This window comes from Xenopus tropicalis, chromosome 5 (assembly GCF_000004195.4).
Source record: "Xenopus tropicalis strain Nigerian chromosome 5, UCB_Xtro_10.0, whole genome shotgun sequence".
In the NCBI taxonomy this organism is placed as follows: Eukaryota; Metazoa; Chordata; class Amphibia; order Anura; family Pipidae; genus Xenopus; species Xenopus tropicalis.
Genome location: NC_030681.2, coordinates 67,767,802 through 67,910,127, shown reverse-complemented (window position 1 = coordinate 67,910,127; position 142,326 = coordinate 67,767,802). Strand labels below are relative to the sequence as shown.

The window sequence follows — 142,326 nt, the reverse complement described above, 5'->3', positions numbered from 1 at the left end:
TAATCTGGCAATATCTAGTATGTATAAAACCATGCTGGCACAAACTCATAGGGGCTGATTTACTAATCCACGAATTCGAATGGGGAAAATTCGGATTGGAAACGAACATTTTGCGACTTTTTCGTATTTTTTGCAATTTTTTTTCGTCGCCGTTACGACTTGCGCGGAAAGTCGCGACTTTTTCGTAGCCGTTGCGATTTGCTCGTACATTGTCGTGACTTTTTCATATTGAGCGCTCGTAACCGGCGGGCAAAACTTTCAGACTTTGCATGATTTTGGAAGCCTCCCATAGGACTCAATGGCACTCTGCAGCTCCAACCTGGCCCAAGAAAAGTCACGATACTGAAGCTTGAATGAATCTGAAACTTTCGTACTCAGCGTGAAGGCTACGAAAAAAACATTTCGCGAAACAGTCATAATGGCTACGAAAAAGTCGCGACAATTTACGAAAAAAATCGCAAAATACCGATCATTACGAAAAAGACGCATTCGGACCGTTCGTGGTTTAGTAAATCAGCCCCATAGTAATGGATTATCAATGTATTCAAGTACCGTATCCCTTATCACCCTCTTCAAAGCTTTCCTACCAGTGTTGTCAAGCAGGCTGTTTCACACTAAAATTTGCACAACATTAGCAATTTACCATCTCTTAACATCATACCAGACCTTAAAGAACCCTGGCAGTTTAAGAGGTTTGGCAAGTCACAGAGCTAAGCTCCTTTAGTACCTTTTGATTAATGTCATTCGGTCCAGGACATCAGTTTACCATTAGATGTTCTAGTCCAGTGCTGTCCAACTTCTACAGTGCCGAGGGCCGGAATTTCTCTAGCATACATGGTGGAGGGCCGCTAATGGAAGCCAGTTTTGACCACTCCCCTTTTTGAAACCACACCCACTTCATACCACACCTATTTTATCACAATGGTGGTAGCACAGCAAAATCCCAAATGCTTGGTCCTTACTGTGGGGATATCAACCATCATTCATATGTGAAAGAATTATGTCATATTAAGATATACCCTTAAATTCCATATGCCTCCTCCTCCCCTGTGGATAGCAGAGCAACCCCCAGTACATAATTACACACCTTAGGGGCCATTTAATGGCTATTTCCAACTGCTAACAAACTCCCACAACAAACCCCTGCCAGGTTCACCTCCCACAAGCAGCATAGGGCAAGCAGGAGTATGGCACACACAGGCAGCACTCTGCCTGTCCTATGCTATCTGTGTGTGCTATACTCTGCCTGTCCTACCTTGCCTGTGTGTGCCATACTCTGCCTTCCCTTTGCTGCCTCTGTGTGTCATACTCTGCCTTCCCTACCCTGCCTGTGTGTGCCATACTCTGCCTTCCCTATGCTGCCTCTGTGTGCCATACTCTGCCTGCCCTACCCTGCCTGTATGTGCCATACTCTGCCTGCCCTACCCTGACTGTATGTGCCATACCCTCCCTGCCCTATGCTGGCTGTATGTGCCATACTCTGCCTACAGTACCTATGTCTGAGGTGTGAAGAAGTGAACAATGGGAGTGATTACAGCCTGAGCCTGAGGTGTGAACACTGCAGGGGGTGAACAATGCAGGTATTAAAAGGTGTGAAAAACACAGGGGATTACATGTTTAAACAATACAGAGGGATTACAGCCTGAATCTGAGGTGAGAACCATGCAGGGGGCCAGTTAATCTCAGTACTGATACCATTTAATGCTTACTCAAAGGTAAGCCATCAAAGCAGCCAGACAGGTGGGGGGCCACACAGAGGGGGGTCGTGGGCCGCCAGTTGGACAGCACTGTTCTAGTCTATTTCTCTTTGCAAGCAATTTATCTTTTGAAAACTGAATGCAGACCATGCTTATTTATTGAGAAACAATGAATTCTGCAAAGGATGTCTGCACAGCCTCTAAAGTCAGAATAGTGTTAGTAAATGTACAAAGGTATATGTTACAAAGGCAGATGTTACTGCAGCACTTTGATAAAATATTCAGTACATAAATATGTAAGAAAACCAGGAAAGCCATATTGTTGATGATAAAATGTAGTTTATATTAAATTACAAATCTTGTAACAAAAACAAGACAGCTTTAAGGGAAAGGGTTCTAAATACAGGCTAAACAGCAAGTTCAAGGGGAAATGTAATTTTTTTTTTTCAACAAAACAATATTAGCTCTTTATACATCAGCTGCTGGAAGGTTTGCTTAAATAAGAGTTATTTTCCTATTAAACCACATTGATACTTCAAATGTACAACTACATTTCATATTAAAATTACATCTGTATTATCCAGCTCACTGACTCATACATTTCGCTTTTCAAATTCTTCTTGCGATCAAACCTAGCCAGAATAAGTTAAAATACACAAGTTATCCTGTGGATAAAAGGGCCTTTAAAAGGGACAACATACCTAAACCACTTATGTCAAAGAAGAATATCTGGAATCAAAGTTGCTTTATTGTTGGAAAGTGAGAAAATAATCCTTATTTGGCAGCATGCTTAAATGCTGAGAGGTAAGTATACATATTTATTTTATTCTTATGGGAAAAATTGTAATATAATTCACTAGTTAGGATACAGAGTTAACACACTTTTGCGTATAGTGAAAGCTTCATTTCTTTTACATTAGTTAGTTTTTTTTCTATGTCACTTAATGGAATATATTTTCAGTTGAGGGCATAAACAAAATATATTAATAGCTCTTATAAAATGTGATTTTTCTGAAATCTGCAATACAATGGACATGAAAAATATGTTTTAGCAATGTCTGCCACTATCACACCCTTAGTTTATCAAGGTCAAAGGCGTGGCAAACACAATATACACTAAAGCAAAGCAAATAACACACTAAGGCAGATCCAGGGCGGAGTTTTAATTATGATTTTGCAAGGTTACAGCTTTTGCATCTGCACAACAGTATGTCTATAAATGTTCATTGGAGAAATCAGAGAAATTTTCTTCAGATGTTACAATTCCAAGGGTGAGTATGGGAGCCACATAGCAAAATATTGTGGCAGGAATACACATCTTTAGTAGTACAGATTGTGCGGAGTTAAAGGAAACTGTACCCCCAGAATGCAGCTTTAATTGTAACAGGAAGAATTGTGGAAGCAAAAGGCGGTAATTAATTCTTAAAATGCCAATTTTCTATTTAGGATTACCCAATAGCACATACTACTATAGAAGTATATATTTAGATGGAGCAGGGTTTTATATATGAGCTGGTTTATGCAATATATTTTTTATAGGGACCTACATTGTTTGGGGGGGGGGGGGGTGGTGGTATAGTTTTCCTGTAAAACTTGCAGCATCCCTTCTAGTGTGAGAAAAGATGCAGGGCTAGCAACTGCTTTCTGGTAGCAGAAGATGGTTTGCACACTGTTAACTCCACCCACCTTATGCTTAGATATTCTTAATCTTCTTATGATATCTAGCACTGTGAATAAAGTTACATGGCGACAGCTTTTCTGGATATATGCAAAACTGTAGTGACTAACAACTGAGTATCTATAACACAGTTGTAGAAAAATGACATCAGTATAAACCAAGTGGCTACTTACAGTGAATCGCACACTGAAGTCTGTATAAGCCACAAAATGATTTGGTTAAATGTGTAGGGTAATTTCCAAGTTACAAAATAAAGCCTTTGAAAGAAACCAAAAGTAGTAATAGAGCAAATGTAGATATGTGTCATTTAGATAGAGCGAATGTTCGAGTGTTGTTCATGCCAAACAGGTGAGAAATGCACTATACCTGAAAATGTATCTGTACATGGTCACCCCCTCAACAGAGAATAAAATGCAGTAGAAAGAGGAGAAATACACAATTAAGTTTTTACATAAGAATGTGCAAATGTGAAAAATAGTGCAAGTAAGCAAGTTAGTAGGGAAGTCCTTAATATTTAAAGCCACTGCATAAAACAAATATTTAAACTGAGATCTTTCTTGATTTACTGGATGATGTTCACCAAGCAGTGCTAAACCAAGATGGATATTAAACTTTCACAGAAAAGTTAAAGGGCCACCATACACTAAAATCTGTGTTTGTAGTAACTGGGAATTGCTATGCTGACAGAGTTTTGGTATCTTTGTATATAGCATGAGAACACCAAGGGAGTTATACCTGCTTAAAAAAATAAAAACACATTTTATCAACTAGCCATGCCACAGTGACACCATACCTCTTCCTTTACTTATATCAAATTAAAGGCAAGGAAAAAGCACGTGGGAGGGTTCTTGTGTCCAGCCTGTCAGTACGATAATGACTTGGACTAGGCCAGCCTGTAGGGTGAGCAAGTAATACCTTCAGAGGTGATTGGGGAAAAACAGCAAAAATACATTTAGACAGCGCTTAATTTCCATTAAGAAAAAAACAATAGCAAAGTTAAAATATAGAAAGCTGTTCTTTAAGCTGCACTTTGAAAATGTGTTTGCTTTAGCTACTTTACTTTAGAGAAATAAGCAATAATGTAGCCATGGAGTCTGCGATTAAATCTCCAGTATGCACGCAGGATCAACATTATGCAAAGCAAACAGATAAGATACTTAAAATATAAGTGTTTTAGCAATTCAAGGGACAGATGATTTTTTCACATTAGGAATGTAGCACTATCACCTTAATAAACAATGTCCTTCATGCAGACTTCCATGTCCCCTGCCTCCCCCCCATTGTGGACTCTTTTTTCTTTTCGTCTACAATATCTCAGTAGTTGACATTAGCACTTAGAGGGGCAGCCAAAGTCCCCACAGGCTAAGGATAAATGCAAAATTTCCCAGTCTCCTGGGACTTTGTTGTCCCTGCCCCACCCCCCCTTCCCCCAACACCAACATGTCAACTACTAAGCCATTGGGAAAAGGAGCTGCAGGAGGTAGGATGCATAGCTCAAAAGTAAGTTTAGCACATAATAATTTATTAGTGAGTGGCGGAGTGTAGAAAGTGTCACAATAATTTTAATGAGTGGTCATAAACAGGTGAGTAATGTAATTCACAACTCTGAATATCCATAGGCTCAACACCTCTCAAATAAAATGACTCGTTGCCAAGAAATTTGTATTCTGAAGCAGTTGACTCCAAACACAGTACTTTCACTTCTTAGTGTTACTGGTATAGGTTCACTAACACTATAAAATTGCAAAGGAAAGTCAAGTGTTTTGCATTTAAGATGTAACCTACTTTGAACAAACAAGACTACAGAAATTTCCAGGACCCTCAATAATCCTATCTGATCTAGAGTAAAACTGCTAAATACTTCATATGGATGTGCCGATGCTATCAATAAGGGACATTCATTATATACACACACAACGTAGCAACTTTATTGGTAAATTGCCTTATTTGTAAGTAAATTTTATCTTACTCTCCCTGAAATTTTAAATGATCGGGGTACAGCCTTTTGTGTTCATAAAACATTCCAAGTGTGCACATCTGCATTTATGGGGGAAAACTGCATTACAGGTATACAAAACAGTTGTCCTCTTCACATCTAAGGAAAATAGATGTCAAGAGGACAACTCAGTCAAGGCAAGCAACATGTTAAATGCACAGTGAAGGAATGCTGAGTGAACACAATAAATGTTACACTTACTATATGTTAAACACAATTTCTAACCTACATACAGGCTATAGTATTTTTTATATCCCAAGTCATACACTGTTCTCAGGAGACCCCCAAAACATTTTTATGTATTACACATAGGGTACCTTTTGGTTTAGCACCACAAAGTAAAATGTCAATGTATGCCATTCCCATTTAGCAAACAGCTATTAGGCCACAGCCTCTTTTTCCCCATTAATTATAATTATATATAAACAGGTCTTTCGGCCAAAGAGCAAGATACTTCATGTTAATGGTAAAAATAATTTTTTTAAACAAATATTCTAAGTCTGAGCTCAAGTCTAAAACATACTAAGGAAATAACAAGGATGACATTGCTCTTCTTTCTCTGGCTGACTGCTTTAGACTTCTGTGACTGTGCACTGTCCATCAGGTCTTTTAGACCTTACACTGGTACTTTGTGCCTATGCAGGTGGGGTACAATCAGGGATTACCAAATGGGAGCCTATTACTTTGTGGCACAAGAAGTGAATTATGTTGTAATGTAGGACTTCCATGGTCATTACTGTCACTTGGCTCTGATTCTTCCAGCAAAGCACTGGGGGCTGGCATTCTAGCGTTAATTAGAGGCTGTCCTTCTTCACCTTCACCTATATTATTCCTGCCTATCACAGGATCGCCAATCTGAAGCTGAGCAAAGGAGTTCTCCAATGAAGAAGTAACATCAGAATGTGAAAGGGCATGACTTGCAGTTGTACTGAGGGATGTGTGCAGCCTTGTTGGTAACACAGGTGTAGGTTGACTTGAAGAAGCTCCAAGTGCTGCCATGTTGTCCGCACCATCTGCTGAGCTCTCTCGCGCTAGATTTACATTTGCTGCATCACATTCAAGCCTTAGCCCAGCAACTCCTTTTTTTGGTATATCTACAATATCTCTCTTGATTTTTCTACGCCGTCCATGCTCATTACGCCTGTATTGAACCATGTTCTCCAAGTCTGCTACATAGAGGAAGCCAGCTATCAACATCTCTGTGCTCTTTTTGCCTTTTGTGAAGGCATCTTCAAGCTCTCTGCTTGTCCGCTCATCATACTGCCACCAACCATTTCTTCCCTCATAATACCATGCATATTCTCCATTTCCCCTACTTGCAGATTTCAGTTCCTCAGGTGACAGTAATGTAGGCTTATCAAGAAAGTCCTCAGGAATCTCTTGTCTGCACAAAGCACAACGCCTTCCAAGCCAAGAAGCCCCCTTCACACACAAGTAGCAGAATATGTGTTTACAAGGTAGACTAACTGGATGCACACAGGTCTGCAGGCATATAGCACATTCAGGAACAGACAATGAAGGAGCACTGTTGGGACAAGGCTCAACCAGTTTCTTATTAGTGGGCAGCATGTTAGCAGAGTGGCTAACTTCACCACAACCAGCCATCCTGTTGGTAAAAAAATTAAAAGGTTTTATGAGGTTGATTAGAGAAACTGAAAACCAGTCTATGATAAACAATTGAATTGTTCCAGTTTAAAAACGGATGAACAGAAGAAAAACTGGCAGCATAGGTGTTATTATTGTTTACAGATCTTTATTTCAGTTCCATTTCTCAGGTGCTATATCCAGATGAGAAATAGAACCTCGATTTTATGTTTTCCTGGAATTGATACCATTTTTTCCATGTTAAACCATTTGCGCCACTTTGACAGTCCCTTGGAAGACATAAAGTTAGAGTTCTATTGTTATTGAACAGGAGAAAAAGTTCAGCAGGGCTTTTCAGAAGCCAGCCAGCCACCCACTGGAAATTTATATACTTAGGATATTTTATGGAATCTCTCTCAGAAACAGCTGCAATACACCCCAAAGTAACTGCTGTGCCCTGAAACTTAAATTCCTTAAACTAGCAGTAGATCATAGTAGATGAATGGGAACTCAAAAAGCATCTTTTCAAGTTAGCCTTTTTGGGGGAGCTTTATTAAAGTATTTTAATTGAATGAAAAAAAAAAATGTGATTTGTGTGTGTGTTTGGTAGAGGTGAGGGGGGTTAAAGGAATACTGTCATGAGAAAACATGTTTTTTTCAAAACGCATCAGTTAACGGGGTTTCTCCAGCAGAATCCTGCATTGAAATCACTTTTTCAAAAAAAGATTTTTTTATATTTAATTTTGAAATTTCACATGGTTCTATCCATATTCTTCATTTCCCAGGGTGCTACAGCAATGTGACCTGTGCTCTGATAAACTTCAGTCACACTTTACTGCTGAGCTGCAAGCTGGAGTGATATCACCCCCCCCCCCAGCAGCCGATCAGCAGAACAATGGGAAGGCAGCAAGATAGCAGCTGCCAGTATATATCAGAATAGCACTCAATAGTAAGAAATCTACGTCCGGCTTGGGACTCCTCCAGTTACATGGGAGTAGGTTATCTGAAAGCAGTTCTAATGTGTAGCACTGGGTCTTTCTGAAAGCTCAGAATCAGGCACAATGCACTAAGATGGCTGCCTATACACCAATATTACAACTAAAAAAAGATACATTTGTTGGTTCAAGAATACAATTTTAAATGGTGAATTGAATTATATTTTATGTAAACAGTGTAATTTGGTAATAAAAAGTACAACATAAAATTCATGACAGTATCCCTTTAACTAGATGCAGATGAGACATGATTATTTGGAACACAATTTAATACAGTATAGAATGTTTCTTCTTGACATGAAGCCCATGTTCAATTTTCCGTATTGCAAAAAGTCAAGGTTTAATACAGTATATACTCTATAAAGTAATAAAAAGAAGAGAGCATTTGAGCTGTATAAAGCAGCTGTGGTTTCGCCCCTCTCTTTAGCACTATATGGGGAAAATGATACGTTCACTTGTTTAATTGAAATATTTAAGAAGCTCAGTGTCTTAAGATCGCTCTAAAGGCTCACCCCTTTTGGAAAGCGCTGTACATACAATAAAACATGCATTTTTTATGAGGCCTTAGGTATTTGTGCCAGACACCCTACAGTGAAGAAATGCAAGCTTCTGAGAAATCACAATACACTCGGCCTAAATTCAATGGGAATGAGAACTTCGAATAAATAATTTAGAAGTAAAAGCGCAACCTGACATACCGCCCAACAGTCCCGCTTCTCGCGGGACGCTCTCGATATTTTTAACACAGCCCGCAGAACCAGATTGCCGTTTAATCGTCCAACAACGCCATTAATATCCAGCTCCTTGGCTCCTGCCGGAAAGCTAATCCCGACGTCAAAATTGTCATCTCGCGAGACTGTGGCGTCACTACCACACGTATATAAGCGCAGTGACGCGGCACGTAGAGGGGTGACAACTTACTTCCTTGTTTCACAATTATAAGGCGCTAGTAATACAAGGAAGCGTGTTTGCAAACGTTTGCTTCACAGCTAGTAGTTTTCGCAGTTATAGAAAGAAAGAGTCATTTCGTGGTGGTAGCCTACTATGCATGCTGCCTATATTTAGGCACAACTAAGTATTTGTTTTTTCTTATTAGAACTTACACTTGTGTCAGTGAACAAACCCTATTTGCTGGGTTGACAAATGATTTTATTCTTTTCACGGCTTCTGTTTTATTTTTTAGGTGGATATTGTGTTGCAAAGTCTTTGTTTTACCTAAAACGGTTTTTTTTGGCTCTGCTTTAATGAACCTGGTAACAAAGAAAAATAATTTCTTATCAAACATGCTGCCATCAGTGCCTCTTCAATTTGACTAGCAATGAAAGGGTCTTTTTTTTTTTTTTTTTTTTAAACTAGGGCCAGGTGAAGGTCCCAATGTTTTGTTTTTTTTTTGTTTAGTTTTTTTTTAAGTAAGGGCAACAATTACAATTTAGGGACAAAACTGGTTATTTAGGAGAAGACATTGGGTGAAATAGAGCAGCAGTAATCTTTACGTTTTAGGCTCATTTGTTCACGGTGGTGTCAGTTTTCCAGGTTTTATTTTTTCGTAAACTAATGCAAGACTTTTCACAAGTTTTTAGGCTTTTTTTTTTTTTTTACATAAGAGGATCCTGTGGCCATTTTTTGAATTGCCAACAGTAATCTTTAGTTTATATTTTTACAATTTAGTGACAACAGTGACATTCAGAAGACTTAAAATATCCTAAAGTAATCTTTTACTCTGGTCCTAACTCCAAAGTGCACAGGTTCTACAGTGGCTTGCAAAAGTATTCGGCCCCCTTGAACATTTCCACATTTTGTCACATTACAGCCACAAACATGAATCAGTTTTATTGGAATTCCACGTGAAAGACCAATACAAAGTGGTGTACACGTGAGAAGTGGAACGAAAATCATACATGATTCCAAACATTTTTTACAAATAAATAAGTGCAAAGTGGGGTGTGCGTAATTATTCAGCCCCCTTTGGTCTGAGTGCAGTCAGTTGCCCATAGACATTGCCTGATGAGTGCTAATGACTAAATAGAGTGCACCTGTGTGTAATCTAATGTCAGTACAAATACAGCTGCTCTGTGACGGCCTCAGAGGTTGTCTAAAAGAATATTGGGAGCAACAACACCATAAAGTCCAAAGAACACACCAGACAGGTCAGGGATAAAGTTATTGAGAAATTTAAAGCAGGCTTAGGCTACAAAAAGATTTCCAAAGCCTTGAACATCCCACGGAGCACTGTTCAAACGATCATTCAGAAATGGAAGGAGTATGGCACAACTGTAAACCTACCAAGACAAGGCTGTCCACCTAAACTCACAGGCCGAACAAGGAGAGCGCTGATCAGAAATGCAGCCAAGAGGCCCATGGTGACTCTGGACGAGCTGCAGAGATCTACAGCTCAGGTGGGGGAATCTGTCCATAGGACAACTATTAGTCGTGCACTGCACAAAGTTGGCCTTTATGGAAGAGTGGCAAGAAGAAAGCCATTGTTAACAGAAAACCATAAGAAGTCCCGTTGGCAGTTTGCCACAAGCCATGTGGGGGACACAGCAAACATGTAGAAGAAGGTGCTCTGGTCAGATGAGACCAAAATGGAACTTTTTGGCCAAAATTCAAAACGCTTTGTGTGGCGGAAAACTAACACTGCACATCACTCTGAACACACCATCCCCACTGTCAAGTATGGTGGTGGCAGCATCATGCTCTCGGGGTGCTTCTCTTCAGCACAGGGAAGCTGGTCAGAGTTGGTGGGAAGATGGATGGGGCCAAATACAGGGCAATCTTGGAAGAAAACCTCTTGGAGTCTGCAAAAGACTTGAGACTGGGGCGGAGGTTCACCTTCCAGCAGGACAACGACCCTAAACATAAAGCCAGGGCAACAATGGAATGGTTTAAAACAAAACATATCCATGTGTTAGAATGGCCCAGTCAAAGTCCAGATCTAAATCCAATCGAGAATCTGTGGCAAGATCTGAAAACTGCTGTTCACAAACGCTGTCCATCTAATCTAACTGAGCTGGAGCTGTTTTGCAACGAAGAATGGGCAAGGATTTCAGTCTGTAGATGTGCAAAGCTGGTAGAGACATACCCTAAAAGACTGGCAGCTGTAATTGCAGCAAAAGGTGGTTCTACAAAGTATTGACTCAGGGGGCTGAATAATTACGCACACCCCACTTTGCAGTTATTTATTTGTAAAAAATGTTTGGAATCATGTATGATTTTCGTTCCACTTCTCACGTGTACACCACTTTGTATTGGTCTTTCACGTGGAATTCCAATAAAATTGATTCATGTTTGTGGCTGTAATGTGACAAAATGTGTAAAAGTTCAAGGGGGCCGAATACTTTTGCAAGCCACTGTATATCCGTAGCAGAAAGTTTTGGGGCCTTAAATGAACATTGGCAAAGACTGATGGTAGCACCAGTTGTCCCCCATAGTTACCTATAAACACTGCAAGCCATTATTTTGAGTTCCTGACCAGTGTTTTATGTAATTAGGGCAATATTTTATGTTAGTTATTTTTTAAGTTAGGGACCAAATGTGGGCTAATTTAGAATAATATAAGGGTTCAAATATACCAAAAGTAATCTGTGGTTTTTAGGCATAAGTGTTTTATGTGAAAACGTCCAGATTTTTTTTTTTACAATTTAAGGACAAAAATTTAGTAGATTGGGTAAAATTTTTCAAAAGGAACCTTTACTATGTTACGGTGGTTTGTGGTCACAGTTTATTGTTTCACAAGGGACAAGAAAGGGCTAATTTAGAAGAAGTTGATGGGTGAAATATGCTAACAGTAATCTTTACTTTTTATGTTCTTTTTTTTTTACAGAATTGTCAGGATTCCAGCCCTTTTTGTGTAAAATAGGGCCACAAATGTTTTGCAGTGTAGCGACAAAAAAAGGCTAATTTAGGAGAAGAAATTGATGTAATATAGCGACAGTTACAGTGAGTATGAAGATTTTCATTAATCGAGATAGTGGCAGCAGAGGTCCCAGTGTTTCTTGTGCAAAACAGGAAGATATCTCACAATTTAAAGAAGACAATGGGTTAAAATTATGCAAATGTAATCTAAACTTTTCAAGGTTTTTTTATAATCTGTAATCAGAGGGTCTCAGTTTTTTGTACAAACTAGGTTCACATTTTCCACAATTTAGGCAGCAAAAGGTAATTTAAAAAATGGTTTAGCAATGGGTGGAAAAAAAACTTTGAAGACACATTGTTGCTTTACATTAGCTTTTCCTGTTAGGGGTTTTACTGAGTATAATTAAACCAGAGAGTTATGGAAACTTATTACTACTTGCCAGCAAGATCTGTCCCTGGAATGTACATTTATTAAAGGAGAACTAAAGCTTAACCAAAGAAGTGGGCTAGACATGTTCTACATTATATTGAGCTTTTGTACCAGCCCGAGGCAACCATAGCCCTCCAAAGATGCCTCCAGTACCTCCCTATTTTCTCCTTATTCACTCAATATGCTCTGTGCTGCCTTCAGTTACTGAGTTTAGGGGCTAAAGCATAATACACTGCTTTTAAAAAAATAAAGGGAGCAAAAAAATAAGACATCCTAGATCTGAATGAATGAAATATTCTTATTAAATACTTTGTTCTTTACATAGTTGAATGTGCTGACAACAAAATCACACAAAATTATCAATGGAAATCAAATTTATCAACCCATGGAGGTCTGGATTTGGAGTCACACTCAAAATTAAAATGGAAAAAAACACTACAGGCTGATCCAACTTTGATGTAATGTCCTTAAAACAAGTCAAAATGAGGCTCAGTAGTGTGTGTGGCCTCCACGTGCCTGTATGACCTCCCTACAGCGCCTGGGCATGCTCCTGATGAGGTGTCGGATGGTCTCCTGAGGGATCTCCTCCCAAACCTGGACTAAAGCATCCACCAACTCCTGGACAGTCTGTGAAGCAATGTGGCGTTGGTGGATGGAGCGAGACGTTATGTCCCAGATGTTCTCAATTGGATTCAGGTCTGGGGAACGGGCGGGCCAGTCCATAGGATCAATGCCTTTGTCTTGCAGGAATTGCTAACACACTCCAGCCACATGAGGTCTAGCATTGTCTTGCATTAGGAGGAACCCAGGGCCAACTGCACCAGCATATGGTCTCACAAGGGGTCTGAGGATCTCATCTCGGTACCTAATGGCAGTCAGGCTACCTCTGGCGAGCACATGGAGGGCTGTGCGGCCCCACACCATTACTGACCCACTGCCAAACTGGTCATGCTGGAGGATGTTGCAGGCAGCAGAAAGTTCTCCATGGCATCTCCAGACTCTGTTACGTCTGTCACGTGCTCAGTATGAACCTGCTTTCATCTGTGAAGAGCACAGGGCACCAATGGCAAAATGGTGTTTTTTAGCAAATGCCAAATGTCCTGCACGGTGTTGGGCTGTAAGCACAACCCCCACCTGTGGACGTCGGGCCCTCATACCACCCTCATGGAGTCTGTTTCTGACCATTTTAGCAGATACATGCACATTTGTGGCCCACTGGAGGGCATTTTGCAGGGCTCTGGCAGTGCTCCTCCTATTCCTCCTTGCACAAAGGTGGAGGTAGCGGCCCTGCTGCTGGGTTGTTGCATTCCTATGGCCTCCTCCATGTCTCCTGATGTACTGGCCTGTATCCTGGTAGTGCCTCCATGCTCTGGACACTACGCTGACAGACACAGCAAACCTTCTTACCACAGCTCCTATTGATGTCCCATCCTGGATGAGCTGCACTACCTGAGCCATTTGTGTTGGTTGTAGACTTTGTCTCATGCTACCACTAAAGTGAAAGCACCGCCAGCATTCAAAATTGACCAAAACATCAGCCAGAAAGCATTGGAACTGAGAAGTGGTCTGTGGTCACCACCTGCAGAACCACTCCTTTATTGGGGATGTCTTGCTAATTGCCTATAATTTCCACCTGTTGTCTATTCCATTTGCACAACAGCATGTGAAATTGGTTGTCAATCAGTGTTGCTATCTAAGTGGACAGTTTGATTTCACAGAAGTGTGATTTACTTGGAGTTACATTGTGTTGTTTAAGTGTTCCCTTTATTTTTTTGAGCAGTGTATATACAGTATACAGAATATAAATGTTACAATATAAGGATGATAAACAAATAATGCAGATAGTGTCTTGCAGCTTTCAAACCACTGTAATTAGCATCAGAATTCAATTTAAAAAAAAACAACAAAAACAAAAACATAGCATTACCCTTTATGCCAGACAAACCATATTCTGCTTGTTAACTTGCTATGACCCTTTAGCTTAGCTTCTCAACAGCTACTCAGAGCACACTGAGGATGCGAATGTCACAGACACTTCTAACATATTCCAGTATGGTGACCCCCTGTGACAACTTTGAAGGCCTGAATAATTACCATAAAGATGCTGAACATTTAGGCTAGGCTTTTTTAGCAAAACAGATAAAGTTTTACTTGATGAAAAATAGAGCAGCTGCCCATTCCATTATCATTTATGATAACTATATATCAAAAGTAGGGTTGTCTCAACAAAATACAAGACCTCAGGTAAAATCAAAGCCTGGAGCCCTCCAAAACATGCGCCATACTTAGCACAGTACCAATATTTTTATGCCCTTTTCCATACCGTTTACATCTCTAGGATCACTGCAGAAAATGCAATATGAGCAAAGGTACCAGCAGATATGCCAGCAAAATCACTGCAGAAATGAACACATAACCCTAAGCATGCCGGTAAGATCACCACAGAAATGGATTATGAACACATAAACCCCAGGCATGGCAATAAGATCACTGTAGAAAATAGATAATGGGCTTAAAAACCCTAGGCATGCCAGTAAAATCACTGCAGAATTGCACAATGGGCATATTAATCACAGACATGCTAGCAGGATCCCTACAGAAATAGATTATGGACACATTGACCCCAGACATGGCATTAAGATCACTGCTAAAGATGGATGAGTATATTCACTCCAGACATTTGAATAAGATCACTGCAAAAATGGACAATTAGGAAATTAACCTAGCAGGGGACTCGAAATTTCGAGTTTAAGGAAAATGAAAAATGCATTTGTATTTAGTTTTTTCCCCCCAAAAATTACATTTAAAAGCCCTTATTTTGCTGAGTCAGTCAGTACCTAATATGTATTGATAACCCGCTTTTCTTGTGCAGGAGACAATTATAAAACAGCATTTTGTAAAATGGTAAACTGAAATGAAACAGGTAAACACACTGGGGCTCATTTATCAGCACTCAGCAAATTTGCTCATGGGCAGTAACCCATAGCAACCAAACAGCAATTGGATTTTTTCAGCCAGCTGCAGGTAGAACAATGAAAGCAACAGTTTGGTTGTCATGGGTTATGAGCAATAACACCCATGAGCAATATAAGCAATAATAACCCAAATTTGCCCAGTGTTGACCTCCGTTCGCTGTTTACATGGCACTATAGTAATTAACCCATAAGTTGGGTGTTTTTTTAAAAACTACAGTATATACCACTAGGTTTTTAGATGTAGTGTAGTTCCTGCTGTAAATGTAGCTGCAGGCATTGGGATCATCATAAAATTCAACAAAATTTGGGGCTATTTTTACAATGTCAAAAATGAACCTGAAAAATGAAAATGCCAATAGTAGTCTTCACACCAAGCTAAATATGAAAGACCAGGTTCTCTCAAGGGAAACAATAGCCCACATATATAGGCATATAAAAGGAGGGCCACCAAAACCCCATAACAGTTGCAATGCATAAGGGTAATTTCAGCTGAAAAGTTTGGAGCTGCACTCCAAGTGCACACATTGCACATCCCCTTACCTGTGAAATACCTCCCCCAGACTATATTTTTTGAAAGTGTGCAACTGCAGCTATTCAGTGGCACCATCCTTGCTTTCTTACATGTAGATTTATGTGGTGCAGCTCTTCATATTCATCAGTGGAATGGTGTGAAATGAAGCAAAAAGTAGATGCAAAGTTAGGTTTTTCCCCAGAATTGCCAGAACAGCTAAAAATGAAGCTACTCAATATCAACCTGCAACTTTTTCCAAACAAAATGATACCCTATGGGTGCACCTATAGTTGTGGTCACTAAATGCCCAAATACAGGCAAATTGCATAAGGGCAATTTCAGCTAAAATGTATGGGGCTGCACACTTAAGTGCACAACTTGCAGTTTATTCAGTATAAACTATATATTTCTTGAAAGTGCCCACTTGCAGCTATTCAGCTGAGCCATTCTTGCTCTCCTACATGCAAAATTGTGGCTGCAGTTCTTACTATTCGGCTGTGTGGCCTGACATGAAGAAAAAATAGATCCAAAGTTAGAATTCTCTTAAAAATTTGCCATGTCAACTAAAAAACCTGCTAAATATTAATCTGCAAGTTCTTCCAAACAAACAGTACCCCCAATATATAGGTAAGCATGAAAACACAGCCAGCAAATGCCCAAAAACAGGGCAATACAGTAAATACGGTACTGCACTCATAGAGCACACTTTGCAGATTGAAGATTCACACCTGCTTTTTGGATGTGTTATATCAGCCTGGAAATGCGAAAGCATTGCAGGCCGACCACCGATCCACACCGCTCTGCGCACACAGAACAGTGTACCGAAGAGGATCCGCTTCTCTCAGCCAGGCAGAAAAGTGCAGGGCTGAGAAACGGAATAACTCCTCTGTCCATGCCCTTAGTTTCCCAAGATGCACCACTTCCTCTTCTACTTTGGACAGAGAACATTCCAAACCACACCCCTTTTTTCACAGATTGTGATTGATTACCTGTGCTAGCCTTGTTTATTCTCTGTTCTGTCTCATAGATCGTACTGGTAAAGACATAGTATATTACCTCTAAGGTTTTTCTGAATCCATGGCAAGAAATATTACCCTTTCTGTTTTTCTTTTAATTTATTTATTTTTGCATGTGTATGGCTCATCCTTGCATAGTCATTTTGGCATTTTACTGCTAATAGATTCTCCACATTAGTGCCACCTAGAACGCTATATTTATTCTGCAGAAAGCTTTACTATACCTGAGTAAAGAGCCCTAGAAGCTCCCTCTGATTGCAGCTGCCATTTTAGCTTGGTCTTGGTAGCTTCCTGCTGCAGTTATAGCCATTTGAAGGGAGGGGGTAGCAGGAGAAGGGAGGGACAGGGGAGAGAACTGAGCAGACTCATGCCCCAAACCTGAAGGAGCCTTAAAAGAGAGAAAATCAGATACTGAAGAACATGTTTCCAAAAAAGAAGACAAGAAATACAGTGTTTCTTTTGATAGAGGACTCAGTGCAGCATTTCTGTGAGTGCTTATGGCTGTATTTGCATAGACCTTTCTGATAAAGCTTACTTAGTTTTTACTTTTCCTTCTCCGTTAATAATATCAGCCCTGGAAATCATGGAGTTAGGTACCAGAAAAAGAAGGTCATCGGCAGAGGTCTTGAGTACCACCCACTCTTATCTGGGCGGCATAGTAGAAGTGACTTTTTTTTAACTTTTAAATAATGTCAGTATGTCCATTATTAACAGTGCCAAAGAGGTTCCGTGATGACCTGTGTGTCATCACTGAAGGAGAAGATAGCAAAGTTAAGACAAGGCATGCTGTGGCCTCAGGCTTTCTCTTTTGCTCATGGTTGTGCCATGAGCAGAATCAGGTGACACATGATGATTGGTGGGGATAAAAGGCTGCAGCTGACTTAAGGGGCCTGAGGTAAGCTTCTTGCAACCACAACAGCTGTGGTATAACCTCGGACCAAACCAGGATTGTGTGTGGAAACATGAAGTGAACTTGCGCCAGATCACACTTAACCTGAGCACACTCATGGTTAATTTTACAATTCGCTTGACAGCGACATACTGACTCATTGAACGCCCAGCAGGTATACTTTACTGGGGTTTTCGTCTAGGGATCAACATGCCCATCCATAGATCTATGTCCCTAGATCCCCAAGGAATAGACCTATCGATAGACATCTTTTGCCTAAATTGATCATCATAGATGAACTACTCAATGCTTGATGTGTTTAATTAGCCCAGGACCTAAGTGTGGCTGCTTACTACATTACTTACAAGACCTTAGAATAAATACAGTAGGCCTGTAGCCAGTTAGAAAAGGTTCTGGCAACAGGTCTCTTATGTCAATTTCATTATCCCCTTTCCTTCCTGCTTTTGCTAGATCAATATATTCCCCCTTTGCAAACTTATCCTTTGTTGATAGAGGAAGATGCAGGCCTAACAGTGTAGCATTACACAGAACAGAATCTTTAAATCTAATCATCAGGAAGCCCTGCACTTAATTGCTTTGAAGCCGCACCAGAGGTGATAACAGTGCATTCAAAATGGCACCATTGTCATAAGTACCTATGACTTATCTGCTCTGGAGATCCACGCTCAGCTGCACACACCACCTCTTGACACTGGGACAGCAAGGATCTTATGTCCTCTTCACCAGCTTCATTCTGAATCCACCTCTGTCAGGGTCGGACTCCTCACCAGGCTCCACACGAGGTTGTCGAGCGACAAATGGCAAGTTTCACTCACAAACAGGTCTTTATATACCCTCAGTTTTGCAGGCTTTTTCTGTTGCTACCCTGCACGCATATTTGCCAATCAATCACCTTTCACCCCATCACGTGCCCATTTCCGGTATATTACTAGGTCCACGTGCTGATAATAGAACCCCAAGGTTCTATTAGGAGATGTCACACAGGTCTAAAGGATAGATAAACAGATGCTATTTGATTACTTACTCTGTGAAAAATCCACAGCACTGTGAGTTTTACTTAATCTATTTGCAGAGCTCTTGCTGAGGAAGTGGACTTAATTGATACTTTTTTGTCCTTTAATGTACTGATTAAGTCTAGTTAGCCTAGTTAATTGTTTTGGTGGACTTCAGTCTGCACCATTTTTTAAGTTTCAAGACTTACAAGTCTTGTATTTTTTGTAGTAGGGCATATACAGGTATTGGCTATTCCTTTCCTTTTTCAATCTTGAACCACTGGAGGGCGGCATAAAAAAAAAAATATTCAGAACACAATATTCACTACTTTCACTAGTTACAAAAAAAGCACATGGACTTCATTAAATTTTTCCAGTTTTCGCCATTTTGCAAATTTCCCCACTGTTAGGAATTTCCGCCAAAGCCGTGTTAATACAACAAAAATCCTAACCCCCCAAAGTCCTACTGCAACTTCGCACTTGGACACTCCCAAAGGCGCAGAAAAGCCAAACTTGACTCTGCGCCACAAAACGGTAGCTATATAACCTCTTAATATAGTCGTTATCTATTGTCTTGCTGATCTATACCTGATCTACTGCTATTATGGTTGATTTTTTCACTCAGTTAACAAATAATGTTCTCAGTTTATATGTTATACATATAAGGGTTATCTTTATAAACCAGGCCAATGTCTATAACAAATCAGAACTAATGAATATGCCACCACCCAGGGAGAAGCAAACAACTGAATGCTATCATGGTATCTTTCTACCCCCTAAATGCTAGGGGATTAAATACCCCACAAAAAAGAAATCTAGCACTGCATGAGGCCTTTAAAGCTAAAGCTGATATCTTATTTTACCAAGAGACACATTTTAAAAGATCTAATCACCCCAATTTCATGAATAGAAGATACCCACACAACTTTTATGCCTATTCCAAAACTAAATCTAAAGGTGTCTTAATACTAATCAATGCCAAAACAGTATTCCAAAAGCACCAGTTGTTTGCAGACCCCTCGGTAGATATCTGATGTTAATATGCTCAATAGAAAATCAATACTACACATTATTTATATGCTCCAAACGACAACCAACTGCAGTTTTTAACTAAAACTTTGACAAACCTGATAAAGCACAAAAAAGGGAGATGTATTGTGGCGGGAGATTTTAATAGTATCATGGACCCGCAACTTGACGTACACAGAACAATCAAAATAAACACCACCAAACAACAAATGAAAAATGCAAAAAGAACAAGAGACCTGTTCCACAACTTAGCCCTAATAGACACATGGAGAGCTTGACACCCAAGGACAAGAGAATATACTTTTTACTCGCCTAGACACTCTATGTCCTCTAGAATAGATCACATTTGTAGACCGCCAAACCATGACATCAGTACAAAAATCATGGATCGGAATACAGACCTGGTCAGATCACGCACCGATAGGCATAGAACTAGCTCCAACAAGACCCACACAACGCTTAACACCCTGGAGACTAAATGACTCTTTGCTACTAAGACCAGACATTCAAGCTCAACTCAAAACAGCTATAACAGAATATTTCCAACAAAACACGAACACAACACCAGATGATATGGCTAGCACACAAAGCAACTCTACGAGGACAAATAATAGCCATGGCAAAAGGAATCCAAAATCAAAGAGATAAGAGACAACACAGCCTAGAACGAAATATACAACAATCAGAACATAATTATCAGAAGAAACCCAAAAAACAACTGGAGCAGCAGATACAAAAAGATAAAAAAGAACTAACACAAATAATGTTAGCCAATAATAAAGCAAACAAGATCCTAGCATCTAAATTAAGGGCCAAACAAGCCCAAACTAGAATACCATACTTAAAACAAAATAATACCAAAATCACAGACCCAGTCCAAATAGCGAACAAATTCGCAACATACTACACTTCACTTTATAACCTAGAAAACCAACCCTACTAAAGTACAAATAGAACAATACCTTAACTCACTACATCTAACCCAACCCAGTAACTCACAAAGAGAAGTTCTTAATGCACCAATATCGCAAGAAGAAGGAGAACAAGCAAAAAAGTTACTTAAAATAAGAAAAGCTCCAGGCCCAGACGGTTTTACAAACATATATTATAAAACATATAAAACACTACTTATACCACGACTCCAAGTAATATTGCAAAACATAATGGACACAGGGAAATCAATCCAGAATTCCTTCACGCCCATATTACAACCATACCCAAACCAGGCAAAACTTCAGACCGATAGCCCTCTTAAAGGAGAAGGAAAGGCAAAGTCACTTGGGGGTGCCAAAATGTTAGGCACCCCCAAGTGACTCTAATCACTTACCTTCTACCATGGGCTGGTGCCCCTGTAGAGAACAGCACCAGCCCGGGATAGCTGCCAGCGCTTCCTCCTTCCTGAACGATCGCGCGCACATGCGCAGTAGAGTGAAAAGCCGAACTTTGAACAGAGAAGCCGGCTTTTCACTCTACTGCGCATGCGTTTGTCCGGGACAATTGGCTGCTGTAAGGGTACCTGGTGGTCTAGTGGGGCGGCGGGGACGCCCGCCGCCTCCTCCGTTGCGGGGATGCCCGCCGACTCTTCCTAGGGGTGCGCGCGCTCGGCGCGCAGCCTTTTAAACTCTGGAGCCCATACGCGCATCCGGCGCCTGCGCGTTCTCTCCCTGGCTGCGCGCGCATGCGCACTTGCGTCTTTCATCCGGCGCTGCGTGTGACATCACTATGGCGCCAAATTCGAATATTTAAAGCGGTTTCTGCAGCATAATCGTTGCCCAACGTAGGTTTTCCTCCTGTGAGTTCCTGGGTGTGTTATTCCTGTTCTGCTGATCTGTTTTGACCTTTGCCTGTCTTTGACCTTCTTGTACTGCTGCCTGAACCGACCTTTGCCTGAATTTTGACTACTCTTCCGGATTCCGTTTGGTACCGCGCTGCCTTATTGTTGTTGACCCCGGCCTGACCTCTGACTACCCTTTTGGACTCTGACTTGGTACTTACTCTCTGAAACGTTGCTGATCCCGGCCTGATCCCCGACTTTGTCTTCTTGTGCCCATTCTCCCTATAGAACGGTTCTGGTTCCCTTGCCTGCTCAGAACTCTTTCCCTGGGCTCCTCACTGTAAGACCTGGCGGCATCCGAGTAGCGAAGGGCTCCTCCCAACGTGAAAGGCGGCGGTTATAGGCAGAAGCGTGAGCCGAGACCAGGCCCTTGGGAACTGTTCTGAGTTTTGGGATACTGACCGTGACATTACGTTGGGCCCGATATGGATGCTGAAGGGCCTGCTGGGTCACCCACTTCCTCCAAGGCATTTCGGGCGAGCCTCCTTCAGCGTATTGGGCAACAAGAGATTCAACAAGATCAGATCATCCAATGCCTTCAGAGACTCTCTGCGAGGTTAGATGAGCTCCAGCAACAGCCATCCGCTGCCACTTTTGCTCTTCCTGAAAGCCGATCCCCGTCTCCCACTCCAGGGATGCAAGTAGTGGAGCCAAAGGTACCGTTCCCCGAAAAGTTTTCCGGGGAGCGAAGTAAATTTTTTGCCTTCCAGGAGGCTTGTAAATTGTATTTTGGGTTTCTCCCTCGCTCTTTTCCCACTGAGGAGCTCAAAGTTAGCTTTGTCATGACTCTTCTTATTGGGGATCCTCAATTATGGGCATTCTCCTTATCCCCTTCTGATCCAGCCCGTACATCCCTAGACTCCTTTTTTAAGGCCATGGCAATAATCTATGATGATCCCGATCGTACTGCCTCTGCTGATTCGGCTATTCGTAACCTCAGACAAGGCAAACAACGGGTTGAGGATTATTGTTCTGAGTTCCGCCGCTGGGCGGTTGAAACGGGCTGGAATGATACTGCCTTACGTAGTCAGTTTAGGATTGGGCTATCTGATGCTGTAAAAGATAGTCTGGTAAATTTTCCTGCTCAACCCTCTTTAGACTCCCTGATGCATCTTGTCATTCAGATTGATAGGAGGCATAGGGAGAGACGTCAAGAGAGGGTCCTAGTAGTCACTCCCCACACCATTCCTGCAGAGTATGTGCCCAAACCTGAAACGGTTTTCTCTAGGTCCTCTGAAGAGCCTATGCAGTTGGGTTCAACCCATTTATCTTCTGAGGAAAAAGCTCGCAGGCGGTCTAATGGGTTGTGTCTTTACTGTGGGGATAGGGGTCACTTCCGTGGTACCTGTCCCAAAAGGCCGGGAAACGACTAAGCAGTCTAAGCAGGTCTGGGGAGTCCTGCTTGGGCAATATCATTTCTACTCCCCAACAATGTTCTTCTAAGGTCATGGTTCTGGTCCTTTTGGAATGGGATACGGGTTCTGTGGAAAGCTTAGCTTTCATTGATTCTGGGGCAGAAGGGAACTTTCTGGATGGTGATTTTGCCCGTAGGTGCAGTATACCCACGATTCCTTTATTTCCTTCAGTTAAGGTGCTTGCTATTGACGGAACTTCTCTAGGCTCCGGTTTTATTTCCTCCAAATCAGTAGAGTGTTCTATGTCTTTGAATCCTTGCCATGCAGAATCAATTTCTTTTTTCATCATTAATTGTCCCATTATCCCCGTGATTTTAGGTCTCCCCTGGTTACGTAAGCATAATCCACTAATCGATTGGCCAACTAATAAAATACTCCAATGGGGAGATAAGTGCCTGTATTCTTGTATCCAGCCTTCTCAAATGCTTGTTACTACCTCTATTGAGGGGTTACCAGTTCATTACTCCCTTTTTTCGGACGTCTTTTCAAAAAAGGCAGCCGAAACCCTTCCCCCTCATAGACCTTACGATTGTGCCATAGATTTGGTTCCTGGTTCTACTCCCCCTAGAGGTAGAACCTACCCCTTATCTCTTCCCGAGACTCAGGCTATGGAAGAGTACATTAAAGAAAACTTAGAAAGAGGGTTTATAAGACCCTCCTCTTCTCCTGTTGGAGCAGGCTTCTTCTTCGTGGAGAAGAAAGATGGGGGCCTCAGGCCATGCATCGATTATAGGGGTCTAAACAAAATCACAGTCAAAAATCGTTATCCCCTTCCTTTGATTTCTGAACTCTTTGACAGGGTGAAGGGAGCCACTATCTTCTCTAAGCTCGATCTTAGGGGAGCTTACAACTTAATACGAATTCGGGAGGGGGACGAGTGGAAAACGGCCTTTAATACCCGTGATGGGCACTACGAATATCTAGTAATGCCCTTTGGTTTATGTAACGCTCCCGCAGTTTTCCAGGAATTAGTAAATGACATTTTCCGTGATCTCTTAGGCCGATCTGTGGTAGTTTACTTGGACGATATTCTGATTTATTCCAGCAATTTGTCTGATCATCGTGCCCATGTCCAGGAAGTTTTATTGAGATTGAGACAAAATCATCTGTATGCTAAGATTGAGAAGTGTGTCTTTGAGGTCTCGTCAGTTCATTTTCTGGGGTATATTATTTCCAAAAGAGGTCTGGAAATGGATCCTGCCAAGGTTCAAGCTATTCTAGATTGGGTGCAACCTTCGTCTTTGCGTGTCATTCAAAGATTTTTGGGTTTTGTTAATTACTACAGACAATTTATTAAGAATTATTCCTCCCTCATGGCTCCAATTACTGCCCTTACTAAGAGAGGTGCTGATCCTACTATGTGGCCTGAGGAGGCCTTACTTGCCTTCAAAAAACTAAAGGAAGCTTTCGTTTCTGCTCCTGTACTGCAGCATCCAGATACTACTCTCCCATTTTTGGTAGAGGTGGATGCTTCTGAGATTGGGGCAGGAGCAGTTCTGTCTCAGCGTCACCCAGTCACCAATAAGGTCCATCCTTGCAGTTATTTTTCCAAAAAATTCTCTCCTACTGAGATGAATTATGATATTGGTAATAGGGAGTTATTGGCCATAAAATTGGCATTTGGAGAGTGGAGACACCTTCTGGAGGGGGCTAAACATATGGTTACAGTCTTTACAGATCATAAGAATCTCCTATATATTGAGTCTGCTAAACGCCTAAATCCTAGACAGGCCAGATGGGCTCTATTCTTTTCTCGTTTTAATTTTATCATAACTTATAGACCAGGTGACAAAAATGTCAAAGCAGATGCCCTGTCCAGGAGTTTTGATTCCAACCCACGGGAAGAGGGGAACCCTGGTTCCATTATCTCTAAATCTGTGATTATTGCAGGCCTGAGTCCGGATTTACATTCTTCCTTGTCCAAAGCCCAGGGTTATCCTCCTCCTAATTTACCCCCAGGAAAATTATTTGTTCCTGAAAACCTTCGTGAGGCGGTTTTGTTGGAAACCCATGATTCTAGGGTGGCCGGGCACCCGGGTCGCAACAAAACCTGTTCTCTCCTATCCCGTATCCTCTGGTGGCCCACTTTGAAACAAGACGTTGGTAATTATGTTGACTCCTGTCCAGTCTGTCAACGCTCCAAACCATCCAGGTCTTTGCCCCAGGGTCTGCTACAGTCACTTCCTATTCCTGAAAAGCCATGGACTCACATCTCCATGGATTTTATTGTAGATTTACCCCCTTCAAATGGGAATACGGTCATATGGGTGGTAGTAGACCGCTTTAGTAAAATGTCGCATTTTATTCCCCTTCCCGCCCTCCCATCTGCCAAGTCACTTGCTGAACGGTTCTTGTCTGAAATTTTTAAGCTCCATGGTGCCCCGCTGATAGGGGGGTTCAGTTTGTTTCCAGGTTTTGGCGGGCCTTCTGCTCTTTGATGGGTACAGATTTGTCCTTCTCCTCAGCCTATCATCCACAGACCAACGGGCAGACAGAAAGGACAAATCAGTCTCTGGAACAGTACCTCAGATGTTATGTTTCCAGTAACCAATCCCTTTGGGCAGATTTCCTTCCATGGGCTGAATTTGCATTCAATAATTCCACTCACTCATCCACTGGGGAATCCCCATTTTTTATTGTTTTTGGGTACCATCCCAGGGCGTTCTCTTTTTCTACCGCATCTTCGGATGTGCCTGCGGTTAATTCCTTAGTCGGTCAGTTCTCCAACATTTGGCAAAAGGTTCAAAAATCATTATCCACCGCAATAGCTGCTCAAAAGAAAGCCTTTGATAAGCATCATAAAGCATCGCCTGAATATCAGGTTGGTGATAGAGTGTGGCTTTCCTCAAAAAATGTTCCCTTAAAAGTTCCATCCTCCAAATTTGGTCCCAAATTTATTGGACCTTTTTCAGTGTCTGAAGTTATAAACCCCAACACCGTCCGCTTAGAACTTCCTCCCGAACTCAAAATTTCTAACTCTTTTCATGTTTCTTTGTTAAAGCCCGCTAGAGTAGTTCGGCAGAGGACTCCTCCTATTGCGGTGGAGGGTCAATCTGAGTATATCGTACAAATGGTAGTGGACTCTCGCTTCTCAAGGGGTAAACTTCAATATCTGGTGCATTGGAAAGGGTATGGTCCAGAGGAGAGGTCTTGGGTGCCAGCATCTGATGTCCGGGCTGATCGTCTTGTACGACAGTTCCATACCAGGTTTCCTCATAAACCTAGGGGTCCGGTGGCCCCCTCTGGAGGGGGGGTAATGTAAGGGTACCTGGTGGTCTAGTGGGGCGGCGGGGACGCCCGCCGACTCTTCCTAGGGGTGCGCGCGCTCGGCGCGCAGCCCTTTAAACTCTGGAGCCCATACGTGCATCCGGCGCATGCGCGTTCTCTCCCTGGCAACGCGCGCATGCGCACTTGTGTCTTTCATCCGGCGCTGCGTGTGACGCCACTATGGCGCCAAATTCGAATATTTAAAGCGGTTTCTGCAGCATAATCGTTGCCCAACGTAGGTTTTCCTCCTGTGAGTTCCTGGGTGTGTTATTCCTGTTCTGCTGATCTGTTTTGACCTTTGCCTGTCTTTGACCTTCCTGTACTGCTGCCTGAACCGACCTTTGCCTGAATTTTGACTACTCTTCCGGATTCCGTTTGGTACCGCGCTGCCTTATTGTTGTTGACCCCGGCCTGACCTCTGACTACCCTTTTGGACTCTGACTTGGTACTTACTCTCTGAAACGTTGCTGACCCCGGCCTGATCCCCGACTTTGTCTTCTTGTGCCCATTCTCCCTATAGAACGGTTCTGGTTCCCTTGCCTGCTCAGAACTCTTTCCCTGGACTCCTCACTGTAAGACCTGGCGGCATCCGAGTAGCGAAGGGCTCCTCCCAACGTGAAAGGCGGCGGTTATAGGCAGAAGCGTGAGCCGAGACCAGGCCCTTGGGAACTGTTCTGAGTTTTGGGATACTGACCGTGACAGCTGCAGCGCGAATAGGAAGGAGGAAGCGCTCTCGACAGGTACCACGGGCTGGTGCGGTTTTCTACTAACAGGGGCACCAGCCCGGGGTACAAAGTAAGTGATTTAAGTCACTTGGGGTGCCTAACATTTTGGCACCCCCAAGTGACTTAGCCTTTCCTTGTCCTTTAAACACATACCTCAAATTATATTCCAAAATATTAGCACAAAGACTAAACAGAGTTTTGCCCTCACTAATCAACAATGACCAAGTTGGCTTTATCACACAACGCCAAGCACCCGACAACACAAGAAAACTTCACAACCTCTTACATATTATCAAAAATCAAAAATACTCATCCCTTCTCTTGTCATTGGATGCAGAAAAGGCATTCGACAGGGTCCACTGGGAATATATGGAACAAACACTAAAGAAATTCCAGTTAGGACAGACTTACAGTATATAAAAGCAATACTAGCACTATACACATCTCCCACTGCATGGGTAAATGCTTCAGGGATCCTGTTGAACGCCTTTAACATCACAAATGGAACAAGACAGGGCTGCCCACTCTCCCCACTCATATTTGCACTAATGGTAGAACCATTAGCTAGTAATATCAGACAGAACACAAACATAAAAGGAATTCCAACACCAGAAGGACCACAGACTATTCGCTGACGATATAGTACTCTCCCTCATCAAACCTCAGATTTCATTAACTAACTTAACTAAAGAACTAACAGATTTCAAAGTCTCATGGTATAAAATCAACTCCAGCAAAACCCAAGCCCTACCCATTAACATACCACAAACGGAGCTACAAACACTACAACAAGAATACACATATGACTGGAGAGAAACCCACATTAACCTACTTAGGAATTAAACTGACAAAAAAAACAGAAAACCTTTACAAAGTGAACTATCTCCCACTACAAAAAACACTTCAATCAGAATATCAAAAATGGAAAGCACAAAATATATCTTGGTTAGGCAGAATAGTAGCAGCCAAAATGAATGCACTACCGAGAATACTATACCTATCTGTTCCGAACAATGCAAATACAGCTCCCGCCACAATACATCAAACTACTACAAACGCAAATGAATAATTTTATATGGAAAGATATGAAACCCTGAGTAGCCTTCAAGGTTTTACAGCAACCGAAACTAAAAGGGGGAATGAGAATCCCCAACATACAGCTTAACTATAGAGCCTCTCTACTAGAAACGCCCATCAGGATGCATTACCCTACAACCTACAAAAAATGGCTCTTAATAGAAACAAGCCTCATACAAAACATGACTTTACCTCAACTCCTTTGGCTACCACCCAAAAATAGGCCCAAGGACTTAACATTGTTGCCCACCACTAAACTGATCCTCACAACCTGGGACAAACTAAACCTAAAAGGGGACTTGGGCAAATTCCCCTCACCGCTAACCCCAATCACCAATTTACAGCATCTTATTACAGACCTCTCACGTCAGAGCTGGATGGATAACGGTATCAACACCATTGCAGACCTATACTCTATCACATCCTATCGCACCTTCTACCAACTCCAAGAAAAATTTCAACTCCACAATAAGGAACTATATACATACCTAAGAATTACCCATTTTCTAAACAAAAATACACCAAACTACAAAACTAAAAGACAACCAACAAGAATAGAACATCTCTGCAGTAAAATCAGAAAACGAATAAGAGGCATTCTTTCGGACTGTTACCGGTTTCTACTAGAACTTCCACCGGACTACAAACATCCATTTATGCATAAATGGGAACTGGACTTACAAACAGAACTTACCTCAGAACAATAGGATAGGATCTTTTCTATAACAACTGGAGCAACTAGATGCACAAACCACCTAGAGTCAGCCAAAAAACTCTTATATAGATGGCATTTAACACCAGATTGATTACACAATATCTCAGCAACATATCCCACCATGTGCTGGAGAGGATGTGACCACCAAGGGACTTTGATACACATGTGGCGGCAAGGCCCAAGAGTAAGTAACATAAGGCAACAACTCTTAACAATAATAACGAAGGACTTACACATAAACTTACCAAAAACACCAGAAGCAGCATTGTTAATGCATTTCCCCAAAACTATCCCTAACCACCAAAGGAAACTCCTATTCCACATTTTAAATGTGACCACCGCACTCATAGCAAAAGGGTGGAAAAGAGGAGGACCCTTCGAAATTAAACAAATACTACAAAACATGGATGTAAGAGCCTCAATGGAACAAATGGCAGCCTGGAATGACATTAACAAAAAGGAGCAATACAATAAAATATGGGCACAATGGAACATATACAGTGAAACTACAGTCCCCACCCCGCACGATGGCCAACAACAATAACCAACAAAAAGAAGTAAGAAGACCTCATCTTAAAATAAGGCTATATGGCTTATAGACAATGGACTTACCTGGTGTTTTCTCCTTATCTCAATTTATCTCCTCAGTTACTAAACCCTCTCTTCCCTTTTCCTACCTAACTAAAACCTACCTATCAATAAAGACAAACCATACCTATACCTCTATTCTATCTCTATATATTCCTGTTTATCAATAATATACGAACCAAATACAGCAATATTATATGCTCTTTTTTTTGACTGAAACTATGTAAACTGTCATTACTGACTGTTTAATAAAAAGAAGTTACAAAAAAAAAATGAAAATTTATACACTAATGTTTTGACTCTTGCTTGGGGGCCTTTTTTAAGGTTAAATTTTCCAAGCTGGAGCTGAAATATTGAAATGTACGGAATAAAGGACTTTATGAAACAAAAAGCTGGGTGGGATATGAGGCCATCAGAACATGGGCTCATGAGTAAACTTTCTCACTGTCTCATAACAATAATTGTTTTATAAGTGTGTTTCTACTTCGTAGCTTGCTCTTTAATAGTTTGATTAAAAGTGTTGTTTTAATTATGAATGCATCTTTGGTAAAGGTTTGCCCTTTGAACTGTTCCATTATGGGAGAAAAAGGGGGGTTTCTGGTTTGGCCCTCTGCCAACCAGGAATTTCTGATTATGGCATTGCTGATACTGCATAGCGTATATTGTTTTTTTTGCCTTTCAGAATTAGTTAAGTACAGTGCTATAATAAATGTTACTAAGGTGCAAATGGAATAAAATTAATAATTTATAAAAGTAAAAATTAAAAATTCACATTCCACAATTCAATAATTGGGGAATGTGATTCAATAATGCCTCACTCCTGCACCGAGACCCAGACCAAGTGTACATGTAAGACTATGTTTGTAAGACTATGACTCAGCTTCCTGCTGATTGGCTCAGATCCACATTCCTATGGGGGGTAGTGAGTTCTTAGCATTCTTGAGGGAGGGGGAAGCAGGAGAGGGGAGAGAGCAGAGAGCTGTGTGTGTCTGGCACATGAATTACAGACACAACAAATCTTTTGACAAAGAACTCAGTGCAGCATTTCTGTGAGTGATTATGTCTGTATTTACATAGACCTTTCTGATAAAGTTTACTTAGTTTTTACCTTTCTCCTTTAAAGGACCTGTCACTCAGACAAAAAGCTGTATAATAAAAGTATTTTTCAAATTAAACATGAAACCCAAATTCCTTTGTTTTTTAACACATCCATATCCATTATAAAGGCATTTGAAGATCCCAGCTGTCAATTATATACTGCCTGCCCCGCCTCTGTGCCTTAGGAATAGAGACAATATAGACAATTACTTTTACTTTCCATTAAGTACTCACTTCCCCTCTCTCCTCACCCCATTCTGGCACATACACAAGATTTTGAGGTTATACATAGTTTGCCTTAATAATAGTGACCACAAAGTGGCATCTGCCTGCTTGCTGTGATTGTATTATTTCAAAACAGAAGGAAACAAGATTTATATTAGTTATTTGTTGACAGACACAATAGAAATAAGTTTGGATTCCTCCCACACTTCAAAAACATATAGGCAGGTTAATTGGCTTCTGACTAAAAATTGAACATGGTGTGAATGTTATAGTGACCCTTAATTGGAATCTCCTCTGGGGTAGGGTCTGATGTAAATGATGTAATATTTCTGTAAAACACTGCAGAAAAGTGAAGGCGCTATATAAATAACAGAAACTAAATAAAACTGCACAGAAAGAAAAATTATTCACAAAAGAAATTTGCTGTGCTTCTGAGAGTTTACAGCTCGCAGGTTACATGGGCCCCCTGCCTTTAACAACCTTGCATCATGAGCTCATTATTATTTTGCTGCATTTGAATGAAGATGCAAACAAACTTGCAGGAAACTTTTCAGGCTTTTTATGTATACTTCTAAATCAGTAAGCTCTATCAGTGTTCTTTTTCCTAATATGTCAAATTTGTTTATGTGAGCACCAGTACATGAGCTGTTGTAAGGTGCACCCCTTCAATAAAACACTTCTTAGCACTGAAATACTAGTCTCACCAGCACTCCTTTAATGGTTACAAAAAGTATTTTATTTAATCAGTGTCCAACTCTTGGACCTCATGGGACATTTACCAAAGTTAGAACCAAAAAATTGGACACTGTACAATATGCAATTAAATAATGTAATAAAATAATATTTTGGTTACCGAATAAACTTTGGTTTGGTTTCTTTTTTTTCAGTAATAATGAAAAAAAACAATTCCTTGTACATGATCCTAACTAAAAAAGAATGACTCTTTATTGGAGGCAAAACAATTCTATTGGTTTTATTAAATGATTAAATGATTTTTTAGTAGACTTAAAATATCCATATCCAAGGTGATCCAAATTACAGAAAGATCCCTTATCCAGAAAACCAGGTCCTGAGCATTCTGGATAAAAGGTCCATAGGCCATTTTATAACATACTAAAAGTTAATGTGTCAAATCCAGTCAACATTAAATTCCAGAGCTGGGCATAGCTGTCCAAGTGCTCTAGGCAACCTGGAGGCTACCTCGCCCCCTTCCATGCTGGTGTAACAAGGGCCCCGAGTAGGGGTAGGCATACAGAAGAGGTATGTGCCTAGCCCACCCCCAACCACCTTTGTGTCCTAGGCATGTGCCACTTCTGTATACCTTTAGTTCTAGCCCTGTTACATTCCCCGGAATTTTTTCTCCAGAAGCACTGCTCCACCAGATCTTTAGATTAAAATGAAATTTCCATGCTGTACGGCCAGGACCACCATCAGGATGAGACTGCTGTTAGAGGCCTGTCGATACAGGGAACCTGGAATAGCATGGAAGGGGTATGGCTGCACGCTACAGTTGTTTCCATGCAGCAATGCATAATATATATCCAATTTAGATGCTAGCAATTCATCTGTATCTGTCAGTTGATACTGTAATATAGAATTCATGGATAAAGAGTGAATCTGTCAAGTTTTGATTGAAATTCATAAAATTGAGAAATTTTGCAAAATGGCAAAAATTGGCAAAACATAATAAAGTCAATGTGCTTTTTTTGTTAAGACTTTTTCTTTGCTAAGACTTTTTCTTCTAACTAGTGAAAGTAGTGAATATTGTGCTTGGTTCTGAATATTATTAATTTATTTATTTTTATGTTGCCCTCTAGAGCATCTAAATCTCATTTCATAAAAGCAACAAAAATAGATAGGTTCTCTGAACCTTGTTTTCTACCCTCTTTTGGTTGAAATAATTAATTGGCAAAGTGCTGATGTATTTTATAGATGACTAATTTTAAAAGGATGAGGCTGTTCCATATGTGAAGTTAGAATAAGTTTCTTAGATTTAACTTTATATATATAAGTTAACTACACTATTACAGGTATAGGACCCATTATCCAGCATTCCGTAATTCGGAGCTTTCTGGATAACGGGTTTCCGAATAAGGGGTCCGATACCTGTACTATAAAATAGACATGCTTGTTAACCAGTTACTAGTGGCTACAGGTATGGGACCCATTATCCAGAATGCTCGGGACCTGGGGTTTTCCGCATAAGGGGTCTTTCTATAATTTGGATCTCCTACCTTAAGTCTGCTAAAAAAATATTTAAATAGTAATTAAACCCAATAGGATTGTTTTGGCTCCAATAAGGATTAATTATATCTTAGTTGGGATCAAGTACAAGGTACTGTCTTATTACAGAGAAAAAGGAAATCATTTTTAAAAATTAGAATTATTTTCTTATAATGGAGTCTATGGGAGATGGCCTTTTCAGTAATTCAGAACTTTCTGGATAACGGGTTTCCGGATAAGGGTTTCGATACCTGTATTATGTGAAGTTTTGAAGCCACAGCTCATTACTGCCACTGAGCTTTAGCTGCCAATAAAATCACCATATTAAAAGAAATAAAATAAGTTATTTTCAAGTGCACATTTCAAAGACAAATGTTGAATTTGTTCAGAAGTATATTTATTGTAGTGCCATCTTTTTTCAATAGTTACATGTTACTGAAGCTGTATCCCCTTTTTCTCCATGATAATCAATAAACAGGTTATATAACAAAATCAGATTTTCCAGAAGATAGCAGACTGGAAAAAAATACACAATGCTTCCATGACCGTTCGCTCCTTTGCATTTTTATCAGTTCTCCTACCATATGACATAAAGTCACTTTTGCTGTTAGAAAAATCTTAAATAAAATGCAAAACAATGACTTAACACCCTCTCCTGCAGTAAAAGGATTAAAGGTTGTGTCCCTGAAAGGGTTTTTTTTTTGTGTTTTATTTTTTATCATGTAGACAGATGTATGATAGATATGGTAGTATGAATTAAAGCAAAGGGATGGAACATGATGTGATGGATAAAGTATGATTACACCTAGCACACCATGTCTGAAAATCTTAGTGATGCCTAATACATGAAACCACATTTCTAGCTGAACAAAAAAACATTATACATATTTTTTATGTCTGACAACTGCTCCTCTAAAAGCATATTATATATATATTTTTTTACATGAGATCTTTGTAACACTGTTGGTAAGCAAGATGATACCGTTTAAAGATGTTTTTAGTTGCTCAGTAATAAAGGTAATGAAAAGCTCACTTCTGGTGATATTTTCAGATATTCCACTATATTTTAATACCATGTAATGTATTGAGATAGCTCTTTATCAGTACATAAATTGTTTAAAATGATATGTTCCTCCAACTGGTTTATTATAGTTTATCTTTGCATGCTGACTCTGCCTTTTAATAAAAAAAAACACAATTCACAACTGTTTATCATAACTTTACTGTCAGCTTGCTCTTTTTTATAAACAAAGCTTACAAAAAGCCTTATCAACTGAGTTAGAAAATAAACTCAAGATTGGACAGGTATAAGCAATATAGTAAGCTCTAATAAACAGAACTATAACTTATGATGACAAACAACCAACATCATTTATATAGTAAGAAGGGACTTGTTAAAAATCGTACTGACATTTACATTTCGGTAAATATTGCCCTTTATACATCTTTTACTTGAGCCACCGTGATGATCTGTGTGCTCCCTCATTCATCACATGGCAGGAAATAATGCTGGTTCTAACTGTAACAGTAAGAAGTGTGGAAGTCAAAGACGCAACTTTGTCCCTTCATTGGCTGATGTACCCTAGTGTGCATGCGTGTCCTTGGTTTGTTAGAGAGCACAATGCTTCATACAAGCCATAGGGTTGGACAAGGTTGTCGGACAATAAACAGATTCCTTTTCATGAAAAATAGCATTTTTCTTTTTCATAAAACAGTTTTATGTTTGGCCTGTTTTATGTGATATAAAGGTCTGTAATGTTCAGGGGTGTAGCTTTCCTTTAAGAGGAGTAATTATAATATTATTCCCCTTGAATTGCATATCTTAGTTAATGTAAAGTTGTTACTAAGTCTGTAAAAAGCAATTGCTTTGTCTTTCTCCCATAATTCATTCAGCTATAATCTTTCTCTTACGTTTTTTTACCCATAAACCTGCTTGGAAGAGGAAATTATAATAACTTAAAGGACTATTAATAGCAATCATGAGAAAGACTCATACCATTTACAAGATCATGAACTGTTTAAAACTTCTATAGCAAGGACATAGGAAACTATGTCACATTTGTATTCCCTTTTACACAAAGAAGATTCCTGAAGTTAGTGTTATTTAATACTTTTTATTGGATGTTAAGTATGTGCATTACATGGTTCAGACCATTGTTTTCATTTTTCTCAATTAGTGAAAACTGATGACAGAGAGTAACTTACGTTGTTAAAGAGAAGAAGTTCGAACTCTGGCATGGAGTGAAATATTCACTATTTTAGTGGGCACAGGATAGGCCTGTTTCTGAACAATGTGTCCTTCTTATATTTTTGTTTGTCTTAATATTGTAATCACTGTAACAAAATGTGTCTGGGAAACTTGTTGATTTTATCAGCCTAAATGTTTGAATTACGGCACGAACAATGCTTTAGAAAAATGAGGAATAGTCGTTTATCCAAGTCCCATTTATAATAATGATATATCTACTATATACTATTAATAATTACTTAAAAATTCTCAACAGTTTTTTTCTAAATGCGCAGAAGTGTACAATGCTAAAGCATCCAGAGAGAGTTTTTTTTAAGTTTAATTTTGTTCCAGAGAGAGCTTTTTTAAGTTTAATTTTGTTCTTGTTGCCCGCCTTTTTTCCACAGAAAGGAAAGCTTTTGGAACTTTGTTTTGGCCTGAACTGTGCAAGAGTAATCCATTCCAAAAATGGTTCAGTCATCTGGGTATATGATCAAGGTAGCAGCATCAGAAGCCAGTCACATGTGTGAGGCCCTCAATGTTCATTAACAGTGCACAAAGATTCTTCTCTTGTGCTTTCCAACACTTAGACTTTGCCCTCCCCTCTCTTTCCTTCTCGCTGATTTCTCTCTTGCTTTCTCTGTCTTTGTTTTCTGGGAGCGTCACCATTCTTTCGCCTTTGTTTATTCTTTTTTATTTCATCTCTGTTGCCTCTTGGCCTAGGAGTGAAAACAAGAAGCCAGTTAGGTCAAGTCTTTGAACTAGGAAGAACTAAGAATAAGAAGTATAGGAAGAAACTAAGAATATTTTTTAATAGAGTTCATCATTAAATTAAACTGCAGCGCAGGTATCTTTATCTTTTATTCAGAAAGCCATTTGTGATATAGTCCTATATAAGCAAAAACATTTTTATTTTTTCATGCTATCATTTTTCTGGAATAATAAACCTTTACCTTGTACCTAATGCTAACTAAGCTAGTATATATTCATGCTGGTGGCAAACCAATCCTATTTTGTTTTTTAGTAGCCTAAAGGCACGGTGAACAATATGCACTAACACACCTGTTAAGCCCTTCATGATTTGTTTGTCTATGGAGAACCCCATAATTCAACAAATTTGGTATATAGAAATCAAGATGTAGATTGTAAGCTCTACGGGGCAGGGACCTCTATGTTTTTTCTTTGATTCTTGACTTATTGCAATTCTACCTTGTATTTATTTTTATTTACTATCATACTTTCTATTCATCTACTATTGTAATGACCCCCTGTTATAAATACATACAATTCAAGCAACATTTTTGATGCTAGTTTGTTGCTAAATTAGCCAATAGAAAGTGAACTACTTTATATGTGTTTTCTTATTATAGGAATGGTATCCAAAATAAGCCTTGCAGTAAACAAAAGTGTTATAGCCCCATAAATTGGAATTGCTGATAAATAGAAAAATATTCAAAATTTCCGCATGATATGTTTTGCTTTTCTTTGTGGAACCTATCCAGATATTGAGTGTTTGACATAGTTCTCATAATGTTATCCTAACTTCTTACAGCTGTTAACAGCTCTCACCCAAGCCATATTTAAATATCATGAAAATGCAAGATTTTCTCCAACCCTAGATTTATTTATGCTTACACAAATGCCAGCTAAGAATGGCATGTCATTACACACTTTATATCTGACCCTGTGTATTACTAATTTGATACTTGTTTGGGCAATATATCTAATACCTTTAAGATTTCTGCTTGGCTTTTGCAGTCCAGGATGCTTTATCTCATACTCTTACAAAAATATGGCTCAATGTATCTACCTATGTTGTAGTGAGAGTATATCCAGGCTTGGGGTACTGTTTACATTTGTGCTAAGTTTATCAGGACTTAGCCCTGCCACTATCTTCAGGGTCAATTTTTGACACATATGGGAGAAGAACTAAGGCAGTAAGTGACACTCTGCAGTTACAGGGGCTGTAGGGAGGCAGAACACAAAATTTAATTGCACAGGGTATCTTATTAATGGCATGCTGACACTTTTCTGGCAAATGTGGAAAGTATTACTGACCCTTTTATCTACAGTTAAAATGGGTCTCTTACAGCTTATTATCATGCCTTTTAGATGGTGAGCACAGTGGATTTTTAACCCCTTTGGAACTTAAATAATATTACAACCAACCTGACATATACCTGAATTATACTTATATTTTCAAATTTAGCCAAAAATATATTACTATTGAAATTAAGATGCTTCCAGCTGAAAAGATCAGGGATTTACTGGTATTAGAGAAAGTTAACTTTAATTGTACTTTAAAATTAAAAACATTTTTATAGATTATTGTAAAAAATGTAAATTTTGAAATTAATGTACACACACTTATAAGAAACCATTTTTCTTGTGATAATAAGCATTTCCATGAACCATATGTAGTTTTGAAAAGGGTTTCTGCTTAATATGGCCAATGTAAGTCTAGAAAAATAAAATCAAATTTAGACCATAAATGTATTTAAGGTAAATATACAGGCTTGATTTTGCTGTCAATAAAATATGAAGGCAACTTTGTAATACACATCTTTAGGTTTTAGAGTGCAATTCACAAAAGAGCCAGTAGGAGGGAGCAGTGCCCTAAAAATATGTCCTCCCCTTAAAAATTATTTTGCAGTTGTTGCAAACATTTAACCAAGTCAGTCATGTAACCCTTCAAATGTTATCTGCATTGCTAAGCATTTGGTTCATATGGTTTAATAGAACCTGAAAACGTGGCATCTACAGCATTGGCACACTGGTGCTCCTGCAGATTCTACAGTCTGTGGCACAAAATGGTGCTATCTTTGAACTGGGAAAAAAATCAAACATATTTTTGCACATTACTAAGGGTTAAGTCATGTTCTACTTTGCTTTAAAATAGTCAGAACACAAACATATTTATATCCAAATTAATTATCCCAGACAGGGTTAATTTGAACCAGATTGCTAAAAATATTTGGAGCTCTTTCAAGGTATGCCTCTTAAAAGAGCTTTATATATTTTGACCCACTTAACCACATGAACATATAGGATTCTAATTTACAAAATCTAACTATCTGAGATATTTCGAGAAATCCTTAGGATAGTCAATATAATTTTTGCCATTATTATAAGCTCCTCTGATGAAGCGCCATACAGCGCGAAACGCATTAGGAGAGTGGGTGGTATGAGGCACTGGGATGCACCTGTCGTTTTTGGTATAGTATGATTTATATGTTAGTTTTTGTTGTATTTATTTGAGCCAATAAATGTTGTGGTTTTTATTCCATTGAAAAAAAATTCCTGTTTATTTATAAGCCTATCAGTGTTTCAGGCATTTTAGTGTAGCTTTAAATGACTTTATTCAGTGCTTTGTTTCTGGTAGTTGCATTAGATAATATCGAATGCACCAAAACATTGTCGAGTGGTACAGAAATATCACTTAGCATAAATCTCTCACGTCTTTTAAAGACATTATACTGAAGTGATAAGTTGAAAGAGCTCTTAAATGATTTTTCAAGTGCGTAATTGTACTCAGCTGCTCTATGGATTTGCATGTACTATGGCAGTAATCAAAATACAGGTATAGGACCTGTTATCTAGAATGCTTGGGACCTGGGGATCTTTCTGGAATTTGAATCACAATCAACAAAGTCTTCCACCAATATGTATTCATGCATCTTAGGATCAAGGACAAGGTACTGTGTTTTTGTTACACAGAAAAAATATTTTAAAAAACTTTCTGTATAACATTAAAGCTTTTCTAGAGAACAGGTTTCCAGATAAGGTATCCCATACCTATAATATATTTTCAAACCCATTACTGATAATTTCCCAATTATTCCTACCTACATATATGGGGCAAGATTGTATGGAAAGAGCCTGAAAAGTGAATGAAAACAAACCTTTTAGTTGCAAGAACTCTTGGACCCTCAACCCCCAGTTATGCTAGTTAGGTCTCTGACCTTGGTGAAGACACCATAAAAGATAAATAGATAGACAGATCAACTCAGTGGTATACATCTGATTGCTGTAGTTTTTAAAAAAAACAGAGTTGTGCTGTTGCTTGCACTGGTAAAACTGATGTGATTCAGAAACAGTTAGACAGATTACAGTAGATATATAAATAAGTTTCTGTGTAGCCATGGGGCAGCCATTTAAAGGAACAGTAACATCAAAAAATGAAAGTGTATAAAAGTAACTAAAATATAATGTGCTGCTGCCCTGCAATGGTAAAAGTTGTGTGTTTACTTCAGAAAGTCTACTATAATTTATATAAATAAGCTGCTATGTAGTATGGGGGCAGCCATTCAAAGGAGAAAAGGCACAAGCACATAGCAGATAACTACAGATATTCTACAGAACTTGTCTGTTATCTGCTATGTAACCTGTGCCTTTTCTCCTTTTTTCCAGCTTGAATGGCTGCCCCCCGTGGCTACACAGCAGCTTATTATATAAATTATAGTTGTGTTACTGTAGCAAACAGTTTAACCAGTGCAGGGCAGCAGTGCATTACATTTTTATTACTTTAAAGCTCTTTTATTTTTTGGTGTTACTGTTCCTTTAAAGGAGAAAAGGCTGTTACATAGCAGTTAAGCTCTGTAGAATACAATGGCATTCTACAGAGTTTATATGTTATCCGCTATTTAACCTGTGCCATTTAGCCTTATTTCTATTGCCTCCATTGCTACACAGCAGCTTGTTTATATAAACTATAGTAGAATTACGTAAGCAAACATGTCAGTTTTACCAGTGCAGGGCAACCATACATTGTATTTTCATTACTGCAAAACACTTAATTTTTTTGATCTTACTATTCCTTTAATATGCTCTCTCCAACCCTGAACTGTTATTTAAGGTAAGTGGGTATTTTTCAAGAAATTGTTCTTCTGGGTAAGTGTTGTCTTGTATCTATTTCTTTAAACAGTTTTATGGATAGTAGCTTCCTGCTCTGGAGTCTGCATGTCAAATCTGGTTTTCAAGCAGTATGAATAGCAGCTGGAAAAAGTGTTCTTTACCCTAGTTCAGCTTCTCCCCATGCAAAAAAGCACGTACACACATTTGTACAATGTATTAAACCAAAAGCCAACATTTTTGCAAGATGTTCATTACATAAAGCCTGATGCATTTGTGCTCAGTCAGAGATGTCAGTGGTAGAAGCAGAAGAATAGACAGTTATAGGTAAGTGTTGGCCAGCCTTTTTAAGATTGGTCACGTTCCTGTTTTCTATTTACCATAGCTCTGCCTAATCTTGCCTTGCTGTATTGCTAGCACAGGGATCAGCAGAGTGCTCTATGTTTACTGCAGAAGTAAATATAGAGAGATAAAGAATAAGCAAGTTTAGTGAAATGAAAAATAAAATGGCTCACTAGCAACCAAAAAGTGGTCAGGTTAAGCACCACTTCTTTATACCCAATATTGGTTAATTTTTTAATGTAGAAATTTGGATTTGAATGAGTATTTGTAGTAAAGTTTTTTTCTTTTAATATATATAAGTGAGTATTCAGATCAGTTGACAAATGATGTACCAGTGTAGGAGATTTACTAGCATCAGCTAGTTATACAATGGAATACCTGTAGTACTACTACTATTGAATCAGGTATAGCCCATTGCTTTTTGTTTAGCTCAGCTGGTGCAAATTTCTACAAAGGTCAAAATATAGGCCCAAGCATCCAAAAAAAGAAAATTATTACTATATTTATGCTTCTCATGATTTTGATTGTGTGAGAATACTGGGTGTAATGCTTTGCATTGGCTGTTTTGATAGATGAGTAGTTTATCTGCTTTGATTAATGTCAGTTAGTTTAAACACATTTTCTGACATTCAGGAAACTGTTAATAAATGTGATAAAATTCCAAGTGCTGAGAATCCTTCAGAATCCATCAGTTCAAATGGTCTTATACAGTATATGGCCCATAATTATCTAAAGTATAAGATTCTATGAATGCTATTACTGTGTATGATAACCAGATTTGTCTAGTTCTTCTTACAGAAACCGTTTATTAAAAGAATAGGCTTTTGTTTATAAACTTAATAAGGTTGTGTCCACATGAATAAGGTCACAAATATCTTGCTTGATTGCTAAAGGATAATGTTGCATTAACGAAAAATGCCCTATGTTTATTAAATATGCTTGACCATAGGGTACAGGTTTAGGATTTATTATCCAAAAAGCCTGGATAAATGATATTACCATAATTTGGATCCCTAAAGTGATATTGACACTAAAAAAACAACTCTTCAAAAGATGAATGTACATTAAAAGTTACCTATAGATCATGTTGATCGTTTTTGGCAGTATAATTTTGTAAGTGATTGTTTCTTGACTTTCCTAAACCTAACTGTTTTGCCAACCTGACTGTCCCTTCTTAACCTGCCAGTTATAGCTGCTAATGCTAATGGCCTCCTGCTGCACAAATATGGCAGCATAGTGGAACATGACGACCAGAAATATAATGTAAAAGCAAATTATAAAAATAGCATGCAAAGACAATGTTATGATGTAAAAAAAAAAGGTTTAGTTTCTGGTATCAGTATCTCTTTAAGGGGCTATATCAACATTGAAATTCAAAAAATGTTTCAGTTTTTTTTTATTACTAAAACTCACACATTCGAATTACAGTTTCCAAAACTTGAATGTTCAATACTTACTAAATGGAAATAAATCAAAGGTAAAACTTTGGCAACTAAAAGCTTGTGAGTTTATGTAAAAGTCAATAGGAGTTGGCCAAATAAAAATTTTAGATTTTTTCCGATTTAAATCAGTTTTTTTTTTAATTTTTTGACAGTTTGTAGACTACTTGAAACTGATCATTAGAATGCAAATTTGCTGCTTTCAAGCTTTTTCAAGTTTTTTTCTAAATGTTGGCTACTATGATGTTTTAGACCCCTTTGTTATGGATATTCCAGAAAATAAAGATCCCCAAGCACAGAAAGCACTTCTGAACTAAAAAAACAATAGTCTACAGTTAAAAAAACAACCCAAAACACTTGATATCAAAAATTATAGCAGGTTAATTGAATCCCTCTGCAAAATTGTACATGGCACCCATTGACAATAAAAAAAAAAGAATCTGTGCAAAACTGCTAAATAGGAAATGTTATACTTCAGTGCATATCCATAAAGCAGAAAATCAGATCAACAGAAAATTGAAAACAGTTCATACTTGTGCAGCATTTTAAGACTAAGGATTTAGCGGTTTCCAAGCTACTAATCAAAGCAGCCCTTAAGACTAGAGCAGGATAACCTCAGGTACCCCAAATGTTCATGTCTACTAATGTGTAGTAGTTTTTTTTTTATTGACAACAACATAATTGTCTCCCTGACTGAACTATGTTTTGTTCTACCACTCATCAGACAGGGACACCTCTTAAGGGAAAACTATACCCTAGAATGAATACTTAACTAACAGATAGTTTATATTATGTTAAGTGACCTATTAAAGAATCTGTCCCAACTGGAATATATTTATCAGTAAATATTGCCCTTTTACATCCTTTCCCTTGATCCACCATCTAGTTATGGTTTGTGTCCTCCTGCAGAGATCACATGACCAGAAATAATGCGGCTTCAACTGTAACAGGAAGAAGCATGGAAGCAAAAGACAGAACTCTGTCCATTAATTGGCTGATGTGGCCTAGCATGTATGTGTGCATTGGCTTGTTTGTGTGCACTGTGAATCCTATGATCCCCGGAGGCGGTCCTTACATCTTTAAATGGCAGTTTTTTATTTAGAGTACCCATTAGCACATGCTACTTAAAAAGTATTTTTATGAAAATGGTTTATTTAGATGAAGCAGGGTTTTATATATGACATTTTTTATGCAATATATTTTTATAGAAACCTACATTGTTTGGTGGTGTAGTTTTCATTCACGTATGTTCTGTTGGATGACTTAGCAACCAATAAAAGTCTCTTTAGATTTGGCTAAATTGCTATTACAATAATAACAATAAATATAATTGTTTCCAGTCAGGCAATATTTGTACTTCACGCCTGGACTGACCAGTCCATGTAAGCAAGATACAATGCTGAAACAACAGTGATTTTTTTTTTGCAGAATAATAGCAATAATGCTAAATTTAATCAGTGTATGTGTGTGTATTGTGCATTTCATACATATTTTTCTGTACAAGTTATTTTATGGTTAGTTGTACTTTAAATACTTGATTCTTAATTGAAACGAAAATCATATGAAAAGAAAACATATATTTAACATATATGCAGTGAAACAAAATCCTCAAATGCCATTGTTGTTACAAAATAGGTAACACAGAACGTTTAGCTCTTACAACTGGTCCTCATTTTATCTGCTTTAGGTTGACAGAAAGCTAGGATGGCGTTGCTGGAATGCAAACAGTTGACCATTATGTCAAACACATGTTACAGGAAAATAACTAAAAACGCAAATCTACTGCCAGTAACCAAGACCTGAAAACAGTTTAGCAGTGTACTTTTATACACTGAAAAGCCAGAAACATGGTTAATGCAATTTATAATTGTTGCTCTTCCTAGGACCTCAGATCTTGCATATTTAATTTAACCTCCAAAGCACCAGTATGAACATGTATTAAAGGAACAAACTATGCAGAAGAAAAAAATGATTTGTACTATTTAGTATTGTAATATTATTACCTATTTTCAAGCATTTTTGGGATTTATGAACAAAAAAGGGATTTCAATGAGCACTAAATGTAAAATATAAATTTCATAACAGAAAAGATGTTTTCATAAATGCATTATTATCATTGTTATATGTGCCTGGGATTACAGTTGTTGAGATAAGTCCAAGTACTTAGGAACATCAGACACAGCCCTTCAGTTTCTGAAGGGAGCTATGGAAAATGTATCCATTCCGTTTATGGTTTTAGAACTTACCACCTCAGTGGGCATGGGGAAGGGCAATTCATTGGGACCCTTGCAAGTCAAGAACATTACCCCAGTTCAGAAGTGTATGGGGTTACACACTGATGTTTGTAAGTGGCTTTTGACCAGACCAAGACTGAGATACTAAGTAGGCCCTGGCATTTCAAGTTAACAGAGAAAAGGACAACCCCCCCAAAGGTCTCCTTAATAGTGACTGTCTGTGGCATCTTACAGCAGCCCCTCTGGCATTTGCCAGAGTCCACAAATTGCCAGTCCAGGCCTGTTTGACTCTTAATGCATGCAATGTCAGCACATGTAAAGACTTAATGGTTTTGCAAGTGATATAAAATAGCGTCATTTTACACACCAATTAAAGAAAACACCTTTTGTGAATGTATTTTGGACTATGTTTACATGAAAAATAGCTTATTTGAATGACATCCAAATTTTTCAACACATACAAAAAGGCATTTCATCAATTATTATGTGCAACCGATCCTCTGTTATGGAATCTCTAAAGAACAGGTACCCATATCTAATGTGGAAGTGCCTATCTCATTTGCAGTGGATAAGTATGTTTTTACAAAGTTTCTATGTCTTTTATTGAAACAATAATGTTTTCGAAGAAAAAACAGGGTTATGAGTTAAAATTTAATGAAAAGAGAAGGGGGTGGGGAAGCTTTGTTACTTGTTTAGCAATGCTTGGCAAAGGATAGGATATAAACATCTGTCATCTGCCATTCATTAATATTAATTATAAATGACCACTGGGTGGTGAATTCCAAGTGTAGCAGCTGGGATCTTTCCAGACCTGACCTCTTCTCAAACTGTTCAAAATAGTGCTATGGTTGTCTCTGCTTAAAGCCAATATGTGCAGTATCAACTTGTAACATTCTCATGAAAAGCTTGGTATCTTTATTCTTAGCCCCACCCAAATGCATCATTATTACTAAGCAATAGTTTGTTTTTTGTCAAAGGAAAACTTTTGTAAAAATGTTGCTGTTATAAAGCAAAATGTAGCATGATAAGTATAATGTATATTAAACACATTTTAGATCTGTGTATGGTTTTCATTAAGAGTGTACTATGTAGAAAAGACATACTGCTGTGTGTTAAAGGGAAACTAACTTTTATAAAGGGTTTTCTGGCCTTGTTTTTCAGTTTTGCTCTTGTTTTTTTGGCCAAAAGATTTTTTTCTGACCCCCCCCCCCATAGCCTTCCTATTGTGTTATTTCACAAGGTAAGAAAAAAAGGTATATGGTGGTGTAGCTGAAACACCAAAGCAGTGAACCTCAACCAGTGGCTCACAAGCAACATGTTGTTTACCAGCCCCTTTCATGTTGCTTCCAAAAAAGCAGACACATATTTTTTAATTTATGACCAATCACAGACCCTATTGGGCATCCTCTAGGAACCTTTTTCTTGCTTGCGTTGCTCCCCAACTTTTTTTTTAATATTTAAATGATGCTTGTGGGTACTGTATATAAGGTTGGGGACCAGTAATATATAGTATATGTCCTTTTTCAAAATGTGCTCAATTAATAGAGCTTGTGCCTATTCATTTAATTCAGAAGTATGTATGGTTTTTGTTATTTATTGGACTAAAGAAGAAAATGAAACCATAATTACTTTCCTATTTCACCAGAAAGGTTTATAAACTGCATTTCGGGTCAACGTATAAGCCTTCTGTGTAGAGGGCTGCATCTTATTACAAAGGCTGCATCTTAGGCTATGGAGGGGTGTTATTTTACAGAGCTCATTATGTCCCTTTGAATAATTTACCCTGTTCAGTGGGAAGTGAGTGGGCAAATTCTATCCTTATAGGTGGTGCTTAGTGATGTCATCTGTTATAATTAGTGCTTACAATGTCATTTAGGAGTTCCATGACCTGCAAGCACTTGACCTTTGGCCTTGGGCTTGTATATGGTCATGGAACTCTTTAATCATATCTTTATATTTTATAATAGGGACAATATTACCCACTTCATAATTATCTATACTTTTTTGTCATTAGCACTAATTTTTTTTAAATTTGGTATCAGAGTGCAGACAAACTTCAGTACTAAAAAAACCTGGATTTGTGACACAAAATAGTCTTTGAGGCCCTTTCATAAACTGAAGGCCTATGGAGAGCTATATATAGCCTCCACACCTCACATATTCCGGTATTAATGTTATTAAACCCTGCTTTTATGATGAAGCAGGGACTGGGCTTTGTTGGATGAGGACATAAATGGGATTTTTTTCAAGAGTTTGGAATTCATTCCCAGAATTCCTTTTGTTTGCTTTTGTCTGTATGAGGCAGTCTCCTCAACCTAATTTATTTGTTTGTAGAACCACATGGTCTCTACCTAAGCTGATCAGAAAACCCTGCACTACACTGATGAGCCCCAGAAAGGGCGAAACCGGTCTGTAGTTGGGAATCTGATCAGCTATTGTCCTGGCTTCAGCTTCAAACCCAGTGGGTGAGCTGTAGCCTATAGGATAAACCCATGTAAATGGGATTTTTTTTAGCAGTTTGGAATTCATTACCAGAATTCCTTTTGTTTGGATGAGGACAAAAACTTATGTTATGGTTTATCTCATGATAACCCAACTTTGGGGTTGTTTGGGGAAATCTGAAACTGACACGAAATATGCAGAAGGCCAATTCCTCATTTAATTAGAAAAAGAGATTTGACTTCCCCAACAGTGTTAATTCCATGGTATGCTAAAACATTAGGACAGTGCTTTAATAATTGCAGGTCTTACCTCCTTAGCAGAGCTTTAACTCAGTTGTAGGGGGACCAGAGTGAAGACTATGTAGGGCAAATGTTTACTCTCCTACAATAGGGTGACTTTTAAAATTAGATTGTATTTGACACCTTATTATGAGTTAAGATGAGGAAGGGGGGATTAAATATTTACTGCAAAAGATGTATTCAATCTTAAAAGCCCCCAAACCTCTGGTGTACCTATGAATTTAAAATAATCAACTCTTAAAGTATTTTCATTTGTGCATGTTCTTTAACTATATTCTACCGAAGTCAACTATATTATCCAAATATAGCATTTTTGTTTCTTTTATTTGTTGAGGAAGTGGTATTTTGGTTACCACGTGTGCTGCTCTTTCCATTTATAATAATAACTGCAACTATCATCATAAGTACATTCTGCAATGTTTTACTGAATTTTAAATGCTCATCAAAGATTCAGAGAACATTTATCATTGTTTTGCCAGAAACCTTTAAACACAGACACTATGCTAGCTGCTTATTTGATGAAGTGTTTTTTAATTTTTTTCAGTCCCCTTCTCAAAAAGGGTTAACAGTTTTTCTTTAAAGAGGATTCAACCAGCGTCAAAGAAAAAAAATGAGTGTGTATCATCAGATACATTCATAAAAGGATGAAATGTGCATGTCTTAGGGGCTCTGCAGTGGTCCATGCAGATAAAAGACATCAGCATTCCTCAGTTATCGTGCTTGAAACCTTCTTTTTCCTAAACAAAAAGTTGATGACTAATGAGGAAAGGGTATATCAGAGGGCAAGCTGGTTAGGCAGATAGAATCTAAATAGCTAGAATCCCCTGCCATAAATTGTAGTATCTGAGCTACTGTTCCCTGAGAGTGCTCGATATTCTTTTCTTGAATTAGTCAAATTGCCAGATGGTTAACGAAAGCCTTCATCTTTTGAAAGCACGTCAGCAATTTTGCCCTGAAGCTCCTTTTGCTGTGCATTATTCCAGCAAACTAAATGCAGATGGCAACTTTTTTTTATTGCCCTACAGTTTTTTTTTTTTCAATTGTATTTCTTCAAAGACATCAACAATGAAGTGAAAGAACAAAAGAAATGAAAAGATTTCCTTTCAGTATGGGGATTTATAACAGACAAATGAATGTTTACATTATGAAATGCTAAGTTTTGATAGGTTGCAAATATTGCAGTACTGTTTTGGCATGTTACATCAGAAATTAATTCACATATTTATGGTTATTACCTTGACAGATCTCTAGAACTTGTAACATTTACTGAGCGGTAACTTTACCAAGTTTTTTTTAATTATTATTAACATTTATAAAGTGCCAACAGATTCCGCAGCGCTGTACAATAAGTGGGTTTCATACATTGGACATACAGAGTAACATATAAAGCAATCAATAACAGTCTTTGGAGGGGAAGGCCAATTAACAGGGAGTTACAGTAGTCCAGGCGAGATATTATAAGAGAGTGAATAAGAATTTTGGCAGCATCTTGTGTGATAAATGATCGTATTTTGGAAATATTTCTTAGGTGAAAGTGGCATGATTTGGTAAGTGATTGGATATGAGGAGTGAAGGACAGGGCAGAATCAAGGATAACCCCAAGTCACCGGGCCTGGGAAGATGGGGTGATGGTGGAATTGTTAACCGTTATAGATACCTCGGGAACAATGTGGGCGTTGGATGGGGAAAAGAGAACCAATTCAGTCTTAGAGAGGTTTAATTTAAGGTAACGTTGGGACATCAAGTGGAGATAGCGAACAGGAAGGAAGAGACGCGAGTTAGAAGCTCTGGGTTGAGATCAGGAGAGGGCAGATAGATCTGAGTATCGTCAGCATAGAGGTGGTACTGAAAGCCAAAAGAATTTATTAATTTGTCAAGTGAGGAGGTATAGAGAGAAAATAGTAAGGGGCCCAGGACAGAGCCTTGAGGAACCCCGACAGAAAGAGGCAAGGGAGAAGATGATTCCCCATTGTAAGAGACACTGAAGGATCGATCTGAAAGATAAGCTGAAAACCAGGATAAGGCAGTGTCATGAAGGCCAAGACAGTTGAGAGTCTGGAGGAGAAGAGGGTGATCCACAGTGTCAAAAGCAGCAGAGAGATTAAGAAGTATTAGTAGCGAGTAGTGTTTTTTGGCTTTAGCCAATAGGAGGTCATTTGTTAGTCGGGTTAGCGCAGTTTTGGTGGAGTGTTGTTGTCTAAAACCAGATTGTAGGGGATCCAGGAGGTTATTGTCAGAGAGGAATAGCATCAGTCGGTTGTAGACTAGGCGCTCGAGCAGTTTGGAGATGAATGGGAGCAGAGAGATAGGTCGGAGGTTAGTAGGATTGGAGGGATCAAGGGAAGGTTTTTTCAGAATAGGGGTTACAATTGCATGTTTCAGTTGGGAGGGAAAGATTCCAGGAGAGAGCGAGAAATTGAATAGATGAGTTAAGGCTTTGATAAAACAGGGGTTGGCATTGCATAGAAGTTTGGTAGGAATGGGATCAAGCGGGCAGGTAGTAAGGTGAGAGGAAGACAACAGTTTTGAGACTTCCTCTTCAGTCACTGGTGAGAAGGAGCCAAGAAGAGACTGGGTAGCATGTAGGGAGGGAGGCAAATGGTTATGGGGATTAAGTTGTGCAATGTCACTTCGGATGGTGTCAATTTTATTTTTAAAGTGCTCTGCAATAGCTTGAGTGGTGACCGAAGCACACAGAGTGGGTGAGGCAGTGATTGTTATACCTTTCTGACTGGATGGAGGATGTGGCTGGAGATGTTGTAAGAAACATGAAAGTGCAAAGAGGAGGAAGGCAGGATAAAACATTTTGGGGTAGGAAATAACGAACTACCAGGAACAAGCAAAGTTGTTTTAATGCGATTCAATGGTCTTAAGTGTTGATTGGAGATAGTTCAGTGCCTTGTCACGTGTGATATCTGGCATGTGCACTAGTGCTAAATTTTACCACAAGACTACACTGTTAGTTTGCTCATCCCTAGTTAATTGACTTCTGGAGGGACCCATGGTGGGAAATTTGTATTCTTATCTTGAGAAACATGCCCAATGTTACCTTGACTATAATGCTTTTAACAGGTAGCACAATCTGGTTTGTGCTAACTATTAAAATATTATACAGTTGCTTTGCTCCCAGTGCTGAAGGTTCAGGGCTTGTATACCCTGGCCTGGAGTTTCCACCATGCAGGTGTTTTGCTGCCTAGCCAGTAAAACACTAGCCAAGACTGGGTCATTATTACAAATTTACTGGCAATGTATGTTGCAATACATTCGTAATTGACCTTGTTTATGCCCCTAACCCATCCACGTACTGTAAGTCCTAATCTACCCCAATTACCTTTTATGCTGCCCTGCCTCAGTCTATACCAAATCTGCTCAACGACTCTGTCTATGTCCTTGTCCTGGCCTTATATCATCGCCTACTCCCTTTTTTTTTAACCTCTATCACTGACTGCCCCTCAATCAATCACCTCATATCACAGAAAGTATTGTTATTATTTTTTAAGGTGGCAGTGCTACTGTGGCCTCCCATTCAATTTGGAGAGCTACTATTTACCCTAAAATGATTTTTTACTTTGTATTTTAACACCCAAAAAAAAGGGTGTTCAGCTCAGTAGACTGTATAAAACACCCATAAGCAAGATATGCCTGCATGGCAGCTTTCCTCTTATCTTGGGACAGTCACAGTTTCTATATCATAAAGTGCCTTGTGTCTTGCCAGATAGTGGACAGGACAAATATAAGTAGGTTTAACAGCATACGTGGGTGTGGCCTGGGCAGGTTAGGAGAGGTAGCAAGGGCAAAAATGTCCCAACTAGAATTAGTTATTTTGGAAGGTATATGCATTAGCGATTTAGTAAGAGATGTGTGATTCTGTAATTACTGGCATAGTAATAAATCTAACGAGGTCTTTATTGAATAATAAAAGATCTTTAATAGCTTAAGAGCTCTGAAATGTTCTAAAACATTTCAGATGAAGAGAAGAAAGAACAAATGGAACAAAAAGGAAAGACCCTAGCAGACATAAGGCCTCTTAAATGACCAATGCTGAACTTGATGTGTATGCAAAATATAAACATATGGGAAACGGTAATTAGTTTCAAGTTAATTTTGGAGTCCAAGAAGCCTGGAGAACAATCACACAGTAAGGTCATTAACCACACTAGTGTCTTTACACAAAACACACTCCACTCAGCTGCGCTGCTAAGATTTTCTGTCTGCTGTGCTATACTGTTTTGATTCTCAGTAGTGTTTGCTACACCACATGGGATTATCTGTTTATTTATTTCACTGATTAACTTGTCCTTCTCTCTGAACCATGTACATCATGTGTACACGAACTGTTGCTTAAGTGATTTGTTTATATATCCTTTTTAAATTGCATACGAGTATGATAGTATCAGGAAAAATATGTTACCTTTACATTCTCCCTATACTTCTGAGTATTTGACACTGTCACAGATTGTTTACTCTGTCATCTTTGATAAAGTAACCGGAAATATACCAGAACTCATTTATTTTCTTCAGGAATAAACTATAAGATTAGCAACTAATTTTCCTGTTGATGTCGTAAAATAAACATTTTGATTTTAAAGCAAAATGATGTTTGTACTTTCTGCGTTTTCAGTGCAGACAGAACATGTAAGATGATGACAATATGTTATTTAAAGAATAATTGGAACTTAGAATTTCCAACAAAGCACATATTTTGACTTAAAGCTTTAATTATATTACAAATTACCAGTTTCTAACACGCATCTTCAGTTGATAAATATATTCTCCCCTTATAAATTATATTGAGCATTGTTTATAACAACTGTATTAATAGCTAATGTTAGCCTAGACTGCCAAGCAAGCTTTTCATTTTATCAGTATTAGGTTTTTGAGACAAGCATACACTTTTTACAAGCGCAGGGTGATATTGCATTCCCATATACTGTATACTCAGGTATATATATAGTTCTGCAAGATTTTTGGATTACTGACTGTTTCATTTTTAAAGTTTTAATTACTTTTTGAATACTTTTGATTATAATATAATACTTATAGTATTTTTTTAGTACCTTATGGTAATATAGCTAAACCAATTTTTTAGCCTATTTGCATGGGCTCCACTGTAAGTGTAGACAGAGCAAACAAACTATTTTGTGATTACTTGCGTGCAGTTTATTTGTTATGTCTATATATATATAAATTGTTATGCAATAAATTCAGTGTGGCAACTCATTATCCATATTCACTTTTCTTTAGCTCGAGTTTGATGATAGGGCTTTGTAAAGATAGCTAATTCGAGTTTTTGAAACCCAAATGTCTGAGAATTATGTAATGCAAAAAACATAAAAAAAACCCTCAAATATAAACAAAAAAATGCTATCTAAAAGCTGGTGACTTCACCGGAAAATGCGCAAAACTATGGAAAAATTCACAAAATGGCAGAAAATTTGCAAAAACCGGGTGCTGCAAGCAATTTCACCTATTATGGTGCAACCGTACCCTTTTTTAACGCAACCACGCCTAATTTGATGCATCTGCACCCTTTTTTTTTTTTGCAGTGAAATTTCATGAAAATTTCACAAAACAATTCTCCAATGGCAAAATGCGGAAATGCGCTACAAATCATGCCTGGCAAAAAAAATTCACTTATCACTACTGGTGACCTCATGTAGAAGTCATTGGGAGTTGAAAATGATGGGTAGAATGTGATTTTGCCATGTTCAAAAGTTTTTTTACTTTTTAATAAATAAATAGTAAAAAAACATTAGAGTTTGGTGAATTTTCGAGTTTTTTTGATTAAGAATAAACTCAAATTCAAAAATCAGATTTTTGATAAAAATGCTTCTCTGAGTGAAAGTGTGGTGAAATTAATAATAGAAAGTAATTTTCTGTTTACACTTGATCACTGATTTCACGTAATATTATGTTAGGATTTTACAGATGTAAGGTTGTGGGGCTAGCCTAAAAGGAAAAGCAAAATTGCAAAAGTGGATGGTTTTTAGCCGTGTTGCAGTCATAAGGTGACACTAGGGAACTTTCGGAGTCTGAAAAAGTCCTTGTTAAACAATACAAGCAATTTTTCCTACTGGCTTCAGCCTAAGTATTTCCTAATTTAGTCAGTCTCTTTTATGCAAGTGTCAAAAAGAAAAAAATTTTTTTTGAGAGGCAGATTTCATTTTGGCTTGTAAATGCATCTTTGGAAAAACATGTAACAATGTCTTCTGAGTTTATTGACAGAATAAGTGATTGCTGGCTAGAGTGGATTAGTTCAATAGTCTCATTGAGCACATCATTTTATCTGATAGCAAGCTTGCTGCTTCTCTGCACTACATCATATCATTTCAGTGATGAGTGTGAGTGGGTGGATGAGAAGGGAATATAACACTTAATATTTTAAGCCTCTTGGTTTTAACTTACATTATCTTCAGCTAAAGTAACATTTACTCTAATCTTGATACATGGTTTTGTGAATTTTTCCTCAGCATATTTTTGAACTCCAATCATATTATGATATAATGCAGTGAGTGCAAGCCAACTGCATACTTGTTAAATCCTCCTGCCCAGAAATTTTCCAAACATTGCATGTAAATGGTACTCTCCCACCCAGCAGAACCACACATATGTGCTAATATAACAACTTGTTTTTCTGACAAGAGAGTGTATTAGAATTGGGCAACTATTTTCAGGGGGGTCTGACACATTTTCTAGTTCAGTCATACTGATTACCTTGACTCAAATATGCACTACTTAATTTTCTTTATATCCTATAATGTGTGCCATGGCTTTTATAGAAACTACATTTGTTTCCTGTACAAACTATTTAGATATTCAGATTGTAAATTAAACACGTATTTTCATGTAAACCAATAATATAATATATATTTAATAAAGGGGCAGATTTACTAAAACTCTAACTTTTCTTATTTTTTTTTATTTAAAAAAAAATTTCAATAAACTCATTTCCACGAATGTCTGACATGTATCAAAAAATCTGAAATGAAAAAGCACATGCGGAAGAATTCACAGAAAAGTTGCGAAAACTTCTTGATTTCTTGAATGAAAACAGCGACTTTTTCAAATTGTCGCATAAAAACCAGCCTCAAAAATCCGAAATCCTTAAAAATGTTGAAGTAAGAAGAGATATTCCAGGGAATGGTCATCTGCCATTGACGTTTACATGATCTCAACATGTTTCAGCTGGCGAATCGTCTGATTCAGATTTTTAGCCATTTTGTTGCATAGGAAATCTCAAAAAAGTTGGGACTTTATTTTCTGCATATAGACATATCATGTACACATAATATTGTATAAGGGGTAAATTACTTTGACCTGGGACAGATGTGCAAGTGAATTAAGTGGGGCTGGAGGAGGGAGGCATATATTCCTCCCTATTCCTGCACCTCAAGAATACATTGCTGCAAAACACAGGTAGTGCTGTATTCATAGGGCAGCTGCAGATCTTTGTGCTCTGAAAAGAGAGCTGTGGCAATTCTTTAAACCAGTAAAGAAGTGTGTAAAGTTCAGAAAAATTATATTTTGCACACTGCCTTCCTAGTCATAAATTATTCCTATAATGTCATTGAAGTATATTTTTTCTGTCTTTTGTTGGGGGGGGGGGGGTTGTTACCTTTGTCTGTCTTGACTGTCTTGACATTTCTTTCTCTTTACTACACATTTTTTTGTCTCGGATGTTGGCGGACAGGGTGTGCCCCTAGGTGAAGGGTATTGTAAAATTTCCCGAACCCTTGTTTCATTTCCTCGCTTGATGTCACAGGTTTTCCCCCTCTTTGTGCACGGACCCCAAGCGCTCCACTCCCCAACTACGCAGTGCACTGCAAAAATAAAATTGACACATTATTTTAGCAAATGGTTCCAGCACTGGTCATATATCTATGCTACATCAAACAAACAAATGATTAAAATCAGATTGTAAGCACCTGTGGACCAGGCTCCTCTTTTCCGTAATGGATTATTTATGTTTAAATATTCTTATTTTCTGTATCTTCCTTTGCATATATGTATGGAAAACATTATGGCCCCCATTGGGATTTGTGTCCACTGCCCATATAAATAATATTTAATATAAAATATAAATATATATATATACACTCTAAGGGTCATTTACAGATCCCAGGGGATGGAATACTAAGGGACTCAAAAGCATTGCTATGTGAATCCCCCCCCCCTCACCAATACATTGCTCACTAACGCAGCCAGTGTTGTATTCTTAGGACAACCAGCAGGCCTGAAATGAAGTGACTGTAGATCTAAAGAGCACTATAGCCTTGGATATTATACATGTCCAAGAAGTCACCCAAGCAACTCTTAAAGGCATAAATAGAAACTGCCTTTTTCCAGCTCATTAATATTTTTTTATTAAGAATTGGGCCAAAACTACATTGCTCAAGGTGAAGCCTTACCAGGGACATATAAAGAGACATAATTATTTTTTTTATCTCTCAAGTTAACGCCTTTATTTGCTTTAGTAGCTACTGACTGACACTACCTAGAGTTACACAATTTGTTATCTGCAAAAATTCCCAATCCTTCTTCATTAAGGAGCCCTTCAACAAACTCACATTTGGGGGCTGATTTACTAATCCACGAATCCGAATTGGAAAAAATCGGATTGGAAACGAACATTTTGCGACTTTTTCAGATTTTTTGCGATTTTTTTCGTCGCCGTCGCAACTTTTTCGTAGCCCTTACGACTTGTGCGAATTGTCGCGACTTTTTCGTAGCTGTTACGACTTGTGCGAATTGTCGCGACTTTTTTGTATTGAGCGCTAGTAAATGGCGGGCAAACCTTTCCGATTTTTTCGTGACGGGTACGAAAAAGTCGCAACAATTCGTGCAAGTCGTAATGGCTACGAAAAAGTCGCGCCAATTTACGGAAAAGTCGCGGCGGCGACGAAAAATACAGATCATTACGAAAAAAACGCATTTGGATGCTTTCGATCCATTCGTGGATTAGTAAATCGGCCCCTTGGTGTATAACTAGCATATGTGTTATTTCTACCAAAGTGCATAACCAACTTTGAACCTCACTGAGCAGTTTGCTGCCCTGTTCTCTAAGTTAATAAAATCTTTCTACAAAGTGGCAACATACTGCATGAACAGTTTGCACAAGTTAGTATCATCAGCAAAAAACAGAGATTTATTTTATAAATATCTGTATTTATAATGCTCACCACAACTTTACCCATATGTATGAAGTATTAAGTAATACTTACCCACACTGGTGCACTCCATATTGTGATTGTTCTCAAACCCTTCAGGACATGTGTCTAAGCACTTTCCGTTGTGTTTGTAAAATCCACTTTTACACTTTGTGCAGAAATTTTTGTTGAAACATGTTTCACAGTCAGCTTTGCATTCTAAAATGTAAAAGTCAAATAAAATACTAATATCAATGACAGATTATACTGCTATACTGCCAAATATATTTAATGCACATATATTTACTTCCCAAGATGTTACTGGATCTCTGGTAACTACATTTAGTAGTCACCAGTACTGCACTGGGATGCTGAGTTTGATTCCAACCTGTTTGGTCTCTTTGTATCTGAATGAATTTCATATTGATACTTACATACAGCAGGCGTAAATGGTTTCTGGTTTTTTTGAATGTTAAATGGAACAGGATGTGCATGTCTGTGAAGCACTGTGTAAATGTTTTAGCACTATATTAAGGCTAGTGAAAAAAAGAATTCTTCTGTACCTATAACATGTTAACTTGTAAATGTAATGTTAACTTTTGTGGCATTATATTAGATTATTATGATTCAATATTATATTATTATGATTCAATATTTATACAGTGCTAAACATTTTCTACAGTTCTTTAGAGAGATTATTCACATCAGTTCCTGTTCCAGTGGAGTCTGCAGTCTAAGGCCTTTAAAGGAACAGTAACACCAAAAAATGAAAGTGTATAAAAATAATTAATATATTATGTACTATTGCCCTGCAATGGTAAAAGTTGCGTGTTTGCTTTATAAACACTACTGTAGTTTATATAAATACCCTGCTGTGTAGCCATGGGGGCAGCCATTTAAATTGAAAAAAGGAGAAAAGGCACAGGTTACTAAGCAGATAACAGATAAGTAGCATAGATTCCCATTGTATTCTACACAGTTATCTGTTATCTTCTTATGTAACCTGTGCCTTTTCTCCTATTTTTAATTTAAATGGCTGCCCCCATGGCTACACAACAGCAATTTCTATTAACTACAGTAGTCTTTCTGAAGCAAACAGACAACTTTTACCAGTGCAGGGCAACAGTACATTATATTTTAATTATTTTAAAACATTTTTATTTTTTAGTGTTACTGTTCCTTTAATGTGGCCATACACCTACCAGGTATGCTGTCCACCAGGGCTGTCCACAGGCTGAACAGGAGGAGGTTATACATGAGGCCCCAGGGTAGGGCCCTGCTTATGCACCATGAACTGGTCAACTTGGTGCACAGAATTTTCAAACCTGGCCAATTCCCATACTGTCCAATATTCATAGTACATCGATATTGGTCAGGATTGGCAGCCCACCATACATATATGAACTGCACAAAGTTTCATACAATATTAATAGTAGATGTATGGCCAGCTTAACACATTTGTTCAAGTGTTCAGTTATATAAAGAAACAGCCTGCTTCTTATTTGGAGTGTGGGAGGAAAGTGGATTACCAGGAGGAAATCCAGCCAGACAAAAGGTGAACACACAAACTCCTTGCAGATAGCATCCTATCTGATTATCAACTGAGGCAAACCAGCTACCTGTCATTAACAAAATACCACTAAATGAACACATTAAAGTATGCACCATATTAGCAGTGAGCATTCAGCAGAAAAGGATAAACTGAAGGTTACAATAAACAAGATTGACAATGATTAACCTAAACATTAATATCATGGGCAAGATTCAAGCTTTTGGATATAGTATTAATACTTATTACTGAAGCTAATTAAAAAGGACTTCCATACCAAAATTACTTACTTGTACATTTATTTATTTCTGGTGATCGTATCCCAAAATATCCATTTGGACAGGAGGGACGACAGACTCCAATTTGCTTCATTCCATTTCTTACCAAAGCGAAAAACAGCTGAGGCTTGCATGTTAAACAGCCATTATAATCAGAACATGTAGCACATCCTCCTTGGCAACCCTGGCTGACATTAGGATGCACTGTAGGAAGGCGGAAACAAATTTTTTTTTTACTTTAAAGATGACTATAATTACATAATTACACTGCAAAACAATAATATGTATATATATATTTAACACCATTTTGGTAATATGATATTGGTATCCATGTAGCAGTAATAATACAGGTATGGGACCTGTTATACAGAGTGTTTTGGACCTGGGGTTTTCCAGTCTTTCCGTAATTCAGGTCTCCATAACTTAAGTCTGCTAAAAATCACTTAAATATTGAATAAACCCAATAGGCTTAGGCTTGTTTTGCCTAAGGATTAATTATACCTTATTGGGATCAAGTACAATGTTCTGTATTATTACAGAGAAAAAGAAAATCATTTTTAAAAATTAGAATTATTTGCCTATAATGAAGTCTATGAGAGATGGCCTTTCCGTAATTCCAAACTTAAGGGATTTCAGGATAAGGAATCCCATACCTGTACTTTCTTATGGGCCTTATCCCATGTTAAGGTGAAATAGAGGTAGTCTTTCAGCTGCTTAAGGTCTGATTTATGCTGTCTGTATCAATATTTAGTAAACAACTGGGGAGATGCAAATTTCCATTTGAACTGTAAGTAGTCCAAGGGAGAAAAATACAGTTTTTTGCAGTTCTCAGATAAGCAGCATTTTATACCAGACATTAGCAACATTAACCATTTAGTTCAATGGGAAATTGAAGTAAATTATTTTTTTTTTCGTTTTGGAGGGAAAAAAAATGAAAACGTGACAAAAGGCCTGCACCTTTTTTATGCAATCAAGTAATTTCTTAAGCACAAGAATATTTGCAGTTCCTTTTTCGCAGAAAAAACTAGCGCTCAGGTGAGAATAAAATGTTTTTATAAACTGGAAATTAAAAAAAAAAATTAAATCTGTTAGAGACAAGTCCCATTGAATTTTATTGAAACTCGCCGTCTTTTTCTGGCAAGTTTTCATGTTTTCGATTTAATAAATTGTGACTATTATAGGTTTAAGAAAAAATCCTTGCGTTTTTGATTGATAAAAAAAATGCAAACTCAAACTTTGATAAATTGACACCCAAAAGTTTACACGTGGCAAAGTATAATGCCTTCTGGTGCTGGAACATACATTACGTTAGAGTTACTTGTGTATATAGTGGGATGGTGGGAAATACATACTGTTCAATAGTTCTGGAAGAGATTATTTAAAGCATCATAGATATGTTAAAGGGAGTGGTCCATGATACACCAATATTTATGTTAAATCTTTAATTCATTATTAAATTGAAACCTTAATACTTTGTTTTTAGCATGTCTATATTGTTGTGGCTTTGTTCTGTTACTATATTGCTGGCAGCAGGCAAGTTTACAGACATAGCCATCTTAAAATCATAAAAAAACTTTTGTATTAAACGTCTCTCCGAAATCTAAATCAGACAAGCTCTACAAGATATATAGCAAGTGATACTTATCTTGTAAGCTTTTTCTACTGTGAGAGGAAGCAGAGGGGGAAGATACAGTGAGAGGTGCATTTAGTTTCTGTTTTACATTTGCTCAGTGAACCTTTTAAGGACACAGCGAAACAAACTGTAACAATGCCAGCTGCTATGGAAATAATGATATGGTCACTCTTGGCCAAGGATGGCTGGATAGTTTTTGGAGCTATGGTTCAGCAAAGTTTGGAGGATCCCACCTCTCCTGCCTGTCTGCATGACACCATTTTTAGCAGGATATTTGTATTTAAATTTCTATAAAACCTTTCTGTTTAGCTGTGTTTCCCTATTAATAATCGGGTTTCTAAGCTCTATACTAGGATGGCACTTTGTAAGACCTTACAAATATGAGCTAAAATGTGTTGATTAGGAAGTCAGTGTATCAATCAGTGTACAAATGGACAATGCACTGGTCTCTGGCAGTCTGCACTTTCTGATATAAAACAAAGGGTACAATATATGAAATACTGTTGATTTTTATGCTCAGTTTCTTGGCTGTTGTAGTAAAGGCAAACCCCAATATAAAATAAACACAGCCTTCATTTGAATATATTCCAAACTGTTAACTCAGGGGTATTTTGGCTTTTTGTGGCTCAGATGGGTTAAATACGTTATTTGAACGTAAGCATTGTATTAACAGTGTCATTGGTCATCAGGGCCATCGGTTGCTGCCTTCCTACTTCTTCAAAACATGGATATTAAAAAAATAAATCAAAGTTTGCAACAGTACAAGTAGAGCATTGCAAGCAATTTAGCATGTAGCAACTATTGGTTCACTGTTTTAAACCAAGTATCTAAATGGTTGCTATGGGTTGCTAAACATATAACAAACTAGCTGCTTTTCTATATGTGACAAGTAAAGGCAGGGTGGGGCAAAGCCTTATATATTTTTGTGCTCTCCTAGTCTAGATGTCCCAGCAAATTAGTTTAATCCACCCCAAGCACAGGGGTTTTTAGCTATTATATATATACGAATTGGGCAACACAAATACATTGTTATACTACTTGTCCTGTTGTGTGCATAATATCTTTGTTGGCTAGTGCATGCACATATTTTCTGCCTGCACCATGTCACCTATTGCATTAGAATTACTGATGCAATAAAGTCCTGCACAATGCAAGTCCTAAATTTGCATTTTTTTTACTAACCAGAGTGATCTACAGCCCAAGGACCTAACATAGGAATCAACCATTTTGCCTCCTACAGCAACCTGGTCAAATGAATGTCCCTTATGGTATGACAAAGCTATAAAGAAACAGTTTAATTTTGTATGTTGAGGTTTTTTTATTAAGCTCCCTTACACCGAAAGTGTGTTTTCATTTTTCATTTGCTTGTTCTGTTGGAAGTTGTGGCATGTAGGATATCTCCATGTGTTGTTGATCAATGATCACTCCTGGCATCCCACCAACAGCTAAAGTCTTCTAGCCCAACAGATTTCCTTTGTTTTTTTGCAAGTACACAAAACAAACGCAGCAATGCAATTGGCCTACCTCTTTTTTCATATAGTTACTTTCTTTTCATTTTACCTATGGATTGACAATATTAGCGATAGATTTTAGAAAGACTAAACTGGGGAATCTGGAAAAATTCGCAGAAGTTTTATCTCTTTTCCTTTTTAACAACACATTCCTGACTTTCAGAAAAATGAACTGCCGCATTAATCAAAGAAGATAGATGTGTCAGTTTGTCAGTATATGTTTGACTGCTTTGAGCAGGTGAACACATTCAGTTCCTTTTTGACACATTCAGTCAAGAAATGTACATGAGAGATCAGCCTGGTTCTGAGCGCAGTTTGGAAAAATCTGAATTCTTCTAGGTTGGAAAATAAATTGTTACAGCTCAGCAAAATTTACCACTCATTATTAGATCAAGTCCTAAGAATGATGTACATCTTTGTAAAACTTCATTGCGAGACCCTCCCATTCAATGGTATATTCAGCTACCTTGATAAAAGAATGTCCCATAGCAAAGAATTTAAACAGCTAATGAGTTCACATGTGCTGAAGAAAGCTTGTGGTTCCAAGCAAATTATACTGGGGTATTTCCAAAAATGTTTGTCTATGGCTCATTAGAGTAAAAAAGAAAACTCTGATAAAATGTGGCCATGCATCATGCAAATTCCCAACATATTCCAGGCGTAATTGATTGATGACAGTGGAAAGATAACAGTTTGCAAAAGGACTGCTTAAGAATTTCGCAGAATCACAGATTTAAATTGAGTGAAACACTGCAGCTACATTTACAGCTTAAAATAGAGAAAAATGTAGATTTTCAAAGAAGTAAAACTCCTACACTATCTCTTCTGAGTTTAAAAATAACATCACATACTTTGCTGTGATTGTGTTGGGAATGATTTGGGGAGTAGCTGTCTAATTTATGTCAGATCACAAGTAAGAAACTTTAATGATGCACAGCAAAACTGGGCGAACAAAGAGCGCAATATAGTTAATTCTGATTATGATATTTATCTCATATCTTTCTAATGTTCCATTTAATCTCTGACTAAGCTGCTTGCTCATGCACAAAGAGCAAGCTAAGGGCATATATATATGTTGCTATGTTTATGTAGTTAAACATATAATTTTCCAGACTGCACCTGTGCAGAAATTAAACTCTTGCCACCTGTATACCGAAGATAGTTAAATGTAAAAGGGTTGTTCACATTCACAAACAGTTCACATTAATAGCACAATCTTTGCCATATACATAGTTAACAAAAGTCACCTCAGTTAACATAGTCACCTCAAAATACTTCACTTCTGCACAGACCCTGTGCTGGGGGTGGGGGTGACAGAGTGACCCCTATAAACACTACAGTTGCTTTTTTAATTCCTTATATGATGTCATGCATAGTACTGGTAGCAAACGTAACTCCTATTGGCTGTGTCTCCTGACATTGCTTCCTATGTCTGTGACAGAGTGCTGCAAATCTAACATTACAGTATGTTAGATTTGTGATATGCTAAGCCATTGCAAGTAAGAAATTAACTAATGACCTTACAATTTATGCAACTGGTTAGCGTATACATGCAACCAATGAACTGGTCCAATAGGAAAAAAGTAAGGGCAAAGCCTGGATGTGATGATGTAAGCATATAGTAAGTTCTCAGTGTGTCAGCTTCAACATAGCCCACTTCCATCCCCTCAGAAAACTGATCAGAAAGAGAGAAGGACTGATTTAATAAGTATAAAAAGGTAGCTTTTACAGTGGCCTTTTTACTTTTTTTATAGGGAAAAACCCTAAGAGTATTGTTGGTGGTTTAATAAGATTTTGACACTAAAGGTGAACAACCCCTTTAAGGGGAGACATGTACATGGAAATTTGATATGTTTTTAAAAATTAAAAGTTTAAAGTGTATGTAGTTTGGGTCATACCATAACTCACTGCATTAAGTACTAAACTATTTTCTTTCATCAGTCTTCCACAGGTTGCACTTACTGGGCACCTGTTTAAAGGCAAACATCTTATTATCATTAGTTACTATAGATAATGCATAAGAGTTAATCTCTGACTTTGTTCTTGCTACAAAGGATTGGGAGAATGTATATGTAGAGTTTGGGTTGATTAGGGTGCCAGAAAATGCCAAAATGAGAATAGGATACATGTAAAAAAAATAGTATGTGTAAGGGCAGAGTAATGTGGAGGTGCTTTATGGGCACAAGTGAGAGAGGGCTAGTTTGCTGGGCAGGCTTGAGCCCAATGATGAGTGTAAGTGGGGCTTGTGCCCTCCTGGATAATCCCCAGATTAGGAACCTGTATTGGTAAAAACATGAGAGCCCATTTGGTCCAGATCATTTCCAAAATGTTTGTAAATAATCATTGAGAAGTGCCCAGTGGTATGGCAATGCAGACATTATTATTGCCCAAAACTGTGGTAGCTGTTTGTACGTCCAATGCTTATATTACCATGGTAACGTTTCTCATTAGAATATTTATTGAGGACATTTCTAGGGAGCTGGAGAAAAGTGAACTTTGTCCATCAGAATTTATGAAGCCACATTTGTGTCAGGTCTTAATGTACCCAGTCAGCAGATAGAATGTACCTTAATTCTTTTTAAAATGAAACATATCTGATTGGGTATTAGTTAATGTTATGTTCTTTTGTCTGTTAATATATTGCCCTCCCCCATTCTACTAAATGTCTTGTCACTATCTATCTATCTACTGTATCTATCTATCCATCCATCTATCTATCTATCTATCATCTATCTATCTATCTATCTATCATCAAATTGAACCATAACTGTTCTGTTTTTCTATGTTCCCTTTAACCTGTGCTTTTGTCTTAGTTGCACTTGCATCTGTAGTACATATATTTCCAAAACACATCTAGCCTTGATGTATTTCCATCACTGTACATTAAGTGAAACATGCAATGCAGGCTACAAAGACTGACAAAAGCGAGTATTTTGAAGATCCTGCTGATGGAAGATTAACATTTAGAGGAACTTGGGGAAACAAATGAAACATAAGGTACTGGTTTGTGGTAATGCTGCGTATGTAAAGGAATGCTTAGATCCCACAGAAGGGAAAGAAGCATTTTATCTTTATACTGATCTTTCTCTAGTACCGCTAAAGCTTTGCACAACAGGATAGGTAAGTGCTTGAATACTATCACACGCATGTGACACTTAAACGATTTTTACACTACAGGGCTGTCAAACTCCATCCTGTTCCCACTGAGACAGATTTACTGACCAAAAGTAAAAAGGTATGAAGCCATAAAGTGGAACTGCAGGGGGTAGGCTTCTGTAAATATTAGCATAGTCATCTTTATTTTACTAAAAAGTCTTATTTCTAGATTGCTTTGACAAATTTCAAATATTGTTTGAGGCAGTTCTGATTGATGTCAGTGATGCAGTTCATCCTGGTAATGCAATTATTTCATTTTTTTTAATTAAAAATAAACTCCTAAAATGAGCCTAAAATGGTCTAGCAGCTGTGTACATATTTATGAGAAACTGGCCATTGTTTATGAGCAAGTGTGGTGCCTGTCATACTGTACAACACAGCCTCATAAAAAAACAGGTGCTGTGCTACAGGAGAGATCTACAGATAATTCAGGGGTCTGCTTGGTTCTGTTTGTGTGTGAGTCTGGCTTTCTGCCAGTTTACTTCTGCGTGCCAGCAAGGACTCTCCTCTGATATGACCATTTCCCACCGAGGCTGTAATAGTAATGTAAAAACAAAGGACTGACACCACTTTTAATGGCAACTACATTCTGGAATCCGTTAAAGTCAGTCTACCAGAAAACTCTTACTTTTGATTGCAATCATACATAACCTTAATATTAGTATTACATATATATAATACATAAGTTCTATATAGAAACAACACAATGTAAAGTTTGAGAAAGCATTAGTCCAGTCAGAAGAAATTCCTTGTGACACCCTTTAACACCCTTTCTTTAATAAATTCTGTCTATTCGCGTGCTTTTTTTGTGTTCACATTTTCAAATCAGAAAAATGCCAACTTGATTTTTGACGAATACCTCCAAAGTGTGTAGGAAGCAACTGTAATTTCTAAGAAGAAAAGGAGGATCACAATTTTCAGTTGAGTGGGCCTATTATAAACTTGTTGCTGTCTTACTGAAAAGTATGCAATTTTATAATACAGGACCAAAATGTTTTAAAGTCATATTATAAGGGAATGTCCATATCCTACAGAGCAATGATCCTTTACATTATTATGATTTGGTTCTGTGCATCTTTCATTTTTAATTTTTAACATATAGAAATATATTATATTAATTTGCCTAGGATTAAAAAGCCAGCGCAATGTGCGCAGTGCAATGCTAATGGGGTCTAGAGTGCTTCATACTTATTGCGCCCACCATTGCTCTCTACACTTGTGCTGGATTTAAGGGGATGACCTTGTGTCACCCATTCCATGTAGTACTGCTGAACACAGGCAGTACTGCAAAGGTGCAAGTCCATTCTAGGCATGCCCAGTGCTGCACCTTAGGGTTGTCTCCTTAGTACATAGTGAAAAAAGTGTTTTGTTCCAATTTTTTGACCTTTGCATCTTGCCCAAAACTTTCTGAACAATGCCTTGTTTATTCAGACTTTACTTAGCAAAGCAACCTCAATTGCTCCCATTACATCTTTTTACAGTTTTGTTAAATATAGTATCATTTATTTTGTACTGACATTTTCATTTATTTTATGGCACAATAACAGAAACTTTGTGAAATCTAATTATACAGCTGAAGCTGAGGAAAATAAATAAACAGTGCATTTGGTAGGCTGTAACTCAGAGGAAATCAATTACTGAGAGATGGGATGAAACTTTATGTCTGATTGTTATACACAGTATTTATTTTCTGCCTAACAGATTCTGTAACATTCTTTGACTTTGCTTCTGCACATCATCATTATTCATGAAAAGGCATATAATAAGATTATTATATAATTCTAAATTAAATAAGAATTCTACTTTCCTTGCTAGTGCCAAGCCATTGCCTTCTTTATTGACCCATGGTTCAGTTCACTTTGGGCTGGGTACACTTTGAGGCTCTGATTGCTAGAATTGGAACTACGGTTTAGCATGAATGCTTGTATATCAATGTACAGAGTATCAAAGTGTGAATCAAGAGATTATCTATCATGCAGCTTTGTTACTTTTGCTAACATACACTGGGTTTTGAGCAGAAAAAACGCAATTATTGTAAATTTCCTGAAGAGGCTTTTGTAACAAATAAAAACTTTGGCAGTTTTTAACCCACAATGTGATATATGTTTTAAAGAATATTCCTAGGCATGTCCGGGGTCTCTCTTTAAGGGTTTGACCTAATTTGCATAACTATCTAGTACAGTACCAGTAGCTTCCTGCTCTGTAAGTCAAGTCAGGTAGTGAAAATTTGCTAGGAGGTCTTCTTTTTACTTTTTTAGTGATTTTGGGGAGAACAAGTACAAGTAGCCTATGACTAAGTACCCCTTTTGGTACGAAACGCATAAGGCTTGTTTTGGTATTATGTGTATGGATATAATAAACGAAAATCTTTTTACTTTAACATTGAGCTGCTTTGAAACTATTTTTGGAGTACCGGAGTGCCTGCCTGTCTTTCCCGTGTAAATTCCTATATTGCCTCCTAAAGCTGAAGGTCTGGGGCATGAGCACCTGGACCCATCACTACTAAGGGTAAGACTTCAACCTCAATGTTTGCTGCTGTTTTCTGTATTTTTGAGCCTTTGAGAACAAGTCTAAACAACCTGAACCTGTTTATGTTATTTAGTTCTTTTTTATTCCAGCCTACCAACTACATCTGGTAATTTCTCAGTTTACTACATGATAAACAAAAAGTATTTTTTGTAAGCAATCCTCCTGACAGTGATGGAGCGTGAAATTATGAGAAAAGATGTTACAAAATAAGTTAGTATGACATAAAACACCTTTTATCAAACTATAGGGGGTATAAGAGCTATTAGGTGGAAACCATTAACAAGAAGCTCAGATAATGGGTATTGCTATTTCACATAGCTCCTGTTTAAATTAACAGTATTCTGTTGGAGTGGGGTTGTATATGAATATACAGTGAATACTGTACTACTTCTCTAACTGTAAGAAGCCAATAGCAAGTTACGTGATTGTTTTAATGCAAAAGGCCATAAGTCTATTGTATGCACAGAGCTACATAATACCTTTCAATATTATTTTATTTTATGGGATCATTAGTCAACAGAAGTGCTAAATTAGGAGAACAAACTGATAATACAAAGCAAGACTAACAATTATGCACGTAACTGTGTAACCACTGTCATGAAAAAACAAAACTAAAGATTCTCCTTCACTGATGTCATCCTCTTCAGTAGCTGCTATTATAGCCAGTACCGGCGCTCCCAACAGACCAACAGACCAAGTCATCGTCAGCGGCTGCGGCTCCTTCTCTTATGTGGCAGCGACAGGCCCTTTTATAAGGTTGCGCCCGTGCGTATGACGTCGCACGTCAGCGACAGGGTGCAACCTTATAGAAGTGCCTGTTGCCACGGCATAAGAGAGAAGGAGCCGCCGGCCCGCCGCCGATGACTTGGTCTGTTGGGGGTACTTTCTATGGGGGCAATTGGGGGCACTGTGTGTGGGGGCTACTGTCTATGGGGGGTACTGTGTATGAGGCAATTGGGGGCACTGTGTGTGGGGGCTACTGTCTATGGGGCAATTGGGGGCACTGTTTATGGGGGCAATTGGGGCACTGTGTATGGGGGCAATTGGGGCACTGTGTATGGGGGCACTTTCTATTGGGGGCACTGTGTGTGGGGGCTACTGTCTATGGGGGGTACTGTGTATGAGGCAATTGGGGGCACTGTGTTTGGGGGCTACTGTCTATGGGGGGGTACTGTCTATGGGGCAATTGGGGGCACTGTTTATGGGGGCAATTGGGGCACTGTGTATGGGGGCACTTTCTATTGGGGGCACTGTGTGTGGGGGCTACTGTCTATGGGGGGTACTGTGTATGAGGCAATTGGGGGCACTGTGTGTGGGGGCTTCTGTCTATGGGGCAATTGGGGGCACTGTTTATGGGGGCAATTGGGGCACTGTGTATGGGGGCACTTTCTACTGGGGGCACTGTGTGTGGGGGCTACTGTCTATGGGGGGTACTGTGTATGAAGCAATTGGGGGCACTGTGTGTGGGGGCTACTGTCTATGGGGCAATTGGGGGCACTGTTTATGGGGCAATTGGGGCACTGTGTATGGGAGCACTTTCTATTGGGGCACTGTTTATGGGGGCAATTGGGGCACTGTGTATTACTATAAATGTTTTATTTAAAGTGTAATTTTGGTTTGAATTTTTTGCTGTAGAGCTACAATTGTAATTTATAAATGATACAATGTATTTATGTATTTACTTTTATTTGAATAAAGTTCTATTTTGGCCCCTATAGTAGGTGTTTTTTTAAATTATTTTTTTTTTACTTCCGTAATATTTGGGGGAGGGGGCACAAAAGTAAATTTCTGCTTAGGGCACCCATTTGGCCAGCAGCGGCCCTGATTATAGCAATGGCACATGTTATTTTCAAGCAATGCATTATTGGAGTTTCAATAACACAAAGTAGCTGAAAAAAGTATAAATGCAGTCAATTCAAGTTTTAGAATAACAAAAAAAAACCTCTCTGGTTGTAGTTACAGGGTTCCCTAGCTCCATGTTCCCAGCTGTGTGCAATTCATCAGAGCATGCTAAAGGGGTGCACTAAAGCTGCATTGAAGCTGCCTGTTAGTTGCTAGAAGAACATATGGACAAACTTTGCAAATGGCTTCAATGTACATTACATTTTGTGTCTGTTCTAGGGCTTTACACTTGCTCTTGAATTCTTTAAAAAGCCAAGTAAAAATGTATGCTTTCGCTTTTCCATGCCCAGTATAAGCTAATCTCTCAAAAATGCATTCAAAGGCATTTTTGAACTAGCAGAGACAATTCTCAGTATTGTCTATTGCAGGGTATTATCTGATGTTTGTATTCTAGATGTGTGTAGAGATCCATGATTATTTATCAGCACTTAAAGGAGAACTACAACTTACTAAAGTAATATGGCAGAAATGTTGTACTTTATGTTTTGGGCTTCTTTACCAATCCAGGGCAAGCACAGCCCTTTAGCAAGGAAGCTCTGTGTCACCAACCATGGCACTAGAAGCTCCCCGTCTTCTTTTCTGCTGATTTACTGCACATGCTCTGTGCTGCTGTCATTTACTGAGCTTACAGTATGATGTCACAATATAAGGCTGTAATTAATACAGATATTTACTACATGACAGCTGTGAAACTGGTGTAATTAGCATGAGAATTTGATAAACAGTCCTGTAGCATCAGCTTATATGACAGGCAAACCTCATTTTCTGCTTGATGATATCCAACTTGATGAATTGCCTAAATTTAGCTAAGGTGTATCTGAGTGTTGTTGACATTTCTAACAAAATCAAAGATGGGGAGCTCCTGTGACAAGTTTGAAGGCCTAGATCATTACTGTTACTTCACTGCTGAACCTTTAGGCTGGTACAGTACATAAAATATGTAATTTTTAGCCATATTTGTTTTTAGTGTCTAGTTTTACTTTTACGTACAAAACATATTGCATTCTAAATACATTACAGATATCTGTTATCTGCTATGCAATATGGGTCCAACAGCTCTATTAAACCTAAAACTGGGGTATGGTATGCAGGCGAAGAGAAGCTTCTATCTACTACTGTGTGTAGTTCTACTAACAATGGATGCCTTAGTGCAGCTACACAGAGCATATAACATGATAAAGATACATGCATATAGTTTTTATGCTGTCAGAGTCATATAAGAACCTGGGTCAAAGCCAACCTTTAGCCAATTAGACCACTGAAATGTTCAAAGTAAAAAAACATTTCAGGCAAATGCCATCTTTAATAAGAACAGGGACCAAATGAAAAATACATTCAATTGTCCAGACTACATCAGCAAAACTGGATATCATTTTATGCAGTAAATATAAAAAGCCTTGGGGAGGTTTATCTTACATTTAAGTCAATATGGCATGTGTAAAATAGCAGCACTTAGTTTTGCACATCTGTAAAAAATTGATTGCAGAATTAGAATAAAGTGATGATCGCTATGACAGACAATCAAATCCGCATTTGTTTAACAATAGACTACTTCTGTCTTTCATTTCTTCTATGATATTTCCCACAGGCCTTGCACTGCCTTAGATCTCATTTATCATTTTTAACACCTAGAAGGCAGTTCTGTGGATATGTTCATCTAGATACTGGAATGAAACACAGAAACCTTGCAGTTTAAGTTTACAACAGAATAATTGTCACCATGGGAACTCATGGTATTTAGTATATACATGGAAAACACTGGAATTTGCATCTGAAACAAGTTAGAACCTTGGATCCAAAGGAAGTCATTTAGCTTAGCGTAAAGTTTTTTTTCTTAATATCTGAAATATATCAAGAGCAAACAATACCCTTTTAATGTTAATAGTACATCGATGACACTGTGGTGCCTTGGGACTGGCCTAGAGTTAAAGTATATGCAAGTCATTCCTACATTCAAAAGAAGGCAAAAATATAGGTTTCCGTTATCGCATATAAAAATAGAAATATAAATTTACATAAATTTTAATTCTAGAATCCCTATACAGGTGTGGGATCCCTTATCCGGAAACCCGTTATCCAGAAAGCTCTAAATTACGGAAAGCCTGTCTCCCATAGACTCCATTATAATCAAATAATTGAGAATTTTAAAACTGATTTCCATTTTCTCTGTATTAATAAAACAGTACCTTGTAATTGATCCCAACTAAGATATAAATAATCCTCATTGGATGCAAAATAATCCTATTGGGTTCAAATAATGTTTTATTGATTTTTTTAGTAGACTTAAGGTATGGAGATCGAAATTACGGAAAGACCCCTTATCTGGAAAACCCTTGGTACTGAGCATTCTAGATAATGGGTCCTATACCTGTACAAGTAACAAAGTAAAGAAAAGTATCCTAACAGTTTCAGTGCCTCACTCTGAACTGCAGAGGCATCTGATGCTTCTGCAGTTCACGACTTGATCATTTCATCATCTGTGAGGTCCCCCTGAACATTAAACATTTCATGGCAATGCACAAATAATGGAGTGAATCTGATATATTCCAGAGCAAGCAAATTCACAAGGCCCTTTTTTGACAAGCGTTCCAGATTTTTTTGGTAATCTGTTAAAATTGTTTTATATTGTACTTTTCATGCACTTCTTTTAGAAAATTATAACAGTTTTACTTAAAGTATTTTTTGCAGATTTTAGTCAAAGCCTCTGATTAAAAAAACAAAGCTCATTCAAAGGGTAATGTCCACATTCTTTCCCTGCGATTTACCAACACGTTTTTCATACAGACCGTGAAGCATCGCAAGCAAGAATAACAGTCTGCGGCATCTGCAATTATTGTTTCTAATGATAACACTGCAGAGCTAACATTACAGTTCTGTGTTCTGTCTTCATTTTCTCTTTCACAGTATCACCACAGTATCAACCTGTTATAGAGAAACTGGTAAACATTTAGATGAGAACTTGTAATATGTGTTTTATATATATAGATAGATAGATAGATAGATAGATAGATAGATAGATAGATAGATAGAAAAGACCAGCAACACCATGAATTCAGTTTTCACAGTGTATTCCTGATTGAAATAATTGAAATTGTTTCAATCAACCTGAGCTACATAGTTAACAATTATTGTAAAAAAAGTGACAAGCCTTTAAAGGGGAACATACAAGTAAGGGACCCATTATCTGGGAGTCTGCACCCTGCAAAATGTATTTACTTTTATTTTAGGAAGGTGTGCAATCTTCTTGTAATAGGGTGCCAGATGTAAAGCCTGTAAACCTGGTGACACAGTGAACACAAGAACATGCTGCCTGATTCTGTCAGGTTCAGCCAAATTGGCAGACCATCTGTTCATGTGTGTTTAACTATTTAACTATGACATGTTGGTCATAATAATTTCCATGTTCTCTAGTGCACAAGTTTAAATATATAATTAATTTTTATTAAAGCAGTGAAAATAGTTTCACAATGCAAGTTTCTGGGCAGGGGCAGGGATGTAAATAGATGTTTCTGGGCTCCACAGCAAATTCAATGTTGGGGCTCTAAAAAAATTGGTAGGTTGACCTATTCTACCAAGATATATTGGAATTGCTCATTCATAAGGGTCTGCTTCTTCTGTATATACACCCGTGACAGGGGGCAGTGAGTAATTACCAATAAATGAAAGGTATAATAGAATTCCCAACTTATCCCATATATCTTAGCTCATCAATATATATATATATATATGTCAGTAAATATACTTGCCAGAAAAAAAGGATTCCTAGTGTGGAACTGCAAAACTCTAAGCTAAGTAGGAAGACCAGTAGTTCATAAAGAGCTCACCTACAAGTCATATTTTAGCATTAGGGGGATACATATATATATGAGAGACAGAGAGAGTATATTATATGCCAAGTAAAATCAGATATAAGGGCTCCAATACTACACAAGAGCAAACAAATAATTATTTTTTGCCATGTTTTAACCCGCAATGCAAAATTCTTTTAACAATTCAGATCTAGTTGCATGCACTACAATGAGGCACAACATTATGCAGCAGACCCAGGCACGAAGATTTTGCACCAGTTAGTATTTTGATGCATATGATTGGCTGAAATGGCTGTGCACTTGTCAATTGATTGCAATTTATCTAGCACAATGTCAACTTCTTATGGATGCAAAAAACACATAGGAAGCCCTATACTTACTGGCTGGTCAAGGGACATGCCAGGTACAGTGCCAGAAGGTGTTGTGCCTTATGTAGGAGCAACCAGCAAATTGGCTATAGGCATTAATGCATATAAGCACAAGTACAAGTGCTTTGTAAATAACATTTAAATTGAGCATTTCTGTACCCATTTTTGTACCAAGCACTGTGGCTGGATTTATAACTGAGTCCTATCATGTTGTGTAGATTTATAAAAAAAAATTGCTATTTGTCTACTTTCTCTGTATTTAAGGAATATGTCTGCTGTTATACTATAGCCTCGATTATACACATGAGTGTTACATAGCTACACAGAAGTTGACAGTAGTGTAACTACAGCTCCACTGGAAATTGAGGATGAAAATAGATATATGCCCATTAAGTCCACCCTTTTTCAATAGAATAGCAAACTGATGATGCTGATTTGTTTTTAAGATGTATTGTTATTTATTATTTAGTAGGATTACGGAAAGACCCCTTATCTGGAAAACCCCAGGTCCCGAGCATTCTGGATAATGGGTCCCATACCTATACTAAATTTTTATAGTGATAGGTCCTGAAATGAGGAAAAACAGGACTTCATTTCATGCCAGCTTTATTTAAAGGTAGAACTCTCAAAATTGAAAATGTGTAAATATAAGGCAAGCACAGTTTAGATATTTTTATATAATACAGAAGTGATTCTTTTCTGTGAAGGAGAGTAGATCTGTGAGCAGTTCAGCTCAAAACCTGTAAGTTAGGCAGCTTCTGGGTGACATTCTGCTACAGGGGGATACCATCTGTGATGCCATCAGACAGAAACAGGTTGACATGTGTTCCTCCTTTCAACCTTTGATGGGGATTGGAAAGGGGTGGTTTACTTTATACATACATACATAGGGGAACAAACACAAATAAGGAAGGAGACACAGAAGGAAGGAGGTTTCTGCCCCCAATTGGGTGGGCAACTTGAAGACACAGAAGAGTAATACATGTTGCTATTATCATTGGTTGGGTTATTGCTACATCTCAATAAATCAGATTCTGTGCTAGTGCTCCAGGGGTGGAATTTGAGTTTAGTTTTAAAGAGGCTAAGAGAATGTTTCTTAAGGTGACCATACATGGCAGATTTATGCTGCCGATTCAAGTCCTTTAGACTGATTCTGTAGCTTATCTGCCTGACCACTATGTGTCTGAAAATTGCCCAGGTGTTGATTGGGCAGGTTTGAATTTCCCATCAGATCAAGGACCACATCAGCTTATTGATGCAGTCCTCACTCAAATGGCTCCTATATGCGTCACTGTAATTTGAACGTTTAGCCCTTTGAAAGCGTATTGGGGAAATATCTGCTTATTTGGTGAGCTTGCCAAACAAGTGGTTCTTATAGTGTATGGCCACCTTTATAGAAGAATACAAGTATGGAATTCAAGAAGTGGCAGCAAGGGAGAAATGTTTAAAGGAAAAAAGCGTAAAAATAAAACTGGTTATATAGATAGTCTATGCAAAATACAGTTCGAGCAAAATCATAGCAATCATTGGGATGGTAGTGATATTGCACTAAAATTACTACACTTCATTTGCAGCTCTTGGTAAGACTGTTATCTGGAAACTAACATGTAGAATTCATGATTCATGTAGATTTATAATTCATGCACTTAAACTGTGAGGGTCGCTTTGGTTAGCATTAGTAAAAGTAACTTCCAGGCTGAGACATCATTTCCACAAGCCAGACAATTCCTATGACAGTGGCGACAAGCATGTCCCCATTCCCTCTGTTTACTTAAGTTGCTTATGAGTGGCAATTTCAAATACTGATAATTGTTAACATGACTGTCTTTCCTTTTTTCTATCTACCAGACGCAGGAAGTGTTTTATCCTTATCTGTTCTGATATTACAGTATCTTTTCTGAAACACTTACTCGAGTTTGTATAAACAAACAATTGCCCTACTGTGCTGCAGTGCCTGTCTTCTTATACACATTTAAAAGGCCAATAACATAACATGCAGAAAAGAAAAGCAGTTTTACTTGCACTTCAAAAAAATATGCTTTTATTCTTCACTTAGATTATTGTTTCAGAGTTTTTTTTTCATTTTTTTTAGTTTAATAATTTTATTAAAACTTTACAATACTAACAAAATATGCAGACACATTGCCATTTTGTATAGCAAACACACAGCTGCCTGCTGCTGTTAGATCCTTAATTACATACAATGACTTCCAATGACAAAACGATAGAAAGAAACAAAGAATAAAAAAAGCAGAGAAAGTTTTTCTTTTGTTGAAGTATTTTCTTTCTTTTTATATGTACTGTATATGGGCAACCTCCCATAGACTCCATTTTAATCAAATAATTCACATTTTTAAATGGTTTCCTTTTTATCTGTAATAATAAAACAGTAGCTTGTACTTGATCCCAACTAAGATATAATTAATCCTTTTTGGAGCCAAAACCATCCTATTGGGTTTATTTAATGTTGAAATAAATTTATTAGCAGACTTAAAGTCGAAGATCCAAATTATGTAAAAAGACCCCTTATCCAGAAAACCTCAGGTCCTGAGCATTCTGGATAATGGGTCCCATACCTGTATTATTTAGTCATTATCCTTTATTACAGAGCAGGGTACTAGGAGGAAACAATACCGACATATATGGGCAGATTTACTAAACTCTAACATTTCTCATTTTTTTATTCAAATAAACTCATTTCCACAAATGTCTGACATTTACTTAAAAGTCTAGAAAAGTCAGTATGGGGGAAAAAGTCACCGAACAATTGTGAAACGGAGACTTATGAATTGTTGCACCAAAACCTCTACTTTTGTGCAATCCTTGCTCAAAAATCCATTGTCAAAAATCCAAAACCTTTTTTTTCGAAGAAAAAGAAGAATCCACATGGGAAGGGACATCTGCCACTGACTTCTACTTGACCCCGGCAAGTTTTAGCTGGCGAATTGTCAGATTCAGATTTATAGCCGTTTTGTTGCATAGTAAATCTTGAAAAAAATCTCAACATTTATCAGCGACTTTTAGAGCAAAAATCCAAATCGTAAAAAAAATTCTGTGCGTTAGTAAATGACTTCCATAGTGAACAAGCAAACTCCATTGAAATGGAGTGCTCTTGTCATAACTAAAACCAGAACCTACCACCAACTACCCAACCTTGACACTTGGCAACACTTGTTAAGAGCGCATTTGATAATGATATATTGTGAAAATGGTCACCATATAATAAACATAAGTAATGATATTTGTATCAAAAATAAAAAACTTGCATATTGTGGTTTGGCAGAAAAGGTCATAGTATTCTGCTGCTAACTTACTACAAAAATCTATAGGAACTCTGGTTTAGAAAGCTAAGATTTATTCTAGTTGGTGAATATCTTATTTCAAGGCAAAAGTTTAATGAGTTGGAAGTTGTGTGTTTCTCGGTAGAGAAATAAAACACTCATCAATATAGCGGAGAAGAGGTTAAGCAAGCAATAGTCCACTCGCAGGCAGTATAACCATTTAAGGACATCAGTGTTGACACTTTATGATAAATCCTGTTTTATAAATTAGTCACTTATGTCCAAAGTGTGAGGCGCACATTTGTAAATCATCATGTTTAGCATTGAATGTTTCTGCATAAACATACTTATGTTTTACTGAAATCGGTACTGTTTGTTATCCCTTTGTTAGAGCAGTCAATTTGGCCCATGTATTTATTATTTTTAATTTTAGGATTTGAAAATCCAGTTGTATTAAAAGATCTAGTCACATGGATTAGATTTAAGTGTTGATGAAGAGAAGTTTGTTCGTAAGCACGGAAACTTCTTGCACATTTAAAGGACTTGCAGCTAAAATGTGGGAATCTACTACAAATGCACTTTCATCGGTTCATTTACCATTTAATTCTTACATATTAAGTGAACTTTTATATTTTTTATAACCTATGCGTATGAGACCATGGTATTTTAATGCACTAAGTTGCAAAGAAGAAGCCACATTTTCTGGACAATTCCTTCCAGAGGAAAAGCCATTCATATATCTGTATAGGCTGTTCCAACCGCATGCAGTCTAAAAGGCACCATTCAGAATACCAAAGGAGATATTTTGGAACCTCAAATATGACTTAAATGTGTGCTTCAACCTGATATGTAGAATTAAAGCAAACAAGAAGTGAGTATTGTTATCACCATACTCTACACACAATGAGGGAAAAATAAACTAAATGTTTAATATATTTCCCATCAAAAAAGCAAAAGAAATATGCAAAGAACAGGAAACCATGTAATCAAATTGTAGTATTAACTTAAATAATTAAAAAAACTTGAAGCTGAACAAAGAAGTAGGGTAGAAATGTTACCCATTATGTTTTGGGGATCTGTGCCTCCAAAGTTGACCCACTAGCTCCCTAATTTGTTTCTGCTGATTCACAGCACATGCTCTGTGACGTTCAGATTTTAGTCTTCTTTCGATGAATGTTCGGATATCTATTGTACATTTAAATGCAAAAATCACATCTAAAATCAACATTCAAATTGAAATTGTAGGAAAAAGTCCTAACAATAACACATTGGAAGATATTCTAAACATAAAATAATTGGCTGACAACACTCATACAGAAGTAACAGCCCTGAAATGCATTGTAGGTTACCCAAGGATATAGTCGAAACACAGATTTCATCATTATCCAACTGAAATTTTCGGACCTGTGTGATCGACTAAACGACTGATCGCCATTGTACAAAAATTATCAGGAAGATAATTCAGATAATTTAAAAAGTCCTACGAAATGTGGTTTGTGTATGGCCCGATTAAGCTTAGCTTCTCACCAGCTGCCCAAAGCACGCTGAGCATGTGTGTGTCAATGACACTCCTAAATAGATCCAAGGTGGTGAGCTCCTAGGCTTTAGGCTTGTGCATTGAGCTCAGTATATATGATATGCCATTTCTAGGCTTATTCATTTTTAACCGGAAGTCTAAAATGTATTTTGTGGAACTGCACAGAAAAGGAAAAACAAAATGCCAGTGTATTATTTCCTTTTTACACTATTACTTATACATTTCAGTTTATTCTTTTATAATTCCTGGTGGTTCTTTTCCATATAATTATATGGACAAATAAGCAAGAAGGCAACAAGTAACATTTTTGTTATAAAGTAAATATAGAAACAGTGGCATAAAATGAGCTTAATACATGAATGAAATGTTAGTACTGCCAGCCACTAATGTGTGTTAAGGGATTACGTGATTTGCGCTTTGTAAATAAAAAAGGTCTGTGTGGAACTGATATACTAATTGTGGAATGTATTTCAGCAATATACCCACTGTGGTTGAGCTCATAAAGATAAACTGAATGCCTCAGATGGTCATGGAGATAGAATGGAATTTTTACGACCGTCCAAAATTAAAGTAGTTCTGGTATATTGCATAATGATACTTAAATATTGGACCCTGAGACAATTTAAAACCTTTTTCTTGGGTCCTCATGAAATGGAGTAACAACTATTTCCCACTGAGTTGGTTTAATGTTTACACGGGGCTAATAAAACAGGGCAAAGCTCTGTTGTTAGCTAGAAATAAAAGAGTGAGACTAAAAACTTCCTTGGTATTTAAATGGAAAATATAGGCCATTTAATAGAATATGTTGTAGTTACTGTTCCATTTATATTCCATTACATAGCTATTAAAGCATGAGGACAGAGCTAAGACTATTCATATATTTCTTCTCTGCCCATTTGTTTATTTATATATATGGCAGTGGCCATATTTCTGCAGACAAAATTAACTTAATGTTATTAGCTATCAGGATTAAAGGAACAACACCTGTAGTGATCACAAGTACACATCATGCCTCTTAACATGTAATGTCCAAACTCCAGTTTGTAACAGCTATGTGACATTGAACTTATAGAATGCTTTTATTCAGTGACCGCTCAGTCAGATAAGTAAAATGCAGTGGAATATTACATTTGGCACAGGTCTGTCTTGTAGCACTGTATAGCTCCATTTTGAAGTTTTTCAGGTACTTAGTAACTATTACTAAACATAACAGATAATGTGCAAACAGAGCAGTTCACTTGGCTGTTCTGAGTACACTCAAAGCATGCCTCCATATTACCACTCTGCCTGGAATTCAGAGAGCAATATCAGTTACTCCACACTGCTTATGTGCCCCAGAGGCATTGAAATCTGCCATTTCCAATGGGGTTTTAAGTGATGCAAACTGTGCTGACTGAACACCTTATGAAATGCCACGCCTAAAAAGAACAACAATATTTTGTTGACAGCTGACTTAGTGATAGAACAAATGACCTTTTAAATCATGGCATTAAGAGATCACAAAATGCTTATGGAAATGTGGTTAAAGCAAAAGTGTCCATTGCATGTTACATCAGTCTTACTTATACATAGCTTCCCTTTCTGCTTAATGGGTTTTCTGCTTTGCTTCTGCTTTGGGTTTCAGTATCATTTATATGCAGACGACACTCAAAGCTACCTCTCTTCTCCAGACCTGCCCTCACTCCTAGCATCTGCCACCAACTGTCTAACAGCAATTTCAGCATTTATGTCCTCTCATTGCCCAAAATGAACATGGACAAAACTGACCTGGTCATCTTCCCACCTTACAACACAATTTCTCTGCCTGACATCACTGTCTGCGTGGAAAATAACAATATAACCCCAACTCCACAAGTCTCATTTGACTCTGCTCTCTCATTTATTCCCCACATTCAAACACACTCTAAATCCTGTCGGTTTCACCTCAAAAATATTGCTCGTATTTGACCCTTCCTCACTCATGAGACTGCCAAAATTCTCATCCATGCCCTTTTCATATCTCGTTTAGACTACTGTAACTCACTGCTCTGTGGGCTATCCCTGTCTAAACTGACCCCACTCCAATCCATTATGAACAGTGCCTCCAGACTCATACACCTCTCCTCCTGCTCCACAAGTGTTGCCTCTCTCTGCCAGTCCCTGCACTGGCTGCCTGTCATGTACAGGATTCAGTTCAAGATTCTTGTACTCTTAATAACCAACCTAAATATATTAAAGAAGCCATTTAATCCAAACACACCCCCATATGTAGATTACTGAACATATTTACAAATAATTTTTTCAACTATTTATATGTGCTCTGCCCACCAGCAAATTTGTTCCATGTTAGATTTATTTGTGAGTTAACTTGCCTAACTGATATCACATTAGCTGCAGTGTCAGCTCCACACTCAAACATCTTTGGTTACAATATAGATATATACAAAAGACACATGTATTTTACATCTGTCTGTGCCTTGGGTGGATCAGTTGCACTGTAGTTAGCACTACTGCAATGCTGCCTTGGTGAACTGTGTGTGATTCCAACCAGAGTACTGTCTGAATATGTAATCTCCCATGAGGCATGCACCAAATAATCAACTAAAGCTCAGTGCAGATTCACTTTAGAATTTCATTACTCTCTGATTTTTTACTAGCTGTTTCTGCAAATGGCAAGATTGTTATGTAATGCCTTTTGCTATTAGTTCTTTATCATTGGAGCAAATGTAACGTATGAACAGCTAAGAAAATGTTAGTGTACGGTATGTAAAATGTTAGGATATTTAAAAGGGTATACAAAATGTAATAGTTGGAGGGCCAGAGGTCTTTGATGCACATGCTAAAATGATTTAACACTTATAACCCCATTATATAATACCATTATATACATGCAACACATTTACCAAGGACATTTCCATGCCATGTTGACCTCTCCACATTTGCCTACCTATGATGTCCTGTCGTTCATAAAACCAACCGCAGTTATCCCACTGGAGGAAGATCCCAAATGTCAATGATAATTTGACTGCTGCCCTTCTTCAACTTGCTCTAAAACCAAGTATGGTTATCACACAGGAGGTACAGAACACTCTGTAAAAACCTGTCAGAGATTATATTGACCATTGCTCTGTATTACTTTAAGACTACACAAGCATAACACTTTATAAAAACATGACTGTCAAAGATTAAGTTGACCTTTGTCCTGTCTTATTTAATGTAAAACCAACCACGGTTATCCCACAGGAGAAACAGATGAGTACAACACTTCATAAAAGCCTAACTGCAAAGGATTATGTTGACCATTTTCTTGACTAACTTACTCTAAAACCAACCATGGCCACAGGAGAAACAGATGAGCATAACACTTCATAAAAGCCTAACTGTCAAGGATTACGTCGGCCCACTTAAAGTCAGCAACATTTTCGTAAAAGTTGCTCTTGCCTTGGGCAAGACTTATCACCAAAAACTGGAATGCTTCTTAGAAAAAGAGATTGCTCTTAAATATTTATTAACAAAGAATTTTGTAGTAATTCCCATGGAATGTGTCCTGAAGCTAAATTATAAAACAATGGACACATGCTATAAATACATCAGTTTTATTGAAAATTATAGCTATAAAGTTGTAATTTCCTATTTGAGAATGTAATGTTAGTGCTACTATTTTTTTTGCCCAGATTAGAAAATTACTTTTTTTTCATTTTTTATTAGTAATAATAATTAATAACGTTTTTTCTTCAGTGGAAGATTCTCAAAACACATATAATGGGAGCGAAATATTTAATTTACTAATATATTGTCTATAGTTAACTAATAGGATCTGTATAATGAATGTGCCTTTGTACAAACACAGTCAGTCCATTAATAAATCCAAAACATACACAATGGGGCATATTTATAAAAGTGAGCAAAAAATGGTAAAATCATACAGTGTAAGCTTCAAAAAGAGTGTGCAGAATCCAAAGTCAAGGGGTGCTACCCTACCGTACCTTATGCTACTTTGAGGTCGCCTAACAAAAAGGCATCATTTTTAATGTTTTTCTGAATATAATGAAAAAATACATATTTATAAATAACATTTAACTTTTTACAGTTTATGGTTTCAGTATTGTGTTGCATATCATTAATACCCAAGGTAGGACAATAGTCAAACTTTATACATATCTACTATTAATTCTATAAACTGCTTTAGGCATAAAATATTTTGTATATCTTTATAAAAGTGCCTGAGTACTTTTTTCACATTTCTATGGTAGTCTTCAAATAACTCCACTGTTTACTCCAGAAGCTGCCACTAGAGGGTAGTCAAACCCACAGAATAGAATGTGTTTGCATTTCCTTTTATTTAATGTGGTTTTCTCATGCCTAAGGAAAGTGACATGTAATGCTGTAGCACATTTTACAATATTAACCTTTGCCTGCAATGACATCCACATACACAGATATATTTTGTAGAACTGTTTAATTACTTTGTAATGTTGGGCATTATTCTCAAGCCAAAATACTGAAGGGTTAAGTCCTGTTGACCTCTCATAAGTCTGGAGTTTGAAAGCTGTGTTTTACAAACTGTGAACTGTGGGCTATACAAAGTACATTTGAAGATATATTACTTGATGATAATATTTTTTAAGCACACACTATGTCCTTCATGAAGCAAGAGGTTTTCTAATTAGAGGGAGTAGTGTAAGAGAATAATGGATATATGTTTGATTATACCTAACAAAAGCCAAATTATTACTATATTGGCCAGTTGTATGCTTCACTTATTTTCAACACACTTTGGTTGCTCATTTAGCTTTATAGTTTTCACACTCCTATAAATCTTGGGATTCTAGTGCAGTTGCCTCTATTGCATTGTGCGCCCTAAATAACATAATTATATTACTTTAATTGACTTATTAAACTGTACCATCTGCAATATGAGAAGCATCTCTATTAATAGATGGTTTCTTAGTTAATGTTGCCTATAGCACCTTATAAGGATCAAGCAATATGGCAGCTTACACTCTTACTTCTAAATTGCAGTAGCTTTTGAGCTCAAGACTGTTGAGTGGTCAACATTTTATGCGCACAATAAACTGTTAAGCCCATATACATTATTTATAGAATGGAAGATAAATCATAGTAATAGATGGGATGCATTTTCTCAGCTTTGCTTATTAGCTTGTAATACTAACTTCTGCATATTGCTCTATCTCTATAGATTGCTCTATCTCGGTGGAACCTGTCTGATGACAGAATACATACTGAAACATTCTTTAAATTTAAATCCCCCAGGGTTCTTTCCCATACTTTAACAGATAAGGCATTATTGAATTCCCACAACTGTTTAGAATTTATACTAACAATCATTGTATCAAACATAATTCTTTAAAGAATGTTTTCTGCACAAAGACACTTATCACCCCAGGTAGCTCGTTACTCTGTGCCCCTTAAACCAAAACTTCTAATTTTAAAACATTTTCCTTTGTAACATGACGCCACACAGCATAACTTTCTTTCCCACTAATCTTGATTGATCATAAAGTTGTTTATTGTATCTGTGGTGGAAGAGTGGAACTTTCCTCACCCACTCTCACATGTTTATATCCCATAGACAAAAGATTATTCTTAACCCTTTTTTCTATTGGGGGGCCTGTAGCAGATTTGGCTTTGAATGGGTTACAATGAAATGAACTTGCTGGTTCTGTGGAATACCACAGATAGGGGAGTCCGTAGTGGTCAAGATAAGCAGGTACCGGCACCCCCCCCCCCCCCCACATGCCTAAATTTAACATTTAATAGCAACTTAGAACTTTAATTGCTAAATAAATTGATTTCACTTGGCATACTGGCAGAAAATCTGCTTTATTTCAAAGTTAAAAATCCTAATATCCTTGTGGTTTGTAAATGTTACAAAATATAAATTATTTGCAATAAATGACACAAAATATGTCATTGGTCTATGTTCAGTAATAGACTAGGTCAACATAAGTTAGGGTTTTTACAGACAGGCATTTCGTCCAGCACTTCCCTGCGGTTCTATCGCAGGGTAACACAGGGCGAAATGCAGCCCTTCCCAAACTTGCTTTGCTCATACAGACGGCGCTGAACGCAGCATGTTGCCTTCCACCTACATTCAGTGCTTACATGTACCTGTTTGAGTACAACAGCATTAAGGAAGAATGGGCTGCGTCTGTTCCTGCATTCAACCCTTGCGGTGGAATGCAGGAGAATGCCACAGCAGGGAAATGCAGGAACAGACGCTTGTGAGTAGGAGCCCTTAGTCTGAATCCTAATTCCCAATAATCTGTTTGCTCATCTCAAATGATCCGCTTGTATTAAGGCTATGAGTGTTTTTATTTCTCCATACGAAGAGTATTTATCTGGCCTGCCATAATTAGTTGCACTGTTGCATAAAGGTGACATGGCAAGCTGTGAGACCAATATGTTAATAGAGAGTTGGTCATTCTAGTGCAAAATTATTATTCCCTAAATATGAATGTTATTTCTTAATTTCTGTGGAAGTTTTACAATGTGAATACATTGAGTGTTTTTTTTTTTCCACCCAACCCTACATCTTGGCCTGCATAGGTTATAGCCTAGTTTTTCATTCTCTGGTACAGGCACTCCTATTGATATATCAGGAACCACAATTCCCAGGCCAGTTTTTTAAACAGTGTAGAATATTCTAAGCTATATCATGCTTATTGTGTTAGAAGACAACTGCATTTTGTTACATCATGATATCATAGCCAGACATCTTGGATTAACGCTGATTTGCGGCACAAAGTATGCAGTTGGGGCAGACTTATCTCCTTAACACATTCACTAGTATCATTTACAACACACTAACACACTGCAGCCAGAACAGATATCTAATACGTAGAATTCTGCTGATGGGATAGATCAAGCTAAAGCAACACGTTGGTTTTGCCTGCTGGAGAGCACGCCTTTGCTCATGCAGACACTCTCCACCCTCCATGTACCATCTGTAAGTAGTTTTAGTGGAACATGCTGAGGTCTCTTGCTGAGCTGCTGCTGCTGGTAGTTTGGAAACTAAGTCAGAATAACACATGGTCCTCGACACAAATGCACACATGGTAAACCATGCAGATAATTTGCAGTTACATATCACTACAAAGGGGAATATGTACAAAGGCTAATGTGCAGACATTTTGAGGAGGGAGTGACAAGAAATGGACCATATGTATGGATGATATAAATACCAAAATCCTCTTGGTTGTCCAATCCTTGACCTTGTTGTTAACTACAATTCCCAGTATTGTCTAATTGCCGAAGACTTCACAGAGGCGTAAATCTGAGTTGGGTAAATTGATTTATCCAGGAATTTTTTTTCTGAGAGCCAGACTAGCAGATAACAGGTTGGTGACATCTGACAGCGATGCCCCAGAACTGATTTAATTACCTGTAGATTAGCCATTGTTTTTATTTCCAGTTATGCACTTTGGGGCATTCTAGATAATAGATGCCATTACAGTACCATTAATTAAATCCAGCACTCAAGCTGTTCCCTTTTCTGTGTTCTGTATTAATTATATAACGTTTGTGTGCAACAGATATAGAACAGCGACTACAAGCTCTTTAGCAGGGATGCCAAACATGTTGCCCTTTGGCTCAACTGCATCAAACCAGCATCCCCCCATACAATGAAGAAATGAAAAGCTTTTGTTACTGAACTACAACTACTAGCATCAGCTGACATAGAACATGCCAAGTTTTGGGGAGCTTATTAATTACAAATGTCTAAAATGTGTCCCTCCAGTTGTTTTTGAACTTTAACACCTATCACCAACTAAAGTTATCTCAGAGCCGTGCAGCTGGGTACATTTTGTTTCCATCTGGACAACATGACATTTACCTTGACAATAGCCAGGGCACCAGCTGGTAGATTTGTGGAATTTACCAGTATTGCTCTGGACTGGATCTGATTACCTGTAATATTCCCAGCATCTACTAACATCCACAATCAACAGCTGGGATATCCACACTGTGATCATCCAGCTGCCTTTGAACTACAATTCCCAGAATTCCTAAACAGAAGTTGCTCAAAAGTTGGTACAATAATTAAACAGCAGGGTGGACATTTCTGCATTTAAACCAGGTATCATTCTGTATCTGTGATGTAAGACTTTATAATTGGGATTTTAAAAGACCCCAGAGCAGGAAACTAATCTCCTGGACAAGTAATAATCTCCAGATCTCCTCCAGCAGGCAAGGGGTGTGTCACAATGTACTCAAGAACTAAATCAGATATCTAGAAACTGAATATGTGGTGGGATAAGTGCAAACATCTTGTATGTATGGGATCCTGCTTACAGTCAGGGGAACTTCAGAAGCATTCATGCAATGATTTAGTTTGTAATAGGATTTGCAAGCGAGGAGAGAGACATTCCAATTACTAACTAATTACCAGTGATCACCAAGATGTGCAGTGCAAATAAACTTAACCAATAGAGTTCCAGGGCTCAGCATTGTATTTTAGTATATCTATTTAAGTTTGACTTTAAGGTTACTTAATGGAATTTAGTGCTGTATACAATCAATTAACCAAAGCAGAAAAATTACAATAAGGGTTTTATTGGGAATTGGGATTTTGGACATTAGCATGCTTAATCTGAGCCTTAGGCATGTCTAGAAAGCACCAAAGTGATGAATGAGTCTTAATTAAATAGGTTTTCCCCTGCTGTTTTTGGGGTGGTAATTAATGTATTTGTAGGATTAATGGGTGGGCTTCAGAGCCATCACAGGCTTGTTCTACAAACTAACTATCTAGGTGTCTAAATAACACCCAGCTTTTCCCTGGCTCTGTCTGCTACTGGTGTGGTCTGTACTTAATCTGAGTTTAAATTGCATAGATCCATCGGTCATAAGGTGAAACTGTATATGTTTCCCGTATTAACTAGTCCAGTCAAAACAAGACAAAGAAAAACCCCATCTGTATCTGATGAGAGAAGTGCAGGGTTTCTAATCAAACAGACTTCTTGCAGGCAACCCAAACCTCTGGTACCACTACCTGCTTGCCTGTGTTCACAAACATCTCACTAAATACCCCCAAATGGTGGGAATGCCTAGATATATGTAACAACCATTTATTAATACCACAATAACAATTTATTTTCTCTCTTATTTTGTGATTTAAATAACTTGCTGCTATGCTTGGTACTGTGTCCTAAACATTGTTACTGTCTAGTAACAATTTTGGGGAGGATATATTTTTAATTACGACTGTAGGAAGACTTCTAAACAAATCATAAAATAAATATAAATACACACGCTGTTACAAGGTATCTAGATAACAGACCATAGACTGACATATAAAGGATCAACATACGTCACATTCAGAAACACATGGTTAAGTGAATATAAGTTTAATTCTCTGTATTAATCATGCTTTAAGTCTGGTAGAGGGATTTATGGATTCAGAGGAAAATGGTCTAATACTTATATTACAGTACCTACAGTTCTGTAATATGTATTATTATGCCCTAAGCTATAGATAAGAGCATGGATGGTTACCCATAAAGTTACATAAAGATTAATAAATAACTATATTAAAATGCTACCCTTGCTAATGTATATTGAATGCTAATCAGATCATAATTCTAAGGTATGTTTGGGTTGCTAAGCTGCTACAGACTAGATAGCACCTTGCAGGTGACTGCACCAACTGGTGGTGACACTTACTTCTCCGATGTCGCCTCCCTCTGGGGATCTGCTGGCTGTCAATGTATTCCAAGAAGTTCAATATGATAAAACACAGAGAAAGCAGTCGCAATTGCATAGTAACCTTGTAATGCTTCCCCCCTATGTCCTTTAGCCTGGAGTATAGCGTTCTCCAAAGTCTTTTTTTATATAGTGATTCCAAATGTTACACAATCCACAAGGATTTCCAGAGGAACCTGGTAAGAACAACTGTGGATCCAAATAACAGGACGGGTATTACTGCATTTTCAGGTATACTGGGGACCTTGTAAGATATGTGGCACAGTAAGCAAGCAGGGTCCCATTAGAGTCGGGGATGGATGCAGGTAGCATGTTGCATTGATGGAGATGTTAGTGCTGGAAGGATCCTGGAAAAGTAAGCACTGACCAGGAAAGCCACGGGCAGTCCAGTTCCAGCACACATGTGGCACTGGAGATCCCGAGATCATCAGTCACAAGCAAGCCAACCCTCACCTTCTTTCTTTAGGTTACAAAGTGGGGGAGACATCCATCTGAGATCTTGATTCTTCTATCTGCGTATGTGTATGTAGACCCACTAAGTACATAAAGTAGCACAGAGTGGCACAGAGTATGGGCAGCCTGGGTACAGAATCTCAGCTGAAAGGGGTTACTTGGGCAGGAGAAGACCTCACTTCCAGTATTCTATCCACACACAACTACACAGACCATGAAGGAATCCAAGAAAAGGCAGAGTTCCTAAAGCGCTGAGGGGTGGTCTGCTGAGAGCTATCAGACTCAGAACCCAAGAGACATTCCAGGAGTGGAGCTGTACGCTCTAAATGACTGTAAATCAGCGGACTCCCCCCTTAATACTGACTGCCTCTCACTCTCTCTGCTGCACTCTTAAGACTGCCTGCTCCTGTCATCAGATCCTGGCAATGCCGATGTCACTGATCTAACCTCCCCCTTCTCCCTCTCTCACTCTTTCTCACCCCCTCCTCTTTTTTAAAGAAAGCCGAAGATTAAGTGTGTAAAATAAACTACAATGGGACGTGGGCAGTGCTTTGAGGGGGGAGAGCGAGAAAAGTGCTAAATGTTAACCTCCTGTAGTGTATTTGCAGCTCTGGGATAAATTAGCCCATAAGGAGTTATGAGAGTGGGAGACAAACAGCTCACTGTTTGTTTCTTCTGAAAAGTAGTTAAAAAATGATATTTCTATACTGGGACTAGGTATAACATAACTGTGGGGAGCTGCTGACATCTTGAATGCTGAGAGGGTGCACAACTTTGTTATTTAACAAAATCACTTTTTTTTAGGGTGGCATGTCATCTTTTTAGACTTTTATACAATAAGTACAACTTTTGTAAGACTGATTCATGATTAATTTAGTTTAGCATAAAAATCAATGCACTGTATAACATGGATCTGTCTTTTGGCTTAGTCTCCATTTAACATTACCCTGACCTTATGTCTCATATCTCCCTTTTAGAATGTAAGCCCTTGCGAGCAGGGCCCTCCCCCTAGTGTCTCCGATCCTCATCCAATGTAACCGCAAACCATTTTTGGGAATTGTTTATATGTACATGATAACATGTATTTCACTGGATATGTACTAAAAAGCACCTTTGTCCTGTGTACTATTCCTACTTCCCCTTCTTTTCTGTGGTTACACTGACAGAGCACAGGTATAGGGTGTATGTACTTTATGTTTTGCTCTCTATTGGGCTACTTGCAGGCATGTGACTCTTTAAATAAAAGTAATACTAATACTTAAAGACTAATACTAAAGATATAGGTATGGGGCCTTATTCGCAAACCCCTTATCCAGGAAGCTTCAAATTACAGGAAGGCCATCTCCCATTGAGTACATTTATGTATATAATTAGAAATGTTTAAAATTGTTTCCTTTTTTCTTTGTAATAATAAAACAGTACCTTGTACTTGATCCTACCTAAGCTGCATGAATCCATATCGGTGGCAAATCAATCCTTTGAAATATACATTTGTATGATTTTCGGATCGTGTGGGCTCCAACTTATAGTCCCAGTAATTTTTGTACCTTGGTGATTGGTTGTTTAGTTGATCGGACAGGTTAGAAAATTTTGGTTGGATAGCAATAAAATCTGGGCATGTAGCATGTATCTGACGATATACTTGGTTGGCCTACAATGCATTTCCAGGAAGTCACTTCCTTACGATTGTTGTCTGCCAACTATTTCATGTTCAGAACATGATTTCTGATTTGTTATTTTTAAGACTTTATCCTACAATTTCAATCCAAATGTTAATTTTAGATTGTTCCTTTTAAATGTATGATCGATATCCGAACATTTAGTGAAAGAAGACTAAAATCTGAACGTGTATGACCACCTTTATGATATGGTTATCCAAATTACAGAAAGATCAAGATCTGGAATGCATATAGAAAAGGATAAATGTGTTTCAGAATATGAAGCAGCGCAATTTATAGCTAACCACAGCTACTTTGTCTTATCAGAAGGCACAGCAGATCCAGCAGTTTTTGCAGGGGCCCATAAAATGTTGAGAGCTGTTTTGGGGCTCTGATAGAGGGCACTTGGGCACTTTAGTTCAAAGTCTACAGAGATGGCTATTTTCAAAGCTATGACTTGCCTGTTGAACTAAGATCTCTTCCTCCCCCACATCCTTTGGACTGAACACTCCTGTATTAGGAGTGTTCAGTCCAATTGTATTGTGGCATTCTATGTTACTGCAGCTTAATTTTTTTTTTTTTTAATTCTGGAGAACTGATACTAATTTCCTTTTCACTTGATAGAAAATAAACACCCTTCTGACTTTGGTTAGAATTGATCCTCTAATGAGGGCTAACAACGTGACAGGGCTGTTAGCTTTCATACTTTTTCTTTGTGGGAAGTGAGGGCACCAGTCAGGGAGTTATGTGGCAATGTACTCAGGTTTATATCTATACCAACCTAGTATCAACAGGTTGTCTCCAGCAACTAGTCAGAGACATTTGTTGATTGATTGGCATGGGTTTAATGTATAAAGTTATATTTTGTTTATGGGATCACAAAACATTCTGAGATTCAATGGACATGAACCTACTGGAGCATGGAAGTGGCCTAAATGTTATCTGTCAAAGAAGAACTATGTAAACCATCTCTCACCTAGTGCTGTGTATGGTGCGTCTACAACAAAGTAAGCATAGTGTGTAAAGTGCACACACAGAGTTGTTTTAGTGGGGCACCAACTGAGGCAAATCTCCTGGGAGTTACATTTTCAGATATACAGAGGAATATACAGTATGGTATAACAAAGCTAAATGGTAAAAGTAGGATATATGTTTGTGTTGCCCAAACTTCATCAATTTCATCAATTTTTGTTGAGGTTCAACTCCTGCAATCTGTGTAGGGGTGCCAAGCATTGTAGTGCTGCTATAGGGCCTCAGTTTGGACAGTTCTGCTTTAAAGATCAGGCACAGGTACATTAGAGGATAAGCAATACTACACACAGTGTAACTTTTTACTACAGAGATCCTAGTGGTTCTTTAAGGCACCCAGATGCACAGTTTCTCTACATCAGCATAAAAAGATTATATTCTACAAAGAGTATGTGTATGTTGGGTGTTAAAAAGACTTTACTTTGGGGACCAGTAAAATGTTGTTCTGCCATTGCGCATTTATGCATAGTCTGGGTTCTTTCAACAAAACCAAACACCTGTGATTATAAACTTACCATAAGAATAACAGCAACCAGTCTCATTTAATCCCCTTTACTGAATTCCTCTTGTATGGAAGGGATTCTATTGTTGATGTTACTTTCTCAATATCTCAAATGAGTTTAAACCTGTAAATACTATTTCTAGAATTAACACTGTTGGTGTCAGCTTTGACAGTAATTATTCACAATGAGGTCAAACACATTGTACTATGATGTATCTGCATGGAGATGGAGCAGATTGTGTTTCTGCTGCAAACAGGTAAGTTGTGCTGTTTGGCAATTATACATCCCTAGTCACTGGTCCTGCTGAATAGAGAAATTAGGCTGCAACTGAGAGGGAGCTGTTTGAAGTAGATTGCATTTTTGGTTGAAGAACTCACAAATAAAACATTAAAACACTAACCTGTGGACCAAGTGCAGAAATTTAGCTGCAAACCCTTGTGATTTTTAACAGAAAAGTTATGTGTTTTTCTGAAATGTGGGATTAAGTTGTGTCATATTGGGTTCAGCAATGAGCAGGACACTATTAGAGTTTAATTCATTGTGAGTCATTGTGTGTGCAGGTGCAACATGCAAGGGGAGCTCTGGAAGCAACAACTCCTTAGAGTTCATTCCCAGGATTCTGTGCAAAAGCAACTACATAGATGAAAGGATGCAAGTATCTTTGTTAATTACATTCAAATGAGCTCAATTTTGTTTACAATTTAGTGCTTTTCACTGCATCTTGCTTTTCAGCATCAACAAAGTAATGGCTTGTACTCATGAGCATGTGTTCCTGTGTTCCCCTGCTGTGGATCCTTCCTGCATTCCCTTGCAATGGAACGCAGGAACAGACGCAGCCATTCTTACTTATTGAGCTGTACTTACACAGGCACATGTAAGAGCAGAATGCAGGTGGAACACAGCATGTTGCGTTACACCTGCGCTTGGTGCTTACATGCACCTGTGTGAGTACAGGCACATACAGAAGTATGGGATGCATTCCTTCCTGTGCTTCACATGCAATGGAACACAGGAGAGCACCACCACAGGGGAACGCTGGAAGAAACACTTATAAGTATGAGCTCTAAGAAAAAATATTTATGAATCACCAAGTATAGTTTAGAGCATTTTTATTGTTTGTACCATACTTCTGTAAATAATTCCGTTTTAAGCTGAAGCGCAAGGCTTATGGCATACACAGCATTTCAATAAACTTATTTTTTTATGGTCAAAACCTGGCATCAAAACTTGGAGAATTTGTTACCTTACTTCCTATTTGTTTTGATTAAGAGTTTTGTACAGATAGAGGTTCCTTATCTGGAAAACTGTTATTCAGAAAATTCCAAATTATGGGAAGGCCATCTCACATAGAGTCCATCTTAATAAAATAATTAAAATTAAAATTTAAAATTCTCTGTAGTAATAAAACAGTACGTTGTACTTGATCCTATCTAAGAAACAAATATTCCATATTGAAGGCAAAACAATCCTATTGGGTTTAATTAATGCTTAAGTATGTAATCCAAATTACAGAAAATCCCAGGTTCCAAATATTCTGCATAACAGGTTCCATACCTGTATTACACTGATACACAAGATATCTATCATTAAAAAAATCACATACAAAATTCAATGTGAAACACGATTAATAGTCAGGATTAGATGCTAAAGTAAAAAAAAAAAAAAAATCAGCTATCCTAAATTTGCTATTTTTATTGCTTCAGTTTGTTTCAAAAATATGAAACTACAAAGAGGAACCCCATAACTGGATGTGACAAGGCATACAATGGAAGTTACATAGCAAATGACCTTGCAGAGAGATGCTAAAATCTGTAATTCTGCGAAAGGAACACAAACAGTTACCTATAGCAAGGGAACCAATTTAGCATAATTTGCACCATGGTAATGTATTTCATGTTTGTGAAATAAATTTTCCGTTTGTAACAGAAATCAATAGACTCTTGGGACAACATTTTCATGCAGATATGGAAGGTTGACTTATCATACTATATCTGTGAATCAAAATGACAAAAGTGTTAGCTCTTTTGAGCAGGGCTCCCTTCACCTCTTGTATCGGTTATGTATTTGTTACTATGTATGTCCAATGTATGAAACCTACTTATTGTACAGCAGTGCGGAATGTGTTGGCGCTTTATAAATAAATGTTAATAATAATAATAATAATGTTGGCATCAGTAGAGTAATTAGAAGATGATGAACTCTGGGGCAGAGGATGCTCTCTCAGAAGAAAGTGTGGTGCTCTCATTGTTGTTGGTCCTATAGCATCTTCCTGGCAGCAGAGGTGGCGTGTGTTTGGAATGGAGGCTTCCTCTAACTAGAACACCAAAGGTTGCTTATTCCTAGGGATATTTTTATGTTTTTTGTATATCTTAAATCAAAATTCCCATTTAAATCTGGGTGAAGGTAGAGATGTCTATGCAATTTCACCTTTTGTTTTTTTTAACTGGCAGCCTTGGAATTTTGTGGCATGCAAAAATTTTTGGGGAAAAGTCTTCAAGTGGTTAGTAAAGTTAAAAGCAAGCAAAAGTATTTTGCAGTTGTAATCTACACCAGGTACAGTGGCAGAATACTTTGTATTTAGCTGAGGGACATAGAGTCAGTGTGGGTTTACTTGGTAAAATTATCTATATACAGGTAAGTACCAGATTGCAAAAATAGCCCAAAGTCTCCTTTTACTCACTTTTCATTTCACAGTAGATACTAAAAAATAGACATTAAATTAGCCCTCCTCTAAGTCCATTAATTTAATTACCTTTTATAGACCTTCGGAGTAGATTAACCATATATTAAACAAAGCATACCAGTTTAAGTTCATGGCATGTTAAGCTGTCCAAACTATATATATATATAAATACACAAATCATCTCTGTTTGGAATGAAGTTTATATTTTCTAAGATACCACTAGAAAGCACCTGACATAGGTTGGCTGCTCAAGGCAAGGGAAAGGTGCTTTTCCACCAGGTCTAGTTGAGAACCCAGTTTTGGTAATTTAGACAAAGTTGAGGTCTACATTCATATTTACAAATAGTAAAAAAAACTTCTTTCAGTGTAGCTTATTTAGTTAAACCTCTGTTGGTCCTCTTTCTGTTGACTATATTAAGGCATTCCAGCAAATTTGTGAACCATTCATGGGGAGAGACAGGATAACGTTAAACACAATTTTACAATACCTCAAAAAACTAATGGAACTAAGGAACACATCTTTAGTGATTCCTACTAGGAAATAAATACTAATTCATAAAGGTCTGCTCATAGACCCAATTCATCATGCAAAAAAATTGTCAGAAGGAAACTTCTAGCTCAGTCTTTGAAAATATCACATTGTTAGCCATACAGCCAATTCATCTGCAATGCTATTGCTGGCAGTGAGTGATAGAAGCATTTCTAGATGTCAAAAATGGCTTACATGTGTTACTATTTTAATACCGTATATACTCGAATATAAGCCGAGTTTTTGAGCACTAAAAATGTGCTCAAAAAGTAGCCCTCGGCTTATACTCGAGTATATGGCATGATGTGCCCGATGTGCCCCCCGACAGACTTGTGTCCTTGCGTACCTGTGCCCGCGCTCTCCCTATGCCAGCTTCCCAGAACGCCATCCTAACCGTTCGCTCTTCTCCTGTGCGCTCTGCTCTTCTCCTGTGTACGCATCTGATCTGCTTGGCGCCGCAGTCGCGCCAGTGACGTCACGCGCCCCCTTCAGTTACTCCTGGCCTGATCTTAGACCTTGTAAGATCAGGCCAGGAGTAACTGAAGGGGGCGCATGACGTCACTGGCGCGACTGCGGCGCCAAGCAGATCAGATTACCAATGGCTGCACCAACTCCTGTACTATTTCTGCTAATCCTAAATGTGCTTTTCTTGGTAATCAATATAGACTTTGGAATCCCATGACCTTCAGCTGCTGTTTATACACAATCATAACTGAGCAAATGACTTTCTAAATGAAACTGTGCATTTGGTTTTGGCTATAATAAATAAATCTTTTTGGGATACTCAATTAAACCAAAGTGTGAGCACACTTTGTGTGCTGGCTCACTCGCACCAGCCCTACTGGTGACACCCTAGGCTTATACTCGAGTCAATAGGTTTTTCCAGTTTTCTTAGGTAAAATTAGGTACCTCGGCTTATATTCGGATCGGCTTATACTCGAGTATATACGGTATATTTAATTATAAGTGCAATAATTTTGACCATTTTGGGCAATGAAGGAGTCATGGGTAAAACGGTCATATGATAAAATTGTTGCTTCAGATCTGTGAAAAAGTTATCTGGATTTTGTCTCCATAATTCCCTTTAAGAAAAATAAATATCTGTAACTCTTTTATATGTGTTAGTGGAAAAGGTCAAGCTTTTGTTCATGTTCCTACATAAATTAGGCATTAGCCAGCTAATTCATCCTGACAGTTAGGAATCAGTTTTGATAAAGTGTGAAAATATCAAACTGCTGGTAATACTTAAGGAGTCACCAGTTTGATATGTGGTAAATCTTTTTCCTGGTACATTGCTGTGTATATTGAGGAAATGCAAATATTGTGATGCTAGTTTTTGCCTGCAAATCACTATAGTCTAGGAATGGTTTTCACAGTTAAAAGTTATCCTGCCCCCCTTTCATGTGAAATGTCTTTACCAGATTTTAAAAAGGGATTACAGTATAACATAAAAAATAATAGGTTTGTCTTTTGTATTTGGTTTAAGACTGATGGCACATAAGGCATATTCTCCCCTGGTCTTTAAGCTGGTGAGGAATCACCTGAAAATGCCATGCAGCCTTTGCTTCGATTAATAAGAAATTAAATCACGGGAGCACTTACTGGAATCAACTCTAATGTGCTAAACGCAGGCTGGATCCCAGACAGCCATACCATCAGCTTAAAGTCTGTAACAAATGTGGAGCACTAATGAAGAGCTGTAATAAAAACAATCATTTTATTCAGTCCTTTTGTAAAAATGAAAAACTGCATGTACACCAGTGGACCTTATGCTTAAGGATAAGGTCTACTGGTGTACATGCACTTTTTCATTTTTTTTAAAATTATTGAATACAAGGATTGTTTTATTACAGTTCTTCTTTAGTGCTCCGCATTTGTTATAGTCTTTAATTTAATTCCTTTAATGTAAACAACAGGCTGCACTGTCAGGTTTAGGAGCTTTTCTGTTAGCTGATAAAGCCAATGGAGACTACTCCTTATGTGTAATAACTACGCTTCTTATTGCATATTCCATGGAAGGCATGGCCTCCCAAGTGCTGTGATTCTCTATCAGTTTGAAAAGAGTCAGTGATCTGAATTCCCTTTGTTTTCTTATATCGTAGCCCTGTTGTGTAATGATTTGTTGGTACAAGAAATGTGGAGAAGATAAAACAAAAAAGATATGGTTAAAAAATACCCTTTTTAACAAACAATATAAATGAGTTTCTTAAACACATCTATTTATGGGAAATTTTAGTAAGACTACTGTGAACCTTTGTATCACAATGCCAGCATGCATATAAAAGTAACATTTGAAAACAGTACCCAGTGGCTAATTAAAAAGGGTACATGGTACGGGAGGGGGTCATATCTTCAGAACAGCCTAGGGCTCAAGGTCCCTTAAACCGCTACTTGCTGGCAATATATATCACCATAAACCACCCCCCTTTTAATGATGTTTGGACAGATATTTCTAAGAACTAAAAATGCAATTTTCTCAACCATAACCATGTACTACGGAAAATTATAGTGGCGCCCTACTCTTATTAGTGACCATTTTATTGCTTGTTTTTCATAACATCTTGTGGCTGGAGCATCAGGGGGGTGAACCGTACAAATGTGCTTTGTTTCAGCTACTAGATTGGACTCGTTTACAGTGGAAAAAAAAAAGAATTGCCTTTAAACTTCCCACTCCTTATTGTACCCATCTTTTAAACATTAGATACATATTTTCTAAAACAAATGGAATTTAAAAGGGTGTTTTAGCACAATAAAAATCCATAACCTTTATTACTTTATTTACTTAATTTTCAAGATATTTTATTGATTGTTTTGCGAGGTACTTATTCTAACATTTTGTTTCTTGAGCAAACAACTCCCTAATGCTGAGAGTCAGTGATTTGAAATGCCTAACTGGCCAACACCATCTTTGCTTGATTTGACCACCCATGTGCCAGATAGGATCATAATCGTGGCTTATGCAAACCCATCAGGAGAGAATCACATTAATTGCCCAGTGAATTCCTGGCTAATGGCATTTTTAAACCTGCAAAAAGAGAGGATTCATCAATGCATATTCACATAGTAATTTATATTATTTACATAGGGGCTAGTTACAAGTGTTTTTAGTTACAAGTGTATGAAATAAAATTGACAAGCCATCATACCATGTCAAGGTAAATCCCATATGGTCCTAACTATAGAACTTATATATTTATATGCTGGCACAACCTTCTTGGTTGCATTTCTTGGAAAAAGTGTTTCCTGACCAAAGCAGTGGTTTTCATAGAATGATCCTCTCCCCACTGTAGCTTTTATAGGGGAAAGATCTCTAAAAACAATATCCATTTTGGGGTGCAACACATTAAAGTTGGCTACCTAAATTCTAAAGTAAAGGATAATGCTCTTGTGAAATTTACAAGGATACAAACATTATGTTATAGGCCAATGCACCTGTATAAAATAGAGGGGAATTTCAAATCAAATGTTTTGTTCAGCAAGACATCAGAAGGGACCCATACATGGGCCAGTAAGCTGCCAGTCTATAAAGGCTGAGTGAGCAGCTTTACTTAGTAAAAACGAGACAGTGTGGTCTTGGGTACTGAGTGGGACACATTATTTCTTTTTAATTTGGTTCAAATAGTGAAGCAGTAAAATGTGTTGTTAATGTAAATCCCAATCTATCCATTGACTAGATATTACTGTTTAGCAGAATCTTTAGGATTCTGTCCAACCAAAAAAAGGCTTTGGAAAATGTAGCAAAATCATTCAACAGAAAGAATTGCATAGACTTTAACTAACATTTTGCAATGTTATATTCTTCATTGCACAGATATCACATTGCAAGTTTTAACTGCACTTATTGCCATTTAAGTTTTATTAAATAAACTCTGCATTTAAGAAAAACAAAATAAATATTTTTGCAGATGCATGTTAATTATCTAATGTAATAAAGTTGAATGACAAATCAAACAAATCTTTAAAAAATGCAACATCTTGATAATAACACACTTATAGAGATATAGGATTAAGGAACATGGGTGCATATTTATGGAGAATATGAGCATTTTACTTGTTCAGACACCCATATTTTTCCCGGTATGCATGGGGTGATGAAATGGCAGATAGAATGGCAGCGCTGCCTTTCAAATAAGTTTCTAGTTTCTACCACACACCAGTTGAGGGCCCACACATCTCTCACAGTCAGTTGTGTGAAAAATCCCATTCATCAATTTACAATCCCAGTACATCCATATAGTTGTGCTCAGCGTCGCTGCCTTCCTCCTGTTCTGAATCAAACACCTATTGACGTATGGGGAACCCTGGTGCTACTGCTGCTTGAGAACCAAGTGGTAGTTTCAGGGTTCCAACAACACTCTATGTCAGTAGGAGAAGAGCTAACTAAAACTAAAAGAACTAAATGAATCAGGCATATACGTCACTCTTAACCATAATGTTAAAAATGTAAGTAAGTAAATGACCCGCAGTGAATCTTAAGAATACCCAAGCAGCATTAGCTGTGCATTCTATAAGCGTGTAGTTAGACTTGCAGCTGCAAATTAATTTTAAACTAAATAGCCCAGTTCTCAGGGTCATTTACCTAATTACAAACAAATGCATGTTGCATGTTGTTGTTTACACTTGCGATATGAGTACAAATATAAACATGCCATATTCACAATGATGCTGTAACATAACTGAAGACCACATGTTAACTGTTCTTACATTTGTGCAGTTTTAATTTAACTAAAAAAGTGCTATTAATTATGTGAATTGTATTGTTGACTTGGTGTTATTATTCACTACTAATTAATACTATTAGTATAATTGCAGAAAGCAACTAACCTCTAGTTTTAATAACAATTTTGTGTCTGATGCAATTAGAATATTTAATCTTAAGATGTGCACTGTCCACAGTGGATATTAATAAGTTAAGTCCTTTAAATTGCTTAATTGGGAACTGTCCAAATATAAAGCTTTTTTAGAGGGTTGCTCAACATATTTTCCAGCTGCAAATAATACGCTCATGCTGAATGCGGTATGAGACAGCAATTTGCAAGCAGAACCGACAGAAAGCATGGATGCGTTTTTGCAGTAGGAAGAATTTCAGGCTGAATATTGGGAAGCACCCCAATAAACCGTTTAAAAGGAAAACACAATTTTAAAATGCTGTATGCTCTACAATGTGGAAATATGTTTATAGCTAGTAGTCAGAGTATTTTTGTTTGTGATGCCACAGTTATAATGTTTCTCTGCTAGCAGAAAATTGACAGTGTTTAGATGTTAATATGTTTTTTTGGCCTCTCTTAGAAAACACATGCTAAGAGCATAAATACTTACATATTGTATTCATAAGTGCATTTTTGTCAGTTCCAAACGCAACCCTATATTCTGCTGCCTTCTGAACGTGCATCAAGTGTAAGAAAATACATTATGTAAAAAGTGATGACAAAGTGCAACTCTGAAAGCTTATATATGGAATATATGGAATCAGTTTAGGAAGCATTATTTGCTTTTTCTTTTCTAGTTCTTTTGAGTGCTGCCTGACATCAAGGTCACTGGCCCAGATTGACAGTCCACATTCAGTTTAGTTATTATTTTTACTTTATTTGCTAATCTTTCTTTTCCCTCTCCTATTACTCATCCATTTTTGCTTCAAAACTGCTGCCTGGTTGCTGAGTTAATTTAACCACAGCAGGCATATAGCAGTTGAAATTCCAAGCCTGTGATCTGCAGAAACAAATATTATATTTTGAAATATATAAAATCACAATATTAAAAAAATGAAAACTTTATGCAAATTGTGTTCAATGCTGCTTTCTGTGTAGTTATTAACTTTTCTAACAGAAGGAAAACTTCACGCGAATGTCTAATGTGCCAAATTCCTATTTGCTCCTCCCTTGTGTCTATTGCTGCTATCATAAGTGTCTATAATCCCTACAACAAATCAGTAGCAGGATAAATAAAGTTGCAAGCAAGCAAAAAGTGACTCAACTTTTTCATAGTATAGTTATTTCTTTCTTTCTGAAACAGAATTCATTTACACATTATTACTCATTTTCAGGAACAAGTAAATTTCTATGTTTACTAGTGCATTTAAGATCTATAAAATCTATATGACAGCAGTTAATTAATGTTCAGTTTAGACAATGCTACGCACGGCATTGGTTTATACACAGCCTTGCAGTTAGCAAGATGAAGCTAAACTTGATGACTAATCGGCCGCCCCGCATGTGGATTTCATATGTGTCTGGATTTAAAGAGATGCGATGGAAACCCCAGACATTAATAGCATGTGTGGAATTGCCTTTGCTTGTGTGGCGTATTCTGTTGTGGGATACACGTGACATAAACAAATCTTCCCACAGGAAGTGTCTACATGCTGTACGCAAGTTGTAAAACCTGGCCATGCACCAACAAATTGCAAATGAATAGGAGGAAAAAAAACAACAGAAATTAACAGCAGATCTGTAGCGCTGCCAGTTGTAAGATCCATTTAAAGAAAATTATTTAACAGTCAAGCTACAAATTCAAGCTTGAATTTACAATGGTCTGAATGTATGTCTGTCTAGCTTTCTGCTTGTTGGTCTTTTCTGTTATAGCATATGAGGCAACATAGTTGGATGGGAAAGAAAGTCTTAGGCTTACACCACACTTGAAGTTTTCTCTCCTGGCATAAAATACAACTTTCAAGAGAAAACACCATTCTGATGCCTTCTGCCACAGGTTGGATCTTAGCCTGGAAATGCAGCCCCATGAAATCTGCCCCATGTGTGCAATGACAGGTAGATGCAGGACATCAGCCTTATATGGTTCAGGCTGGTTCAGTTATGATTCAATATGTACAGAATATTGCAAGAATCTTCAGTTTCCATTCCATAATTGCATATAAATAGGCAACACTTGATCCCAATCTTTCTTACAAGCACTGTCTGTGCTAATTTGTGTGGCATGTCCCACAGAAAACACACCCACTAGCTATTTTTGGCCTGTTATATGTGAGTGACTAAACTTTTGCAGGTATGGGACCTGTTATCTAGAATACTCTAAACTTAAGTCTACTAAAAATCATTTAAACATTAGTTTAACCCAATATGATTATTTTGCTTCCAATAAGGATTAATTATATCTGAAAAAAGGAAATCAATTTTAAAACATTTTGAATTATATGATTAAAATGGAGTCTATGGGAGATTGCCATCCAGTAATTTAGCAAAGTCCAAGATTATCCCAAACACAAACGTTAAAAAATTAAAAATCACATTTTATTAAAAAGTCATTATTAAAAGCATACAAACCCCTCAAAATGCCGCCATACACGTTTCGTTTCGTACCCTACCAGTCCTAAGCAGTTAGCTAAGTACTGGTAGGGTACGAAATGCTGTTTGGCTTGCCCTTTAAATCTCTGGGCTGTGTCCCATTTGCTTTGGCTTATTTTGACTGGCTATTGAGGATCCCTCTTTTTGATATAGTATAAATCCCATAATTTAGAAATTACTGGATAATGGGTTTCCTAGTACCGTATCCCTTACTTGTAGCATATCTTATTTTTAATTATATGTACATCACATATCAGAAATATTATAAATGGAGTAAAAGGAAAAAAGATACTAAATATTGACAGTTTTACCTTTGTGTAAGGGTTAGGACCGCACTGATAAAAAGGCCAATCATTTTTTCAGAAAATGTGACCCTTACTTTCTATTATATTATGTCTATAAATATAAGACTTAATAATATAGAGTATGTGCAAGTAGGAAAACAGATTATACTTTTTAGTGTAGTTAATGAGTCTAACTTTTTTTTACATACAGTATTTTTAGTGGTAATTATTGTCTAACAAGGATTTACATTACATTACAAAAGGTAAATTTTATTCTTAATTTTGCAGTTTTTTATTGTTTGCATTGCATTACATTGCAAAAGGCATATTTTATTCTTATAATTGCAAATTTTACAAAGTTTACAATTTCTCTTCCATTTTCCTAGTACAATTAGAGGTGTCTGATGATACGCTGCATGCAGGGAGATAGAGCTCACTAACTGCAGGGAGTAGTTCTTCTGAAGGCCCTGGAACAGATGATACAGTGGATTTTGGTTACTGCCCTGAGCATGCACCAACTTAATTATCTTGTCCCTGTGAAGCACTTCTTTCTGAAAGCAGTGGGTTTATTGTTCTTGGTCCGTTTTCCTTTGTATGGTCTGATGACTTCCCCTTAATCCCTGCTATGTAAAGTGAGCGTGTTTGCTTTTGATGATCTCTGGTAGGCCTGCATTGCTCCCTCAGGCCAATATGGAAACTATACACCCTACTAGGTATTAATCCCATGCAGGGGGGCTTTGCTCTGAATTAGGTTTGGTCATTTTGTGCTTATGCAAACAAATATTGCTGGAAATAAAAGGATTTCTCTGACACAATTCAACATTTGCTACTCATTTAATTTACAACAAGATATTTCTTGTGCTGTGCCAATATATAAAAATAATAATTAAAAATTTGCCTTACTTGCATCTTAACAGCGTAAAATACTTTGACTAAATCAAGCTGTTATTTATTTTAAAGGAAAAATGCCTTATTTTCAAGTAAGCATTCTGTTCCATACTTTTTAGGTTAAAAACAAAAAAAAAAAACATATGTGAAAGCATAGATGGGGGTGGGAAACATTTAGATATCTTCCATAGATAAAAAAAAAACAGTGCCCCCAGTGGTCAGATTATAGAAAGCATGATATGATGGTCACTTCTCATTATAGTATGAAATAGCATTTTCATAAGCGCCAATAAGGTACCTATATCTGAGTCACCAAAGAATAAACAACAGTGTCCCATAATTTAAAAAATACTATGATGAAATATTATATTAACTTAGTAACTACTTACAAATAAATTATAAATGATTTTCTTCACTTTCTTCAGTCTTGTTTTGCCAGATTACCTATGGTAGGATACAGATATAAATAATATAATATTACCTACAATTTTTGGCAAAAAAAAAATATTGCGGGTGTGATTTACTGAGATGAATAGGAATGGAAAATCTCAGTAATTCAATCACATGATAGATAAGGTGGAAAGGTGGTGAAGACTTAGAGGTTACACACATGTGTCTAAATTAAAAGATTCAGGAGCCAAACCAGAATAAAAAGAATATCAAGTTTACAAAAACCTTTTACAAGCAATTTGTTTTTCTTTGCTTTGGGATTGTGTGTAATGAATCTGGAATACCATGTATGTAGCTCACACACAGAATAACTTTTTTTTGCTGTTATTAAATCCATTTTGCTGCGTTATTAAAGTCAGATTCAGAAAATCTAAATATATGGTATTAGTAGATGTTCTGGCATAAATTTAAAGGAAAAATAAAGTCAAAGTCACTTGGGGGTGCCAAAATGTTAGGCACCCCCAAGTGACTTTGACCGCCTACCTTTTACCCCGGGCTGGTGCCCCTGTGAGGAAGGAACAGCACCAGCCCGGGGTAGCTGCCGGCGCTTCCTTTTCCTGATTCGCTGCGCGCGCATGCGCAGTAGAGTGAAAAGCCGAACTTTAAATGTTAAAGTCGGATTTTCACTCTACTGCGCATGCGCCCACCGCTGGCACTCAGGAAAAGGAAGCGAGGAAGACGGAAGCGCTGCGCTCCAGGTGCCCCGGGCTGGTGCTGTTTTCTCCTAACAGGGGCACCAGCCCGGGGTACGAGGTAAGCGGTTAAAGTCACTTGGGGGTGCCTAACATTTTGGCACCCCCAAGTGACTTTGACTTTCGTTTCCCTTTAACTCTAATATCAGATTAACTCCACTTTTCAGAATTTATTAAATGTACCAAAAAATGTCAAAATGCACTTCGGTATAATTTCGCTTGCCGCTGCTCAGTCCTTTCTGCCTTCCTTTCAAAATCTCTGCTGTGCATATTGATGTATGGGAACCCTTGAGCTACCGCCACCTCCAGGTTTCCCTCAGCACCCTGTATCAATAGACACAGCACACTTGACCCAACAAATAGGGTGCACATGTCACTTGCACTTTGAACATCACCAGGCAGACTTAGAAAATATTTGGCACAACTGTATCCAAACAAAGTAAAGCCAATGCATCTACAGTAGGTGCAGCGCAATTCCACCAAAAGAATCAACCATTTGCGTAAATGCAAATTGCGAATTATGCCATGATTATAGGGGAAAAGCTAAATTGTGAAAAATGGGTAATGCATTAGAATTGCACACTGCATCAAGGAAAGTGAATGCGCCCTCTTGTGTCATGATATTTATAAAATAGGCACTGTGCAAAAAATATAGTGTTCTAAATTTTGGCTGCAACTCTTTTAAAGCTACAAAGCATTTTGTATAAGCAGGACATAAGGCCAATGCAACACATTTTACTTCATCCATTGTGGCCCCTTATTGATCTAAGTGAGAATCCAAGGCAAAAATTCTTTACCTATGGATCAGTACCCAAAATAGACCTCTTGCTGTTTAGGCTGTGTCTCCATAAGCCCATATCTTTATGTACATTTTATTTTTATAATGCAAAACAATATTTAAAATTAGGTGCATGACTGGGGCAAAACATTTGTTTTACACAGTTTAATAAATATGCCTCTAAGTATTGTAGGCAATGGCATCCATAGCCATCATTAAAAGGATGGCTTACTAACATAGCAACTAGATAGTACCAATGCAGTTGCCAGTAGCAACCAATCAGCAGTTAGTCTGGATCAGTCTACTGCAGGTTTAAAAACAAAAGATCTAATTGGTTGTATCCCTATAGGCTTGCCAAAGCCAACAATGGATATAGGGTGCTTAGTGATTCTCATTAACATGTGATGATTACAAACTTCTGGCAGTGTCCCAGGTGAAGCTTGTGTGAATGTAGGCTATTGACAGCCATAAAGGGCTCTACTTAGCATTTTTAACAACTGCTTCCCTGCATTTCAATAACTGCTGTTACAGGCAATTTGATTGTCAATTCTTGTAAAGGTGATTATAATGCCCATTTCTTCCTGTTTGTGACTTCCGCTGGTATAAGTGGGAAGCAGAGATGTCAGCTAACCCCGTCATACAAGTTAAATCACTTGGCTGAAAACAGCTTTGATGGGATTGCTGTGGAAACTAGACCCATGTTAATGATCAGCGTTAGGAATTTTTGAGGCCTTTTTTTAAGTTACTATTTAGGCTAAGGTGCCACAAGGGGGTGTATGTATTAATATTGGAAACAAATATCACTGATGATGTTGCCCATAGCAACCAGTCAGCAACTAGATTTGAATGGTCACCTACAAATTAGAAAACAAAGGCATAGATGTGATTGGTTGCTATGGGTTACATCACAGTGATGTTTTTCTCCAGTGTAAATAAATATGCCAGGTGTTTTTTTCTGGCAGTGCAAACACAGCAGCGAAGAAAATGTCAACACTGGTCCAAGGCTGACATAGTGGGGCTCATTTATCAACACTAGGCAAATTTGTCCATGGGAAGTAACCCAGAGTAACCAATCAGTGACTGGCTTTTTTAAACCAACTGAAGGTAGAACAATCAATGCAACATTCTGATTGCCACAAAATACTTGCCCAGTGTTACTAAATGATCCACAGTCTTTTGGTGCAGCCATGGGAGGAAGTGCAGGCCAGTGGATCGGCTGATTCCCTACCTTCTTTTACCTGCAGGCTGAGAATTAGCCCTGTGTAACTGCAGTTTAAAGGATCAGTTCAGTGTAAAAATTAAACTGGGTATAATAGACTGCACAAAATAAAAAATGTTTAGAATATACGTTAGTTAGACATCTGCACACTCCAGACTTTATAGATTACATTTTTGCCTAACGTAATAGCCAGAATACTACTTCCTCCTTTACAGCTCTCTAAGCTATAAGCAGTCAGTAACCAATCAGTGACTTGAGGGGGGCATATGGGACATAACTGTTCAGTTAGTTTGCATTTGAATCTGACCTGCGTGCTCACAAACTCACTGAACTGTTATGTCCCATGTAGCACCCTCTAAAGTCACTGACTAACTAAGAGGTTAGAGAGCTGAAAGCAAGAAGTAGTGTTCTGGCCATTATGTTAGACATCTGCTCACTCCAGCCTTTATAGATTATATTTTTGCTAACTAACTATATTACAAATATTTTTTATTTCACACAGTCTGCCTGTTTTACCCAGTTTTATTTTTACACTAAAGTGTTCCTTAAAGAGTGCATTTGGGTTTTTAGGGAGTTTTATGGAACTTTTCAGCTAAAAGAGCTTTTGCCTACTGAAGACGTTTTAGTGTATTGGCATAGGTTCTGAGTCACCCAATGCTAAATATTATTAATAAAAAAAAATACATTTATATTATCTATGACTTAACACTTTCTGTTATGTTTCCTTATGTCCCTAAAAATTATTTATGACTGACCTGAATTTGCAGCTACAGAAGATGTATTTGTAAAGAGAACCACGTTTTTAGCATTGCACTCAAGACACTTCCCAGCACCATTTCTTTATAAACTGCTCTTAAATCTGGATGTGTTCCTGTGATGAATGGGAAATTCTACACAGCAGGACTGTATGGTACAGAATAGACAAAAAGCCTGCAGATACTGCCTGTAGCATAACTTAGATATACAACTCTATTTATAGTAATATGCATAGCTCCCTGCACTGGAAAGCTGGCTGAATTATGGTTTCTAAAAACGCAACTACAGTTAGATAATCTATCATTTAAATATGTATAATCACAGCCTGAAGCACAGGCCAACGTAGTTTTATACTATTTTACACTATTATGGGGTAATGTAATAAAAAGCACTAAGCAGTAATGCATAGTAACCACCAGGTAGCATTTACTGGTCATCTGTTTAAAAGCAAACATCTTATTGGTTGCTATAATTTACTGCACATGAGCAAACTTTGTGTCTTTAATTACATATGGGGGCTATTCTTAAATAGCGTTTAAAATTGAACCTTTACCATATTTTGCAGAACTTTACATAAAATGTCAAACATAAATGGTAAAATGTAATCAAACCTTATTTTGCTTATATGGATATAAACCTGAAAATTCCAATGCTCAGTACCTATAAAATTAATTTTAGAAATGTAGTCTGACCAGGCTCAAGCAGCACAAGGAAAATTCCCCTTAGGGAAGACATAAACTAAAGCATATTTGGGGTTGTATCCCTCTTTAGTTCATGAAATTAAAATACACAATCAATTCATTACTGATATGCCAGTCTAATATAGATACAGTAAGGGCTTTTGCATAAGGGTTTTTATCTGTGTCCACCTGCAGTGAATCTACAGTAAGGGAACGCAGGAAGAGCACAGCCCTGTATGTTCTATGTGATTGTACTCAATGTGGCACAGACAAGCACTGAACACAGGTGCATCATACAGTATCTAGTTGCGGTCTACTTTGCTTCAGTGCTTGCCTGCTTCCCAGAAAGTACAGACTAAACAAATAGCCTGGGCAGTACTTCTTCCTGGTTCCTCTGTGCTTGAACTCATGAAATATCCACCATAGAGAAACTCAGGTAAAAATGCTTGTCTATAAGAGCCACAAATACAGACTCTTAAAAAATCTGCTTCTAGCAGGATAACTTGCTATGTTTCACTATATCAGCCTCATCAGGCAAGCAATCATAATGCATCTCAAAATTATACTTACCGTACTTATCATACTTACTCTCATTCTATTGGTAAATGTGGGAATATCATTCACCTCCTAAGTTAAAGGGGAAGTAGAATTTAATGGAGAACACACAAAAAAAAAACCATACTAAAAGCATTCCAGTCCATCCGACTAAATGGAACATATTAAATAAAGGGTTGAATAATAAGCAATGTACTGATATCCAAATTTGTGAACATATCCGCAACAATCCCTACTATTTTAGACTGGATACCCTTATTTTAGAAATGGCAATGATTCTATATTTTCATTTAGACTAAATGGTTTCACTGTATGAAACTCAAAAATAAATTGCAGTTTTTATCCATAATAACATATTAATCATATCATCTCACCTCCATAGGTGGTGATGTTCTGTTGCTGGGGTTAGGTAAGGGTCCTTAATAATTTTTCTTGACCTTTTTGCCTCATTTACTTATTATACTCAGCACCTTAGCAACAGTCAGTTAAACATTTAAATTACAGTTATTTGCATGCATAACTGTGACAGATATGTTGTTATTGCTTGCACAGAAAATGTAATAACCAAATGAACTGGAATTTAATGTTTCTTGCACTTTAAATATAGTCTGTGAAAAAGCAGATATTGCAAGGAGGAAAGTGTACTTGGCCCTCACCATAATTGTAAGTTGGGTTAAACTCGCAATTTGGGAATCCGTGGTGTAATAGTGGCCATAAAGCCGATTTGGCAGCATATAGTGGCCATAAAGCCGATTCGGCAGCATATCTGCCCGTGTATGGGCACCAACAATGGGCCTCCTGAACCAACATCTGGCCTGAAATAGGCCAGATCTCGATCGGGCAGGTTTCGTTCTTCCTTTGGATCGGGAACCACATTGGCTCATTGATGCGGCCCTCAACTTTATGTCCTTGAATTTAAGACATAAAGCTTCAGTCAGTTTTTATATTTGGCTACTAATTAAGTAAATAGGTAAAATATTCTCCTTTAGAGGCATATCTATCAAAATGTGAGAAATTGCACCCACTTTCTAATGGATTTTTAGCGTTTTTAAGTGTGTTTATCAGTGAGTGAAATATAGAGACCTATTTATCAACATTCTCATTTTCATGATTTTCTATGTTTTTGAAACCACAAAAAACTCATTTTCTCTATTGACACAAATACCAAAATATGGAAAAAACACAAAATCTTTGTTTTGTCACACAAATAAAAGCGCAAAGGAAAGAAAGATTAGCCAACTGAATAAAGACACCTGCCATTAACCTCTACAAGACCTTGACAGCTTTTAGATGGTGTATTTTTACTTTCGGATTTGTCGCTGTTTTGCCACATAGTAAATGATGAAAAAATTGTGGGGGGTTTTTTCTGTGGAAAAAAATCAAGTTTTAACACAAAAAACATGAAAATACGAACATTAGTAAATGCTCCCCTTAGAGTTTCCCCATTTGAAAAATATGCTTATGGGAATTGCTTTATACTGTTTATCTGCTGGCAGAGGAAGATATCTGGTGTCTTGGTAAGGCTGCAATAACCATCACATTTTTGGTGCAATTTATATTTTAATAAAGTAAAGATGTTAAAAACATCTGTTTTTCTAAAATATAGGATAAACAGTGGTTTCAAAATATGGCATGTTTTTATGCATCTTTAACCTTTTTTGTCAGCCAAAGGGGGCACTGACCGAATGTCAGACCTTGAAAAATAACCCTAAGAATGTAAAAATTGAAACCAAACAACATTTGGCAACTTGATTATATAACACTGTTGTACATTTACCATTATAACTAACCTAAAGAGCAAGGAAATCTAACTTGACTGCAGGTAACCAATATGTTAGTCCCCCTCTAGTGCAGTGATCACCAACCAGTGGTTTGCCAGCGACATGTTGCTCACCAACCTTTTCGATGTTGCTCCCAGTGGCCTCAAACAGGTGCCAATTTTTTCTGACTTGGAGGCAAGTTGTGGTGGAATAAACAGATGTACTGCCAAGCAGAGACTCCTGTAGGCTGCCAGTCCACATTGGGCTACCAAATAACCAATCATAGCCCTTATTGGTCACCTCTTAGGAACTTTTTTCATGCTTGCGTTGCTCCCCAACTTTTTTATATGTAAAAGTTGCTCAAGGATAAAAAAAAGGTTGGGGACTTCAAACTATACGTTTTTCCCTGGGTTGGCATGGATGTTCCAGCCCTGGAAACTTGTATGTATGTATATTTTTATTTTTTATAGGCTAAGTAGCAGTTGCTAAAAGGAACAGAGGAGTTGGCCAGGAACAAAAATTTGTCCAGTGCGGAAAAAGCAGCAATTGCGTTGCAGTTTTGCTTATTTTTCAGCAGTTTTGCTTATTTTTCGGTGAAGTGAAACGGGACAGATTCGTTCATCGTTCACACACTATAGTGGGGAGAGATTGGCGTTTGGGAGGCCTGGTAGTAACAGGTTACAGTAGTCTAGACAGGATAAAATGAGAGCATGTATGAGTGTATTAGCAGTTGCTTGGGAAAGAAAGTGATGGATTTTTGCAGTATTACATACGAAAAAGTGCTACAAGTTGTAAGTGGGGATGACAAGAAAACTCTCACAACCAACCAACTACACATAAGGCTAGTAGATAGATCCATTATTGTTTTCTGTTTACACTGAGGGCAATGGCACTCAGGACGACTTTGTGCTTCTTTGCAACCATGATTCTTTGTAAGTTGCCAGGGCCTCTAAAAAATGTCTTTATAAGAAGTTATGTCAACTGTCACTTTAAACATTGCAGTACGGCATCAAAAAATTGCCTCACAAACTATGTGTTTTTAGACAATTACCATAGTAGAAAGTGGGGTGATTTGGAAGCTATTCCAGTACAGCAAATTGTACATGCAGGACTCACCATTGCTGCAATTCATTGGATTTTTAAAAATCAAGGCAACTAAATGTCCCGTCTATTTTAGCCCTAAATCTTTAGTAGGAGATATCGAGTTAAGGTCCCCATACACAGGCCGATTCTAGCCGCCGATATCGGCCCCTTAGACCGACCAGAGGGCCTGACCAACCGATATCTGGCCAGATCTCGATCGGGCAGGCTAAAAAATCTAGTCGGATCGGGGACCGCATCGGCTCGTTGATGCGGTCCCCGTACCAACTTTGCCTATACCTGCCGTAATAATTAGATCGTTTGGCCCCAGGGCCAAATTAGCCTGGATTCTCCCGATATCGCCCACCCATAGGATCTTAAGGTGTATGGACACCTTTAAAGTTGCAATTACAGAGTGCTTTAAATAGCATTTTATCTGTATGATTTACTATAACAGCTGATTTACTATTTAAATAGCAAAATCCACTAAAGGCACTTTTCTGCCTGCTCCCTAATGTGGTGCAAGGTCCTTGAATGTTTTTCCCTTCAACATATTTAATTTTTTTTCTGCTGTAAAAATGTAATTAATAAAATGTGATCCTTGCACCTTGGTTGAGAAGTCACAGCTTTAACAGTGCTAAATATGGGTTCCTTGGGGTAAGGATGGTGTTAGGAAACGTGTATGTTAGAATAGTGTTAATTCGCCAAGTACTGTAAATAGACATATTGTGCGCATTTGTACTATAGCCTGGAGAGCAAGTATTCCTTTCATGTGGAGGATGATTGCTACACGCTATTAAGCCAGTGCAGTTAACCAAAAGGATTCAGGCAAGAGAAGTTAATTGTTTAAAAGCATACAATGTAAAATAGCAAACAAAAGCTTTACCAACCATTAAAACATTGGTTGGAAAATAAATGTTACTGCTCACCAAAGCAAAACAAAACAAAAAAAAAAGCAAACAAATAAAGCCTTGTTTGTGCTATGATAGGATTTGAAATGGGTGGGGGAAAAGTTTGAAATAATGGTTAAGGAGATTCAGGCTATTAACAAAAGGTAACTAACAAAATAAAGGAAACAACATTGTTACCGTTTAAATGAAGGTAACAACTGACACAGTTTCAGTTTCTCTAAAGTTAATATGGACCTTTACTTGTTGACAGTATCGACCCTAGATTGATATCACCTGTCAACTGCTTTAGAGTTAGCCTTTTTGGCATTGTATTTCAAACCAAAGTGTGGAGCTCATAGTTAAGACGTATGTGTGGTTTTCTCAACTTTTCCCTTAGCTAATGCTGTCTTTCTCTTGGGCCTGTGGCACTCATGACGTGTTCTCCACCAGCTTAAAAAAAGCTGTTGTTTGGGAAAAGGCTCATCTATCCCACATTTGTCTTAAATATGTAGTGACAGTAATTACTGTGATCGTTCTGTGATTACTTACACGGGTGGAGTTTAGCCAAAAAATGAACACACAAGCATTTATGTCCAAAATCCACCTCATTTGCACAGTAACAGGTTTACATTCTTGTCACTACATACATGAACTGGTGCAAGGGAACAGCCTTTTCTTTGCTGACTTTTTATACAGAGAAAATGCCATGGGGGTAATTTATCAACATTTTTTTTTCACAATTAGCTTTTTTGCACTAATAAACATGAATTTGGATTATGGCTTAAAAACACATTTTTTAAAAATATTTATTAAGGGAAATAAACATGAAAAAATTCTAATTTAACACCTTGGCCTCTGAAAACTTGCGAGATTGTGTAGGTGTCAGTAGGAGCTGTCGAAGGCAAAATTTTAATTATTTAGTCATGTTTGCATCCCATTAAAAATAATGAGAAAATTACAAATTCAAGGTATGCCATTTTCTATGGGTTTTCCCCGCGTGTTTTTTAATCAGATTTTATTTGAAGTGGAAAAAATATATGAAAATTACACAAATATAAATTTTGATAAATAAGCCTCCATGCGTGTCATAAATCATAAGGGCAGATTTATCAAAATGTAACAATAGAGCTCATCACACAGAAATTCTTTCTATTTATGCCTATGGGATTTATAGAAGCATATTTATAAAATGGTGAACTCTAACTTTCACCCATATATAAATACGCTTCTAAAAATCCCAAATGAATGAAGAGAGAATGGGTGAATTTTATGATCTCACATATTGATAAATCTGCTCCTTTCACTCTGGTGCATTCACTTTTTCTTTTTAAAACCTATTGACATGATATATTATTCTAAGGGAGTTTTATCTATATATTTGTGCTTATATACATATGGAGCATTTTTTTGGTTCATATGGTGCCTGCACCATTTAGTTCAGTAGGATCAGGGATGTGAATACTAGTGCCAAATGCTTCAGTATTTAACTTGCATTTGTTGGGGCTGCCACACCATTCCTTAAATATTTAAATAGCTGCTTAGGTTTTGCAATGGATTACTTTTGATAGCAGCTCTTACATGTGGGAGTAGTCATTTTATTCAGCAGGAAAAAATATAAAAACATTTTATTGTTTTCAAAATTCATGACTGTTTTTCAGTTACTATAAGTTTATGGAAGCACCTGCTTTCAATATGTTTGCTATTTCTTTTTTTTGTTATTACCTGAAGATATTTTATTTTATATCCAACCACAATGTATATTTACATTGAATAGGCATCACACAGATTTAAATGGACAAAGGAAGCAGCCATACTTTTAGAAAGGCAGCAACACATTTTATTTTTATGTCTGAAATTGCACTTTGTATAGTGAACTTGACATGATCAAATTACTCTTATAGATTGTTTAGTGGATAGCCTGGTATCGGACCCCTTATCTGGAAACCCTTTATCCAGAAAGTTCCGAATTACGGAAAGGCCATCTCCCATAGACTTCATTTTAATCAAATTATTCACATTTTTAAAAATGGTTTCCTTTTTCTCTGTAATAATAAAACAGTACCTTGTACTTAATCTCAACTAAAATATAATTAATCCTTATTAGGGTCAAATTAATCCCATCGGGTTTAATTATTGTTCAAATATTTTTTTTAGTAGACAAGGTAGGAGATCCATATTACAGAAATACTCCTTATCCAGAAAACCCCAGGTCCTGAGCATTCTGGATAATGGGTCCCATACCTGTACTGTACAGGTATATTTGATACTAATACTAAACAGGTATGGGATCTCTTATCTGGAAACTGATATCCAAAAAGCGCCACATTTTTTGGAAGGCCATTTCCTATAAAATCCATTTCAAGTAAATAATTCTAAGATTTGTAAATTAATTTCTCTTGCTCTCTCTCTCTCTGTAATAATTGTAACTAAGCTGCATATATTCGTATTGGTGGCAAACGAGTTCTCTTGGGTGTATTTAATGTTTAAATAATGTTCACTTAAATTGTGGTGAGTCAAATTACAGAACAACTGTTTATGGTTATTTATTATTGGATAACAATAATTTATTTATGGAATACCAGATTCCTAGAAAAGAAAGAGGGGTCTTTCTTTCCCTACCTGCTGTACTGAGGGATGGTATAATTGTATGTATGTATGTATAACTTTATTTATAAAGCGCCACAAGGGTACGCAGCACTGCAAAATCTTACAATATACAAAGTTACACACAGGGAAGTGTTATAACTAATACAATGTGGTATGAGATACAAAATTCAGATAAGGATAATGTGTTAGTTCCTTGCATTCTGCTGGATAACAATAATATGTTCTGCATCTAAAAATATAATATCTTGTATTATAGTTTTATTTTCTGTGATGATATAAGCTGATGCACAGTAAAAAAGCGTGTTTACATTATAAAGAAATAAAAGCATGCTTGTATTTCTTCCCCTGGAGTTAGTTTAAAAATGTGGTAACTGTATCTTAATAGCGCTTCTTCCTGAGTGACCAATAAACAGAATTGTAGCAATACACACCTTCTTGATGGTGTTGACTTGGAGGCTGTAATCATCTTATTACCCCTAACTACTTCAGTAACAGAACCCGTCTTACAATCCCCCGTAACACCACATTGTAATATAAATGTGCAGATGTGTGGAAATTAACTTAGAAGGTGTGAACATATGAAACCAATAATGACTCTCACTGATGCTAAATCAATCAAGTGTTAGGAAATGTCCAGGGATAAAGCCAGTTTTATTTTTAATACCTTACAAGCAAATTGGCCATAATTAACATATACTGTAAATAGAAAGTGAATCCCAGGAAGCTTTTTTTTGCTTAGAAATAAATATACATAGATATATACTTCAGTACTTCGTTCAATTTTTTTCTGTTGCTTCCATCAAGGTGTTACTGACCATCCTAGCAGATTTAGCTTTGTATAAGATTACATTGCTCTCTAATAAACGGATTTAATGAACCTTATAAACGGAACACAGAAAATTTAGAGCAGACATATTTTGAAGTGGTATATTCTTCATTTAACAGTAATCACACTGCAAATTTTAAATGAGCAACGGGAGCTTTTTAAGACCTGCTTAAAATTGGTGTATGTTTTAACGCAAAAATAATGTGCTGCCTGTTTTTGACTAATGGATGAGGCACTTATTGGTTTGGAAAACATATTAAATATGCCCAAAGGAAACATGTTCACACAAAGGAAAATTGTTTGCATTGTACATATTTTTTCCATTAATTACTTTTATGACATTCCCACATAAAAAGTGCCGGCCACAGCTTTCCTTATGCCCTGTCATATTGCTCCTGAAGTGTTATATTTCCCCTAAAATAAGCCAGCAGTGGGGATTGACTGGCCCAATGTGGCTGATATAAGAACCCTGGCATAATTTTAGCAGTAAACCATAAAAGGGCCAGTAACACCAAAAATGAAAGTACATTATATTCATTTAAATATAATACATTGTTACCCTACACTGGTAAAGTTGTTTTTGCTTCAGACACACTAATGTCATTTTTATAAATAAGCTGCTGTGTAGCCATGGACATCTCTACAGAACTGTACAATTAAAGCCTCTCTCATATAAAGTAGGTCATTTGTTGCCAATAAATAGTTTATTTGCTGGTTCTGGATCAACTTATAACCTTTAATGTAAAAATATATTTTTTTACTTTTTTGACATTACTGGTCTTTTAAGCTTATGCCACACCTGATGGCTCAATTTTAGTGGCGGAAAAATTACTTGTAATGTAAACATGTCATTGCCAAAATACACTGGCTGAGAAACCAACAGGTGTAAATTACCTTCAAGTGGTCATACACACAAAGATCTGCTCATTTGCCAAGGCTGCCATTCAAGCTGATCTGTGCCTGATTTGGCCACCCACAAACCGGGTCAAATTGGGCTGATTGAAACTTGGGGCCAGGTTCCAATGAAAGGATCATAAGATGGGAACCTTGTGGTTTGTTACCCAACAGGATTTTAAAATGTGCTTGATAGATATTTGGATGCTTTTCAGTCTGAAAATGGTCAGGCAAGGGCTGATAAATTTAAGACTTGATCTGTAGTGGATCAGTTGACAGCTTTTATAGGCTTCTGTATGGTGAGTTATAGGTTTTTTTGCCTGGTACAAAAAAAAAATGTTTGTTTGTTGCCCAGAAAAGGCTTGTCATTATGTGACAAGTAATCAAATAGAACAGAACACGATATATGAAAAGTTCATCATTTCAGTTTTCAGAATTGAAATCCTCCAGCAGCCATCTGCTAGTTCAACCCGATGTTTAATTTCTATTCAGTGAATATAACATGACTTTAATTCTCTAGTGGGTTTGCAAACTGAGCTTTAGATCCAGCTCAGGGGAGATGAATTCCCAGCATTAAAGATGTATTGAGCTGTAGTTCTCAGGTACAGGTGATTTTTACATAATTCTCATCTACACAATGGCTTGTAAATAGCAATGAGCTGAATTTTTCCCCAGCTATGGACTCAAAGTTCTGTAGTTTGCATTAGCGATTATTTTCATGAAACCCCATTGACCTCAAAGCTTATAGATGTTTTTTAGTTTTGTATTTTTTTTCCCATCACAAAATTTGGGAGTTTTCCTGTAATTAGTATAATCAGTTATTAATAGTCAAAATCATGAATCATGAAAATAAAAAATAAGACTGTTTGTAGATGGGCCCCAAAGAGTTTGGCAGTATTTAGGTTTCAATAATGATTGCTCAAACAGTCATAAATATGGCCCATAGAGTCCAATGTTTTGCAGTCACAATGTAATGTGAATTTCCAGTGGGAAACGTGTCCCATGGGACATATTTGCTCATCACTACTTGTAAACATTTTATGTGTAAAATCACCTGTACTGTAATAACCAGCAGCACAAATATGGGCATTTCTGAATTTTTTAGAGATGTATATATATATATATATATATATTTGTTATATCTATGTAATATATATAATTTCCACCGAAAACTTGGCAGGCAGACAGTATATATATATGCCAAATTGTCAAATCATTTTTTCCCATTTTAATCCAAAAATGTTTTTCTTTTTATGGTGGTGGAGACACATGTTACATATAAATAACTGGTCAGGTAGACATAAATTATTGTAGAAATCTAGCAAGGCTCAGTTCACGGAATTTTAAAGTAATTCTATAGCATATGGAGGCAAAGGTTGGATGCTTGAGGCAATGGGGCAGATAAGTTTTACAGCATTAGCAGTTTATGATCCCTTTCTTAACAAAGCCCAGAGAAGCAGACAAAAAGAAGAAAAGGTAAAAGATGGAATTCCTCTGAATTCTCATGTTGCTCTGTTAAATTAATGCAATATTTTTCAGGACATGCTTTTGTTTCTTGAAGTTTTGTTTTTTTCCCTTTTAAAGTAAATTACCTTACAGAGGCCTACATTCATTACAAGTGCTTTGATTGTCCTGCTCTCTTCTTGCACACGCATTGATTTTGGAAGGGTTCTTCAAGGGAAATGCCTTAAGCAGAAACAAATATAACCTTTTTAGTTAGTAACAGTAATTCAATTCCCAAGTCTTTTTTTATAGACTTTTTTAGGCTCTAAGCCCAAAGGACACAATTTAGTGGTAGTCTGGTGTTGAATGTTTACTTTTTAAAGAAACATTAGGAGGCAAAATAACAGGCTAGAACGGCTAGTGAATTAGTTAAGGTCAACAATGGTAAATGGTCCACTCAACCTCACAGATGTCATGTCAAAGAAATGATATGTCTGGGCTCTACCTGCTAATATGTTACCTCTGTTCATGTTGTTCAATTTCACGGATGCCAAAAAGTAAGCTGCAGATCAAAACTGTCTGTGGAGTCTGTGTTAAGTGCAGAGTCAGACTGATAAATAGGGAAATAAGTACAGTGTCCAATATAGGTGCATTTGCATCAATGCAATAACTCCTACTAACCATTTAGTAGCTAGATTTGTGCGTCTAGTGAAGTTAGGGCATAAAAAACAATATATCTCACAGTATTTTTTTGCATAGATAAAACAATTAATTATATTAGTAAATAAGGCACAGTAAGGGGTCTATTTATGACTTAAAATACAAGGTCACATAATTGTAATGGAGGTCATTGTAAATATAGCCTTACAAACATGGAAACAGTCTTGCTTCACCCAAACTACAATTTAGGATTTGGCCAATATGCATCAATGCAGTCAATGTGTATCAAGGCTAACAAAAGTTGGAGGAGCAAGTTATTCTGAAAACCGTATGTCAAATCAAGGATGGTGACACCCATGACAAACTATCAGTAGAAAAATATTTGTGCTCAAAGAAACAAGGAGCTGGAATTCTCTAAGACTTTAGTTTTCAAGGTAATAATGTTAAAGCAAACGTGAGCAGATGAGCACCTACTTAACTCTGTAAACTAAGTCTGTTCGTTCAAAGAAAACATTTCTAAGAAACAATTACTCTGAACAGATTGATGTGTGTAGCCAGTGTGCTTGCCCTTACAGGAAGATAATGTGTAAAACACAGCAAGTTATACAAACTCGGCACAGTAAACACAGTGATTATTCAGTCTGCTCCTTTCTTCTAAATATTAGGCATTTGGGGGCCAAATTCAATGAATAAATTTAAACATGTTTCAGGAGAAAAGCAGAAATGTAACTTTGGGACCTGTTTTACAGAAGCAGTACAAACAGCTCTAAACAATTTAAAGATAGGATGTGTGTGGTCTGTGTGTTAGCATGAAGTGTGAAAGCCATAATGACTATTGCCTTTATAAACCATTAACTTTGCTAAACCTCAGTGATGCATCACACTGAAAATCAAGACAAGTATAAGAGATACATTAGTTGCAGGTACTAAACTGTAACTAAAACATAACCATAGGGGGTTGGGGTGCATGCCATGCCTCCCCCTCTTTGTAATATAAGTGTAATCTGTTATTTTTTGCACTTATTTCAGTGAATGCTATCTCTTAAGAACAAGAAGTGATCATTTTTTTTTAGTATAAAATCCATGATTGGTATATTTGAGGAGGTCTAATGATTAGATATCCCTTTAATTTGAGCAATGAAAGTAATAAGGATTGCTGATTTTCTTAACATTCACTGCATTAATGTGTTGAATTCTTTACTGCTTTATAGCCCATCATAATTATTAGAAAAACTGCTAAATGTTAAATTGAACACAATTTCAACATGTTGACAATTTTTAATTTCAGATGAGGTGATTCATAAGTGGAAAAAATGCTCACAAATACAAATGTACACTTCGCAATGTAATGTTTTTCATTAGACTTACCACATTGCAAATTTTAATTGTGCAATGCGAATGTTTAAGAAGTTCATTAAGAAGTTTTATTACATATACTGTGCATTGGCGCAAGCTAAAAAAAAATTTCTGTTGCTATCCTACTGTCGCAAAGGAATCACAAAAGGTATATTACATTCCCGCAAACAGGCCCGGATTTGCGGAGAGGCCACAAAGGCCTGGGTCTAAGGCGGCATGCCACCCTGCCGCACCACAATCGTAAGCTTTTTCACCCATACGGAGCAGTGGGGACGTCTCCCCTACTGCTCCATATGCGAATGTTTACACCCCGCGCATGCACGTTGGGGAGGGGGATAGCCGATCGCACGTTTGCGCATGCGCTCAGGGGGGTGCCGATCGCACGTTCGCCCATGCACGGGGGGGCGATCGCACGGTCAGAGAGCGACGGACAGGGGCGGCCTTGGGGCGGCGGGATTACAAATCTGGCCCTGCCCGCAAAGGCAAAATTGATATTAATTCACATTGCAAGCATGATTGCCATTAGCGACCTATATTACATTTCCCCAGATGTGAGTTCAAGTCAAACTGCAGAGAGGACCTGGTTGAGGCTTACTTTCAATTTGAATTGGTGGAAGGATCCAATGACTTGCAATCATCACCCAAAATAAACATCAAGCATCTTCAGTTAGCAGTGCTGGGAATATAAAAGAACCTTTAAAGGGTGTCTGTCATGTGTATTGTGAGAATGTAGCTCTGATATTGACAGGTATGTGTTTTTTTTATAGCAGGAAGGAAGTAAAGACATTGATACAACTATGTGGAAACATACTCAATAGCATACAACAGGGATGATGGAATGGCCATGACAATATTTAGAAGGTGGGAAGTATTACATATTGATACACCAAAAGGTAAAGACATGGTCAGGATGCCACACTGGTGTTATAGAATTTTAAAAGAGACACTTTCCCAGTGAAGTGTTTGACAATATGTCTGATTTTCACTATAGGTAAGGTATAGGTAAAACCATGTGAAACTATTACTTTATTATGTGTTCCGATCTGTACAGAACTACTTTAAAGGACATGTCAACCACAAAAATAAGTTGTTTCCTAATAAAAGAAAACATAATTCCAAGCAAATTTTCAATGTGAATTTATTGAAAATTTTTAGTGCTTTAAAAGTTATTATGTTGGGTTGAAAAACCCAACATACTGTTCTTCGTCTTCAGCTTATTCTTCCACTTTTTCTTATTATTATTCTTAGCGCCTCCTATTTTCTAAACGCTACTCATTGTGGGACTTCACATTTTTCAACCCAACATGAAGTTTCTTCTCAAACTTCCCTTTCTAGTTTGTAAATGTAATTGCTATTGAAAGCAGCATTTGCTGAACTCCTGGTTGTTACAGTGTTGCAAAGGTCAGTCTCCTCCAGCAAGTCAGGTCTGTCTGCTGCCTCCTTTTATTAGAAGAACAGCCTCTTTGAAATTTTCAAATACCTGCCAATCTAGTTGTTCAAATGTTAATTGTAAGGCTGGAGCATCCCCTTAATCGCGTTTGATTCCTTTTCTTCCTATAACCCACTCAGCCCCCTCCCTTAGGAATCTACTTTGGCTGTTGGCTACTGAGCATGCTCAATTTTTCTAAACTCAGGTTATTAACATGCCTCTAGTCTAGAAGCCAATGGAGAAAAGACATTGCTTGTTCGCATAGAAATGCTGCTCTAGCTGGGCACTCTGCTGGAAAAGCATGTTTTTTCATAACCTCCTCTCCTGAGGTCAGCTTAACCATTACGGTGCTCAGTCCTACTTATCAAAGTAAGTTCAGCTTTTGTAAGCCTGCATTCTTGATTGCATGAGATTTACAGCACACAGGCTGTTTGCAGATGTTACAGGAAAACTATACTCCCAGAATAAATACTTAACCAACAGATAGTTTATATTATGTTAAGTGACCTATTAAAGAATCTCACCAACTGGAATATATATAATATAAATATTGCCCTTTTACATCCTTTCCCTTAATCCACCATTTAGTGATGGGCTGTGTGTTCCCTCAGAGATCACATGACTAGAAATAATGCAGCTTTAGCTGTGACAGGAAGTAGTGTGGAAGCAAAAGACAGAACTCTGTCCATTAATTGGCTAATGCAGCCTATGGCCTAGCATGTATGTGTGCCTTGGCTTGTTGCACTGTGGATCCTATAATCCCAAGAGGCGACCCTTAATTCTTAAATTTAATTTTTAATTCTTAAAACGGCAACTTTCTATTTAGGAGTACCCAAAAGCACATACTACTAAAAATGTATATTTTTATGAAAATGGTTTATTTAGATGAAGCAGGGTTTTACATATGAGCTGATTTGGTCAATATATTTTTATAGAGACCTACATTGTTTGGGGATATAGTTTTCCTTTAATAAGATACCATCACCCCTCAAAAAGTTTCTGGTTTTCCTCTATTTTTACAGCACTGCCTTAAGCTCACTCATTGTTTAAAACATTCATTTGTGCACGGAGCAAACTGCATCCTGGCTACTAAGAAGCACAAAGATACTTTGCACGGGCACCTAGAAAGTAAGTTTTCAAAGGGTATAACCTTTGGAAATAGGGACGGCAGCCCTCTGAAGTACTAATCACTTAAGCTTGCCAAACACAATTTTTTTCATCCATTCATGACAATTTTTGACCAAACTGTTTGATCAGCCTAGCATATGCAGTTTATCTGGTAAACAAGAATACTTGACTTACTGATGAGAACATACATTGGGTCAATATTAGAGACAAAAAAGTATAGGTACCAACATAACACATTTCCATCAAGTGAGACAACCTTAGTCAGTGGTCCCGCCACTAGCTTATATTAAGCTATATTGTTTAAGGGCTTTGGTGGTCCATTAATACTTGTTTTAAGCATGAAAAAATAACATAGATTTTGCTTTACTGAAAGGACCAAAGTAGCCCAATTAATTATCCTCAAGAGAAGAACTACAGTATACTAGAGGACCCTCGAGGGTGGTTTTATGCCTATTGTAATGGATAAATGGTTAAAGATGGAATGAATATACGACTGGAGAAAATAAGAGCAAGATGTCAGAGACCTTCTGAAAATATCTGTCTTTGTAGTTTAATTTGTCTTGTAAATCTCGTGGATTGGATGATTTATTTGCAAAGAATATTTGAAAATTCCCTGTCTGGAAACTATGATGTAGAACTCCCAATACTTTAACTCTATAGACCAGAAGGAATTTGTAGTCATTTAGTGCTTCCGTGTTCTTAAGATCAAGCAGAATATGCCCTGTGTCTAAAATGCACTACTGACAGTTTGCAAAAAAACTAAAATACTCTTCTTTGTTAGAAAATGGATATACTTCATTTAATATGTACAGCTATACCCATGGCTGCCTAGAACACAACAAATTCAGATTTCATATTTACTTTGAGTAGTATAAAAATGTCATAATGCTTAAAAAAAACATTTGTTCTGTTTATTTGTCCAGAACTGAAGTCATGTGATAATCAGGGCTCCACCAAACTAAATTCAAACTTTAAGGAATTAGCTGTATCCATATCCTACAAAAAAGTGAATGCTGGATTTGGTGAATTTCTAGCTCTATCTATTCCATATATGTCAAACACAAGGCCCGGGGGCCAAATCCGGCCCACCTGGCTGTTTTATGTGGCCCTTGGTGAGTGTGTCTGACCTTCCAGCCTGATCAATTTCCATTTTCCTCACATAGTAACTAAGACTAAGGGGTATATTTATCATGCTATGTGGAGTGAAGCATTACCAGTAATGTTGCCCAAGGCATCCAATCAGTAATCAGATTTCAACAGTAGCAAAGCATCTATTGGCTGCTATGAGCAACATCACCGGTAATATCTTACTCCACCTTTTACACATTGTGATAAATATACTCCTTAGTATCTTACTAAGTATATTAATAAAAAATTTGGCCCGCGACTTAGCCTGTGTTTTAGATTTCGTCCCCTTTATGTGATTGAGTTTGACACCCCTGATCTATTCCATTGGTTCCCAACCTTTCTTACTCCTGAGCCACAGTCAAATATAAAAAGACTTGGAGAGCAACACAAGCATCATTAAAGTTCATGGAGGTTCCAAATAAGGGCTAAGATTGGCTATTAGGGAGCCTCTATGCACACTGTCAGCTTACAGGGGGCTTTATTTGGTAGTAAATCTTGTTTTTATTCAACCAAAACTTGCCACCAAGTCAGGAATTTAAAAATAACTACCTGGTTTGGGGGCACTGAGAGCAACATCCAAGGGGTTGGTGAGCAGCATGTTGCTCATGAGCCACTGGGAGATAATTGATCTATTCTCTCTTGAGCTTCCAGTTACACTCTAACATTGTAATGAGTTTTAGGCAAGTCCTATAAGAAGTTTTTAAATTAACCACAGAGAGGTTAACTGAATCTAGATTAATCTCACTTGAACACAGACATAATGGCTCATTTATGACCATTAACCCTTTCACTGCCAGCCGTTTTGAACAAAGTGGAACTTCTACTGCCAGACAGTTTTTGAACATTTTGCACTGTTTCACTTTAGGGGCTTTTCCTCGGGGGGACTTTTAGTTTACCCAGGAAAACTATATATAATTTTTTTCAGGACAACCTAAGCTTTCAAAATATGGTGGAATTTTTGTGTAATTCCAATAGTAACAAGATATAGGCTTCCAAATCTCTACAAAATGAAAAAAAATATATACAGTATATATTTTCCATAATATAAACACATACACCAGAAACAAAAATTATGTTATGCATGAAAATACAACTGATTTGGAATGTCCCATGTCTCCTGAACATGCCAATTCCAAATATATATGGTTTTATGGAGATTTTCCACTTGTATAGGTCAAAAACTCCCAGCAGTACACTACCAAATTTCCAAAGCACTGCTCCAGAAAGCTGCATACTTTAGATTTCAAGGTCAAAAATTTCACTAACAGAAGGTTTATCCCAGAAAATTATACATTTTTAGAAAGAACAGACTCTGTGGAATCCAGAATAGGCACAACTGTCTGTCTACTCCAAACTACCAAGTAGCAAAGCTTTCCTAAAGTTATTGGTTTTTATCAAAATTTGTGAAATTTCTTAAAAATCGCTATAAAGCTTCCTGTCTATCATATCTTATCTCCTACAGGTCATAAAGTAACCAGATAAAACACCATGAATTTGAATGCCATGGGTCCACTGAACAGTTTGATGCCCAATATGCATAGGTTTACCTAAGTATGTGGAATGTAGGAGCCCCAACGTGAACATACCCCCATATGATCTATCATTTCATTCCAGCTTCTGCAAAATCAACACATTTACATTATTTTATGTAGGATAAAGCTACAAAAAGTACACTCACCCCAGAAAGCCATATATATTTGGAAAGTACACATTCCCCTAAATTCAAAATGGGTACCCGTGTCTTTCTACTCCAAAGTACCAAGCCGCAAAGCTTTCCTAAAGTTGGCAATTTTGATAATATTTCCAAAAATTTTCTCAAAGCTTCCAGTTTGCAGCATCTTTTATCCCACGTATCATTAGGTACCAAGATAAAACATCCTGAATTTGAACGCCAGGGGTCCACTGAACAGTATTATGCCCAATATGTTTAGGTTTACCTATGTATGTAGGGGCCCCAATGTGAACATACCCCATATGATCTGTAATTTCTGTCATTTTAGCTTCTGCAAAATCAATAAATTTACATCATTATATGTGGGATAAAGCTAGTAAAAAGTATACTCACCCCAGAAAGTCATATATTTTTGGAAAGTACACATTCCCCAAAATCTAAAATGAGTACCCATGTCTTTCTACTCCAAAGTACCAAGCTGCAAAGGTTTCCTAAGTTTGCCGATTTTTATGACATTTCCACAAATCCCCTCAAAACTTCCAATATGCAGCATCTTAGTTTACAGGTCATTAGGTACCAAGATAAAACACCCTAAATATGAACCCCAGAGGTCTACGGAACAGTTTTATGCCCACTGTACATAGGTTTATCAAAGCACATGGCACTTAGTGACCCCAAAATATACCTTGTGCACACTAATTTCATGGCTTACCTTTACCTAATTCATAAACACATGGCAGTTTTATGTGGGATAGAAACTGCAGAAATGTAGGGTGACCCCTGAAACCATGTATTTTTGGAAAGTACACGTTCTGACAAATCCAACATGGGTAAAGAGTCCTTTCTACACCAAAGTACCAATCTGCAAAGCTTTCCTAAAGTTAGTGGTTTCTATGACATTTCAGAAAATCGCCTAAAAATGTTGCAATTTACCGCATTTATCTCACACAATTTCTTGCATACAAAAGCAAATCACCCCAAATAGGAACACCAGAGGCCCACTGAACAGTTTGATGCCCTATATGCATAGATTTACCAAACTATGCAGTGTACAGGGGCACCCAAATAAAAATAGTGCATATGAACACTCTAAATATGAACGCCAGTGGTCTACTGAACAGTTTGATGCCCTATATGCATAGATTTACCAAACTATGCAGAGTACAGGGGCACCCAAATGAAAATAGTGCATATGAATTTTCACAAATGACGCTTTGGCTCACGCAGTTTTTGTACCCCGTATGTGTATTATGTGCCATAAAACCCCCTAACAGAATAGTTTTTATAATATTTCTGAAAATCGTCACAAAGCTTGCATTTTGCCCCGTTATGTACCCCCACATTTCATAATGTACCAACATAAAACACTCTAAATATGAACGCCAGGGGTCTACTGAACAGTTTAATGCCCAATATGCATAGATTTACCAAACTATGTGGGGTACAGAGGAAGCCAAATTGAAGTACAGCAGACAAACTGTCCATGTGCAAGACAAGTAACAAAGAACAATATGAAATGCAATAAAATTGCTAAAACCCCCCAAAAAAACTAAAATCAATGTTTTTTTTTTTTCCTAGTGAAATCTGCAGTCAGAATAACAGTTTGAGTATTCTGGCTTGGGCAAATTAGTTTTACAGACAAAATCAAGTGAACAACAACTATGCATAACTGAAAATACAATAAAATGGCTAAAAATGTATGCAAAAAAAATGCACCAAAATCACAGAAAATTTAATAAAAACACCAAAATAATACACAAAAGGTATTGCGCAGTGCGGTTAGCGAATACGCTCTCCGCAATGGCAATAACAAATGTTTTTCAGGCAAGAATAAAAACGATGCAATAAAAAATTTTTACAAAATTACATAAGTGCAAAATGCGTTTTGTGTGCATGTGTGTGATTGTGCAAGTAAGTGTGAGTGCTGTAAGTGCTGTGAATGTGTGAAACCCCCCAACCCTCTCAAAAATTTATGTGTGTGTGTGTAAGTGTAAGTATAAGTGTGTATTAGTGTAATATGTGTGTATGTGGCACTTACCTGGGGTCAAGGAGCTGGTGATCGCAGGATGGAGACAGGAGATGCAGGGACAGCAGCTGCAGTGAAGAATCGGTGAATGGGCGGCACAGGAAAGGGGGGGGACCGAGGGGGGGAGCACAGGAAGGGAGGGAGAGAGTGGAAAAAGCCAGACACATAGAATCTACGTACTGGCTTTTCCTGTTGGGCCCCTGGGCGATCGCGCCCCAGGGGTCACTAGTTAACCCCCTCTGCTCATTCTCTAGGGGGTTCTTTACCTTGCACTCATTTTCTGCACTCAGATTAAAGGAGAAGGAAAGGCTAGTAAAGAGTTAATCTCAAGCTGCAGGCATACCTTCAGTTGTCTCAATAGTGCCCTTATGTCTCCCCATATTTCACCTGTTCAGATGATCAGAAGCCAAGCCGGAAGAAAAAACGCTGAGCTATGTAAAGAAAGTTCCCATAATGCCTCACTCCTGGAAAATACTTAGAAGAAGTGCTTGGTGCCTAACGTCTTTTTATGGCAGCACGTAGGAGCTACGTGCTTGGCAGGGAAAGTACAGTTGTGGTTGCACAGTTAGTTGGGCAAAAAACTGAATAAAGGTTCTTTAAAGGAACAGTAACACCAAAAAATGAAAAAGTAATTCTAGTAGTTCTAGTAGTTCTAAAGTAATTGAAATATAATGTACTGTTGCCCTGCACTGGTAAAACTGGGGTGTTTGCTTCAGGAACACTACTATAGTTTATATAAATGAGCTGCTGTGTAGCCACGGGGGCAGCCATTCAAGCTGGAAAAAAGGAGAAAAGGCACAGGTTACATAGCAGATAACAGATAAGACACCATTGTATTCTACAGGGTTTATCTGTTAGCAGCTATATAACCTGTGCCTTTTCTTCTTTTGAATGGCTGCCCCCATGGCTACACAGCAGGGTTTATATAAACTCTAGTAATAGTTCTGAAGGAAACACACAACTTTTACAAGTGCAGGGCAGCAGTACATTATAGTTTAATTTCTTTAAAATATATAAATGTTTTGGTGTTACTTTTCCTTTAAGTCAAAAGGTGCGCCTCTGCACTTCTGCATAGTTGCCCTTGGCACTGCTTAGTCAACCCTGTCACCTCTTGTGAATTGCACACAATGCACCTATTGATGTAGGGGGACCCAGACTGGCCTGTGTCAATAAACACAGTGCACTTGCACCTAAAGAATCAAGCAGAGACTGAAGGGTCAATTTATCACAGTTCGAGCTGAAAAAGTTTGGCAGCTTTTATGCAGGTTTCTTATTTAAAAAAGCCTGCTAATGGAAAAATATGGCTAACAAGTTAAGGAACTCATGCAGGGTTTGGGTGAGCAGTCATACTGTAAATCGCCCACTAAATTTAACAGATTTCCAAAGTGCAGCAGCGCTGTATTTAGGTCCAGTGCCACCCTAGGTCCCAGAAGTGATGTCACGTGCACATCTGCATGTGACCTCACTTCCTCCGGAAGTAACGTTACTTTCCCCCACCCGTGATCGCCATCAGCACCTTACTCCCCCAGCAGATTTGCATTGATATCTTCTGGTGGCTGGGGAAATGTTTTTAATTAATGAATTAATTGATTGATTGATTTATTTTCAATTATATAGCACCTGAGGATCACCCCCCTAACGATGCTGCCCTAGGCACAGGCCCTCAGGTGCCTGAATATACGGCCCTGGTCTGCAGTGACCAGCATATTACAGAAATATAAAGGTACTTGAATCTGTAGATTTAACATCTTTGGTGTTAACTTTTTGGGCATTTCCCCATTGCTGTACACCCACTCAGCATCCCAGCCACACATTTTAATTTCAATATGTTTTCCTCTAAAAAATAATTTTATACATACTATGAGCCCTAAAACGCGCATGAGCAATATTTCCAAAGTTCAGAACTGAAGGAACCAGAAGTGTGAGCTAATGATTACAGCTATGTCAGGCAGTGTTTACAGTGCAGATCGCTTACCTGTCAGATGTAGTGGGTCAGAGAAGCAAAGTGCAATGGAAAGGGTACTTCCTTCTACAACAGAAACTCTGTTGCAGGGAGTTTAAGGGGACTTTGGGAGATCAAAAGGGGTTCAGCTCCTTCCTTCCTCCTGTCCTCAAATAGCCGGGGTCAGTTGGCGTTTTTTTCTCAAGTTTTTTGTCGCTCCAAAATTTGTGTGTGTGTGTATACGTATGTATTACATTATTGGGAGAACATCTGGCTAGGTAACGTCATCTGCAGACTCTAATAAAAGGTTAAAAAAAATAAATAAACATGTTTATGTCTATATCAGGATGATAATTGATAGTTGCTTTACCAAGCAATAACTTTTGAATGTAGCATCTCTCTAACATCGGAAGTATCCTGGTTTACTGCAAGGATAACCATAGAAAGCATTCATTGTTTACTAAATCTATAGCATAATGACCCTTTAATTTGCTACCCAGTGATGTTTGCCAGATTGTTAGCAATAAAAATCTTATATGGGCTATGGAAATGGTGAAAGTCAATTATTTGCAAATACTTTTACTTTTTGATTTATGTGATGAAGAATTTACTTTGCTGGCTATTAATCACTTGGCATATATGCAGTAAAATTTGAAAAACACAAGTATCCAGAAGGTCCCAACATTCCAGGTTTCCTAAAGCCAGTTCTGTGTGTAACTGGTCTAAAAATTAAATGCCTGGAACCATAAATTGTTTAGGTACTTTTTTTGTAGTAAAAAGCAAGAAAACAAAACAAAAAAAAAAAGCAAAAAATGTAGAATGTGAAAATGGTTCATTTTAAGGGCTAAGCACAAACAAGGCATTAAAGGTACACATATTCTAGATTATTTCTAGAAGCATGATATTTTATTAAACTGTACCTTTTACATTATGGGGTCTGTTACAATATACATATTGTACTGAACAATATGATTTTTTTTTTTAGCAAACATTAAGTAAGTAAGTAAGTACTTAATTAAATGTATGAATGTTCTAATAAACATATTGACATAGGTTGTTCTGCCCAGGGTGTCTTGTTTATCCCTATGTGTAGGTTCTCCCTGGAAATGTCAGAATGCATGCTTAGAGTTACTGAGCAATAACTTTTGAAACAAGTGTATTTGAGAAATGGGCTTAAAGATACTCATGGGCTTTTATTAGTCAGCAATAAAAGCCCCTTTCATCACATTTCATCACAAGTTTCATCAAGATAATGTGCCTTTAACTGAAAAGAAACCCAGGGTTGTTTTTTATTTTTTATTTTCCTTCATAATGGCATGCATTTGTTTGCTGGCTAACATCCTTACAAATACTATACAATATTTACGTCTCCCATGAGAAATAGTATCTCTCAGGAAGAGATGGAATTCATTTCTAGACCATGCCTCTTTTGAAGACCCTTGCAATTGCATATTCAGCAACAGGGAAACCATTGTCATTCGCACTTCTTACTCTTCCTTAGTTCTTCCTGAGCACTTTATGAACAGCCTCCAGCCGAGGAAGTGCATATAAATTAAGGAATGCAGAGCCAGCATCAGACCAGCAGTAGAAAAAGCAGCACATACAATTTCAGTAATCACATGTTCAGCCATGTTTCAGAATGTTGCTGAGCCCTTTGAGCACTTTGATACAGAAGCAAAGTACTATTTGGTTCAAATTTCCTTTACATTTCTACAAATGATGTACGGCATATATAACAAATAAGGGATTCTGCTAGGACAGTTTGCTAATTAACTTTCAGTGACCCGGAGTCCAGCAGGGCACCTGGTGCCTAACAAGGTGTAGCATTTCACATTCTAACACAGGATTGTGATTTTCTAACAACCATACAGGGGGTTGTAAACCAGCAGGACCCTGTCACAGTTCTAATTAATGAGGTGCTAAAGCTGCCAAACCAGAGGATCCCAGACACAAAAACACAGTTCTAGTGGATAAGAAACCACCACCTTTTTAAACAGCAGTGTTATTAAATAAACAAACAAAGAAGAAAAGGGCTGAGTTCCAGTCTCTGAGATTCTACATGGTTCCAGCAGACCTCACTTCACTGCTTTATAGCATGTACCAAAGGAGACTGCTTGATTGGGGCAATGAAGTTTTGAAAAGCTGAAATCTACAGGAGCCCCATGTGCAAATATTACAAGGTGAAAGCACAGGAAATCTGGCCACTTGTAAAAACATCCAGCCTTCTTATAGAGTTTTCATAGCAAATCATACAATAAACATTCAATCATACAGAATGCAGAATCCTGCAAGCCTATTAAAGAACACAGACATGGCAGTATTTAAGTACGTCAAATATATAAAATCAAAATTCCTTTAATATAACACCCAAGAAGCACTGGGACAAAATAAATGAGATTGCTGCAATCAAACAACATCCCAAGTGAATAAATTTAGCACCAGAGATTGTATATTGTAAAATACATAGATGTAAGGTTAATTGGCTCCTGATAATATTTACTCTACAGTGTGTGAATGTGACAGGGACCTTAGATTGTAAGCTCCACTGCGAAAAGGACGAATGTGAATAATGTGCAATCTCTGTCATGCGCTGTGTAAGTATGTTGGTTATAAAATTAACAGATACATGAAAATAAACAAATAGATCTAGATAGCTTGTAAAATAGTTATGTAAATTTAAAGGATTAATAAAGGAAGAATATATATTTCTCAGATTTAAATAAATCCATGCATTTGTATATAGCTTTTCTATACTGCATGATATAAAGCTCATTTAACCTCTTTTCTGGCAATTCTATAATACTTCTGTCACTATCACACAGCTCATCACAGTGGCAATCTGCATTGCAAAGCAGGAACACAAACTCCACACTGATTTGCTTTTATCTCTGCCTGTGGCTAAACAATGCAGATTACAACAGACAGTGATCAGCAGAAGGATTTAGTGACAGGAAAGGGGTTGTAATATCCTATAAAATAAGACTTGGCATTGGTTAAGCCTGTATGCATTCTTAATGTGGATTAGTCAATGGATAAAGAGGGCCAATAGGTGCTGAAGGAACTTTGAATCCCTTTAGCCCAAAACTAACATAGAAATTGCCCTCAGACATTGACATTTGTTGCATTTAATATCTCTTTAAAACAGAAATGAAAGTAGTTAAATAGTAATGGTTTGTGTCATGTTGTCACTCTTTACACTATAAGAAAAAAGTTCATACTAGACAGGGAACATTGTTTCTCCGTGTCTTGACATTGGTTCCCTTTGGAGGTGCCTCCCACAGCTACATTCCAAAAACATAGTAATGGTTCCTGAATAAACTGACCTTACTATTAGGGGGGCATTTAGTAACGTTAGATTTTTTTTACAATTCATATTTTGTTGCTCAAAAATACTATTTTTTCATGAAAAAAAACATGTAACAAATCCAAAAGAAAAAACAAACTATCTAAAAGCTTTTGGGATCATGTAGAAGTCAATGGCAAGTGACCTTTTTACAGCTGGAATGTCTTTCTTTTTTTGGGGTTTTTTGACACTTTTATTTGTGTGACAATACAAAAACGTCACGTTTTTTCCTGCATCTTTTTTCACCTTTTTTAATAAATGACTAGACATTCTTGGTTTTAGTGGAAATAAGTTTAGTAGAAGTGAGTTTAACCACTAAAATCTGAATGTTGATTAATGCCTCCCTTAGTGTATTTGTATGGCTGCAGGAGGAACACGACATAGGCTTAAATGGGGCTCAGTAATCTATATAGTGTACATCAATTTTCTGGTTGAAATTTACTGCTTATGGAACACAGGTGATTTACCCTTTGTGAAAGGAGAAGCAAACTGGCCATGGAAATAGCATGATACAGTACAGAAATGAAAGAATGAAGCAAAAAAACCCCCCAAAACTGAACTTCTTGTGTTCTTTCTGCCCCATTAATAACACTGGCATTAGATATCAGTTTTACCACCCAGTAAAATACAGATCTGGTGGCAACCGTATGGGGCCAATCTATTAAAATGTGAGACAGATAAATTCACCCACTATCAATTAATTCCTATAGGATTTTTAGAAGCATATCTATCAATGGGTGAAAGTTAAAGTTCACAATTTGATAAATACACTTCTAAAAATCCCATAGAAATGAATCAAAAGTGGGTGACAGTGTGGTGAGCTCTATTCTCAAACTTTGATAAATCTGCTCCTAAGCGGGTTTCAGTAATTATTTGGTATACAGGGAAATTCACTGCATTGGTAACTTCATTATTTGTCCAAGTAAAGTCCCTCTGAGTTTTAGGGTAGCCTTTCAACAGGGAGTTAAGAGGAGCACTATAATCCTCTGAGAACAGAAAGATAAGAGTACAAAGGAAATTTGCTTTTTTTGGGATGCTCATTTGTCTGTGACATAAGGGCAGTGTCACACGGGTATTCTGATTGCTGCTGCTTGTAGCCGAGATAAAGACCCCTGCTACTTGCTGCAGATGATTTCCCTTTACATCAGTGCAACATCCAACCTAACTGTTTGTTAGCCATATGTGCAAAATGTATATATTGTGCACACTTTTAAACTGAATGGTAGGTGGATCTAAACCAACACTAAATTATCTTTATGCATACACATATTTCTCTGCTCTGTAGTGTAATTACTGTATGCTTTGAAGTTCTGTTTTCACCCCCTATTTTTCTTCTTTGAGCTTTTTTCAGATTTCTGTTATTTACTATTCTTTTACAGTGATACTTTGGAGAAAGGACCACAAGAGCCCTGCTGTTCGTTGATTAACATTTACATAATCTGATATATTCAGTATAAAGCACAACCCCTGTATCTGCAAACTTACAGGGAACTGAAAGTGCTGTTTATATAAAGTGTAAAAATACTGAATATTACATGTCTGTAGATGTTGTTGAGACTAAATCTAGCAAAACAGAACATGTAAGAGATAATTCTCCTGGTAAACTCTAGAGGGAGTCCAAAACAAGAAAGTGTGCAAAATATGAATGCTTTCTGTTGGGTCTGTTATTTTCTAGTATCGTATTTCTCTGGAATGTTATATGTGTATATTTTAAAATATATCAGACAGCATATATTAACTACATGTTTATTTAGCCTGTTCCTTTTCTACATTGGCTAATGGTATGTATATCATGTGTACAGTGAAATTAGCAATAACTTTGTACTGGCTGTGAAACATGTTAAGTGATGGTTAAGGGGCACCCTTTATTAGAATTGACTGCACGGCTGCATCAAAAGATGGAGTTACCAATTGCATCATATAAAAGTTCAAAATTCCCGTTGAAGTGACGTCATCACAATCATACAGTATATATATATATATATATATATATTACACCGAAAGGTGCGCACTCCCTTATGCTGTTCACATTCACAAAATTTGTGGGTGCTACATTTGGTTGTAACTTGCACATATTCACTGGAAATATATATATATATATATATATATATATATAAATATATATATATATAAAATAGTCTATAGGGTACACACCATTTGCAGCAACAAAACTTGTGTGCTAGTACCAAAAAAATGCACTGGAACAAGGACAGCACTCCTAGGATTTAAAGAATTGTGAATAAAATGTAAATGCAAAAATAAAAGGTTTATTATATATTATATTAGTATATAAACCCACCTAGTATTTTGGGACCCTAATTCTATACACAGCAAAAGCTTCCCCAAAATGAAGAATAGGAAAAGCAAAAGCAATAAGTAAACTTTTTTAATTCGAATAAATAATGCATACTGATAAAACATTGCTGGTCAGCCTACTCTGTCGATCCTAGAAATAAAACAACAACCATATAAAAATGCCTTAAATGTTCATGCATAGCCCACAGTTCATAAATATAATTCATTGTCTCTTGACACTAAAAAACAAGTCCATTCAAACAACTTAAGAACATAAAAATAAATACTGGATATGCTGAAGCATAAGGCCAAGGAAGTAATGCTATTAAGGGATTGCTTAATATACTGTAAATACTTTAGGGAATTCCCTGGTGAGCTACACTCCTAAACACCAAACCTCTTCTACCATCTTACTGTACCTACTTGACACTGTTCTGACAGCACAGATCTACCACCGTAACAATGTAGGGATCGGCATGGGGTGTGTGACTGCAAAATAATTGGCCTTTCATTCTATCATACCATCCAAACATTTGCTACAGAGCATATTACCTAGTGTATTATTTAAAAGTTTCAGAATTACAACACTATAAATGATGGTGTTATCTACAAATGATATGTCATACATTTTACATTTTATATATGGTTTGGCTTATAAAATCTTCCTCAGGGATATGGTTCCCATTTGTTAACCTAAGAGGGGTGGACTTCTCCTGTGTTCCTATATCCTGACAGTCAGTGGTCTAATGTTTTTTTTCCTATTTGTAATGTACCTTATGCAGACTATAGTGATACATACATAATACATGCTATAAGAATGTGTGCTATAGGTTTGGTTTATAGAAGCTTCCTCAGGTAAATGTTTTTTTTCTCTATCTTGTTATCTAGTTTCTATAGCTGTGACTACAATGTAATACAGTATATTAAACATACAGGGCTACCAACAATGCTAATAAAATAACTAGACAAAACTCTTCTCTTGAACTAGCTGAGACTAATATTTCCTTTAAACTCTTTTTGAAAATTATTTTGGGTCTCTTGCTTCTAGAAAAGGAACTAAATCTCTCTATCCTGTTAAAAATCTCTCAATTATTATTAGTTACATTTGTCAATTTGATGCTATAACCATCAAACTGTAATACAATAAGAACTGTATCCAGATCATTGCCCTCCTGTTTCTTGGCTACTGGCAGTCACTACCACAACCAATTTGTAGGTTAGCCTTCATCAAATAACCTATACTAAACTTGGGCACCAGCATAGGAACGGGGGAATGGGGAGTACAGTGAGGAGCAAAGGGGAACCTCAAAATATAGGAATGTCTGGTTTGCAGACCACAAATGTAGTGCTTGTGAGGAAATGGGTAGGTTTTGGGTGTGATGTGTGTATGTTCAGTTCATAAGGGGCATGGGTGGTGGGCTAATTACCAAGGGCTCTGCTAAAGAAATAGTATGGGGCCCCCTGATTTCTCATAGAAACCCTGATCCCCAATGACTTGCTGATTGATATCAACCTCCTTGAGCATTTCTGTCCAAGGAGAATGACACTCAGTAGGGTTTTTTTGATGGCAGCTCTAATATTCTACAGAATAATTAGCATCTGCTTTCTAAAATAAATAACTTATGAGATGGCACACATGGCTTAGAAGTTACATAAAGATAATGTGTTTCTGTCTATTTCATTTTATTTGAACAGTTTTTAAAATGTCATCAGTTATGTTTGGTAAATAATGATGTTACTTGTGTCATTTGACTTGCTGACTCAACTTTATTATAGATATTTATGGGATTGTGTGGTGGCTTAAAATATGCTTTTATTTTACAATAGGCAGCACATTATTCCATATATATATATATATATATATATATAAAAGGGTGAGTATAACAATATCTGGGAGAAGGTATCCCTTTTAAATAAATTAGTGAAGGAACATGAATACATTTTGGAAATGTAGTTTTTCTCCAAAGACATTAAATAACTTTTACAGCTTCCTGTTATATAACTATTTTCCATCACTGGAAAATTATAAATTATACTAAACCTGATTAGACTCTTTCCGAAGCAGGTGGATATTGTATAATTTACTAGTGGAGAGAATTACATTTGGCCCTGAGTAAACGTGTGACTTAAAATTCGAGATGGGAATTAAACAAATCAAATAATATTGTGGAAACCAAAAAAAAGAGAGGGAGAAAGAACAAAGGATTTGCAAAGACTTTGTTTATTAACTTCTTTACCACTAAGAACATTCACTCATATCCTATTCTTGTTGCAGTATGGTTCAGTGTTAAGAATATCTTAATTATATATGTTTATTGAACATTTACTGCATGGTAGCTCACACCCAAAACATTATTTCCTTCCATGTAAAGGGAAAGCAAACCTTACTTGTGGACTCTCAACGTACAAATGTTTCTGATGTCTACAAATAAAAAATATGAGTAATGAACAACGAGCAATGCTTTTAAATAGGTTGTATTTCTCTAAGTAGGGATGCGGTATAGTGACATCCCTATGATCATTTTTAGAAGTGTGTGATTGCCCATAGTAAGTTGTGAGGATAAGGACCTATCTACAGTATATGGCTGTTGTTTCCTTGGGTAGGATATATGGGTAGAAGAACTTAGGGTAGCTGCCAAGTATGTTTGTATAAAACCAGATCCATAAGGTTTAGGTTAGAATTAATTAATTTTTCAGCAGACATGGGTTTGTGTCAAATTTCCACATTTCGGCACTGGCTGATTTTTTTGTACACACTGTAAAAATAATTGTTGCGCACTTCAAAAAAAACACATTTTTTTTTTGACACGCGTCATTTCATACAAGTTTTTGCCGCAATTTTCTTCACAGTTTCACAATTTTTTTGCAAAGCGAAGCAGGGCAAATTCACACATTACGAGTTAGAATTCTATGGGACGCGGTCAAGATCAGGTGACCTCTTTGGTGTATGAAAGGAAGTGTGCCAAGAGTCAGTGGGTACTCCTTCAGTGTCAAAGTTGCAGATGTATTTTGATGCCCCAGAAAAACTCCGTGGGGGTAGAGGACTCTGTGAACCAGTGTATCTAATTATGAGGAATTGATTTCTTAGTAAAGATACTAAAGGAGAGCAAGATAGTGACAGGAAGTTATTGAGCAGCCAAAAGCGCAAATAAGGTGTGCTTTGCACAGCACTTTGCAAAGATTGTAAATTATTCATATCAGTTTTATCAACAATCTGCCCATGTATGGAGTGAAGGAGGAAACACACATTGACATAACCCTTCCAAGTTAACCCAGCACACACAACCTATACTGACTTATCTATATACTCACATACATAAACCATATATACCAACATCAAGGCTAACTGTAGATTTTAGTATCAAAATAGCCTTGGATATTATGCTTGTTCAAGAACTCATCCAGGCCCCTCTTAAAGGCATTAACAGAATCTGCCATTACAACATCAATTTAACAAAGTTATATGCATCATTTATATTGTGAGGGCCATAACCAGGTATTAGGAGTCAAATGTAATTCACAATCTATATATATATATACTATAGAGGAACCATAAGGGACATTTTAGCTCCCAAAATGTTGTAAACTTAAATTGGAGAAAGAGAGACATAAAGAATGAGACTAGACACTGGATGTGCTTTTCATAGTAATCAAAATATCTAAAGGCTAGCTTTATTGGTTACTGATTGCTTGCTTACTGTGTTCAGTAAAAGGAATGTGTTACTGATAACGTGTGTATTCTATAAGTGCATTAGTACTTAGCTACAGAATGGGTTACTGCCCCCAGCTTTAGTCATTTTCTTTTTAAACTGATACTATACTTATTTTTCTAACTTTTTTTTACCATATGAGGTCTTGTACTTCTTTTTAGCAAAAACTCAAATAAACAAACTTATGTTAAACAGGGGTGTATAATGCGCTATTAAGTAAAACATTATTTAAAAATATATTATCATAAAAAATATATTCTTAGTACAGAAATTTAGTTCAAACTAACAAACATTAATTCCACTGTAATAAAACTGACTTGGGTACAAAAACCAATCTCACATCTTTAGCAACTGAAAGGATTTGGCAAGTATTTCAAATTCTTTGAATGTCTTTGGTATATTGTAACTTACTGACTGATGGGAATCAGCTCCTACATTACTTAAATATATATTATTGTTCTGTTATAGTTTGTTTTTAAAGAGCCAACATTTTCCTCAGTGGTGTGCTTCATATTGGTAAAAATACAAACAATACAACAGAAGAAACCCAAACCAAAGAATGAGGTCAGAAACAGTTAGTCATTATTATGAATGGGACAAACTGATCAAAGGCTAAAGAACTTAACTAATGTTACCCAGAATACCTAAAATGTAGTTTATATGAAAAGCAGGAAAAAGAATTTCATAGCAAGTGTGAACTCTAAGTTGTGGAACTGACTGAGACTCTGATACATAGAAGTTAATATCTCTTTTACAGTGCTGAAACATAGCCATTGTAAGTACAATTTTAGGACTAGTTAGGACTAGTTCACCAAAGTTAATACTTGTGTCCCAATGGACATCTGAAAATAACAATGTGCATCAAACAGAACACACATGCAGCTGCCTGGAAAGCGTTTGCTCTTGTTACTCAGAAAGTGTTTGGCATGTTTTTAGTAATCGGCCTCTGCTGCCTTCATATGCATTTGAGAAGTGTTGTCAGCAATTCAAATGAAGCTTAAAAGCAGGTAAAGAAGAAAATACAAAGTCTGCAGATTAAGCTTTTGACATGTATCTCCTAAGACTCTAATGCAAACATAGATGCTTCAACTAATTGATGTGATATCCCTTTCAGTTCCTTACCCTAAAGAGAATGTGGAGACAAAAACAAATTTCATCACTTAGATTCCAAAACAAACGCAACTTCTAAAGTGATACATTTTTAAAATACTGAATAGTAAATGCTAATGTTATTTACTGAAATGCTTCCTGTTGACTGGTTGCTGTTGGTGACTAGACCTGAAGAAGACTTCTATCTTTTACTACAAAACCCCAAATATACATTTAAATGGGTTGAACTGGAAAAATTGTGCAAGAATGCTGTCCACTTGGACAGGATGGTACAGGATGACCAGAAAGCTACCTATTAATTACAGGCACACCAGCAGTAAGAAATGTAAGGGAGTCAGTCTTTTGAATCCCCTTATTTTTATCAGTACTTATTCAGTTCTATTGCTTTAAATAAGTCTGGGTTGAAAAAAAGGTGTAACCCCCTCTAAACATAGGTATGCCCTGCTAGTAATGGAGTGGTTCACATTGATGTTCCCAGAGATGTCATGTGTCTGCCAAAACAGCTTAAAAAAAAAAACAGTTACAAAGAAAAGGAATGAAATAATAAAATATTATTAGGATTATTTAGCAGGACATCTAAAGCTCCAACTAGGAGCATAGAAAGTTATTTCCTCAGAGTGATGCAAAATAATTGCTACTAAAAGCAATATCTGTCCATTTCTGTCCTCTGCAATTTTACGTCTGACTTTTGGAACAATGTTGCTAAAGCCAGATCTTGGGGAGAACTAACCTCCTATATTGTTTAAAGAGTCAGAACCAGAAATGGGTGCAGAGAACAGAAAAGTATAAACAAATGTAATGTTTATTGGAAAGTAACTCAGAATAATATTTTCTTTACTTATGCAAAAACAAACAAACAAAAAAACAATGGTAGCCTCCACTTTAATTACAATATGAATATGGGAAACAATGGCATATTGGCATACAGTGATGAATGCCATTCTGTAATAATACAGCCAAAGGTAAAGGTGTAGTAAAATGTAAATTTTATTATAAAATTATATCTAGCTGTCCACTGAAAGGGGACTCCACAATATAAACTCCACAATAATATTTATATATTTTTTTTAATTTAGCAATATATTTCTGCATTCCTCATCCAGTACCTGTCTGCAAGTAACACGTTCATGCTGTAAGTCACTGAGAGATTTCACCTGCTACAATTGGCTGATAGCAGAATGGCTTAGCTATTGTAAGTCTCTGCTGGGATTCAAGCCAGGAACCTTTAGGTTTCTGGCTGTACATTTTATCCACTAGGCCAGATGAGCAGCTAGCAGGCTTGCTGATTACTTATCACCTGGCCTTTCACAATCAGTTCCCAGCAGCAGCCTTATTGGTTGGATAGGGTCAGCCAATCAGGGCTGACCCTCCCCTATATAAGTCCAGCGCTCCTCAATTCTTGAGCATTGGCCTTGGTTACCTGAGCCTGCTGTGGCTCCTGTCTGTTCATAACCTTGTTCTAGTCCTGTTTCTGCTCTGGCCTTCTCTTGCCTGTCCCAGACCCTTCACCCACTCCAGTTCATTTCTGCGTGCCCCAGATTCTTTGTCCTCTCCATCCCTGCTTATGTCAGTTTCTAATTCTTTGTCCGCTCCATCCTGCTTCTTCCTATAACTTTACTTTTACGCCAAGAAATCTGTCTAGCCTGTTCCTGCACTTCTGTCACACCTTTTCTGAACCGCTTGAAAGATTCACCCACCGTAAACTCTTACAGCTGTTTGCAGTAGATAAAATGTTAGCTTGAGAAAGCGCACTATTAAACCATTAAATGGTCAAATAATATAACATATTTGTTAAAAATAATTAGTAAGCATCTGTTACAGTTTGGGTGCATGTTTCTTTTAATGATAGTTCCCCTTTAAGCCTGTGGTAGTAAAACTGCATATATTCTCCTGATTCTTAAGGAGACACCAAGACCTTGGCCTTGCGCCTCACAGCACATACTGAAGTTTGTGCATACATTCTACCACACACAATGTTACTACTTGTTATTGTTGAGATAATAAAACCACAGCACTGTTGGCTTGTTCCCTGGATCATGTTACTGATATTCTGGGAGCTGCTTCTCATCAGGTTTTCAGTGTTTTTCATTTTGCATTTGTCTGTCAAGTGGGAAAATCAATAAATGTTTAATAAGTAGTGACCGGTTTTTACCTTTTTATTCTTAGCACTAAACCCAAAATGTATTTTGTGACTGATAATGCATATTGGCTTATACTAACAAAATGCTGGACTTTGCCAATGTCAGCGCAAGTTCATATGAATTGATTTGTGCTCCACGTAGAAAAGATATTTAGCACTTAAGGTGGCCATACACGAGGCGATTTCGCTCGTTGTGCGATGAACGATTATATCGACAAACGATCGTATGGCGATCGAGTTCCCATACGATATGCCATCCACGGGCAACGATAATTCGGGAAAGATTTTGTCGCATCATTATCGTAAAATACCTACGATCGTACATCTACGTACGATCGATGTCGTTGCTGGCAATCGTGACATGCGCAGAGAACAATCGTTGAAAGACAAATGTCTGACACTCACACCAACTGGCAGATTTTATCGTTAAACGACCAAAATTTTTAAACCTGGCCGATCGATTTTGGGGACGATAATGTCGGCTCGTTTAGTGGGCCGACGATCGTTCGTACACCACCAACTATACGATAACTTAACGATAGCATCGGATCGTTCGGGAATCGGTCGTTTGTAAGTAAAAAATCGGTCCGTGTATGGCCACCTTTAGTCCTTTTCTGACCTTATGGATCAACATTTTAGACAGGCTACACAACCTCTTAGTATAACCATCAATAAATGATTGGGGGAGCACAGCAGCAAGATTCACTTGCAATATCTATTAATATTCTAATGAATTTTAGGAATTTGCAAGTAAATTTTAGACCTGGAGATAATAAGCTTAGAGGCAGATTCATCGAAATTCGAGTTTGTGTAGTCTTGTGTAGTCTTAAAGGTTTTTTCTTCCCAACTGAACTCACAAATGAGAAAAGAAGAAATGTTTTCTTATTTATTAAAAAAGCAATAAAAAACCCAAAATGCTTTAAAAAAAAAAAAATACGAGAGAACCTTGAATCGTGAATATTATCACTTAAATAGCACAAATAGCTTCTCAAGAAAATATGAATGACTTGAATACCTTGAAGTTAAAGGGCCGCTGAAATATTGCCTAGGACAGCTCCCATTGATTTCTACACAACCTCAACAGCTTGCAGATGGCGTATTTTTACAATCACGTTTTTCACATTATTAATGTAAAATAAATGTTGAAAAATGTGCATGTTTTTGCATGTAAAAATGTAATTTAGGCAAAAAAAACAAATCAGAAAAAAAACTATACGTTAGTAAATGACCCATTATTGTCATATAAGAATAGTGTCAAATTAATTCTTGCAACACAAACTATAAAAAAAAAATGATAGGGTTCATTTACAGTGGAATTAGCTATTCCTGAGACAGTCTTTCCAGATATTCATAACCAGTTTA

The 142,326-nt window shown here is 37.4% G+C and overlaps 2 protein-coding genes across 2 annotated transcripts; both read right to left on the bottom strand.

Moving 5' to 3' along the window:
- Window positions 1-5,281: 5,281 nt before the first annotated feature.
- On the bottom strand, window positions 5,282-8,724 carry rnf146 (ring finger protein 146). The gene is made up of 2 exons (NM_001008059.1): window positions 8,649-8,724; window positions 5,282-6,977 (listed from the first exon to the last, which is right to left on the bottom strand). Exon 2 carries the CDS (start codon window positions 6,974-6,976, stop codon window positions 6,026-6,028), a length of 951 nt encoding a protein of 316 aa, NP_001008060.1. The 5' UTR covers window position 6,977; window positions 8,649-8,724; the 3' UTR covers window positions 5,282-6,025.
- Window positions 8,725-35,648: 26,924 nt separating this feature from the next.
- Window positions 35,649-87,143, bottom strand: rspo3 (R-spondin 3). The gene is made up of 5 exons (NM_001129773.1): window positions 87,032-87,143; window positions 57,655-57,846; window positions 55,891-56,034; window positions 54,285-54,489; window positions 35,649-35,781 (listed from the first exon to the last, which is right to left on the bottom strand). The coding sequence occupies exons 1-5, from the start codon at window positions 87,126-87,128 to the stop codon at window positions 35,649-35,651; spliced, it is 771 nt and encodes a 256-aa protein (NP_001123245.1). The 5' UTR covers window positions 87,129-87,143.
- Between the last annotated feature and the right edge of the window lie 55,183 nt (window positions 87,144-142,326).

Coding starts and splice junctions, on each gene's coding strand:
- rnf146 (NM_001008059.1), bottom strand. CDS start 6,976: ATGGCTGGTTGTGGTGAAGTTAGCCACTCTGCTAACATGCTGCCCACT.
- rspo3 (NM_001129773.1), bottom strand. CDS start 87,128: ATGCAATTGCGACTGCTTTCTCTGTGTTTTATCATATTGAACTTCTTG. Junction 57,847..87,031: donor AGGGAGGCGACATCGGAGAA/GTAAGTGTCACC, acceptor GCCTTCCTACAG/TGCATCCTAATGTCAGCCAG. Junction 54,490..55,890: donor TATGGAGTGCACCAGTGTGG/GTAAGTATTACT, acceptor TTATTTTTGCAG/TGCACTGCGTAGTTGGGGAG.